Consider the following 128,193-nt stretch of genomic DNA (forward strand, 5'->3'; position numbering starts at 1 on the left):
AGAGCACTGGATGTCATATACCTGGACTTCAGCAACGCCTTTGATACAGTCTCCTATAACATTCTTGCAAGCAAGCTAAGGAAGTACAGGTTGGATGAATAGATGTGAGGTGGCTAGAAAGCTGGTTGGACTTTTGGGCTCAAAAGGCGATAATCAATGGCTTGATGTCTAGTTGGCAGCTGGTATCAAGTGGAATGCCGCAGGGGTTGGTCCTTGGGCTGGCTGTGTTCAATATCTTTATCAACAACCTGGAAGATGGGATGGAGTACACCCTCAGCAAGTTTGGGAATAACACCAAACTCTGGGGAGTAGTAGGTATGCTGGAGATTAGGGCTAGGATTCAGAGAGACCTTGACAAATTGGAAGATTAAACCAAAAGAAATCTCATTAGGTTCAATAAGGACAAGTGCAAACTCCTTACGACAGGACCATCCCATGCACCATCATAGGCTGGGGACTAAGTGGCTAAGCAGCAGCTCTGCAGAAAAGGACCTGGGGGTTACAGTGGACAATAAGCTAAATATGAGCCAATAATGTGCCCTTGTTGCCAAGAAGGCTAACAGGATACTGGGCTGCACTGGTATAAGTGTTGCCAGCAGGGAAAGGGAAGCGATTCTTCCCCTCTATTCAGCACTGGTGAGGCCACATCTGGAGTACTGTGTTCAGTTTTGGGCCCTCCACTACAGAAAGGATGTGGACAAATTGGAGAGTCCAGCAAAGGGCAACAAGAATGGAGAGAGGGTTGGGGAACATAACTTTTGAGGAGAGGTTGAGGGAACTGGGCTTAGTCTGGAAAAGAAAAGACTGATGGGGTATTTAATGACAGCCTTCAACTACCTGAAGGGTGGGTCTGAAGAGGATGGAGCTAGACTGTACTCAGTGGTGGCAAGGAGCAATGGTCTCAAGTTGCACCATGGGAAGTTTAGGTTAGATATCAGGAAAAAAAATTTCTTGCCAGTAGAGTAATGAAGCACTGGAACAGGTTACCCAGAGAGTTTTGGGGTTTTTTCACATCCATAACCAGACTATGATTCTAACAATAAAAATGTGGCAAAACCGCTCCCACTTTAACTCTAGATGAGGCAATGTTAAATTTAGAGTAATTTTGCTATATCTGTACTGCTCCCAGGTTGTGCATGTGTCACAGCTGCTGCCTGGTCTGGAGCATCAGCTTCACCCTTGTCATTGTAGAGAGACCAAAAAGTATACCCCCTTTCTATATGAGATACAGGAGACCACCCTGTCAATTTGCTGTCTTACTTAGATATAAACCGAACTGAACCAAATGCAGAAAAATAAAGGCAATCCCAAAAGTTGTTTTTTATTGGTTCCAACATGGCTCCAAACACGCCCATCACCATCAAACTCACTGTTTGAATGGTGATGTCAGGCAGGTGGGTAACAGAGGAGCTAAGTGATGAGCGTTTCCTCAAACATAATGAACATTTCCAGCTGTCTGTTCTCAGCTTATGAATGAACCCACTCTTTTTGTAGGGGTTAGTTTTGGAAATGTCCTACTGCACACAGTGTATATATTTTCCTCATGGTCTCAAAATAGCCTTTGAGACCTTTAAGGTACAAAAGGACAGAGAACCCTTAAACAACAGAACGATCAATCTCTGCTAGAAAAGGCCTTTTATGATGTCCTGAACCTGCCTTAGTATTCCAGGTGTCAATCGCTGGGTGAACCACCTCATAGCCATAACCACAGCCATCAACCTTGACCTGCAGAAGAGGCATCTATGACTGCCTGTAAAGTTGATCTGGGCTCATATTTCACTTTAATCTGTAATTCTTTTCTGTGGTATTTTTTGTCAGGAAGGGATTCACCATCTTGCATGTCAGGAAATTACATTTTACAATCACCAACCAGTAGTCTGCCATGCAGAGATGTCTCAAGTAGAAACATCAACAAAGATCCTGATCTCTTCTTCTTCTCAGATTTATAGGAAAGAAATATGTCACAGGATACATAAGATGGTGTGCCCAATAGGGCCAGAATGACTGGAGTGGCATGGCATACTGCTACTGGCCTGGTCACAGCTGGCTGGCTCTAGGAACCACCTCTGTCTCCACTGTAGCATGCTAAGAGATGCTTTCAGCAGTGGCTCAAGGATCAGTCTTGGAGGGTTGTGGAAAGGCTTGATACTTCAGAGAAAGCACAATCTAGTAATGGGAATGAATTGTCATTCTTTGAACTGCAAGCTCATAACTGAGCTCTGGTATCTGGTGCTGTGTATATGCCCAGGAGGCCTCCAGGTAGGAATTTTACAGTTCCATGGTATGTGCTTCAGTCCTGTAATTACTATGGTGCTCTTGTCACATTGCCAGTGCCAGCAGTACCTACTTAGTGCCAATCCCTTAGCAACATATTTAGATGTCCTATTCTCACAGGAGGGACATCTTTCATTTTTCAGGTGGGTACCTCCCTGTATTTGGAGCAATGCCTTGTCTCCACTTCACCCTTTCTTTTGGCCTTGCCCTTGTGATGGGATGCCAATATTGAGTCCCATGACAACACTGTTAATATTGAAGTCGTTGGTAATAAAGTTGGTGCTGACATCCATGGTGCCCACAGCCCCAAGACGAAGCAAGATAATTACTGTTAACATGACGAGTTTTCTTCCTTGTTGGGAGGGGCATTTGCTGAATACTACTCTGTCCTCTGGAGGACACAGTCTACTTCAGGTGTCAGGTGAGACACTTCACTTGCTCAAAAAAAGTGCAGTTTCAACTGTATACCCCTTGTGTTCGAAATGCTCACGCCAAATACGTCTTGGCAATATGGTTTTCATTCAGAGAGACAGGGCCCATCTATTACAAGAATACATCTGTAGCAACCTGGGCACTTTCAGTTTCCAAGGTACAAATCCACCACTGGCTGTTAGCACATAAGACCTAGCCCTGTTATAGAGGGAGAAATTGAGAATTTTTTTTTCATTTGAAAGTGTCTAAATTAATAAAATAAATGATGATTAGGAATCTGAACCAAGCTGTGGCATGGGCAGCCTGTGAGTGGCTGACCCACAGAGACCGGGTGGGGACAGACCATGCAGCAGCAGATAGGGCAGGAAGCAGAAGGCAGTGCAGGAGATCTGGCAGAGGAAGGGAATCAGACTGATACTCAGAGAGGATGTAGGGATAATTTGTGGCATGCTTGCCAAAAAGGGTACCTCCACTATCATAGGCAATCCCAGGGAAGAGAGGGAAGATTGCAACTTATCTGCCCCTTATGCCCTCACATGGGTGCAGATTTAGGCAGACGGTGACAGACTGAAAAAAGAGGGCTGTAGTCACTTGTGCAATGCTCTGTACCTGCTTGCTGTAATATTCTTTAAGTTACTTAAATTAGTCTAAACTTTCTTAACATTGAATCATTTTTTGAAGCCAAGAAATATTTCCTATATCCCACCATCAGTTAGAGAAATGAAGATGAAAGGCCTTGTGGAAAAGCAAAATGAAGAGTCCATGCGGGGAAGAGAGGGGGTGGCAGATCCTAAATTATCATGTTAAACTACTCTTCAGAAGGAAGAAAAAGCACTGGAAAAGATACTGAAGCAAAGAGGAAGTAATAGGATTCAGCATGGCTGTCAAAGACAGCTTTTTGGAAGACAGTACAGTTCCTTATCTAATTTTACTGTGAAAAATATATTAATATTAATCCCTGTATAACCTGAAGTGCCAGATCATATCCAACTCCAAGTACAGGAGTTGGTGCGTCTGAGCTGAAGAGACATTTTTCAAGTTCTATGATTTCTAATAAGTTATTTGGAGTGACTGCAAATTTTCTAGTGAGAACATTATATATCAATCTCCCCCTAGGATCATAGGCAGATAGCTGCTCAGGGATACCATCCAGACTACTGTTAAAACTCTCTCTGGCATGTTTTGCTATTATTTTACTTCAGTAATATTTTGTGGCAGTTTTCCAATTTCTTGACTGAGATGCTACACCAATAACCAAAGAAAAATCTCCATCATAAAATCTCCAAATAGCCATTTCAGGTCTTTTAAAAGGCTTGCATTAATAGGGGGCAAACATTTCATTCTGCTTTGCTTTTGGTTTAACCTGAAATCTCATTAATGAAAAATATCCCTTTTTAACTAGATGTTTACCTTTGTTGGAAAGTGTGATCTCACATGCCCTCTGGTGTCTACTGTTAGTCCTAAACATGTATACAAGGAAGGCAAGAACATTCCTTTGTTCACACTATAATACACAGAAGGGGTTTGGTTTTGATTTTTAAAATACAATAAAAATACTTAAGGATGATAAAGTTATTAGCCTACCAGCTATTAAAACTACATGATCAATTATTTTTTTGCATGATGATAAGCAATATGTTTTAGAAAAACCCAATCTACTAATAAACACAGGGAGATGCCATCCTTTACTGCTTTGAAATACAATTTCTTCTCTTCTTTCCTCTTATGTGAAAAACACAAGAACTTTGTTTGTAGTCTTACCTCTCTTCAGAGATTAATGTTCAGTTTTCTATATTTTTTCTAAACCAGACTTAAACTTTTTGGTTAGTATTATCTTCTTTCTAATTTGTTACCTGTACCTTTCTTAGATTTTACACTTTATATTCTTGTTAGGTTGTTTGCTTCCTGTTTTTTCCAGGATGTGTTGTGTTATTTATCCTTTAAATCTTACAATTTTGGGCTGCCTGTTGAATTCTACTAGCTAAAGATTACTTGGTCAGTTCCTTCCATGAGCTCCCTTCTGTGATGGAAGGGAATGCCAGCGCGGTTATAATGTGTAGTAGTTCTACCTTGACATTTAAGATGGACCTTGTTTTTTAGAGCACGGGTTGTCTAGCGGGAGTACTTGGGAAGGCCCTAGGAGGTACACATGGGTGGGCGGGGACTGAGCGCTGCCACCCACCATCCTGTATCACAGCCTCCCAGGAACTGGGCTGGGGGGGTGGGGCAGGGGGAAAAAGGGCAGTGGCACTCCTCTGTGGGCTGCACAGGCACTGCCCAGCCAGCTAGATGCAGGGGCAGGGGGGAATCTCATACATGGCGGCCACTGCCACCACCCCATGCTGCTGCTGCTCTGGCTGCGCGCTACGCCCCCCGATGCATCCAGCCATTCATTCCTCCACCCCTGCTCTGTGTCCAGCTGCTGGGGGCACACTTATTAAAAAAGGCTGGAAACCCCTGCTTTAGAGTCATAAGTTTGGCTTTCCGTGATTTGCAGGCTTTTTAAAAGAGACAACTACTACTATGAGATTAGGACATACTCAAGTCCTTACTCCAACAATCGAACAGATTATTAATTTAATAGATTTCCATACAGAAGGATATAAAAGTATCCAAGAGAACAGACAGGAGAGAAAAAGTAAAAGGTCAGCCACTGGGAAACCATCTATGTTGACTGTAGACTACCAGCATAACAAAACATCTAAGATATTTCTTTACGTGGCAGGGAGGATGTGGGTGGGGACTGTGACCCAGACAAATCAGGGAAGCTGAGAAGCATATTGGCATTCATACTTGGACCATATAAAATAAATTTCAAAATGAAATATGACCTTGAAGATGTAGTATTAGGAAATACTGCCAATTGAACAAACTGGAAAAGTGCTATGGTCTTTTATTGCTAATAAAAATGGATTTTATATTAAACACTTTTTTATGCTGATAGTTGAATCCTTCCTCTGCAACAAATACCAGTACTCTGCTCCTTTCTGTCTATTTAAATTAATATGTAGCCATTTAGCAATGAGACAGTTGTTTACAATTACATCAAATCTATTTACAAATATTACATGAATTTTACCCATGAAAAAATAGTTTCATAGTTGGTAGGGTCAGAAAGGACCTGAGCAGATCATCTAGTCTGACCCCCTGCCATGGGCAGGAAAGGAGGCTCGGGTCAAATGACCCTGGATAAGTTGCTGTCTAGCCTCCTTTTGAAGACCCCCAGGGTAGGAGCAAATACCACTTCCCTTGGAAGTTGCTTCTAGCTCCTAGCCGCCCTAACAGTGAAGTAGTGTCTCCTGTTATCTAGCCTGAATCTACTTGCAGTCAGCTTGGCTGTTGTTCCTTGTTATCCCGGTAGTAGTCAGGGGAACAGGGACTCTCTCATTGCCTGCTGGTCCCCCTCAGCAAGTTTATAGGCAGCCACCAGATCCCCTCTCAGCCCTCTTTTGTGGAGGCTGAACAGGTTCAGATCCCATAGCCTCTTCTCGTAGGGCACCCTCAATTCTTGTCTGCCATGTCTTTGATCGAATGATTGATAGGGAGGCTGTCTTTCAGTCCTCTTGGACGCAGTCTTGATTGACTCTCTGGACCCTGTGGGTTTCCGGACCCCTGCTAGGTCCCACTCCAAGACAGATGTTACAACAGGTTTTTTGGGGCACCCTAGCCTTATGGGCTATACGTGGCTCCCTTTACTATGCCCCAAGCCTCGCAGATGGTACCGATGTTGTTCGGTCTGGGCAGCCCTGTCTCGCTCGGCGCCTCACTGGTGCTTGGACTCTTGGCAGCCCTGTTTCACTTGGTGCCTCACGGGCACTTGGGCTCTCCACAGCCCTGCAAAGTCCTGCGCCCTCTCTGGTGCCGGGGTCCCCACACTGCTGCGGGCCCCCTATGAGGCCTCCTCCATCCTCTAATAGCCTCACCCAAACCACCAGTCTTATACAACAATAAGAAAAACACAAGCCCCTGGGCTGTAACATAAATTCAAGCTGCTCAGCTATAACCTCATTCAAACCCTACTGGGGAACAGTCTGTCCCTTAACAGTATTGGAAGCTGTTCCTGCAGACAGGCCTCTCCCCTTTGCTTGCTCTGGGAGAGCTCCTTCCCCCTTGGCTGCCAGCAGGGAACTGCTCCCCCTGGGCCCAGCCCTGGAGTTTATATGGGCCCAGAGCCTTGCCCCTTCCAGTCAGCTGACCATGTGCAGGTGCAGGCTAATTTACCCTCTGGCTTGTTGCCCTGGTAACCTGCATCTGGGCTTCTGTCTCTCTCTCTTTGGGCTTTTCCCTCAGACAGTTTCCGCTCTTCTAGGAGCAGGGCACCTTTGTGCCCTGCAACACCCTCCTGAAGTGCGGCATCCAGAACTGGACACAGTACTCCAACTGTGGCCTAACCAATGTCGCATAGACGGGGAGGATCACCTCCTTGGACCTGCTTGTGATGCATCTATGAATGCATAACAAGGTGCAGTTAGCCTTCCTGACCACATCCCCACATTGGCTGCCCATAGTTTCATAGATGGGAGGGTCAGAAGGGACCTGAGCAGATCATCAAGTCTGACCCCCTGCCATGGCAGGAAAGAGTACTGGAGTCAAATGACCCCAGCAAGGTGTTTATCCAGCCTCCTTTTAAAGACCCCCAGGGTAGGAGCCTGCACCACTTCTCTTGGGAGTTGGTTCCATATCCTAGCTGCCCTGACAGTGAAGTAGCGCCTCCTGATATCTAGCCTGAATCTACCCTCTGCCAGCTTGTGACTGTTATATCTTGTAACTCCTGGTAGTGCTTGGGGGAACAGGGACTCTCCCAATGCCTGCTGGTCCCCCCTGACTAGTTTGTAAATGGCCACTAGATCCCCCTCAGCCTTCTGGAGCAGAAGCAGAGGGAGCAGGTTGTAGAGGGAGCAGGGTGCACGTGTACCACATGTGTACCCACCTTACCTTGGTGGCAAAGGCAGTAGCTGTGGAGGAGACAGTGGCGGGGGCGGCAACAGATGATTTCCCCCTAAAGTAAATAGGCCAGAGGGTACAGTGCAGCTGAGGTGGATCCGGAGGGGAAGCCCTCCGGAGCCCTCTTAGCTGGCCTGACAGGGAGCTGTGCTCCTGAGCTGCGCGCAGGCAGCACGTGTGAACAGTGCGTGCAAACAGACGCGTTCTGTAAGGGTGTGCCAGCATTCGTGTAAGGCGGGCACGAGGTAGCTGCCCAGAGTGGCACCACCAGTGAGCAAAAGCAGCAGGCGCAGCTCTGCAGACACGGTGCAGACGCGGAGCGTGGCTGCCAGGGGCCCCACCCGGGTGCTGCCGCCTGCCGTGGGCTCTTCTGAGGCCTCTACCCAGATGGAGCTCATGGCGGGGTCGGTGGCCCCTTGCCCCCCTGTCTGTAGCGGGGGCTTGGTGGGGTCATGGGGGAGTGGGGCCTGGTGGTCCCCTTGCCTGTCCCTCCTGTGCACGACTTAGGGCCCTGGAGGAGCAGGTGAGAGAGCTTCAGGCTGAGGTGAGCAGGCTGAGGGGGATCAGGGATGCAGAGGATGAAATTGATGCCTATTTCTGTTCTCTGCAGGCCTGGTTGCCCACTGTACAGCCCCCACAGGAGACACATCCAACACAGGAGTGGCAGAAGGTGTCCAAATCCAGAGCTGCTAGGCCCAGAGTGGTGGAAGCTCCCCAGGTTCACCTGGGAAACAGGTTCAACGCCCTGGCAGCTGTGATGGAGAAAGACAGAGAAACTGGCTCTGGCTGGGACGATGCCACTCCTCACATGACAAAGAATGGGCAGAGAGCAAACACCAGCAGGAAGAAATGCCAGGTCTTTCGTCATCAGAGACTCCATCCTACAAGGACTGGAAGGTCCCATCTGCCGGCCTGACCCCATGACACGAGAGGTCTGCTTCATGTCTGGGGCTCAGGTTAGGGGCATCATGGAGAGGATCCTGGCCTACATCCAACCTGCAGACCAGTACCCCATGGTTGTCATCCATGTGGGGATGAATGACGCAGCCGGGGCAACCATGACCGCATTATGAAGGATTTCAAGGCTCTGGGGGACAATCTTAAGGAGACGGGGGTGCAGGTGGTATTCTCCTCTCTTCTTCCAGCGAGTAGGCGGGGACGGCAACACAGGGCCTGCATTGGTGAGGTCAACCGGTGCTTACGCAGTTGGTGCCACCAGGCAGGCCTTGGGTTCCTAGATAATGACCCATGTTTTTGGGTGGGGGACTTGCTGGGGTGGGATGGGCTTCACCTCTCTCCTAAAGGCAAGTGTGTCTTCTCTTCCAGGTTGGCTGATCTCGTATGGTGAGATTTAAACTAGCCTCACTAGGGGAGGGGGCTGCAGGAAGATGAGGAGACACCACCCGAACAAGACAGGTGACAAATGCAAGGAGTGCCCCAGTAAGAAACAGGGGTCCAAACAGTCTCCCAAATCGGGGGGTGGCACACACAGCTAGGCAAGGCCTTAAATGCCTATATACCAATGCTCATAGTATGGGGAATAAACAGGAGGAACTCACCCTCAGAATAGCCAGTTCAGACCCAGACATAACAGGGCTTACAGAAACGTGGTGGGATTCATCCCACGACTGGGCAGTTAGCATTAGGGGCTATAGGCTTTACAGCTGGGATAGAGAAGGGGTGGGGGTGTGGCGCTCTATGTCAAGGAGCAATACACATCCTCTGCCAGCAGAATGGGGTCAGAGGGGCAAGTGGAAGTGCTCTGGGTCAAGATACAAGGGGGCCGTGGGGAGAGAGATCTAACGGTGGGGGTCTACTACAGACCCCTCAACCAAGGGGAGGAGCTGGACCGGGAATTTTTGGGCCAGCTTGCAGAGGCACTTAAGGTAAGGGACGTAGTTGTCATGGGTGATTTAAATTACCTGGACATCTGCTGGGAGGAACAGTCAGCCAGGTTGGACCATTCCAGGAGGTTCCTGGCTGAGATACAGGACCTCCATTTAATTCAGGAGGTGCACAGTCCCATCAGAGGAAATGCCCTGTTGGACCCGGTCCTGGCCACAGGTGACAACCTAGTAAGGGGCCTCTAGGTTCTTGACCATCTGGGTGATAACGATCATCGCTTGCTGGAATTCACCATCCAGCGCAGGGTGTCAAGGGCCTGCAGCAAGGCGGTAGCCCTAGACTTCAAGAGGGCCAACTTCAATGAGTTGAGATTAGTGGGAGAGGCGCTGGGGTTCTCGAGGGCAGGGGAACTCAGTGCCCAAGATGAGTGGTCGTTCCTTAAGGAGATGATACTCAGGGTCCAAGGGGTGACCATCCCAACAAGAAGCAAGGGGGGCAAGAGTGCCCAAAAGCCCCCCTGGCTCACCAAGGGTGTCCAGGAATGCCTGATTGCCAAAAAGGTGGTGTACAACCGGTGGAAGGGGGGTGCTATCTCCAAAGAGGAGTATACCTCCTCTGCTCAGGCCTGTAGGAGGGCTGTCAGGAAAGCTAAGGCGGACATAGAGCTAGGACTAGCGTCCAAGATCAAAGATAATAAAAAGTCCTTTTTCAAATATATAGGTAGGATGAAGAAGGCACCGGGTAATGTGGGGCCCCTGCAAGATTCTCTGGGCAATCTGGTGGTTGCGCCAGAGGAGAAAGCAGACCTCTTTAACCAATTCTTCACCTCCGTTTTCTTGTGCAGGGACCAGGACTTCCCCACCGTGATGCAAGATGGACTCAAGGGGAACGCCTCCAGACCTCAGGTTGGGGAGGACTGGGTTAGAGAGCTTCTGGAGGGGCTGGACGTGTTCAAATCAGCGGGTCCAGATGCTCTACACCCCAGGGTGTTGAGGGAGCTAGCAGGGGTTATTGCAGGGCCTTTGGCACAGCTTTACGAGTGCTCGTGGTGCTTGGGCCAGGTGCTAGATGATTGGAAGATAGCCGACGTCGTCCCCATCTTTAAAAAAGGGAGGAGGGAGGGCCCGGGCAACTATAGGCCCAACAGTCTTACCTCAATCCTAGGGAACCTCTTTGAGAAGATCATCAAGGAGCACATCTGCGATGGGGCAGGTTCAGGGATGATGCTCAAGGGCACCCAGCACAGTTTCATTAGGGGCAGGTCATGTCAGACCAACCTGATTGCCTTTTATGATCAGGTCACAAAAGCACTGGATGCAGGTGTTGCTGTGGATGTAGTCTTTCTGGACTTCAGTAAGGCCTTTCACACCATCTCACACCCCATCCTCATTAAAAAACTAGGTGACTGTGGCATTGATGTCTACACAGTCAGATGGATTGCAGATTACCTGAAGGTTCGTCCTCAGAGGGTGGTGGTGGACAGGTCATATTTGATATTGACCCAGGGCTCAGTCCTTGGGCCTGTGCTGTTTGATCTCATTATCAGCGATTTGGACGATGGGGTGAAAAGCAACCAGATTAAATTTGCTGTTGATACTAAAATTTGGAGTGAGGTGAGTGTGAGGGGCGCGGTTTGTCGACCGACCATCTCACAGGGGACCCCCGGTGGGAGGGGAATGTGTCGTCCTCACTGCACCCACACCAGTCTCGCCTGCCACGACTCTGATGGTAACTTGCGGTTCACAATATTGTGGCGCATGCAGTCGGAAACGGCACTCCATCTCCGCTGAGTCCAGGGGTCCTGAGGGCTCCTCCTCCTCTACACCCTCGCCCGGTCCTCCGGGTAGCGGCCGCCCCTTGGCAGGCCACTCGTCAGGATGCTGGTCCCAAAAAAATGCTCAAAAGGAAAACAAAGTACAGAGTCCAACACAAAGTTCCTCACAGGGTTTCACCAGAGCCGGGGTTTGTTTGGCCCCTCGGCTATCCTCCCCGATATCCCTACCTGCAGCAGGGCTGACCCCCTTCCGGACTTCGGGCTGGGATCTTCTGCCCTCTCCCAGGGCCTCCTTCCGCCCCTTAGTCCTCCCAAATTTCACAGGCGCGGTGACTTCCCCGCCTGTGGTCGCCCTTGTATTATAGAACTTACGGTACCCGGCTCCTGCCGAGTGCCATCGCTTCCCGCGGCGCTAAGCCGCTCGAGTCTTCGCCATCAGTTGGCCGGGCCTCCTCGCATCGCCGGGGCTTACCCCTGCCCCAGTAGGTCCTGCCGCGTCTCCAGGCAGCTCGCACCTGCTCCAGGGTGCTTCTCCCGACGCCGGCTCTTACCCAGCTCTCCTCCGGATACGCTGCTCCCGACTCCGGACCCGCCGTTCCTGCCTCCGAATCCGCTGGGGCCCTCTCCGGACCTGCTGGGCTCTCTTTATCTGTCCGGGTAGGACTTGACCCGGGTGCTTCCGGGTTCCTGGAAGGGGGAAACTTAGGTGCTTGGCTTTCCGCCGGGACCCAGAAGTTAGGCCGGTCCCCGCCAGCGGCGGCGTCGCCCTCGCCCTTGCCCCGCACCTTCTTCACCCCCTTACATATCCCACCCCTTAAGACGTCGCTAGGCGCGTCTTCACTCTGACCGTCACATCCCCCGGCCTGCCCTTTCCGCAATGGGGGGGCCTCCTTCTGTGGCTCTGGCTGCGGTCCCGTTCCCCCGTGCCTTGACAAGAAGTCTGCCACTGTGTTAGTCCGCCCCGGTTTGTATCCAATCTGAAATTGGAACGGCTGGAGTGCCAGGGCCCACCTCATTATTCGTGCATTTTCTGTTTTAGTGGAGTTAAGCCAGCGTAGAGGAGCGTGGTCCGTTATTAACTGGAAATCTCGGCTTAACAGATAGTATTTAAAGTAGTCAATACCCCACTTTATAGCCAAACACTCCCTTTCAATGGTAGAATACCTTTGCTCGTGGTCGTTTAACTTACGACTAGCAAACGCCACTGGGCGTTCCACTCCGTCCACCTCCTGGGTGAGGACTGCCCTCAGGGCATAGGCCGAAGCATCCGTCTGCAGAGTAAACGGGACATTGAAATAAGGCGTATGAAGAATGGCTTCCTGACATAGTGCTTTCTTAAGCTCTTCGAAAGCTCTATGTCTCTCCGGCATCCATTTTACCTTGTGGGGCTCTTGGCCCCTGGTTGTCTCAACTAAGGGATTGGCAACCTCGGCAAACTGAGGAATAAATCGGCGATAATAACTGGCCAAACTGAGAAACACCCGCATCTGCTTCTTTGTCAGCAGCGCTTCATAGTTTCAGATGGCTTCCACTTTGTCTCTCAGTGGCTTCACCTGCCCATTGCCGACCAAGAAACCCAAGTACTTCGTCTCGCTTTTGCTCAGGGCACATTTCTTTGGGTTGGCCGTCAGACCTTTTCGTCTCAGCTCTCGCAGAATCGCCCTTAAGGCCTTTACATGTTGCTCCCTTAAGGTCTGGGTGTATACCACGATGTCGTCTATATAGGCTGCAGCGTATTCCTGGTGGGGTGCGAGCACCCAGTCTATGAGTCTTTGAAACGTCACTGCAGCGCCATTCAACCTGAAGGGCATCCTTTTAAACTCGAACAAACCCCACGGCATGCCGAAAGCTGTCTTTGGCTGATCTTCTGGCCGTAAGGGGATCTGCCAGTACCCCTTCGACAAATCTAAAGTGGAGATAAAGTTAGCTTGTCCTATCCGCTCCACTAGTTCGTTCACCTGGGGCATGGGAAAGGCGTTGAACTGTGTTATTGCGTTTAGCTTTCTAAAATCCATGCACAGCCGCAAGCTGCCATCCGGCTTTGTTACTGCCACTAGCGGACTCCGCCAGGGGCTACGTGAGGGGGTAATGATCTCCTGCACCAATATTCTTTCCAGTTTCTCCTTAATGGGTTGGCGCCGGTAAAAGGGAATCCTCCGCCACCTCTCCCTTGTGACCTGGCCTCTTTTCATCACGATAGCATGTTCAACTCCCTTCGCCTTCCCCAGGCTCTCTGTGAAGACATCTCTAAATTCATGGACCAATTCTTGCAGTTGTCGTTCCTGCCCATCCCTCAGTTGCCGATCCCCGGCACCGAGAACATCCCTCAGGTGGCCTGGCGACGGGTCCCGCCCTTGAACTTCTTGTTCTTCAGCCTCCCAATCTGTCTCGAGCAGGAGCCCCTGGGGTTCCTGCCACTCCTTCAGTAGGTTGACATGGAAAACCTGGGTCTTCCGACGTCTACCCTCCCTTCGGACTTCGTAGTCCACCGGGCCCACTCGCCTCACCACCATCACCGGTCCTTGCCACTGTGATTCAAACTTGCTATTGGCACTAGGCAACATCACCAGTACTTTCTGACCTGGCTGTAATTCCCGCTCCTTCGTCCCTCGGTCATACCGGTCCTTCTGTTGCCTCTGGGCCTCGGCCAGGTTATCATGAGCCGTCTTCCGGGCCAGGCGGAGCCGCTCCTGTAGGTCCTGTACGTATTCGGCCGCCTTATGGCCTACGCAACCATCATCCTCCCAGCCTTCCCGCACGATATCTAACAAGCTTCTGGGACGATGCCCAAAGACCAGCTCGAATGGGGAGTAACCCGTAGAGGCCTGTGGGGCATCTCGGACCGCAAATAAAAGTGGCGGCACTAACAAGTCCCATCTCTGGGGGTCATCCTGGGTGCAACGACGTAGCATCCCCTTTAGGGTAGCGTTGAAACGCTCTACCAACCCGTTGGCCTGAGGGTGGTATACTGTCGTTTTGAGGTGGTGTATCCGCAACACTTTGCAAAGTGCCACTACCACCGCCGACATAAACTTCGACCCCTGATCGGTTATTATTTCCCTAGGGATTCCAAACTTGGTTACCCATTTCATAAGTTCTTCCGTGACCTTAACCCCCATCACCGCCCTCAAGGGTACGGCCTCTGGGAAGCGGGTGGCATAATCAATGAGCACCAGAATAAACTGGTGTCCCGCCACGCTATGGGGTAATGGGCCCACTACATCTAAGGCGACCATTGCAAACGGGTCCCGCACCACCGTCACTGACTGGAGGGGAGCCTGGGGGGGCTTGTTAGTGCTCACTTTTTGACATTTCTTGCACGCTTTGCAGAAGTTTTCTACATCTTCATACAGATAGGGCCAGAAGCACCAACACGTCAATCGAGCTTCCGTCTTACGTTTTCCCAGGTGCCCCCCATAGGATTCCCGTGTGCTAACCGCAATAGCAGGGCTGTATAGGAGCGGGGGATCAGGAGCTGCTCTACCTCCTCCTTCACCCACTGACCCGGCTTAATGCGGTACAATAAACCCTGTCTCATTTCTACGTGGGGCCCCTTTGCTCCACTCACGCTGGGGCTTACCTGTAGCCGGGGCCAGGTGATAACCTCCTCTCTGAAGGGTTGCAGCTCTACATCCTCCTCTTGGGCCTCCCTGAACTGGTTGCCGCTGGCAAGATCTTCCAGCTTTTCATTACTTTCTCTCTCAACTTCCGATCCGGCTAAACCCCCCAGGGGCTTATCCTGGGGCCAGAGTGTCGCCAGGACCTCGAAGATCTCCGGCCAGTCCCTTCCCAATATCATTGGGTACAGTATCTCCTCGCTCAGGCCCACCGGCAGTCTCCAGGAAGTGCTTTGTACACGTATGTCTAGGACCCTTCTTTCAAAATACGACCTCTGCTTATGGAGACAAACGAGGTGAATTCCGGTGCATCGGGGGGCTTGCCTCCACTCAATCATAGACGGTCAGACCAGGGTCTGGGCACACCCGGTATCCACCACGGCCGTCAAGGGGCGTTGTCCCACCCAAGCTCGGACCTTGGGTAAAGGTTGGGGGGAAGTCCCCACCTCCACACAGACCCCACACTCCATGGGTTCCTCTCTCATGAGCTCCCGCACTCTCCCGGATCCATCAGGGTACTGTCTCCCTTTGGCGGGTTGATAGTCCGGGTTTACCAGACAAACCCTGGCTATATGTCCTCTCCCTCCACAGCGGAAACAAAAGAAATTCCTTCTTTTCGGTGTCCTTTTGTTTTTACCTCCCCTCCCCTTTTTGGGAGGGCCCTCTCATCCCGACATACCTCTGTCTAGGCGCAGTCCCTTTTGGGCCGCCTCGTATTGTTCCGCCAAGCACAGGGCTTGGTGTGACGTTGTGGGCCCGTGACATCTGACCCAATGCTGCGTGTTCTCCCCCCAGATCCACGAGGAACTGTTCCAGCAACACCTGGTCACAAATTTCTTCTTTAGTAGCCTCGGCTGGCCTCAGCCACTTGGTTAACTCATCGGCGAGAAATTGCCACAACATCTTAGGGCTCCTTTCGTTCCTTGTTTTGGCTTCTTGAAAAGCTTGACGGTGTTTCTCTGGGGTAATTTCTAACCTCTGCAATATTTCGGTTTTCACCTTGTCATAATCCATGGCTTCGCTCCGTGATAAAGCCCGATAAGCCGCTTGCGCCGGGCCCACCAACAGGACCCCCACGCGACCGGCCCACTTCACCCGGTCTATCCCTGCAGCCAGGGCTGCTCGTTCGAAGGACTCCAGGAAAGCCTCCACATCGTCCTCCTTCGTCATCCTTGGCATATTGAACTCCCCGGGGTATAGACCCACCCGGGCCTGCTGCTGCAGCAGGTGTTCCTGCACATTCATCTGCCTCATGGCGGTCTGCTAGTGCTGCTGTAATAGTTGGGCCACCAGACGCAGGGTCTGCTGTCCTGTATCCATGCCCATCGGGAGCTCCATTTGGACTGTACTACCGGTCTAGGTGGCCCTTCCGGAATCCTCGTCGCCGCCCCGGATTCGATTCCCGGCCAATGCATCAGTTGTGAGGGGCGCAGTTTGTCGACTGACCATCTCACAGGGGACCCCCGGTGGGAGGGGAATGTGTCGTCCTCACTGCACCCACGCCAGTCTCTCCTGCCACGACTTTGGTGGTAACTTGGGGTTCACAATATTGTGGCGCGTGCAGTTCAGAAACGGCACTCCATCTCCGCTAAGTCCAGGGGTCCTGAGGGCTCCTCCTCCTCTACACCCTCGCCCGGTCCTCCGGGTAGCGGCCGCCCCTTGGCAGGCCACTCGTCAGGACGCTGGTCCCAAAAAAATGCTCAAAAGGAAAACAAAGTACAGAGTCCAACACAAAGTTCCTCACAGGGATTCACCAGAGCCGGGGTTTGTTTGGCCCCTCAGCTATCCTCCCCGATATCCCTACCTGCAGCAGGGCTGACCCCCTTCCGGACTTCGGGCTGGGATCTTCTGCCCTCTCCCAGGGCCTCCTTCCGCCCCTTAGTCCTCCCAAATTTCACAGGCGCGGTGACTTCCCCGCCTGTGGTCGCCCTTGTATTATAGTACTTACGGTACCCGGCTCCTGCCGAGTGCCGTCGCTTGCCGCGGCGCTAAGCCACTTGAGTCTTCGCCATCAGTTGGCCGGGCCTCCTCGCCACACTGGGGCTTACCCCTGCCTCAGTAGGTCCTGCCGCGTCTCCAGGCAGCTCGCACCAGCTCCAGGGTGCTTCTCCCGATGTCGGCTCTTCCCCAGCTCTCCTCCGGATCTGCTGCTCCCAACTCCGGACCTGCCGCTCCTGCCTCCGAATCCGCCAGGGCCCTCTCCAGACCCGCTGGGCTCTCTTTATCTGTCTGGGTAGGCCTCGACCTGGGTGCTTCTGGGTTCCTGGAAGGGGGAAACTTAGGTGCTTGGCTTTCCGCCAGGACCTGGAAGTCGGGCCGGACCCCGCTGCCGGCGGCGTCGCCTTTGCCCTGCACCTTCTTCACCCCCTTACAGTGAGCATGCTAGTAGGGAGAGAAAGACTGCGGCAAGACCTGGATAGGTTACAGGGGTGGGCTAACAAAAACAGGATGCGTTTGAATACTGACAAGTACAGGGTGCTGCACTTGGGCAGTAGTAACCATGCTGCTGCTGCACACTTATAAGATGGGAAACTCTCTTCTTGAGAGCACGGAGGCAGAAAGGGATCTTGGAGTCATTACTGACAGGTTCAGGTCCCATAGCCTCTCCTTGTAGGGCCTGCCCTTCTGACCCCTGATCATGCGGGTGGCACTCCTTTGGACCCTCTCCATGTTGTCCACATCCCTCCTGAAGTGCAGCCCCCAAAACTGCAGTACTCCACCTGCGGCCTGACCAGTGTTGCATAGAGCGGGAGGATCACCTCCTTGGACCTATTTGAGATGCATCTGTGGATGCATGACAAGGTATGGTTGGCCTTCCTGACTGCATCCCCACACTGCCGGCCCATGTTCATTTTAGCATCAATAATGACTGCAAGATCCTTTTTTGCCTCTGCACTGACGAGAAGGGAGTTCCCCAGCCTGTAGGTATGCTGCTGGTTCTTCCTCCCTAGGTGCAGTACCTTGCACTTGTCAGTGTTGAAACCTATCCTGTTCTCATCTGCCCACCCCTGTAACCTGTCTAGATCTTATTGCAGCCTATTCCTCCCTTCTAGCGTGCCCACATCCCCCCACATGTTAGTGTCATCTGCAAATTTGAACAGGGTGCTTTTTACCCCCCCATCCAAGTTGCTGATAAAGATGTTGAACAGTGCGGGCCCAAGGACCAAGCCCTGGGGGACCCCACTGCCCACATCCCTCCAGGTCGAAGAAGACCCATTTACCATCCACCACCACTCTCTGGGTGCGGCCCTCCAGCCAATTTGCAAGTATCTGACTCCTAGTTTTTTTAATGACAATGGGGTGAGAGACAGTGTTGAAGGCCTTCCTAAAGTCTAGAAAGACTATGTCCACTGCGACACCAGTGTCTAAGGATTTTGTGACCTGGTCATAGAAGGCCACCAGGTTGGTCTGACAGGACCTGCCTCTAATGAACCCATGGCATAAACTCCCCTGCTGGCCCCTCACAGATGTGCTCATGGAGGTGCTCATGGATAATTTTCTCAAAGAGCTTCCCCAGGACTGAGGTAAGACTAACAGGCCTATAGTTTTCTGGGTCCTCTTTCCTCCCTTTTTTGAAAATGGGCCAAACTGGCCCTATTCCAGTCCTCTGGCACCTCACCAGAGCACGAGTGCTTGTAAAGCTGTGCAAGGGGTCCTGCAACGACCTCTGCCAGTTCCCTAAGCACTCTGAGGTAGAGGTCATCAGGACGTGCTGATCTGAACACATCTAGTCCCTCCAGAAGTTCCCTGACTAGGTCCTCACTGACCCTGGGCCTGGCTGCGCCTCCCCTGGGTCCATCTGGAATCCCTGTCGGGGGGATGTCCCTGTCCCTGCTCAGAAAAATGGAAGCAAAGAATCACCAGATTACCAAGCATATCCTGCAGAGACCCCACATTATTCGGCACCTTCTTTTTACCCCCTATATATTTAAAAAAGGACTTCTTGTTATCTTTGATCCAGGTTGCTAGTCCCAGTTCCATCTCTGCCTTAGCCTTCCTAACAGCCCCCCTACAATCTCGAGCCAAGGAGGTATAATCCTCCTTGGTGATGGCCCCTCCCTTCCATTGGGTGTTCACCTCCTTTTTGGCTTTGAGGCATTCATGGATGCTTTTGGTGAGCCATGAGGGCTTTTGAGCACTCTTGTCCCCTTTGATCCACATGGGGATTGTCACGCTTTGGGCTTGGAGGATTGTCTCCTTAAAAAACAACCACTCTTCTTGGACTCCCAACTCTCCTCCCCTCCAGGACCTCAGTGCCTCTCTGACTAGTCTCCTTACCTCATTGAAATCTGCCCTCCTGAAGTCCAGGGCTGCTGCCTTGCTGTAGGCCTTTGACACCCTGCACTGGATGGTAAATTCCAGTAGGCAATGGTCGCTATCACCCAGGTGGTCAAGCACCCACAGTCCCCTCACTAGGCCAGTACCATGTCCAACAAGGCTTCTCCCCAAGTGGGACTGTGCACCTTCTAGGTTAGGTGGGGTTCCTGTAACTCAGCTAGGAACCTACATGAGCGGTCAGACCTGGCTGAGTGCTCTTCCTAGCAGATGTCCAGGTAGTTTAGGTCACCCATGATGACCACGACCCTTGACTTAACTGCCTCTGCAAGCTGACCTGAGAATTCCGGTCCATCTTTTCCCCCTGGTTAGGTGGCCTGTAGTAGACTGTTAGGTCCCTTTCCCCCCGACCCCCTTGTATTCTGACCCAGAACACCTCCGCCTGATCGATCGATCGATGGGAAGCTGGATGACAGCACCACAAGCTGATCACCTTCACCATCCGCCGTAAAGCTGGCAAGTCAGTCAGCAACACAGAAGTCCTTGACTTCAGGAAAGCCAACTCTGACAAGCTCAGGAGGCTTGTCAGTGAGGCCCTAAGGGACCACGACCCCAGGGGGAGGGGAGTCCAGGAAGAGTGGTTGCTCCTCAAGGGAGCGATCCTCAATGCACAAGCTAATTTGATTCCATCTCAGAGGAAAAGCAGCAGGAGGGCACAGCAGCCCCCAGCTATCCAAAAATCTAGCAGACCTCTTGAGGCTAAAAAGAAAGGCCTACAAAGGATGGAGGACGGGATTCACCACCAAGGAGGAATATTCTGCACTGGTCCAGTCCTGCAGGGAGCAAACCAGGAAAGCCAAGGCTGCAACTGAACTCCAACTAGCTTTGAGCATCAGGGACAATAAGAAGTCCTTTTTCAGATATGTGGGGAGCCGGAAGAAAAGCAAGAGAAACATTGGACCCCTGCTGAACCAGATGGGGCAACTCACGCCCAGGAAAAAGCCAACCTAATAAATGGGTACTTTGTGTCGGTCTTTCATCAGTCCCGTGGGACACCCATGCCCGCTACAGGACAGGGAGGTCTGGGTGAGGGAGATCCCCTGCTGAGATCAATGCTGACCTCATAAAAGAACACCTTGAGAGGTTGGATACCTTCAAGTCATCTGGCCCTGACAATGTACACCCCAGGGTACTCAAGGAGCTGGCAAGCATCATAGCCCAGCCTCTGGCATGGATCTTTGAAAACTCCTGGTGCTCTGGTGAAGTGCCCGAAGACTGGAAGAAGGCCAATGTGGTGCCTATCTTCAAGAAAGGGAGGAAGGTGGATCCAGCAAACTACAGGCCCATCAGCCTGACTTCTATCCTGGGGAAGATCTTAGAAAAGTTTATTAAAGAGGCCATCCTTAATGGACTGGTCGACGCCAACATCCTGAGGGATAGCCAGCACAGGTCTGTTGCGGGTAGGTCTTGCTTGACCAATCTCATTTCCTTTTTATGACCAGGTGACCTATCACTTGGACAAGGGAGAAGAGATTGACGTCATATATCTTGACTTCAAAAAAGCCTTCGATCTGGTATCCCATGATCACCTCTTGGCAAAACTGGCCAGTTGTGGCCTTGGCTCCACCATGATCCGCTGGCTGGGAAACTGGATCCGTGGTCAGACCTAGAGGGTAGTAATTGATGGAAGTCAACTGTCATGGTGTCCTGTGACCAGTGCGGTCCCTCAAGGCTCTGTCCTTGGACCCATATTGTTCAACATCTTGGACCCATATTATTCAACATCTTCATTAATGATGTGGACACTGGAGTCAGAAGCAGACTGGCCAAGTTCGCCAAGGACACCAAACTTTGGGGCAAAGCATCCACACCAGAAGACAGGCGGGTGATCCAGGCTGACCTGGACAGGCTCAGCAAATGGGCGGACAAGAACCTGATGGTATTTAACACTGAAAAATGCAAGGTTCTCCACCTTGGGAAGAAAAACCTGCAGCATCCTTATAGGCTTGGCAGTGCTATGCTGGCTAGGACTATGAAAGAAAGAGACTTGGGGGTCATCACTGACCACAAGATGAACATGAGCCTGCAATGTGATTCTGTGGCTAGTAAAGTGACCAAAATCCATAGATGCTTCTCAAGCAAATCCCGGGACGTCATTCTCCCCTTGTACTCGGCCTTGGTGAGGCCGCAGCTGGAGTAATGCATCCAGTTTTGGGCTCCACAATTCAAAAAGGATGTGGGGAAGCTTGAGAGAGTCCAGAGAAGAGCCACACGCATGATCAGAGGTCAGGAAAACAGACCTTACGATGACAGGCTGAGAGCCATGGGGCTCTTCAGCCTGGAAAAGCACAGGCTCAGGGGTGATCTGATGGCCACCTATAAGTTTATCAGGGGTGACCACCAGGATCTGGGGGAACGTTTGTTCACCAGAGCACTCCAAGGGATGAAACCAGGGGGTGCTAGAGCAAGCCCTCCCTTCCTGTCCGCAGTGGCCAGGTGAGGGGGAAGCTGAGCTGAGGGAGGAGGCATGCCCAGGCCCAGGCAGGCCTGAGTATGATTGGGGAGGGGTTTAAAACCCCACTCTGGCCTGCAGGGACCCCAGCCAGGTGTGCTTGGAGGGGGAGGAGGGAAGCAGCCCTTGCCAGGCTTTTGGCAAGAAGCGTGGCCAGGTCCCCCGCCAGACACCAGCCCAGCATGGCCCCCTGATGCAAAGAGAGCAGGGAGGTTGTTTATTCCTGCCCTCCCCACCTCCCCCTGGGACCCCAGCCGGGGTCTGCCTGGCCAGCATGAAGCAACCCCTATTAGGCATTCCTCACCCAACCCTCGCTGCTTGAGCGCCTGGGAGAGGGCATGGCCAGCCCCATCAGCAGCCTTAAATGAACACTGGGGGGGAGGGGGATTGAGTCTCTCCCTCTCCTGTCCCACCACCACAGACCCCAGCCACAGTCTGCATGGCTGGGGCACAGCTGACACTGTCAGGGCTCCCTTCTCCCCCCACCCCCACTGCTCCAGCAGCAGGGGCTGGCATGGCCACCTGAGGCAAAGGGGACAGGGTGAGGGTTTATTCCCTCCCTCTCCCCCTGGGGAACCCCAGCTGGGGTCTGCCTGGCCGGGTATGAGAGGTAGAAGTCGGGGCTGGCAGACACGTGGGAGAAGGGGTGGAGGGAGAAATAAATCCTGTCTCTGTCCCCTTCTCCATGCTAGCTGGCATCTGATCACACGCCCGCCCCTGCTGCTGGAGATGCAAGATGGGGGTGGTCCTGACAGGGGCTGCTGTGTCCTGGCCAGGCAGACCCTGGCTGAGGTCCATGTCAGTGGGACAGGGGAATGAGGGGAGGATTAAATCCCCCTCTCTCCCCCAGTTTGCTTCAGGCTGCCACACCCCGCTGCCACTCAAGTGGTGGGGGCGGGGTGGGATGGGAGGAGAATGCTCAACAGGGGCTGCTCCACCCTGTCGAGGCAGACCCTAGCTAGGGTCCCGGGGAGAAAGGGGAGGGAGTGGGGGAATAAGAACACTCCCTGCCCCCTTTGCCCCAGGGGCCCATGCCGGGCCACCATCTGGCTGCATCCCTATCTGCATCTGGCTAGAGAGCAGAGCGGCAGGGCCAGCCCTGCTTTCTGGGGAAGAGAACACAGCCCAGGTCACAGATGAAAGGCATGCTGGGATGCTGGGGGACTCTGATTTAACTTAAAGCTGGAAGGGGTCTGGGACAGAAATTCCATAAACCCAGTTTGACCCAGATCACTTAAGTCTGATACTACATTCAACCAGGTTTATCTGAAACTAATTTCAGCCATTTTGAAGCTGATTTATGTGCATTGAACTTATGTTTTGTTACAGGTTTAAACCAGTTTCTGATCACTTAACTGGTTTATGTGCGACTTCTGTCCCTAGCCCAAATGTTAGAGGTAGACAGGCTTTCCAGGAATATAATTTAAACCCTCAGGGGTCTGTGTTTGGTCCAGTGCTTTTCAACATTTTATCAATGATTTGAATTGGTGGTGAAGAGCTCACAGGCCAAGTTCACGGATGACACCAAGTTATGGGGGAGCATGGTCACGGTTGAAGATAAGCTGCAGATACAGGCAGACCTAAACAGGCTGCCAAGTTGGGCAGATTGGAACCAGATGAAATTCAACAACATTGAGAAATGTAAAGTGGTCCACCCGGGGACAAACAATCCCCAACAAACTTACAGGCTCGGTGGCACCACACTGACTAGCACCATGACTGAAAGGGACCTAGGGATAATAATAGACCATAGTATAAACATGAGCTGTCAGTGCGATGCTATAGCCAGCAGGGAAAACAATACTTAGGCATGCATCAACCAACGCATCTTAAGCAAAACCAAAGAAGTGATTCTTCTGCTTTACTCAGGATTGGTGAGGCCACAGCTGGAATACTGCACCCAATTCTGGATGCCACACTTCAACAAGGACGTGGGAAAGCTTGAGAGAGTCCAAAGAAGAGCTACCCATATGATTAGAGACTTGCAATACAAGCCATGTGAGGAAAAGCTGAGGGACTTGAGTCTCTTCAGCCTAAAAAAGCAAAGGCGGAGAGGGGACTTCATAGAAGCTTACTGCTACATCAGGGGAATACATCCAGGGCTCAGCAAACAACTGTTCACCAGGCACCCTTGGGGAAAACCAGGAGTAATGACCACAAACTCCTGGAAGACTGTTTCTGGCTTAACACTAGAAAAAAATTCTTCACAGTTAAAATGTCCAGACTGTGGAATAAGCTCCTTCCAGAGGTGGTGCAATCACCTACCCTGGAAATCTTCAGGAGGAGACTAGACGGTCACCTCACTGGGGTCACCTGACCCCAGTTTTCTTTCCTGTCTAGTGCAGGGGGGGCTGGACCCAATAATCTTGTGAGGTCCCTTCCAGCTCCTTACAATCTATGAATCTGGACTTGTAACTTTCATCGTTGTGGAATTCCATTTGACTCCCAGCTCTTTGGTTGCTGACTGGGATCAGCAGTTAGAGGAGACATTTAATACAGAATCTTTATGGCTGGGTAAAAATGAAACCTACCTACATCAGGTTTATAGAATCATTTCTCAGACCAGTACCATATTTTAAAAGTCTGTTAGTTATTCAGGAAAACCTGTATAATTAATGGCTGTCTTGGATCACACTTGTTCTGGAAAACCCAAATCTAAGGGTGCCTGTAGACTTGTTGGAGGCTGAGAGAGTCCAGAGAAGAGCTGTAATTATAGTGCACACTGTAATTATAGTGCATCAGAGCAAACTCAATTAATTGAGTTTGCTGGAGCATGCTAATTAGCACACTCCAGCCAGCCTCCACTTCTTGTGTATCAGCATCCCCACACATCAAAATGGCAACAGAAGTGCTTTAACTAAAGCTCATTTGATGACCTTTAGCTAAAGTGCCCCCACCACCATTTTGAAGCACGGGGACACTGATACACAAGACACTGTGGGTGTTTTAATTCAAGCAGCTGTTGGAGCTGCTCTAATTAAAGAGTTCCCACCCTGCTCCCCGCCCCCAGAGCATGTGTAAAAATGCCCTAAGACTGCACTTGAACTGTAAGGCCCATACTATTGGGACTATCCCAAAACTAGATATGGGGGCTGGATCCAGAGTCTTGGGTTGAGACGGTCAGCTCTGAAGAAATGAGTACAAGAGCAGAGATAACATTCAGGCTTGTTGATTTTGGAAGTACAGGCGGGAAAAATTTTTCTGGGTTAAAAAATAATTTTATTTGATTAATGATCTTGTTCTATAATGAAAGCAACGAGTCAACCTCGCCAATGGCTTACACCATGCTATTCTTTTGTAAGAAAGATACAGCCAATACTCATTTAGCATTTTGAAGAGGAAATCTAAGGAAATAATTTCCTAAACATGGTAGATGTCCCTAGATTTGCATGTAGAAAATCTAAAAATACAAACACTACATGTGAAAGCTCCAGTATTTCTTTTCAGAGCTGCATCCACTATATTGCAATCAGAACATAAATCCACGAGTGTCCTAATCTATTTTCTTAGAAACTAAATGGCTGATCAGTGCTCCCACTGATTATTTTAACCTGTGTACTTCAGGCAGCGAAATCCTTACGTTAGTGCCAAGAGAAAAAAACTTCCACACACATGCCATTGTTCATAGTGTGTCAGAATTCTCAAATGCATGGCTTATTTTCAGCATCATAATTTAACTATAGAAAACATAGCATTCCTAAAAAAATATTCTATTACAAAAATGACCTAAAGCAATTGTTGGATTCCAGGGGGTGGAAGGGGGCAGGAGAAGAGATTATGTTCAAATAAGTTTTTACATGGTGCTAAAATTAGCACAGCTTGCAGTCAAATATAGATCTACTCTGCTAACAAGGATTAAAATGTCCAATGTCTGAACTGATTTTGCTTTAACCACTTCATTGTGTGCTTCTATGCATTAGAAGCCTGCTCCAGCTTGTCATCCAGTCAAGACAGTCACCTGTCCTGACACTCACAGCTTGACAAAGATGTGTTCTAATCTGGCACAAAGAGTGGGGGTTTCTTCTGCCTTCACCCTGATGGTCACTAACCTTAAAGAAGAAACAATGGTATGTTGTCACCATTCAGAAACAAAAATATCTCATTTGATCTTTACCCTCCTGACAACACAAATAACCATTCACTGAACAATCTGGGGCAGTGATGAGGGGCAGGCTAGCAGAGCCTTTTGCAAGATTTTAAAACAGCATAGATTACAAGGCACCATTTTTAGTGAACATATGCTGAAATCCAATTCAAACGAGTTTATTAAATTAAAAGCTTCTTTATAGTAGCAGAGTCCTGTTTTCAGTCATGACACAGCCTATAATGCAATTATTTTTTTATTTAAACTGAAGTAATATAATTGTTTCCTGGAATCTGTTTCCTAGATCAACACTGAAATTTAATGAAAGAAATCTGCATGCTAAATTTACAATCCAATCAATACAAATCAGGCTGCCATAATGCCGAGAAGATCCATACTAGGCCATCTGTACAAACAGGTCAATGCTGCAGCAAATTTACTTTATGCAGACATTGATCAATAATGCAGACTGCTCAAAGAATGGGAGAAGATTTGTGTTTCATCTCTGGCAAGCTTGTAAAATTTATTGATAAAGCAAAAAGAAAACCAAAGAACATTTGGAAAGAAATTGGTGGGTAAAACACAACCAATGAGGGTAAAATCTGGATAAGAAAACAACTAACTTCCATAACCAGGGAACTGCCTTTAAAACCTTTCCTTTATTGGTGGTGTGACAGTATACCTTTGGTGCCTGTCACTTTAAGGGCTTTGAGTGGCAGCAGGGCAGCCAGCAGGTGCAGGCCAGCCCAGAGGATGCCATCACATGACCCACTGAGGGCCATGTAAATGAAGGCGAGAGCTGAGCAGATTCCATTTTAGCTCAGGCACTCAGGGCTGAGCCAGCTGTCTGCTGCTGGCAGCCAGCAGAACAACATCTGGCTGAGTGGATTCTCAGGAACACTTTAGAAGTAATGGCAGGAGCTATGAGGATAGCAGGAGGCTCCCGGTCCTGGGTATGACTTGAAACTGCACCCTGCTGGGGAAGGATAGCCTGATGGGGCTACCCATGGCAGGGTAGCTCCCCAGAAATGTCAGGCCAGTTGCCTCACCAGTGAAAGGCAAGTAGGGGTGCCTTATAACTCTAGTCCCCACTACCCAGTGGGTTATAGATCAGACAATGGGACCAGGCACACTGAGGGAAAGGCACCTGAGTCCCTGGGGGTGTAAGACCCCAGACCCAGAAAGGAAGGCATAGAGTTGGTCCCAGTGAGGGGATAGAGAGTGGCCCCAGGAAGGGGGCATGAAAAGCCGAGTGCCCGGAGAGGGGCTTGTGGCTAAAGTTGGCCTAGTGTTAGGCATAAGGACTATCACTGGTAGAGAAAGCTGCAAGAGGCACCTGAAGAGCTGCAAGGGGATCACCTGGAGTATATGTAGGCAAGCATGATAGCCTAAAGGCCGCTCAAAGGAGCAGAATGGGTTGAGAGTGGCCCAGTAAGGGGCAGTGTGAAAGAGACCCTGTGAGAGGGAGCAGAGTGAATGAGGCCCTGTGAGAGGGGTTAGCATGAATGAGAAGACTGTGAGAGATCCAGCAAGGGGCAGAGTTTGGCTCAGCTTCTGGTTGAAGCAACTAATAATTTTGGATGACATCTGTGAGACATGGGACATGGAAAGGGAAGGTCAGAGCTGTGTGTAGACCCCAAGGCATCAGGCATTAAATGGGCAGCTTCCCACTTATTTTATTTTGTATTATTGAACAGCAAGTCATGGCAGGCGAGACAGGGTGGACTGCCTTGGACGGAGGGGTGGGCTGGCATTGTGACTGGCCGCATGATCTTCCCCCTCTCACAAGTGGTATCAGTTTAAAAGATTGGACTTAAGTTCTTTTGAAAAGTTTTCCCAGGGTGAACAAGCTGGTTGGTCCAAGGTTACAAAAGAAAACTTTGTCAGAGCCAGGAATGAAGCCCAGATCTCCTGATGTACCATGCTGTCTTAAAATAAGAGCAGCCTTCTTCCTTATCCCATTTTAGAGCTGTTAGCTTTTAAACAGAAACCAAAGCACCCACAAAGTTATTTAAGCTATTTAGCAAATACATAAACTAACAGAAGGAAGATAGTTTGCCTTCTTAGAACAACATAATCAAACTTGATAACAGTTGCTTTTTATTTGACAACTTTGTTTTACTTGAATCTGTTCAACACCTGCAGTGTATACTAGAATAATCTACATGAAACAAAAAATCCAGAGGACTAGAAACATACTTTAGGGAAGAAAAAAAAATCTACTATCCTGGGGCAAAGAATAAACTAACAAATCATCTAGAACACAGGTGCTCAACCTCCAGGCTATGGGTCAAATACAGTCTGCAGAGCCATGGGATTTGGCTCATGGGACTCCCCACAGGTCAGGAAATTTGGCAGCAGGGGAGAAGTGGCCATTAATACCAACACCCTTCCTTACTGCCAAATTCCCATGTTCTTTACCTCCACAGCCAGATAAGGCCAGGCCAGACTTCCTTCTCTCTGTGCAGCCAGGTTGGGGCTAGGCCACACCCTCTTCCCTCTGTGTGGCTGGATCAAGGCTAAGCTGCTCCCTATGCTCCTGCCCCCTCGCCCCCAGTATGGCCATCATACTTGCCCTGGGTGACAGGTTGGGGCTACAGGCTAGATCTAGCCCACTGATGGAACATGCACTGCCCATCCAGTCTACAGGGTAAAAGCCTGAGCACTACTGATCCAGAAGTTCTAATTTCTAATGCCACCATATGTATAATTATTATGTACTTACCACCTGCTCAGAGAACTTGGGTTTTTTCACAAATCATCAAGTATCCCTTTTTAGTGCTTCCTCCAATGTCTGTACCATACATTCCAGGGAACCAGAGTTAGCCTGGACAAGAATCTTTTATAAAAGGAAAAATTTAAATAAAAAAGCACACTGATTGAAAACATATTGTAAGCACAGTTGAAAAGCAGCACAGTTAAGAGTAGGAGGACCAAATTACAAGTTACTAGAAAGGAGGCTAAAAAAAAAAAAAAGCTAGTCTTTCCAACATGATTTGTCAAGGATGTAATTCTCCTTAAGAAAAGCTGGGTTTGTTGTTTTTGAGGAAACTGGTTTTGATACCATATTATTAGCTTTTGGAAACCACATACAAAGCATATGCAACAGTTTTTCCCCCTCTGCTAGTAAAACGGGGACCTAAAGATTCACCACCATCACATCTGCTGAACTAGGAGAGGGCTGAGCCAGGACTGGATGAGATTGGGCAGAGCCGGGGGGAAAGTTTGCCCAGGATCTTGTTTGCCTGATGGGTGATGTATTTATCTCTGTTTTAAAGGGAAGGAAACAGTTTTATTAAAGTAATTTGCCCAAGGCCTCACGGGAAAGCAATGACTTGGCTTTTCTAGTCAGAAGTGGCTCCCAGCCATAAACTTAGTGAACTAGATTGTACATACAGAATTTACTGTGTCATAAGACTAACAAGACAAACTTCCTGTTAGGCAGCTGCCACACCTGAACCAAACTGTGATTCATTGCAACAAAGCAGATTTTGTGTAGTGCTGTAAACCTACTGATCTTTATGGCAGTAGAAGAAAAAGTCTCCCACTGATGTCAGCTGAAAACAGTACCAGATGCATACTTTGAAATGCTCCAGTCTTGACTTCAAAAACACTTTTGCACAAGGATTAAACAATATATTCTTGGTTTATCCTTGGTTTAGAAATAACCCCAGTTACCAATCCTGTACATATTGCTGAGTGGATACCTAATGTTACTATTCAAAATAACTCTACACAGGTTGGAAGAGTAAAAGATATGCCTTATCACTACTTACTGTAGTATTTCAAGGCTTTAACTATGTGAGAAGAAAGGATGTGTTTGAGTGATATCCATTACTGGAACATGGTTGAGATAGACATGAGTCAAGCTTTCAAATGCAATGCATTGCATTTTTCTCAGACCTCAGTGAGGCTCAGCTAGGGCTAAAATAGCCTACAGGGCTGTGAAACTGGCATAGCAAGATTCCCAAAAGTTGATAACCAACAGAAAAGTGGAAGAAAGGATAGCTTGATTAGTAGATGATCTAGGCCAGTGGTTCTCAACCTATTTGGCACAGTGGGCCACACTTGCACCTCTCAACGTGTTATGTGGGCCATACCCACACAACTCACTTCCTGTGTATTCATTTTAAAATGATTTGTATCTGTTATCTGACAGTAATGCAGTACAAATCAATATTCTGTAATACCACTCATTTCTACACTGTCAAATGTCTTTTTTTTTTTTTAACGGGATGTCACATGGGCAGCAGCAGTGTGCTAATTGGGCTGCATATAGCCTGTGGGATGAGAACCACTGATCTAGACCATTAAAATGTGGAAAGGAACCTTAACACATGTAGAGTGGAGAGATTAGTAGGATCTGGGTAGAATTTTAATGAGCCATTAAGTCAATGCCTGTGTTTAGTCCTTGGTTCTTCGTGTCCAACCAGCTTATTATTTCCCCCCCTCCCCCAGGCCTGCCATTTGAAGGCATTTTGTAAATTTCCCCTGAGCATGAGGATGGTGAATTCAGAAAGCAAGAAGTTGTTCTGTGAAAAGTGTTTTCTTAAACATGTTTGTGTGCCTCTGTCCTTAATCTTCTTGTGATCAAACTAGGTTCACTGGGGGATGGAGACCAAAGCCCTGAGCTAAGTGCATAAGTGGGAGACCTGGAGGTCGAGGAGAAGCCAGCAGGAGGGGCAACAGAGGAGGTGCTCTCATTCTTCCTGAGAAATCAGGGAAATCGATTAGTTACCTTAGGTGCCCATACACAAATGCACAGAGCCTGGGAAACAAGCAGGAAGCATTAGAAGTCTTCACATAGTCATAGAACTATGATGTAATTGGAATAACAGAGACTTGGTGGGATAGCTTGCATGACGAGCACTGTCATGGACAGTGTATCAGGGCACTGATTGTGCCTGCCACTTTAAGGCAAGCCAGTGAAACTGAGGAAGCCCGGCAGGTGAGGCGGGTCCTCAGTAGAACAGCCTGTAGGTTAAAAGACTGACAGGTAGAGGTAATGAGATGCCTCATGTGACTGCTGGGGCAGGGAACTGGCTGAGGAAGGCTGGGTTTGGTCAGGTCCTCAGTCTAGGCAGAGAGCTGTGACCTGACAGTTACAGCAGTGGAGCAACATGAGCAGCACTCTTGGGGATGGAGTACCATTGCTCCAGGAAGTCATTGCAATGATTGGAGTGATGTAAAAATCGCGGTTCGTTTCTCGGGAGGCGGAAAAAAACTCTCAGTCACAGACACACTCTATTAGCAACACAAAAGGTATATATTTGCAAATAGGGTCAGAGAGAGAGACAAAAGATCAAACACTCTGCTGCCCCCGAGGGAAACTGCTCAGCTGGCTTTATCCCCTCTCTCCTGACCACGTGTGCAGAAGGAGGAACTTTTACAACTCATTTCCGATTCATACAAACATGTATGTGAATACGTTAAATCATACGTCGCATGTGTATTATAATTAACTACTTAAGTATGCGGGGCGGATAGGCTTATATGTATTAGATTATTGCGCATGGGTAGAAAGTATCTGAGGTTACAAAAGTTTAAATTTTCCTTGCTTCAAGGCTAGAATTGCAATTTACTCTTATCTGCATGAGAAAAGCTGAGGAGTATATGCTTTACTGTAACAAAGAGATAGTAACTTTGCAAAACAAAGAGAGAGTGATACCTTAATACAAAGAGCTCTCAGTAGCTCTCCCAGTTCTCTCACCAGGGAGGGCTGACAGCTGCACTGTTTTAACAAGACTTATTGATAATACATTTTTAATAATATTTCTAACAGGAGGACAGGAGACTGGGGATGGAGGAGGCTCCAAGAGACCCCACAAGGATCCCTAACCCAGCTGAGGCTGAGAGTAAGGGGCCAGTTGAGCAGGGCCCCAGAGAAAGCCTTGTGGAGTGGGTTACCTCATGGAAGGGAAAAACCAAGGGAGCACACCCTGAAAGAAAAGCAAGAGGTCCAATAAAAACCAGGGGGCCAGGAGGGCCAAGGGGTCCCAGGGAATAGAAGGAAGCCTAAGCAGGGAGGCTAGGCTGTTGTAAAGAAGGCCTGAGTTCGTAGGCCAGGATATGGCCTGAGAGCCAAGGCCAGGCTATTAAACATCTGAGCTGGCTAGAGCCAGATCTAAAAGAGGACCTGAGCATCCCAGAGCCAGACCTAAGGCATAAGACGGGCCTGAGCCACCAGAACCAAGCTATCAACAACAAGGACCTGAGTAGATAAGGCCAGATCATTAAGACAGTAGAGAAGGGCCTGAGCAGAGAGGTCAGGCTATTGAGGATGAGGGCTGAGCAGAGAGGCCAGGCTGTTGTGAAGGAAGCCTGAACAGAAAGCCCAGGCTATTTGTGAGTGCATGGTGACATGTAGGGGGTGGATTGGGCTGCATGTGCACCCCCTGAGATTGGCAGTGCACCCCCTCAGAGAAGTGCCACCGATGCTGCCAGCAGTGCCTGCAGACAGTTGCCATTTGCCACCCCTACCTCACCACCAACACTGCTGGCAGCATCTGTGGGTGGTTGCCAACCACTGGTAACAAGAAGGGTTTCTACAAGTATGCCAGTGACAAGAGGAAGATCAGGGAAAGTGTGGATCCCTTACTGTATAGAGTAGGCAACCTAGTGACAGAGGATACAGAAAATGCTGAAGTACTCAATGCCTTTTTCACTTCAATCTTCACAGGCAAGGTCAGCTCCTAGACTACTGCACCTTGCAGCACAGTTTAGGGAGAAAGTGAGAAGCCAACAGTCGAGAAAGAACAGGTTTGGGACTGTTTAGAAAAGCTGGACATATACAAGTGCACGGGGTCAGATGAGATGCAACTGAGGGTGCTGAGAGAGTTAGCTGGTATGACTGCAGAGCCACAGGCCATCATCTTTGAAAGCTCATGGCTATCAGGAGAGGACCTGGATGATTGGAAAAGGGCAAACATAGTACCCATATATAAGAAAGGGAACAAGGAGGATCCAGGGAACTACAAACCAGTCAGCCTCATCTCAGTCCCTGAAAAAAGCATGAAGCAGATCCTCAAGGAATCTATTTTTAAACACTTGGAGAGGAAAGAGATTCAGAAGTCAGCATGGATTCACCAAGGGCAAGTCATACCTGACCAATCTGATTGCTTTCTATGAGGAGATGACTGGCTCTGTAGATGTGGGGAAACTACCTTGACTTTAGCAAGGCTTTTCATATGGTCTCCCACAACATTCTCACAAGCAAGCTAAGGAAGTACAGGCTGGATGAATGGACTGTAAGGTGGATATAAAATTGGCTGGAGCATTAGGCTTAGAGGGTAGTAATCAATGACATGATGTCTAGTTGGCAGCCTGTATCAAGTGGCGTGCACCTGGGGTTGGCCCTGGGGCCAATTTTGTTCAATATGTTCATCAACAATGTGGAAGATGGCATAAAATGAACCCTCAGCAAGTTTGCAGATGACACCTACCTGGGGGAAGTAGGGTGGGGCTAGGAATCAGAGTGACCTAATCAAATTGGAGGACTGGGCCAAAAGAAATCTCATGAGGCTCAACAAGGACAAGTGCAAAGCCCTGCACTTTGGAAGGAATAATCCCATGCACCACTACAGGCTGGGGGGCTGACTGACTGGGCAGCAGCTCTGCAGAAAAGGACCTGGGACTAACAGTGGACAATAAGCTGACTATGAGCCAGGGCTGTCCCTGGTTGTGGGGGTGGGCAAATTGGGGTGACCGGGGAGCAGCAGTGGCGCAGAGTTGGGTGGAGTGGTGGCTCCATGTCCAGCCACTCGCTACTCCCCCACCACCACCCACTGATGGTGATGGCAGCTTCTTTGGGTCCAGAGCCCATGGGATCGGAGCAGGGGCAGGGCCTCACATGGGCTGATTTGCCTCAGGCCCTACACCCTGCTTGGGTCAGCTCTGCTATGAGCCAACAGTGTGGCCTTGTTGCCAAGAAAGTTAACAGCATACTGGGCTGCATTCATAGATTCATAGATTCATAGATGCTAGGGTCGGAAGGGACCTCAATAGATCATCGAGTCCAACCCCCTGCATAAGCAGGAAAGAGTGCTGGGCCTACATTACCCCAGCTAGATACACATCCAACCTTCTCATTGGTAGGAGTGTTGCCAGCAGGGCAAGGGAAATGATTATTCCCTTCTATTCAGCACCAGTGAGGCCACATCTGGAGTACCGTGTTCAGTTTTGGGCCCCCCCACTACAGAATAGATGTGAACAAATTAGAAAGAGTCCAGCAGAGGGCAATAGTGAGGGGGCAATGGCACATGACTTCTGAGGAGAGGCTGAGGGAACTGGGTTTATTTAGTCTGGGGAAGAGAAGACTAAGAAAGGATTTAATAGCAGCCTTCAACTACCTGAAGTAGGGTTTGGAACTAAACTGTTCTCAGTGGTGGTAGCTGACAGAACAAGAAGCAACAGTTTCAAGTTGCAGCACAGAAAGTTTAGGGTAGATATTAAGAAGAATTTTCTCACTAGGAAGATAGTAAAACATTGGAGCAGGTTACCCAGAGAGGTTGTTGACTCTCCATCCTTGTAGGTTTTTAAGACCCAGCTAGACAAAGCGCCGGCTGGGATGATCTAATTGGGGCTGGTCCTGCTTTGAGCAGGGGTTGGACTAAATGACCTCCTAACGTCCCTTCCAACCCTAATTTTCTATGATTTGCTCTGAGGCATAGCTTTAGTCTAGTTTGACCCTGTGATGGGACAGTAGGGGGTGCTATTATTCTGAGCCACCCACCTCACTGTGCCCAACCCTAACTGCACTTTGGGTGCCTCCCCTGGGGCACCTACAGCCTGCCGACCCCCTTCCTGGAGCACACCCACAAGCCAGGAGTAACTGCTGCCACCAGCTGGGGTCTAGTTGCTGTCAGGGTTCTGTGCCCCCCAGGGTACGCAAACCTTGTAGACCTTGTGGGTGCTAAACCCACCATGGGATTCTGGGGTGCTTCTGTAGCCTGAAGCATCCAAAGATAACCTCAGATACTGGAGGAAAATAAAAAGCCTAGCCCAACTTCATTAGCCAAGTGAAGGGAGCAAAAGGCCTGCTTCTTCCCTCTCCCAGCACCACAGCCAGGCATGCTGTAACTTGATACTTCTGTGGGGTGGAGCGGGGGGGCTGGGGGGTAGTATAGAAGTTAGAAATACACTTTGAGCAAACAAAAGTCGTTTGAGCCTTTGCAGATATTGGATTCAATAATCCTATTAAACGCAACTGCCTATATGTATTTCTAGACTTCTGGCTAGTTTACAGGTCATTACTTCCAGAGAATCATCCAAGCCAGAGCCTGGAGGTGCACTGCTTGTGGCTCTTCAAAATGCCCTCCAGATGAAGAAAGCCCACTCCCCTCCCCCTACGAATTTTACCTGCATTGGTGACCTGACTGACCAGCCAGTACCACAGAGACCCAGGAGATACACGGGTCATCTAGTTTGTCCCAGGTGAGTGGCAGAGAGGGGGATTTCTCCACAGACCCACATAGCCAAATTATTATTAGCATATTCTATTACTAGCAAGTCTCATTAGAGAACAATTCTTGGTACTTAATGGCATACAAATAACTAGAACTCTTGGTTCCAAAATGATACCTTTTTCCTAGGTCATCAGTTTAGTATCTTTCACTTTAAGAAATGGCAGTAAAATCAATGGACTAAATTTCAGCAATTCCCCACCTAATCCTCTTCAGTGCATAAAGAGTTACTATGGCATATTCTTTTACATAACAAGACCATTACATATTCTCTTACATTACCAACAAGACATTGCTGTAATAAATAGTTGATAATTTAGATCCTGTCAGTTTACTCTGCTTTAATAGCCATGTTCAATAAATGACAATAGGCTAGAGATGACTGGCTTTTGTGTAGGGCCTGATCAATCAAGAGCAACCATTTTCCACTGAATCTATGCAGGACCCTGTATGCTTTGGGGTATAATAAGTAAACCAAGATCTTCAGTAGCTCCCTGCAGCCTCCTGTTTGGAGTGTAAATAGCAGTTCCATGGAGCTGTCAAGTCCAAAATTACATGTGTTGATCTGTCGGTGGGAGTAGTTGTGGGCTGAATCTGATTCTACCCCACATACACTACAGTATGCCTTAAAGGAGTTGGACTGGTACAAGTGAAGATCAAAACCTGGTCTTGAAAGAGTGCTGGGCCTACATTACCCCAGCTAGATACACATCCAACCTTCTCTTGAATACCCCCAGGGTAGGGGAGAGCACCACCTCCCTTGGGAGCCCGTTCCAGACCTTGGCCACTCGAACTGTGAAGAAGTTCCTCCTAATATCCAATCTAAATCTGCTCTCCTCTAGCTTGTGGCCATTATTTCTTGTAACCCCCGGGGGCGCCTTGGTGAATAAATACTCACCAATTCCCTTCTGTGCCCCCCGATGAACTTATAGGCAGCCACCAGGTCGCCTCTCAACCTTCTCTTGCGGAGGCTGAAAAGGTCCAGTTTCTCTAATCTCTCCTCGTAGGGCTTGGCCTGCAGGCCCTTAACCATACGAGTGGCCCTTCTCTGGACCCTCTCCAGGTTATCCGCATCCTTCTTGAAGTGCGGCGCCCAGAATTGCACGCAGTACTCCAGCTGCGGTCTGACCAGCGCCCGATAGAGGGGAAGTATCACCTCCTTGGACCTATTTGTCATGCATCTGCTGATGCACGATAAAGTGCCATTGGCTTTTCTGATGGTTTTGTCACACTGCCGACTCATGTTCATCTTGGAGTCCACTAGGACTCCAAGATTCCTTTCCACTTCCGTGCCACCCAGCAGGTCATTTCCTAGGCTGTAGGTGTGCTGGACATTTTTCCTCCCTAGATGCAGCACTTTGCATTTCTCCTTGTTGAACTGCATTCTGTTGTTTTCTGCCCACTTGTCTAACCTGTCCAGGTCTGCTTGCAGCTGTTCCCTGCCCTCCGGTGTGTCCACTTCGCCCCATAGCTTAGTGTCATCTGCAAACTTGGACAGAGTACATTTCACCCCCTCGTCCAAGTCGCTGATGAAGACATTAAAGAGTATCAGTCCAAGCACCGAGCCCTGCGGGACCCCACTGCCCACACTCTTCCAGGTCGAAACCGACCCATCCACCACAACTCTCTGGGTGCGACCCTCCAGCCAATTCTCCACCCACCGGACTGTGCAGTAATCCAAGTCACAGCCCCTTAACTTGTTCACCAGTATGGGGTGGGATACCGTATCAAAGGCCTTCCTGAAGTCCAAGTATAAGACATCCACCCCTCCTCCTGCGTTGAGGCGTTTTGTGACCTGGTCATAAAAAGAGACTAGATTGGTCAGGCACGATCTACCTGCCACGAACCCGTGCTGGTTTCCCCTCAGCATAATTTGTCCTGCCGGGCTCTCACAAATGTGAGCCTTGATGATTTTCTCAAAGATTTTGCCAAGGATGGAGGTGAGACTGACTGGCCTATAGTTACCCGGGTCCTCCTTCCTCCCCTTCTTGAAAATGGGAACCACACTGGCCCTTTTCCAGTCCTCTGGGACTTGACCCGTGCGCCACGAGCGTTCAAATATTCCCGCCAGTGGCTCTGCAATGATGTCGGCCAGTGCCTTCAGTACCCTCGGATGGAGCTCATCCGGGCCTGCCGACTTAAAGGCATCCAGTTCCTCCAAGTGACCCTGCACCACCTCAGGGTCCACGCATGGAAGTCTGGTGCCTTGCTGCTGCCTCCCTACACTCCCAGTGAGAGACTTGTCATGCCTCTCGCTTAGGAACACTGAAGCGAAGAACTCGTTGAGGAGTTCAGCCTTGTCCCCTCTGTCCGTCACCAATTGTTTCTGCCCATTTAGCAGAGGTCCTATTCCTCCCTGGGCCTTCCTTTTACTCCCTATATATCTAAAAAACAATTTCTTATTGTCTTTTACTTGGGTTGCCATCCTCAGCTCCATGGTAGCTTTGGCCTGTCTAACTGCCTCCCTACAAGCATGAGCAGAAGAGGTATATTCCTCTTTGGTGATCTCTCCCTGTTTCCACTTTTTATGTGCTCCCCTTTTGGCCCTTAGTCTGCCCTGGATTTCTCTGGTCAGCCAGGGAAGCCTCCTGGCCCCTTTCCCTCTTTTACCTCGCACGGGGATCGTCTCGCTTTGTGCGAGAAGGATAGCTTCCTTAAGGCACAGCCACCCTTCTTGGGCTCCCATCATTTCAAAACTACTACTCTGCAGTGCATCCTTCACTAATCGCCTGAGTTCGCTGAAATCAGCTTTCCTAAAGTCCAGCACGTTCACCCTACTGGTTACCTTACCCACTCGACGCCTTATGTTGAATTGTACTTTTAGGTGATCACTGTCCCCCAGATGGCTACCGATCTGTAGGTCCCCTACTATGTCATCCCCCGTTGCCAATACCAGATCCAGTAAGGCATTCCCCCTAGTGGGACCATGTACCTCCTGCATCAGGTGGAGGTCCTGTACACAGGTTAGAAACCTGCGTGAGCGGTGGGACTTTGCTGTCTGTGTCTCCCAGCAGATGTCCGGGTAGTTTAGGTCCCCCATGACCACCGCCTCTTTAGCTTTTATGGTCTCTGAGAGTTGCCTCAGGAGCCCCAAATCTATTTCTTCCCCTTGATGTGGGGGTCTGTAGCAGACCCCTACCACCAAATCCTTTTCTCCTTGCCCCCCATGTAGCCTAACCCACAGTCCTTCTACTTCCTCATCCTTTGATTCTGTCTTGATGAGGGTTGATGTATATTGCTCCTTAACATAGAGCGCAACCCCTCCCCCCCTTTTCCCCACTCTGTCCTTTCTGTACAATCTATAGCCCTCAATATGTACCGCCCAGTCGTGGGATGGATCCCACCAGGTAAATAGCAGTTCCATGGAGCTGCCAAGTCCAAAATTACATGTGTTGATCTGTCGGTGGGAGTAGTTGTGGGCTGAATCTGATTCTACCCCACATACACTACAGTATGCCTTAAAGGAGTTGGACTGGTACAAGTGAAGATCAAAACCTTTTAAATGAGAAGTTACCTGTTAGTCAACAATTTGACTGTATAAAAACATTCATTATTATTATTATAGTGGATGCCTGGTAGCAACTTCGTAATTTAGGTAACGTAACAGTTTTATTACTGCAAGTTTTCATAAGCTCATAACTTCCAAAAACATTAACCTTTTAGTTTGTAACTATCAGATCTAGACCTTCAAATTGACTGTAACCAGTTATCTAACTTTTTTTCTCACAGTGGACAACTTCCAATCCTATTCTGGAGTACTTCTTACCTCCTATTTTATTGGACATCCAAGAACATTGCCACCTGACCAAATCTATCTGAAAGTCCTCCTCAGGCTATTGCATATCTTGGTTTGGGAATATCAGTACAGTAAAAAGTTACTAAAATGGTATTATTTTAGACCACATCTCTCTCTCTCTCTCTCTCTCTCTCTCTCTCTCATGAATGAATGTGTACTTAAAAAGTTCTGGGAAGCTTAATTTACTTAATTTACTGTGGAGTTGTTATTCCATAGCTCTTTGGTAATACAGCCACTAGCTAGGTGTAAAATAAAAAGTAGCGCTTTTTATACAACGTTGTCACCAAGAGAGGAACTTTAGTTTCAGGCATTTAGTTGGGAAAGAGCATGTATTATTTGACTAAGATTTCATATGGCAGAACAGAATTCAAAAGTGGAGAAACAGAAATCATGAATGGCTAGTTTAGCAAGTGTTCTCTATAAGAGTGAAAGTGTGAATAATTTGAACAAAGACAGGCAAGCGTCTTTTTCAGGTGATCTCTTTTTTCAGACCAACTGCATGGTTGAGCTTTAGACATGCTTTTGAATGACAGATATTCTTCATTGGCGATTCTCTAACTTTATTCCAACCATGCAGTTGGTCTGATAAGATATATCATCCTAAAATAATCCTTGCCTCTCACATAATTCATGGACCATCATGACAACATCATTCTAACACCACTTTGAACACAGATTAACATTTTTACCAAGAGGGACTGCTCTACAAAATACCAAAACCTGAAAGTTAAGTTTGGAGTGCAATACAGGGGCAGAACCATTGTTCAACAAGATAAGGGTACTATGGGAACAACTGCGTATGATAATGTAATTAAAGACAGTGTCACAGTGCATGCATGTAAGGAAAGTATGAACAAAAGTTATATAGCTAATCTTTATTCTCATGTTATCTGTCTTTCGAAAGAATTATTTGGCAACTTCTACATGCTTTTTCTGTGTGCACTATACATATGGCAGATATTTGATAAAGAAGCCATTTATGACTGATTTGAGTTCTCAACATTTTCTCAAAGTGTTTGCAGCAAATAATAAACTAGGGTCAGGTATCATACTGACATTCTGAGGATAAATGTTATTTAAAACAAAAATTAACATAACACATCTTTATAAGTTAATAAAGAAACACTTTAACAAGTTTGTAGCACATTGCAAATGCAAGCAAATAGGTCTCTTGATTCAATTTTACATTTTGTTTTTTCATTTCTACCAGCTCTTGTTACATTGTAAAATGGATTCCCTTTATGCCAATTCAAGTTATGCGCCATTTTCCGGGAATGCATGAACAGTACAAAGCGAGGAAAACCTGTATTTCCATTTCTTTTCCCCCTCCCCCTGCACCCCTTTGTGAAACACTTATATCCTGGGTTGCTGAAGAGATTTTAGAGTGATGTATGTTGTGACAGCAGTAAGAGTCTGACAGAATATAGCAAGATAATTTCATAATAAGAACATTTTTTGTGTGTGATGAATGCTTTTATGCCTTGGTTAGTGAAAGAGAAATACACAAATCTCATTTTTAATTTTTCTTCTGTAGATCATCTTCAGTTATGCATAAACTATAAAATACTGCCTGATCTTCTCTTGTCTATGTGTACGCTGCAAAGCAAGAGTGGTAATATTTTTTAAATAATAAAGCTCCCTATTCAAAGGGAGCAGGTATATAGAGAAAATAAGTGCCATTTTTACTGTCATTTTTTTTTATATTGAACATTAAGAGTCTAATTTTTTTAAAGGTACTGAGCTTCCACAGCTACTATTGACTTTAAACTCCAGGTTTGCCAGCACATCTGACAACCAATCATTAAGGCTCCAGCATGTGGCTTGGATTATATAGTAAATAACAGCAGGTTGTAAATGCAAACTTATTGTCAAAAAGAGCAAATCTGATGCTAAACTGAATCATACTTTTTTCTTTTTCTTCTTCCTCATCCTTATTTACAGCAAAACAGTATTTGTTAACAGAATATACTATAAAATTGAAAGAATTTCAGCAGAAGAAACTGGACATAAAATTTATGGCAATAAAGGTACTAATTTAGAGGGGTTTTGGATCAACTCTATCAGTACCAAAATTAGTGTTGAATTTTCTGTTCATTTCAGTCAAAGCCACTAAACCCTTAAAACAATTACCTTTTATCTTCTACAGAAAAGCTTAGTTAAAAATGTAGTAAGTGGATATCAAGAAGAGGTTTATGCCAATCTTTCTTATTAGGCTATTTATTCCCTTTTTCCAAAGCTCCCATTTTGTACTTCTGAATCTAAGTCACATCTGTAAACCAGGAATATGAAAAGGTTCAGACCCTCCAAAATGAGGAAGGGGTCTGGTTGTTGGGGAAGGAGTGACATTTTCAGTGGTTACAGACTTTTAACCCATCAGGAATACCGGGGGGGTGGGGGTGGGGGGGGGAGAGGCGGAACAGAGTGCCACCACCCTGCGCCGCCACCTCCTCCCAAGAGTGGAGGGGGGAAGCATGCCCTGCTCTCCCCTCCATCCCCCTCGGCCAGCACCCCCTGCCACCACTGCCTCCAGAGACCAGCGCCCTGGATGGGGGGAAGGTGGCCCCAGCCCCCCCTGCTTCATCTGCTCCGTTGCTGCCACCTCCAGGGAGCAAGGCTGGGTGGGGGGGCAGGTCAGCAGTGCTGGCCTCATCCCACCTCTGTCCTCACTGTCATGGCAGCACTCCATCGTGCCGCCTCCACCACCTCCTGTCCAGAACACTCTTGCAGCACTCTGATAGGTTATTTCACTCAGCTTTGTGCTTGGTTGCTGAGACAACCAATCAGGGTGCAAATAAAGCGTTATGGACAAACAGACAGACAAACTAAAGCTTTTATTATATTAGAATGATGACAAAAAACCTATTTGGAAAAATGTATAAGTTTCATTTTTTTCTCCTTTCAGGAAACACAGATCTGCCCCAAGAAATTCATAAAGGGTGTACTGACTGACCTTCCTCTAGCTCTGTACTACTTAATTCTTGATGTTAGCGATGATCACGGATCCTGGTTTTCCCTGATAAAAAAATCGCAAATTCTCTGATTATAACCCCAAAATCTGTGATTAAAATGAAAGATCACTATATATATAGGTATCAGTTGAACACAATGTTTTCCTGATACATTTACAATTTTAAAACAATTTGGAAGCCTACCAGTGCCTCAGTCACTATAATAACATAAATATATATATTTTGGTATTTGAGTTGGGATTTTTTAGCAAGGAAAATCAGAGCTCGCCCTTCCCCCTTAGCTCACCAGGGCATAGGTCCTGCTGGTGCCCCTCATTCCCCCACACAGCCCTCAGACCCTGCTAGTGCCCTCACCCACAGGCCCCTGTCCCACCCAGACTTGCCGGAGGGGGCCCCCAGCTGCCAAGACTACAGGGCCAGGGACCTGGGTCCACCACCTCCTGCCCTCTGCAGCAGCACCCAAGCCCTGGCTGCTACCTGCAGGAGGCAGCAGCTGCTGCAGTAGAGCGGACTGCAGAGCCCAGCTCCCCACCCTCTGCTGCCTGTCTGCTTTGAGCTTAGGCAGGGAGTAGGACCAGCTCCCCATCTCTGCGTACAGTCCTGGAGGGGGTAGGGGAACCTGTTCCCCCCAGATCTGTGTATGGGGCAGGTGCGGGCTCCAGCTCCCCAGCTTGCCCTGCCCCTGGGGCCTCCACAGTCCAGTTTGTGCACCCCAGCATGGCAGGGCAGAGCGGGGCCATACGATGAAGCTCCTCGCCACTACAAGCCCTACGCTGCCCTGGGAAAGCGTCTCCTGCTCGTGCGGCAGCAGTGAGGAGCACAACCCCATGCTGCCGTGTGGGCAGGGAGCACTAGATAGGGTAGCTGGAGCTCACAGCAGCAAGGAACTTCCTCGCGTGGCGCCACTCCACCCTGCAGAGCCAAGTTGCACCTGCTGGGCTGCAGAGGCCCTGGAGGAAGGGCAGCATAATGAGGAGCCTAAGTCTGCAGTGAACAGCCCATCCCCAACCCAAGCACAAATCTGGGGGGCACGGGTCCCCCCTACCCTCCTTGGGCGAGCACACAGCAGTGGGGAGCCGGCACCGTCCCACAGATGAGTCGTTCCCCGCTGGGACCCTGCAGCTGCGCATTCTGGCCCCGGACCCCAAGCCCTATGCATCTCCCAGCTGGGAAGCAGCCCCAGCCCCAGCCCTGCCCAGCCCAGCTGATTCTTTCCCTCCCTATGGGGGTCTCCATCCCACCTGAAGACTGCCGGACTTACCTGTGAGAGCTGCTATCCAGGATGCCTGGTGGCCATGTGCATACATGGCACCCCCTGCCTGACCACCCTCCTCTCACTCTTCCCAGCCCCTTGCAGAGCTCTTTGCAAAAGCACAAAATCCATGGGTTTCTCTGTTAAAATGGAAAATCTACATTTTCCTTAGACAAAGGGGTGGGGGACCACTTTTTTTTCACCCTGATCCCTGGTGATGATAACTCTATGTTTACAATGTGAGGATTGTCTCAAAGAATAAAGATATAGGGGAAAGGGAAGGTGTGTTGGGATAAATGTCAAACCTTATGTTAATTGTCCAGCTCTTTCTGTGGAGTGGATTATAAAGGGGAAATCCACTCTGAAGTCCAAATCTATAAGGGGAGCTGAGGTATAAATTAAATGTAAGGTATAAGGTGAATGACAGAATATGTCACTGTATCTTGCTCTTTATTTAAATGTGGAATGAATGCTTGAGGAAGCACACTGGAAAAATTAATCCAGGTGACAAATAATCCTGATAGGGTGATACCTGTACATTTGATGAGAAAATTTACTTTCTCTTAAAGTACACTAGGCTTCTTCACACTCTTTCAGTATTCTGGTACCTTCAGATACCCTGATTTAATTACTATTTGAAAAATAGCAAATGGCAACTCTTAACAGGTTTCATGGTGAGAATATAGCCTTGCTGCTTAAAAAAGTCATGTTTGCTTTGCATGATTCAGTAACATGTATCTGATGAAATCTCTTTAGAATGTACTGGTATTTTTACACTTTGGGTGGCATAGTATGAACTGGGACTATGCTGTTTCATATGCATACTTCACTATCTCTAAGTTTGCAACCATCTGGCTTTCTATCTTCCTCAAGCACTTACATTTTTACAATATTCTGACCTGGTATTCTCCAGGAAACAGAAATGTGGCTCTTCATGAGTTTAAATTTGGACCACTCTTTTTTAAGGCTGTTATGAGGTGGACCTTGAATCATCTGCAATAGAACTCAGAACAGATTAGGTACTTTCCTTTAGCTATATTAAAACATATGTGTGTTTGTGTGTGTGCATGCAATATTTACTGACTTCAGTCAGTAAAGTCTGTGAATTCAGAATTATAGTAGAGAAAAAGATTTACAGAAATAATGGGAATTTATTTGCTAACACACAAAAGACCTTTTGTTCCATCAGAATAATTCCCAAGGGGAAAAAAGAATCTAAGTCTGTACACAGAAGTTTAAATCTGGATTTATTATGGCCCTAAACATTAAAAATCCCATGCATGACAGAGAAAGTTGTATGTACTCACTGGACATGTCTACATGAGATGTTTACTGCACAATACCGTGTGCTAGCGTGTCACAGCACAGGCAGTACTAATATGCTATTATGCAGTATTATTAGGCTACTGCAGTAGTGTCATCTAAAAGACATTTGCCAGTGCTGCTGCAAAGTAACTCCAGTTACTGCACATTTGTTTAGTACTTGCTAATACACATACTAAATAAATATCCAGTAGTGTCTTGTGTAGATGTGCCCACTGTCTCTAAAAATTAATCCTTTTGAGGTTTTATAAATAATGTAAAAATCTACTTTGAGGCAGGAATTTGAAGATGTGAAAAATCCTATATACATTATCCTTTTGCATGCCAGGGTAGAATGCAGTTTGGAGCCCTATAATATGCATAGAGAAGATGGTTTAGTAGTATGGACCAGGTTGATGATGTACAAAACTCATCCAAAGCCTTCCAAGATCAGTACATATGAGCTAATCCACAGTTGGTAGATGTGCTGTGTTGCCATTAGATGGGTCGTAATTGTGACTTTCTTTAAAGCTGGCTTCATCTTATATGTCACCAGAATCTGTACAGCTTCTTCTCAGATCAGACATCGTTCAGTATTTTGATGAGTATGCTTTTTACAAAAGGTCAATACGAAAGTAAGTACTGAAATAAATGGGGTAAGGAAAATGAATTTAAGCAAGGTATGTTGCTTAAACATAATCATGAATATTTTAAAGCTATGAATAGAATTGCCCTGAGCAGTGTGCTCCTTTTACTGAGCCATATGGATTTGAAGGAGCTGCACAGCAGTTTTCAACAGTAATTGATGAGCTTACTAGGTGCCAATTTATTAAGTTTCTGCAATAATTCTCTAGCCTCCTGTACACAATATTGTACAATCACAACTGAGAGGAAGTTTCTCCATCTAATCCTCTATTTTCCAAAGGTTTTACTTCCCTAATGTGATGTTTGATCTGCAATTTCAGTTTCTTCTTTTGTTTTTGCAATGGAAATTCCTGAAGAAAATCTACCTGAGCATTTCTGCATGTATTCTAAGGTTGCTAGAAGGGCTAGGGGTTTGCAAGAACATCTTTGGTTTGTTTTAGTAATATGTACAAAATGCACCCATCCCATACCACAGCCATTGACTTAAATCTATCAGTTTGCCCATTATGAAGACCAGAGATCTGATTCTGTTCCACCTGTTAAGCGCACAGGTTTTCTTAGGTGCCTGAGTGCAATCTTAGAACATCTTCCTCAAATCCCCCCAAAAAATTTACTACAGAAAATGGGTAGATCTGCTGCCACTGTCACCATTTCCATCAGCACTGCTTTTTTGTGAGGCGGCCTTAAGGTTAAGATGATAAATGTTTTATAAAATTAGATGCCTTAATGGACAGTTATCATGTGGCCTGGAATGCCATATTGGAAAAACTTTCCTAAAAATGCATAATAAAACGAGTTTCTCAACCTTAGTTTGTAAGTTGATCAGTGCTTAGTATCAGCAAATCAGATTCCAATTTTGGCAAAGGCCATCAGATCAGAGAAGCAAACAACAGTAGAACTGAGCAAGAAGAGTAGGGACTATAAATAATGTTAAGGTCTAGGATACCTGCAGCAGTTGTGTTTTTTGGAAATCTACAAACAATGATGCGAATTTGGCCGTGCTTTTAAATGATGGCTGCCTTATGAATGCAAATTTTGGGGAGAACATAGGCAGACCTGCCAAATACCCATAATTATTATTTTGAGTTTAGGTTTCTATGAACATAAATCATATAAGGCAAAGTGAAAGTAAACAATGAATTCTAATCAGCTGTTCACCGCATCCCTACTGGGAAGCAGTAGTTATAACCTGCTGACATGGATGAGAGATTTGTGAAAGTGTAATAATTCTACGTCACTTCCCTTTTCAAACTTAATAATAGTTCTTAATCTACAACAAAAATACTTGTGAGCTCAAATTGCATTGAATTTTTTTTTAATTAAATATGCACTGAATTTATTTGGAAAGTACTTGACACTGGATTAATATTTGGGTTTCTGGGAGGGTTATCTTGGCAGGTATGTTAGTGATATGTTCCAAGACCTTGACTGTACTGACCCCAAGACCCATTTGTATCACTTTTACAAGACAATTTTGGTACTCACCAACAGCAGACAGTACACACAAGCACAGGGTGGTGGTGAATGTTACCATAATGGGGATGGCAACTACAGAAACATGTTGCAGACTATGAGCGAGGAACACAGATCCACACAGGATGTATTTGGTGTGCATCACTCCCATAATGCATCACACAAAGCAGCTGACTGCAGGCTTCCACCACACTGATCCCATAAAGAGCGAGCTTACCTCATATATAATGAATTTTTGGTATAAAGAGTCATTGCATAAGAGCAAATTTGCACATACCGAACCCACATAAAGCAAGAGAAACCTGTATTAATATTGTATTATTTTTATATTGCCACAGCACCAAAGAGTCTGAATCAAATTCAGGTTGTATTTGTATGAGAGACTATACAAACACAAACGAATTCAAGAGATGCATGATGAAGCATGGTACCAATGGGATTAGCCTAGAGAAGAGATAACTAAGTGGATTTGATAAGTCTTTAAATACAGTAAGGGTTGTTATAAGGATGACAACAGAGCATATTCCTCATTGACAGGAGACAGGAAAAGTAGTAACGGGCCTAAATTACCAGGAAGATTTACATTAGGTATTAGCACACATTTCCTAGCTATGTACTAGGTACTGGAACAGGAAAGCTTGTGGGGGGGAGGAAAAAATCAACATCACTGTAAGTTTTTAAGTGCAGGTTAGATACTGATTTCTGCAGCTGTTTAGGACCTTTGGAAAGTCAAGCTGGAAAGGCCCTCATGAGGGCATCCAGTCCAGCCCCCTGGTCAAGGCAGGATTATCCCCACCTCATTCACCTGAGCCAGCATCTGCCTAACCTTGAAGATCTGCTCTTGAAGATTTCCAGGGACGGAAATTACTCTAAACCAGCGTTTCTCAACCCATGGGTTGCAGCCCAAAAGTGGGCCACAAGCATATATAAAAGGTCACGAACAGACTTCAAAAGTGGACCCTCTTTTAGAGAAGAACATGGGAAACCTGCGGCTTTTCCCTGGCGGGCTGGCGAAGCTCCAGCCTGCGAGGGGCTGCTTGGTGGCCCCCGTGCCACACACATGGGGCCTCGGGGTCAGAAGCGAAAGGCGGTGGGTGGAGCTGGTTGTCCATGTTTATAAATGGGTCCAGCTACGAAAGAAAACCGAGACACGGCCCGAGGCAGCGTGTGCCCGCGAACCCCACAGCGCCGCACACCACTACACGCTGCCTCAGCCGCCGCCCGCGCACGCGTCAACTCCTGACTCGCGCCGGCTTCCGAGCGGAAAGGGCGGGGGCGGGGTGCTACCAACTGCGGGGCGGGGGGCAAAGTGAAGAGGGAAAGCGAAGAGTCCGCTCTTAAACAACCTACACCCGCCTTCCCTGCCGACGTTGCCGTCCCTGCGGCCCGGAGGGGCGGGGAAGGCATGTAGGCGCTGGCCGTTTCCGACTACCTGTCCCCACCCCCTCCGGCTCGGGGCCTTGGTACGGCCTGACATGGCGGCCCCCGTGCTGCGGCTGGCTTTGCTCTGGATGCGAGCTGGCGTAAGAGCCTCGCGCGTGGCTACAGGTCGGGGCCGGGGCCGGGGCCGGGGCCGGGCGGGTGTCGGGAATGGAACAGTCCAGTCCTGGGGCTCGGGGCTGTGGCAGCGGGCTGCAGAATTAGGCCGCGGCCTTCCCTAGATCCCGGTCCCCTGCTCCGCTTCCTGCCCCCGTCCTGTGCGGTCCGATCTGCTGCTCTGATTCCTCCCCTGCCCGGTCTGCTGCTCTGCTATCCGCTGCCTTCTCGCTGCCCGATCTGCTGCTCTGCTATCTGCTCCTTTCCCCCTTCTCCCTGGCTGATCTGTTGCTCTGCCCTCTGCTTCCTTCCCGGTGCTCCCTGTCCGATCTCTGCTGCATGCTACACAAAGGGTGCTCGTGCCACTTGGGCATGTGTTGGCCAAGTGGTTTGTTCATGAAGGGCCATTTTGCCTGGGATGACAAGGGAGGAGGGGCAATATAGAAAAATGAATCTGCAATACACAATTTAATAGATGTAACATAAACTGTATGGGTAGAAAGTTACAATAAGCAGAATCACGGGGCTGCTGCTCAGGTTTGTTAGTCAGTTACTCCTGAACAGTTAGTAGCTATCGGCTTGCCCACCAGTAGGTTGTGGTGAAGATACCCACCATTTAAAAGTACCTTTGTGATACAGACATTTGGCAGCCTGTCTGACTCACCTGTCCTTGCTTGTAACACTAAGATACTGTAATTACCCTCTCTCTTGTAAGGTACATTGAGATTGCCTCTGCAAGATAGGCAAAAGCTTTTTTATTGCATCTTATTTTACTTTTGCATTTTTCTACCTTATTAACTGGAAATAAATGGACTAGCATAGGCTTTGAATCCAAATATTAATGTATACTGTATTTACCACCATAGTATTTGAGTATCTGCTCTTAACATTCACCTGAGCTGATACAAGGCTGCACTACTGGGACTGTTAAATCTAAAACAGTGAATTTTTAACAGAAGCTATTCAAATTTGCAAAGAGTTGGGCGTAGTTTTAAATATCTTTAGATGTAGGGGGCAAAGTGAAAGAAGATCATTCCTTTGCTTTCAACCATAAATAAATTTAGGATTAAGATAGAAAAGAACAATACAAATTCAATGAAGTTTTTAGTTTATGGGTCTTTAAGATGAGGACTTTAAAAACCAGGGACAATGTATACTGGACAATAATAATAATAATAATATACTTGGAGCAAATACTTCATCTATCGCTCTCCCAGCACTATACATTCATATCTGAACTTCTTTCAATAGCAGCAACATCTGCAAGCTTCACATGTTCCCTATACACAGTGCTGTTTCCTTCCTTTCAGACTTCAGCACTTGTCCCTATCTTCTAGAACAGGGTTGTCAAACTCATTTGAGTTGGTGGGCCAGAGCTGGACCATGTCTCTGGATTGGGCCCTCAGGACTTCTTGCTGTAGCTGCTAGAGAATTTATGGCATTTGATTTTGTAAATGGACGGCATAATATTATGGTTAATAAAGTGTTTATTTTGTTATTTTGACACCTTTATCAGTGATCTGGTTTTTGAGATTAATTTTATTTTTATTAGGCAAAAGATGTCTTCTTTCTGCTGCTTATGTGGACAGTTCAAAATGGGAAGAAAGACAAAAAGATAAGCACAGTTTGGGTAAGGAAAGAGCTATTTTGCATACTCACCTTGATTAACTGAGCCTAAAATCATTACCAATCAGATTACAGTACTCTTATCTACATTCAGTAGTTGCTTGGAATATGAGTATTTGTGAAGTATGCTACTACTAAGACTGAGTAAGGGTATCTGAATCTGGTCTCACAAGTTTGAAGTGTTTCACCTTTCAAACTGATCTAAAAAAAAAGTATAAAATATGCCATTTCTGTGGAGTTTTTCATTAAAATGATTACAAGAAGTTCAGTTACAGTGTTCAGTAATATGCTGTCAACTAATACTTTCTTTCATAAATACAAGGTGTCTATATGTGCATGTTGCTTCAAGATCAGGATCCTAAAAGCAAAAATCCTTTTCTGGCAGGTAATAGATCTCTAATTACATGTGTGTAGCCTACACAGTAGTAGGTTGGCTTTCCTCATGCCCATAGTTATTTTCATGACAGCTGACACTCTTTGAGGAAGACTGCAACCTGTTCCCTGTCTAGGACCTTAGATTAACGCACCTGTCTATTTGTTGTAGAGGTGCACTGATGCATCATTCCAATATCGGATTGGCACCAATATAAAGAACATTTTCTGTATTGGAAATCAGCCTGATGTGGCCGATAATTTGTCCAATAAATGTCTGTGTGTGCGTGCAGCTGCAGCACAGCAAGTAGGCAGTGAGGAGCAGAGCTGGCAGCATGGAGAGCTGCATGCAGCTGGTAAGTCTGGTTTGGTGGAAAGGGAAGGGGCATGGGGGGGGGGCAGATCAAGGCCCCCCACAGTGAGGGAGGGTGTGGGGTTGGAGCGGGGGCTGCCCAGCTGAGACTGGGGCAAGCACAGGACAGTGGTGCAGCTCACTGGGGGAGTGCAGGAGCCATTCCCACTGCTGCAAGTAGCTTGTCCAGTGCTTATCTGCTAGTTCTAGGTGCTGCTCCCTCTGCTTGTCTGGGGGGGGAGGGGGTGTGCCCCTGGATCTGCATGGTGTGGGGTGGGCTGCAGCTGGGCTCTTCCCAGCTGGGCACACCTGTTCACGAGCAGTGGGAGGAGTGGTGAGAGTCACTAGACGAGCACTGGACAAGCCATTAGCAGCACTGGGAGCTGTCCTCCCCATTCCCATGCCCCCCGATGAGCTGCGCCTCAGTCCTTTAGCCGCCCCAGCCCACAGTTGCAGCCCGCCCCATGCAGATCCAGGGGGAAGCCCCCCGGATGAGCTGCTTGTGGCTCTGTCCCACACTCTTCCCCACTCTGGCTGGTCAGTGCCTGCCCCAGCCCCATTCCCCCCACCCCTTTTCACCACACCAGACTTACCAGCTGGACGCAGCTGAAGAGCTGCAGATCAGAAATTGGATTGGTATCAGCTGATGTGCCTCCTTAAAAATCAGCTATTGGTATCTGCTGGAAAAATGTATGCGTGCATCCAGGTGGGTTTGCAGCCTCCCCGCTCCCAGCCTGAGTGCTCAGCCAGCTGCAGTCCCCTTCCCCCCCTCCCACCCCAATGCTCCACCTGCCCCACTAGTCCGAGTTCACCAGCTGTGCCTGCAGCCCACTAAATGAAAGTAACTTTGGCTCAGTTAGTGAGGAATCATCAGCAATCCCTTGCAGTCAAGGATGATTGTCTTCCATAATTGCTTTATCCGTGGGTTCAGAGGTGGCTGACAAGGCCAAACCAGGATCAACAGGTTCTACTGCAAGCTAAAGCCATTTTCATGGAAGAGGCCTGTGTGTGATTTATTATGGAAAAGCTTCTGCATGTCGGTTTCTACACAGTTCTTGACAGAACAGGACCTTAATCCAATGGCAAGGGGCCAAGACAATTGGCTATCTCATTACGCTGCAGCCTTTGTCTGCCTTCACAAGCTGTTGAGATTCTAACTTCTTACTTTGCCTGCTCTGCTGTTGAGGACTTGTGTAGACCCATGGCTGAGGGGCTGAACAGGCTTACTATAGTGGCAATCTGTATTTGCCATTGCATAACACCATCAGAGGATATATGTGGCTTTTCAGGAGGGAGAGCATTGCCATTTGCTGTCCCCACCACATCCTGGTGGTGCTGCCACTGCTTGGTCCATGACTGCTTATTTGTCAGAGTTACCCCTGTTTATTTCACAGCTAACCTTCTGTGAAGGTCATTCCACTATCCACCACCCATGGACATGTTGGGTAGCAGCACAGCTCTGCCACCAAGAATCCCCTGAAAGAACTGAGGATGGAACTCAATTGGTTTAAGGTGCTTCTCTGTCCTGCTTTCAACCAACCTAAGATATACTGAACTAGGCTTTATCTGTCCATATCCATAGTGAGAGAGCCATTTGCTAAAGGCAAACAGTTGCTTTCTTGTTACCCTGCTGCAAAACACAATACCATGTTTACATGATTCTAAGGCAGGTCTTTTTTTTCCTATTTAACACTGGGTGGGGACAGGGGAGGGAAAACCTTTGTCTTATAATTGTGTACTGGGCAGTGGGGGGCAGGTGCCATCTCTGCACCCTCTTCTCCCCATCTACTCTCACCTTGCCTGGCCCACTCCCTCCCCCACCTTACCCTTGCTATTCACCAGCAGTTTCCATGCACTGAGCATAGCCCCAGCCCCAACTCAGCCCCACAGCAGCAGCTCACAGCCCCCACAGCTACTACAGGACTGGGCTGGGGCTATGCTCAGTGCCACAGGCTGGAACATGAACAAAGTAGGCCAGTGAAGAGCAGAGGCTGGGGTGTGGAATCGGGAAGCAGAGAGGGGGCAGAGGTGGTAGGGGAAAAGCTACTTGACCTCCCCATACCACCTGTCTTCCCACTGCCTGCCTTCTTGAAGTAGTGGGAGCGATGGATTTATAAATTTTTCCATGTATCTAATTATTTTGGGTGGGGTGGGGATCTTAAAATTTAAGGTCATCTCAGGTTCAAGTAAATACAGTAATAGCCACTCACCATGTGCAGTACCCCAGGGTAGCTGCATATTTGCCTATTCAGGATATCAATGTAATTTACATCGGTATAAGTTACACCAATGGACATGTTTGCCCATCCACGCCTTTAGTGATATCTGCTTTGTTGAAGACTACATAGAAAGCATGAAAGGCCAGTGAAAACAAAGCACTTTTTTTTTTTATTTTTGGTTGAAAAAAATTGTATTGTTATCAGACACCAATAACCATAAGCTGTCTTATTTGAACACCAGATGGCAGTGGTGCCTTTTTGGACATTAGTACCTCCTATTCAAAGCAGTTGTTAGTAAAAAGTTACAGCCCTTTCCTAACAGTTCCTAAGGGTGTAGTGGGCAGTTGAGATGCAGTGCATCTCTATTGGATATCGGCAATTTGAGAACAATGAGACTTGATACTGTTCTAAAATCATAGCCTGATCCTTTGATGCAGCCTTAAAATAAACCTAACAGTTATCAAATAATAACTAGTATTAGTAACTTTACCTTTCATTCCTGGTTTCCATAGTCATTCTGTCCTAGGGAGCAGGAATTTTAATTTTCATGAAGAGGTTTAGAAAAAAGCACACATTAACAAACTAAAAACCACATACAAGAAGAGCCCATTATTCCTCTCACTACTCGAGCAGGTGAGGCCTGGAATTTAAGTGACCTCCACTCTAACCTTAGAGTTTTTTGTTCTTTCATAGTTTCTAGGGTCAGAAGGGACCTGAGCAGATCATCAAGTCTGACCCCCTGCAATGGCAGGAAAGAGTACTGGGGTCAAACAACCCCAGCAAGGTGTTTGTCTAGCCTTGTCTTAAAGACCCCCAAGGAAGGAGCCAGCACCACTTTGCTTGGAAGTTGGTTTGTTTTAATACATGCAATATTCTATACAAGTTTATTGTCATCTTGTCTCTGGTAGTCTGAAGAAATGTAACCAACCATTTTAAGAGAGTGGCAGCTAAGTAAAAAAATTACCTTTAACAGTATGTATGAGACAGTTGAGTGTATATGATATTTATCCTGGCAAATTGTATAAAAGCATTTTCTATAATAACTTTGTAACAGGGCACCAGGGTGCCTGCTACTAGCAGGAGGAATAGGGCTGCTGAAGCACCCTGGAGCAACACAGATGGGGGTTGCTAGGGCAACCAGGCAGGTCATGTGGCCAGGAGGGGGCAGGGCCAGGCCCTTATAAATAGCTAGGCCAAAGCCTGGCTAGCAGTACCCTTCTGGATGCCACAGGAGCTGGAGCTCTGTGGCTGAGCTGAGCGGCCAGAGTCGGGGGTTGCAGCCTTACATTACCGACCGGCTGCGATGATGCTAGGGACGAGAACACCCTGATAAGAGGTAGGGCTGGGAGCCCGAGAGGGGCTGAGAGTTGGCTTTACGAGCGGGTAGGCTCTTTGTTGGTTTTGTTACAGCCGTTCGGGCTTGGCTTGAGTTATGGTTAACCGGAGGACCGGGTGAGGCTGTAGGGGAGCGAGGAGGCCTCAGCGGGGCTCCCCAGCAGCTTGGGGGCTCCGGGTGCCCAGTAGGGGCACAGTGCCAGGGGGGGCACAACTGCTTGTGCCGGAGTGGCACGGAGCCCGGGGTTGGACCCCGGCCCGTAAGGACAGCACTTTGCCCAGTGGGGCAAAAGACCCCGGAAAGGGTCAAGGGGGCCAGGCACGGCTAAGGCCACCTGAGCCCCAAGCCCAGAGAGGGCGCGGCGCTGAGAGGGCGCGGTACACAGGCCCCAGAGAGGGCGCGGCGCTGAGAGGGCGCGGTACACAGGCCCCAGAGAGGGCGCGGCGCTGAGAGGGCGCGGTACACAGGCCCCAGAGAGGGCGCGGCGCTGAGAGGGCGCGGTACACAGGCCCCAGAGAGGGCGCGGCCCCAAGAGAGGGCGCAGCGCGGAGAGCGCGGTACAGGCCCAGAGAGGGCGAGGCCCGGAGAGGGCGCAGAACAGAAACGACCCGGGAAAGGGTCAAGGGGGCCAGGCACGGCTACGGCCACCTGAGCCCCAAACGCGGGAAATCCGCAAGTGCGGAGGACGCGGCAGAGACCCCGAGTGGGGCCGCAAGCGCAGAGGGTGCGGCGGAGACCCCGGGAGGGGTGAGAGGAGCTAGGGAGACCCAAGGGCATCAGTAATAGGCCGGTGGGTGAGAGCCCGGCCCAGGGGCGCCAGGTGGGTGACGAGCCCAGGGTGCCAGAGGGAGAGCACCAGAGGGGCAGGGGACCAGACAACGTCCCCTGGGACAGCTGCGAGGCTTGGGGCGTGCTAAAGGGGAGGTTTGGAGGCACGCATTTGCCCATAAGGCTGGGGTGAGAGTACCCCCACTTTGGAATGGAGGGGATACCATCAAGGTGCCGTTAGGTGTAAGTAGGCAGCCTCCCATTCTGAACCTCAACGGCAAAGACGTGGCGGGCGAGTAGAGGGTGTCAGACCACCCTAATTGGCATGGCAAGGGGGCGCTCGCGAACTCACGGCCGCTTGCGGGGCCATCCGTGACAAACTTGAATATAAAATTTGCTTTCAGCATTCAAACATCAGCTTTCTGTTTCCAGAAATGCTTGTAGTGAACTTTTACTTTCAAGAACACTAAGGAAAGGAAAAAAGTGTGCACTCCTATATGCAAAATACTTCCAGAAGAACCCTTAGGGCAGCCATACAAGTGATGGAGCTCTGTTCCAATGTATGCTAATTAGCTTGATTAATCGAGTCTGCCAGAGCATGCTAGTTAGTGCACTCCAGCAGCCTCCACATCATCATGTGCATTCAGCATCCCCATGTTTCAAAATGGTGGCAGGGGCACTTTAACTAAAGCTCTTCAAATGAGTTTTAGTTAAAGTGACCCCACCATGATTTTGAAGCACAGGATGCTGAATACATGTGACGCTGTGGGCACAGAGCTGTTCTAAGTAAAGCACATTTACCTGCCCTGCCCCCCGGAGCACATGTACAGACATCCTTAATTTGCAGCATGGCAACAGTTTTGATTTTAAATAGCAGCTCACAGACAAAATTAATTCCATAACAAATTACTGAAATCAATTTTTAAAAATGTTAACAAATTTTGAAAAAAAAGATAACAAAACGCAGACAAAAAAAAATAACAAATTTTGAAAGAGTAACAACTGGTGTCAGACACACTTCAGACTGAACAAGAAGTCTAACTGGAATAAATGATTGCAAATAATTTGTTCATCTTTAGTAAATAAACTAGAAGCTGTAGTTTGGTTGGCAATATAGGCAGACTTTCAGTTAACCTGATTTGTCTCTTGTTCTGTAAGCCTTAGCTTTGATTTTATTTTGCCTTTATGCGGTGGGATAGTGTTGATGTATGATCCTTTCCATAGTAAGGTTTCTACAGAAATTTCCAGCTTCAGAGATAGAACAACAGACCAATTTTTCAAGCCCTTCCTGTGCGAAACTCATCAAATGCTTCCATGAAAGCTCTTGCAGGATGGGAGTGCAAGTTGTAGTCGTGTTGGTCTAAGGACATAGGCAGACAAGGATCTTTGGGTGATCTTTATAACGTGTCATAAATCCAACTTAAATAGTTGGAAAGCAATTATTAAAGCAAGCTTTCGGGTTCAAAAAGTCTTTGTCAGGCTAAGGAAGTTTCAGCAGTTGGTGTGAGCTCTTCCTGGATGGAATGAAAAGTAAAGAAGCCAGAGGCTGGGCTGGTATGCATACAAGACAGGCAGTCAGTGAAAATGTAGATTGAGGAGTCAGTGGGTGAGAGACTGGCTGGGGTGGGGAGAGAAGGGGGATGAATAGTGGAGAGATACCTGGGGAGTCAGCTGTCACGCAGGTTATAACGTGTCATAAATCCAATGTCTATATTTAGTCCATGATTTTTAGTATCCAGGAGGTTGATGAAGTGGAGTTCATAGGCTTGTCTCTGGGAAGTGTTTTGCAAGTTTCCTTTGAGGATGAGGACTGAGAGATTGGAGAGAGTGTTTTTTCTTGTGAGAAATGTGCCCCCACAGGGAACTGGGTATTCCTGTCTTTGATAGATTTCCAGTGTGTGTTCATTCTGGTGCACAATTGTTTAGTCTCTCCTATGTATTTTCCATCTGGGCATTTGGTGAGATATATTACATTTCTGGAGGTGCAGTTGTAGGATCCAGGAATGCTGATGGCTCTGTTGTGGGGTGTAGTAATTGCGGGGGGTGGTGGAGATGTGTTGGCAGGTTTTGCATTTCTTGTCATGGCATGGTCTGGATCCATTTGGTGTGTTCTGGGTCTGAGGAAGTTTGCTTCTGGTGATGAGGTTAGTGAGGTTTGGTGCTTGTTTGAAGGCTACGATGGGTGGTTCTGGGAAGACCTTTTTAAGAATAGGGTCTCTTTCTAGTATGGATTGCAATTGCTTGAGGATTTTCCGTACAGGTTCGAGGGAGGGGTGATAACCAGCGGTGTGCGATTTGTGGGGGGTTTCTTCTGTACTGCAGCAGTTCTTCACGTGGTATCCGGGTGGCTCTCTCAAATGTGTGATCTCTCTCTCTGGAGGAGTGTCCTTGTTGGGTGAAAGCCTTTTTAAGATCAGTGAGGTGGCAATCCCAAGTGTTCTCTTTAGCGCAGATTCGGTGGTATCTGAGGGCTTGGCTGCATATCACAGCTTTTTCGGTGTCTTTCGGGTGATTGCTGGTTCTGTGCAGATATGTATGTTGGTCTGTGGGTTTCTTGCAGGATGGGGCACTTGCACTTATTTGTCTTAGGTTTTATCTTGTAGCTTGGAGAGATTCATTAAATCCACAATCACTCAATACATTTTGAAAAACAGCTCCACTGTACCTGTGTTCCCAACTGTTTCTTCATTTGCCTCACAGCCATGTTGTAGTTTTTCTGAAATACTGCAAAGTTTCTTATTGAATACTTTCCTATCTTCTTCCATAATCTCATTGTGGAGAGGAAGAGCTATAAATGATTGTTAGTTTGTTTTGTTCAGGTGAGTACATTTTGGTAATTAACCTATTTGCTAATTGTTGTCAGCTTGACATTGCTGCCACATGTGTTCCCTAAAGATTAGTTCCTTCCATCTACCTGAATGTTATCACTGCTGTGAAGAATCAAAATGCCTCTCCAACTGTTAAAAGTTGTCTCGGAGTAGTTCAATGGATCTTTCTTCTCTTCAGCGGGATTAAATCGTTCAGTCATTTCTACCATCTCCTTTTTTCTCTTTCTTTCTTTACTGAAAATGTAGAAAGAAGGTAAGAGTCAAAAAGTATCCTCCACTCGAAGGAAAAAATGAGAAAAATAAAACTTCGGTAATTACTGTGGTCACTATAACTAAAATTTAACATCGCAAGCAGGAATCTCTGCCTTAAAATGTGTGCGGCCATTTGGATTTGGTATTAAGAAAAAGACATAGATTTTTCTACAAGGATATCTAATTGATTAGACATCTAAGTCTGTATTTAAGCAACTAAGTGGCTTGATTTTTCAGAGGTGCTGAACAGTCTTTGAGAACTACATGTGTTTAGCACCTCTGAAAATGATGAGCTGTAGCAGTCTCCCATGACATAGTCTTATTCATAAATGTATTGAGATCCATTTGTGTAGATGTACTGGAGTTCCTCAAGAGCCCTAAGGGTGGAAGGTCGTATGTAAGAGTCTGGGTATGCACTAGACAACTGTGTTATTGAAGCTAACAGCCTTAAGTTTAACTCCAAAGCAAGCCTCCTGCAGTTGCTTGATATGAAGATCTTCACATAAATGGTATAATTTTAGATAGCAGCTATAGGATCCTTGTAACACTATGATACCAATTCTTGTTTTTCAAACTCTGCATGATCCTGAGAATTCGACCCTGATTGTAGTGCGGGATGCTGTTAAAAGATTGATCGGGCAGTCAGTAGGTGTCCCTTACAGGGACATAAGAACTAAAGATGTAATGTTGATTTCCACTTACCCCTCCACCCTAGCTCATCTGGAGTTGGAGGGTCAGAAAATGCCTGTGTTGCGGGAGGAATTATGGATGCTGCATATTTTGGTGGGAGGTAGGAAGGAAGCTCAGACCATGTGGTAGAAAACACGTTTTAAAAATAACAGGTCACCACATATATTGGTTGCAGTGCAAGGGTTCAAAGCCACTGATGTCAACATAAGGACTGTCATTGGTTTCTCAGTAGGCTTTGAATTGCAGAGGTCATTTTTTAAGTCTGGAGAAAATCATAGCATGAAGGAAAATATAAAAGCTTTAATTAAATCTCTTTTAGTGCCATGGATGCGAAGCCATTGGCATATGCTCTTAGGAAAGAGACAAAGTAGTGATCTGACAGATGATGTAATAGAGCTATTTTTCCCCACATCATTGGTATTTTTCAGGAAAAATACAAAGCTAACACATCAACTCAGATTTATTAGATTTATGGTTTCAGCCCCAAACCACGGTATAATAAATGGTTAAAATACTATGCTTGGAGCAGGCCTCCATGCTGTTAACAAACTACTGACATATTGCCCAGTTTTCATCCAGCTGACTGACTGTTTATCCCTTTTGGGCCTCTGAGTGGTGGTGTATTTGTGACTTGTAGTTTCTAATAAAATAAGGAAAAGTGCATGGTCTAATGAACACCAAGCTTGAAACCACCAGTGAATTTTCAAGGGTTCTGCCCAGCATTTTAGAGAGACTAGTTTTTCCTCTGTAGTTTTTTTTTCTGCATCTTTTCGTTACCAGAATATAATGTCTATGCTCTGTGTCCACAGCTGAATTAGCCGCCATAATGGACAGAACCTATAACAGAAAGCTGCCCGTCAGCTCCTTGACACTATCAAGGGTGAGTAAATAAAATCACAGTCCTAATAATGATGGAAGTGCCATTTGAATGCTTATGAACTCATAAGGAAGAGATGGCATCATCTGCTCAGGAAGTTCTTTAATTGTAAACATCTATTACACTGCTAAATGTAAGTCCTGGCTGGGTGAAGTTTGCCATATTATTCTTTTTCTCTTCTTGTTGTAATCATCTGCCTTATACTTTAATTTGTAAGATTTTCAGAGCAGGGAATAGTCTCTCCTCTGTGCAAGTATAGTTTGCATGTAGCACAGTGAAGCCTTGATCCATTTTGGGGGGGGCATGTAAGTGCTTCCACAATACAGACTGTTAATAAAAAGAGTACTGGGGCCTGATTCAGAGAACCTGCCACAGAACGGTAGAAGTTACATTCCACTTTGATAGCCTGGCCCCTTGCCACAGAGGTGAGATGATCCATCCCAATGGGAGCCATGCAGTGCTGCTGCTTGCTTGCTTCTGGTTTTGGTCTGTGACAGGTTGTGAGCGAGTGGGGCCTAGGGGCGGCTGTGAACTCCCTAGCGCCCCCTACCGTCACTCACGGTGGACTCAGCACCCTCGGATTCTCACCCGCCATGACTTTGATAATAAATAGGTTTGTATGGGAGGCTGCGTTTATCCCCGAGTAGATGGTGTGTGTGTTCCTACCCCTACTCCATATGGGGTACCGCTGGGCACCCCTGCCTTAAGGGCTATGCGTGCCTCCAAACCTCCCCTTTAGCACGCCCCAAGCCTCGCAGTTGTTCCATGGGACGTTGTACGGTCCCCTGCCCCTTGGGTGGTCTCCCTCTGGCACCCTGGGCTCGTCACCTGCCTGGCGCCCCCGGGCCTGGCACGTCGCCGCCGCCCTGTTACCAGCACCCCCAGGCCTGGCACGTCGCCGCCACCTTACCGGCACCCCCAGGCCTGGCACGCTCTTGTGCTACTCCTCAGCCCGTTGCCCCACTCAGGGCCTCTAGCACCTCTCGGGGTCTCTGCCACGCTCTCCACGGCCGTTGCCCCCCTTCTGGGCCTACACCACACTTTTCACCCACGTCCTCCGCCCCTCTGGGGCCTATACCGCGCTCCTCGCGCTTGGGGCTCAGGTGGCCGCAGCCGTGCCTGGCCCCTTGACCCTTCTCTGGGTCTTTTGCCCCACTGGGCAAAACACTGCCCTTACGGGCTGGGGTCCGAAACCCCGCACACCACGCCTCTCCAGCGCAAACAGTTATGCCCTACTGGCACAGTGCCCCTGCTGGGCACCAGGAACCCCCAAGCTGCTGGGGAGCTCCCGTGAGGCCTCCTCACTCCCCTACAGCCTCACCCGGTCCTCCGGAGTAACTATAACACAAGCCAAGCCCGAACGGCTGTAACAGAAAACCAACAAAGAGCCTTCCCGCTCGTAATGCAAGCTCCCAGCCCCCCAGCAGGGCTTCCCCCATACCTCCTTTCAGGGATCTCTCCTCCCTAGCATCATTGCAGCTGGTCAGCAAGGTAAGGCTGCAATCACCAACTCTGGCCACCCAGCCCAGCCACAGCACTCCTGCGGCTGCCAGCAGGGAACTGCTAGTTGGGCTGTTTATAAAGGCCTGGCCCTGCCCCCTTCTGGCCACCTGACCGGCTGGTTGCCATAGCAACCCACAGCTGCACTGCCCTGTTGATTGGCTGCTCGGTTCCTTTTACTTACATGGCACAGGACACCTTGGTGCTCCTGTGACACAGGTGCAGAAATAAAATCTTCCATGTGCTCTATGGGAACACCATCTGCATAGGCAGCTAAATGAATATGCTACATTAGCATGTTGCCTGGCTAGATATGCTCCTTCCTCCACTTCCAGGCTCTTCTAGCAGCGGGGAGGTTGTGGCCATTTTCTGCCACTGCAATTTTCTCCCCTACTGTAGCAGACTGGGCTAGGATGTGTGCTGGCTAGACTTAAACTACTATTCTTGTTGCAATTATTAGTAATCAGGAGATATGAGAGATGTTTTCAAGTTCTTTGTTGCACTGATTTGCTAGAGTTGTTTTTTTTTTTTTTTTTTACTGAACTCCGCATTGAAATTATGCTAATATGAAATTTGTTCTTAAAGCAGTTTCAAACTGTAGAATTAAGGTTGAAAGGAAAATTGCTGACAGTGTATATCAGAAGCTCAGCCACAGTATCCTCACTAATCAGAGTGGTCACTGGCCTAACTAATAGGGGTTTCAATCCATTGCTGAACACCAGGTATGTCTGCATTGCTTCAGATGGTGCTGGGGCATGCCTCTGTGTAAACATTGCCTGCTTCTTCTCTGCATGTGCTACAGGCCAACACATGTCATGTAGGTACCATTAGAGCAGCCCTGGGCACATGCCAGAAAATTTCTACATGACCATTTTTTGACATATGCCTGGAGTGAGTGGACTCTGACGTATGTTTGCATGGTGGTACTCCCTAACATTTCTGCCACATTGGATAAATTTCTACGGCCTCCATTTCTGTAGTTATCATAGCTGGCACCATGAGAAGAAAACTGCAAATACTTTAGCAGCACAGTGTGGTCTTGATCCAAAGCCTGTTGAATTTACTGGAGATTCCCACCAATTTCAGTGATCTTTGGATCAGGCACTGTAGACTTTTTTTTCCCTTTCATTTTATTTGCAGTAAGACATTTTGGGTTGCCCCATTAATCTTCACACTTGTTGGTACTAGTTGTAACAAGAGCTTCCATTATTTTTGCCCAGCTGCACTTTCTAACCCAACATCAAGCCCAAGAGAAGGAGATAAGTTCTGAAATCAATTTGGGAGGCCAGAGAGAAGAAAACAGTGTTTGTTAATGCAAATTTTCCCTTAAGCCACACACATTTTCCCAAAAGCTGGAAATGTATATATTGCGCTAAGACCACTGAATCTAACACAAGACTCATACAACTCCTTCTGTCCAGTCTTGCCCAGTTGCTTATTTTCTCTTATTATTCCACCTTATTTTCCCTACAAGTGGCTGGCCTGTCTTATGGGGTGGCATTTCCACTTTGTGAAACAGCCCCTTTTTTGGATATCTGAAGCACACAGCTAAGTCTAACTTTCCAAAGTATCAATAAAACACTGTAGACAGATTGTCTTGTTAGAAGGTGCAATCTATGTATATCCAGTGCACAAGCAAGAGTAGAGAATTGGAGAGAAAAGAGCAATATGCTGAATCTAGGGCTTTTAGCTTACTTCTAGGGAAAGAAAGCATGCTAGCCTCGGTGACATCTAATGCTATTTAAACGTACTATGCTAACTGCATAGTACAGATAAGGCTCTGGAGGCCTACAGCCTTTTCTTACCAACATGTTAGTTAACTACAGAAAACCGGGATGAACTCATCTGGGACTGAACAATAAGTCTAGATGCAAGTTCTTTGCTTACACTAGTCCCCTGTTCTCCTAATGCTGTAGTTAAACAGGTGGAGCTCTGGTAAGAATTTATTTTAAGATCACCTAAAAGAGACAAGATATTGTGCCAGCATAATTTGAGAATAGCTTCCCTGGGGTCAATAGAATCAGAATCAAGGCCTCTGACATCTATAATCAACTACTACTGTTTAAATAGTACTTAGCGGCCCTATTTAAGATTGAAACATTATTATTTTTGGCACTGCACATACCCATTGTAAGAAACAGGCCCTTCTCTGAAGAGCTCACGGTATAAACCAGTCAGACAAAGGTATAACAAAAATGATTTTTAAAGCTGTGGAACTGAGGTACAGTGAAGACTGACCCAAAGACAGAGTCTGGAGCTAGGAATTGAGTCCAGGTCCCCCATTTTCTAGTGCAGGCCCTTAACAACAGGACTGTTTACTGCCTTTCTTGCATGTCTGACACAGCATGGAGACCATCTGTGAATTTTCAGGTTATGGAGCATCTCTGATTTTTTTTTTTCCTATTTTAAACATTTTTAGCTGTGTGAAAAGTTAGTTATTGAGCAAAAAATTGTAAATCTGTTGATGATAGACACTTAAGTATATTTAAGCCCAAACTAAACTGATTTCTTTGTGTGATGTTTCTGTTCTAAAATGCATTCTGAGTGCTATTCACCCAATTTCTCCTTTATTTTTAAAACAGTTTATTGACAACATTTTTTCAAGAGAAGAGGTGGAACAAGCTGAGTATTACCTTTACAAGTAAGCATCTTTGCTCTCTGACCTGACCTATAAACCATTAAAGCAGATATCTTGAAATGTTCCTTTTTTGACAGCCTGACACTTTTAGGCTTCTTGACTTCGATTACAACATTTCAAAGTACACATCAGCTAGTCTCATCATTTACAGCCCAGCGGCTTTTTCATAGTCCTTTGGTGCTGGTCTGGTTACCATGTTTCCTGTCTTCTGGTGTTTGCTCTAGATAAGTATGCTTATTTGGTACAACTGAGCAACTAATATCTAACTACTAGTTATGCCATAAATAAGGCATGTTGGAATTACCAGGCACTATGCCTATTAGTAAATTATTCTTTCGGTTGACTTTTTCCTCTCAATCATTACTTAATTAAAGAACTTGGGGCAGCTTCTGGGTCTACTTGTTCAATGATGAGTCAAAAAATAGGGTGTTTTGATAATGACTTAGTCAGGAGGAAGAGGAGATATAGTTATTTATTGCCTTTGAACTTTAATTTTTCTATATAAGATGAGAGATTTATTTATACATGGAAGTACTTAGTGCTTTAATTCTAGTTTCAACAAATCAAACGTTTAAAATGGCCTCTCTTTTAAGTAACTACGTTTTGATATTTGCTTTGAAAGGCCGGTAAATCTTGATGTTCAATAGCAATTATAAGTTAGTGCTTTATGTAAATTGCTACACACATTCTGAGATCTAAATCTGCACAAGTAGGAGGGAATTCACCCTGTGCAAATAGGGTCCCAGTCTGCCAGGATTGATAATTATTGAAAGTGCTAATTATTTAGGCAGATAATTTGTCTATGCACGTGCTCAAAGTGCTTACCCAATTGTAAGTGCAGAACTACACTACACATCAGCTGTCTTGAGCATGTAGGGCCAAATTCTGTTCTACTTAGCAGATGTGTAAATTGATGTAGGCACATGAGTGTAATCCTTTTCCAAAAGGTGAGTGGGATTCTTCTCCTTATTGCTTTTTTATAACTCAGTTTTAAAGCTAAGATGACAGTGTGGTACAAATAGATGCATTTAATGGATTTTCAGGACTTGAATAGGGTGGAATAGAATCACACAGACACCAATGCTGCTTGTACATGGCATGAGGGTTTATTTTGGTTTAATTCTCCTTAAATTGAAGCAGTGGGTTTTTAAAAACACTGCTTCAGATTAAACTGAAGTAACCCCCTGTGGTGTGTACACAAGTGTTGGGCCCCATCTTTACCTGCCTCTCTGGTGAGGAGGGTGAGGTGCCAGCAGGCTGAGCAGTCCCTCAACTGCAGGGGGGGTACCTGTCCTTCCCTCCGTGGCAGTGGTGGCACCTGCTTGCAGGCATCTGGCCATCACTGCAGAGGGAAGCACCAGTCCCCCTTCCCCCCCACCTGCAGCTTAGGCAGGCAGGCTCAGGGGAGGGGAAAAAAAGAAAAAGATCAGGTTCACACTTGTTTTTTTTTTTTTTCCTTTAGTGGAGCCTGCCTGCACAACCCCTGAGCTGCACAGGGTCCAATGCTTCTCTCAATGGCTGTAAGGTAGCAAACTAAAACCTTGGACATGTTTTATTTTGCTACATCCCAGAGTCATTTAATGTGCAATATGCTGTTGACAGTGTAAACAGCAATGCCATTAAAGCAGTGCAAAAGGGCATTTAAGCTGCTTTAAAGGCCAATTTTGTGGTGTGTACAAAGCCCCCAAATGGGTAAAAATAGAATTTGGCTCATGTAGTTTATGCCATGTGGTAGGATGGCAGGAATACAATGTTTTAAGGCAGATTTAAGAAGTATAAAAAAAATCAGGTCAGTGATATTACAGCCCAATGCTGCATAATTTACAGGGAGAAAATAATCAGAAATTAAGCACATGCTAGTAAAGTTTTGTTTTCTTGATAAGATCCCTTCCAGCTCCTCTGCCAAACTAATATCCACAAGTAACCCTGTTTTATATATCTCAGAACATGGTTATTTTATTCCAGACATATTTCATGCTAGGCAGAATTCATTTTTTCCTTTTTGTGCAAAACGATTGCTATAGAGGAAGTTGAAAAAGTAGAAACAGAAAGGAATTTTCTTAAACCAGATGAAAGGGTGTGTTTTTAGAGCCTGTTAATTAGCATATGCTAGCTAATATATTTTAATGTAAGCAATGCATTGCAGACTTCTACAATCATCGTTTAGGGTTCAGCTCAAAAGTTAGTTGGGCACCAATCCTGTTATAGGCCATTGGACACTATGATAATATAATTAAAGATAATGTGACCATTCAATCACAGAATGATGCAGATGAAAGCAGGATGTTTATGTTGGAAGGTTAATCTGTGGCTGTTTCTTTGTTTTTACTTTTAAGAAATAAGAAACTCAGAGATGTATGACAAGAATGATTAAGAGAATGGAAAAGCTTCCATCAAAGGGGAGAGACAATAGAAAAGGAATATTCAGTTCATAAATATTTCTCTTCCCCTACCCCAGATCTAATTAAAACTCTGAATTAATTTTTAAAAAATATCTTAAAGCCACAATCTAAAAAAAATAACAGCCCCCAAAAAGCAATTACAAGTATTTATCACTTGTTTGAAAAAAATCAGTCATTTTTCCTATAGCCAATCAGTTGGAATATTTGCATATATAGTTTGGTTGGTAATAACTTTCAGATTTTAAGATTATTAACCTCTAAGGAGGAAACTTATGCGACATATCAACACCTTTCTATTATCAGCTACCAATGAGCCAGGATTTCTGTGGGCGTGTCACAAAAATACTTATTACTGTTGCAAAATATTTGATCTCAGGAGAAATATTAGCCTTGAATATCCAGGAGACTTCATTCTGTCATGATCTATTAATCTTTTTCTTCTCAAAGGGCATTAATATTCAGGTAGCCAAACAGCAAGGAAAGATTTGTAATCCATGTGAAAATGTAAAATACCCAATTAGAACATCAGCTTCCCTTTCAAATAAAAATAAATGCACTAGCTTGAGGAAACAGTGGTACTGGGAAATGGTACTGGTGAGGTCTGTTTTATTGTTCTTCTTTATGTTTTGCACTCAGGATAGAGTTCAGATGAAGGACATGCTTATAAAGAGATCGCTTTGCAGCTGAGAGGATGTTTGACAGAGAGAAAGAGCACATTGCATAGTATTCAGACAGCCATTGCCATCAGGCATTAAGAGAGGTGGGAGCTAAAGGAAAAGACACTGCTTTAACTAGAAATCTTTTCTTGGATTGTCTCATCCTCAGTGGTGTTGTTGAGCAGTTTTGTGATATTTATTGCTGTGTTTTTTTTAAGGTTAGGACGAACATTTTAAGAAGGGAAAAAGGAAAGGAATAATAGAAAATATTTTCCAGTAATACTGCACAAAATTTACAGACCCCATGGGTCCAATTATACAGCATACAGTATACGGACCCTTTGGGTCCAATTTACAAGCAAATGGCTTGTAAATTTTCTAATAATAAGCTGTTTGCTTCACTTGGATGAATGTAAGTAAGCAGTGTTCCTGAACCAGAAAGCAATCAACTCTTCCTTTTATCCAGCTCCAGCATCTCAGCATACACCAGTAATGAGTGAAATTGCTGCATGTAACACCACTTCCTGTGGTCCTTGCTTGGACCCTTTTCCAGTCAAAGTGGCACTCCCCCAGGCATGGTTCATGTTTCATACAACAGAACTGTCAAATTCATTCTGTGGAAAGGACCATATTCCACTTTGAGTTGAAGGTGGATGCTATGAAGGCTTTACCTTCTCTCAACAGGAAATCTTGCAGGCAAGAGCATGAGCTAACAACTAAGACATGAGCTGAGATCCTGCTGGCCTAACTCTTGACTGGTCACTCTCATTGTTGGATGTGGTTGGGGTGATGCTACTGATGCTTTTTGAACAACATGAAAAGAGAGTTCTTGTACTGCAGATAGGAAATGAAGATCAGAGTTTTTGAAAGGGGACTAGATGATACTTGTATTATGGGGATAATTGCAACATGGAGGTGGAAAACAGGAGTGACAACATTGTTAGGTGGAATAGGGAGAGCCAGGAGAGGCGAGACAAACCAGCTTTCCCAGGAAAGACTACAAAAATGACTGCATGACAAGGAATGTCAGGCAAGGAGGGACATAGACAAAGGGAAGAGTGTGGGTGTTTAGAGTTGGCACTTGAGGTTATGGAAATTCAAAGAAACAGTTTTTGGCATTTACAAATATGGTTAATTTCTCCAGTCTGTCTACAACATTTTTTGGGAAAAAGATAATCAGCTAGCCCACAGACTTTTATGACAATGTCTATTCAAGCTGAAGTTTTATGACCTAGCTGTCAACTGCTCAAGAACAGAATGAACATATTGAAGTAAAAATGCTGAGTAACCATTAATCCACTCCTACCCCCAACATCTCTTTACTTCCTAAAAATCACTCACCCCCAACTCTGATGTTTCATCCCCATATCCTAGTCAGCTTCACCATAATTCTGTATTTTGCTGCTTCTTATGCTTGGAATTCCCTTCCTGTCCTCATCTGCCTAGCAATCTACCTCTCCGTGTTTACTGTGTGTGGCCTTTCACAAATAACCCAGTAAGTATTTGCTATTGATTTATATTAAGAAGTAAAAATACAATATCCCTTACAAGGTAGCTTCTAGTGGTTTACTCTCTTCCTCTGGAGGAAGAATTAGAAAGAAACTTTGAAGTCATCACTTGCATTTGTGGGTTATTCCTGTACATGGGGATTTACTGAGTATTGGATATTTGAATGAATTGTAAGCTGCATAGGGCAGGGAGTTTTTTTGTACAAATCCAAAGGAGTATAAAATCAAGAGCAGTGAATGCAGTGACATTCCAGAGCATAACTACGATATATTTAATGTATTGAAATACAATACCTTTATAGTTAGACCAGTTTAATTTGCTCTACCTTTAAAACTGCAGATCTCTACCCATACCACAGAATCCTGAGTGCTTGAGAAGAGCTGCATGGAAACAGCTACCCTGCATTGTAGGGAATGTCAATAAGATGATAAAGCCCATTTTGAAGCATGACGTCAGCTGCTTGCTGTGATTCTCTTTTTGTTCTCCTTTCAATACCATTTTTTCCAGTTACTGTCTGACTTAAAATCCTTTCATCTCCTAGGATCCCAACATAAATTCTAATCAGGATTCCAAACACTTTGTCAGCATCAAAGGCTCACAGTTTGCCCCACTTTGTCCTGTCTCATTGAAATGTCACTTTTCAGATGATAGAAATGTTAGTATATTGGGGCCAAATTTTATGCTGACACAACTCCATTGATTTTTAAGCTCTTTGCCAACAGAGATTATAACCCTTAAAATGTATCTTGGAACTAACATACAGTTTTTACATTGCCTTATTTGTAGATTTGTTTCTATTAAGCACTAGGATATAGTACTGAAAAAATGTGATATATAAAATAGGCATATTAGATTTTGATATATATAAATCCCCATGTGCAGTGTAAACAGGTATGTAAGAAAGTCACTTAACATTAAGAACCACATTGACGCTATATATATAAGACTTGTGTAGATGGAGAAATATAAATATACTATCTAAATGCACAGTCCTTAAAATGATGGCTGTTTGGGCCTACTGTTTGGATATCCAGGAGAAAGGAAACTGAATTCCTTTTTTCCTTTAATACCACAGTTATTTCTGTAAAACCCACCATTTCTTTTGAATCGGAGGATTAGTTCTTGATTATAATATAAAAAAGGATGAAGTATCAAACTGTAAAAAGTTCTTCTTGTATATGCAATTCTTATAGTTCTCCTCCTAGCACGTTACATTTTTAAAGCATTCTTTCAGCTCCTTCATATCATTGTAGGACCGTAGCCATCTACAGTTGCATGGAATTAAGCTTGTTCTTTCCAGAGCCACTTTGTCAATAATCTGATCTAATATCCCACTCTACAAAGTAACTTCCACCTACAGCATTTGTGCCTGCATATATGTATGTATTGGCTGCTGAAGATCAGGTTTATGCAAATACTTTTATGCAAGTCAAGGAGTGCAATATTAGTAAAAGTTATCCAATTGCCTCAAAATATTACTTATAGTAAAATGATCATAGTTCTTAAAATATAAAATTTGCTCTTGCTGTATATAATTAAAGTTGCATTCATTTGCATTTCTGTAATTATATTGTTTTGGTTTGGGGTTGTGTGTGTATACAGTTGTGTGTATTATGAAATATCAGTTGCCCATCACTGCATAAATTAGGTAGAGTACCCAAACTTGCAAGATACCTCATTCTTCCTTTGAAATGCTAGGAAGCCACATCTTCCATAGACCCTGGTAGCTTGCAGGTCTTGGTCGTAGCTCCACTATGTTTATCTCTGGGGATGTGAACATTAATATTATCAGCGTCAGATGGGTTGTATTATTAGCTACTTGTTTTTTTTTTGCGATGACTGCTCTGAAATAGTGTTTAGAAGCAGCAGATAGGACAGTAACAGCTGGGATAGGGGGAGATATGGCAGCCAGAATGGCACACTGTACATGTCTGACAACCTGCCTCAACTAGATTTTCAAAAATAACTGTATTCTCAAAAGATCTGAGCTGTTTCTGGTGGGTGCAGGAAATAAAGTAATACAGATGTGTCTAATCAGAACATACATATGAATAGGAACATAACAAAATAGGAGTCAAAAGGGATCATCACTGGGTCATATAGTTCAAATCTCTGCTTAAGACAGGATCATCCCTATAACTCTGTTCTACCTACTGTGATTAGTAAGTATATATTTAAAACAAAATACAATGATTACTGTGTGGCGTTGGTCCGTGTAAGAATTTATCAGTGAATTTGTAGTTGTCAGTAACTATACAAGAGAAAGTTGGACCTGGCACACCGGGCAGTCTTAAGATTCACAGGAATCCTGGCCTCTTGTGCATGGCAAGTATTGAAGACAAGTAACACTGGTTTAAAGCTCTGTCTGTATTAAAAAAACCCTTCCTTTGCTAAGAGAGCCCAACTTCATTGGGAACAACTTTTCTGGAGACACCAAACTGATAAAGCAACTGGCTTTAGAAATGGAAAAAAAATTGTGCCATCACTCTACTGCACGGTTCAGTCATTTGGGAAATTTGGCTAAAAAGCAAGATTGATATCCTGATGCTTTTTTTCAGAAAATAGCGAAGTTCTCATTGACTGGACTAGGCCTGGATTTTACTCTTGGTCTCTACTGGATAATCACAGAGTCATCAGGCTGGAAGGGACCTCTAGGATTACCTAGTCCAGTGGTGCCCAACCTTTTTGGCCCTGTGGACTGGATGAGTAGTGCAGGGTTGGGCCATGGGCTTGATTCAGCCCTGTACTGACCCAGTCCCATGCACCTAGATTTGTATATCCACCAGTGCTATCTAGTACACAGGCCACATTATTTCCCACAGGTCTGAAAAACAGCTTCCCACAGATTTGGCAGCAGAGGAGGGGCAATTAATGCTGTCACTGCTCCCCTGCTGCCAAATTTCTGGATCCATGGGGAGTCCCACGGGCCACATGACAGCTCTATGGGCCCAATCTGGCCTGTGGGCAGGATGTTGAGAACCTCTAATCTAATCCAACCTCCTACACAAATACAGGATGTGCTAGATGTAAGCCATTGTTGTCAATACCTAACCAGCCTCTTCTTGAAAATCTCTGATCAAGGAGATTCCACAACTCCCCTGGCAATCTTATTCTATTGTCCTTCTCCTTTTACTAGAAGGAAGATTCTCCCCCCCAGGATTTAACCTAATCATGTTTTTCTGCAGCTTAGAGCTATTGCTCTCTATCCTGCCTTTTGCAGTGAGAGAACATTTGATCCTCTTCAATTATTTGGGAACTGCAATTATGTCCCCCTTAATCTTCTTTTCTCCAGATTAAGCATACCTAGCTCTCTCTCACTTTCTTCAGACAGCTTGCATTTCAGCTCTTTAGCATCTTTGTTGCTTGCTTCTGGATATTCTCCAGATTCTCTACATCTGTCTTTCTTAATATGCAGAGCCCAGAACTGGACACACTACTCTAGCTGAGGACTAGCTAACACTTGAGCAAGGTCTTACTATTATCTCCCTCGTCTCACCTACAGTTCTCCTATTAAAGCAGCCCAAAGCTGCATTTGTGTTTTCATAAAAGCCTCACTTTGCCATCTAATGTTGAGCCATAACCACAATAACCAGGTTGTCACAGAATCCTGGGGGTGCTTTGAGATCCTTTTAAAGGCGATGGGAGGTACCATGCAGTGTTAACACTGTTAGGTGTGTAAATATGATAAACCCAGAGATTTTAAACAGGAATTCATAGTGTTAAAAACATTCTGCTCTATAGTCAAAAAATAAACGAAAACTAAGAGCTAGTACCTTGGGGTGCCTTGAGTCGAATAAGTTTGAGAGCTACTGCACTAGATCCTTCTTGGAAGTGCTACTACCCAGCCAGTTATCTTCTATTCCAGGGGTCCTTAACCTTTTTGGTGCCATGGACCCCTTTGGCAGTCTGGTGAAGCCTTTGGACCTATGCCAGTTGTGCCTCTTCGGGGCCGTCTATTAGTGGTCCCGCAACACTGATCAAGGGCCAACCACCCGCCTTCTCTCCTGCCATGCCTTGTTATTTGCTTGATTGGAAGATCTTAATTAAGTGGGAGGCTGCCTATTTTCTGTTTCAGTGCCTGAGACACTATCTGCAGCTCCTTTCCTCTCCTTACACCGCAGTTCAAGCCTCACAGATGTATCTGGTGTTGTTCAGGTCTGTCCTACTCTCTGCTCCGGGGCTCCTTGCTGCCCCCCCCCTTGGCCTCGGGGCTCCTTGCTTCCCCCCCCCTTGGCCTCGGGGCTGGGGTCAATGCACCCCAAACAATGCTGCGCCCTCTCTGGCACCAGGAACCCCCATGCTACTGTGGAGTCCCTATGAGGCCTCCTCCAACCCCTAATAGCTTCACCCAATCCTCCAGTCAAAACAATAAACACAAGAACACAAAGCCCCTGGGCTACAACATAAAAGCTAGACCATCCTGGTCAAAAATAAGAATCCATTCCTACCAGAGACAGAGAGTGCAGTAACCCCCAGCAGGAGCCAGAGGATGTTCCCACCATCAGAGTTCTCCCCTTTGTGCTGGCCAAGTTCCTCTTCCCTCGACCGCTGGAGGGAAACTGCCCTCCTGACCTCCTGCCTGGGCTTAAGAAGGGCAAAGCTCCGCCCCTTCCTGTCTCTAGGTTTCCCTGGTTGCACTAGCAACCAGCACCTGCGCAGTCCTGGTGACTGGCAGCTGAGCTTCCCCCTTCCTGTCACTAGGGGTCTCTCCCGAGCCGTTTCTGCTCTCAGTTGCAGGGCACCTGAGAGCTCTGCGACAGGTCCCCTTCTCAGAATAATGAGCATCTATAGACAGGAAGACTGCAATCACATGCGATCTAGCGGCAGGTCTAATAACTACCGTAATTTTGAAGTAGTGATGAGCATAAACGATATTTCAAGATATCTGCAACAACTGTCATGTGATATGAAAATATCTGTGATTTCTATTGGTGACAAAATCACAGGTACTGCTAATACTACTGTGGTTTGTTGCCTACGTTCATAATTGAAGGAAATGCTAAATTTCAGTTAGAGGTTAGTAAAAATAAAGATGTAATTTTTTTCCCATCCAAGTTCACAGACCCCCTGAAATCTACCCACAGACCTCTTGGGGGTCTGTGGACCCCAGGTTAAGAACCCCTGCTCTATTCTGTATTTGTTCATGTGTTTTTTTCCCTTGTATTAGATGTGGCACCTTACATGTTTTTGTTGAATTTTTAATTTGGTTCTTAATTATCCAGTTCTCTCATTTATTAAGATCCTTTTGAATTCAAATCCTGTCCTTCAAAATATTGGCAGCCCTCTCCTAGTTTTGAATCACCTGCACACTTGATCAGGAAGTTCTTGATTTCTTCATAAAAGTGTTAAACATCACTACCTCCAGAATAGACATACTTGAAACTACCTATCATTCTGACATCGATCTGTTTATAGTTACTGGATGTAGAGGTGTTCCATTTGTGCTCCGACAAAACCCTTTCTCCTGGCACAAACAGAGAGCTGTTTGTGGCAATGCGGAATGGAACTGGCTCTTCCACAAGAAGTGAGATCAGGTACTTATGAGGAAAATTTTCTTCCTCCCTGTCTAAATTCAGCATTTGCATACTTCCCTCTCATTCTCTCTTCCAGGGGAGAGGGAAAAAGATCACTGGCTCCATGATGGCCCATCTAGGGGCAAGCTGTCATGGAGCCTTGTGGGGACACTGCCTTAAAAAGTTATCAATCCTCTGGCAGCTGATTGGTGGTGGGGAAGCATTTCTCCCAGAAGGGGTTACCATTGTAGCAGAATGCCCCTGCCTTGCTTTGCATTGCTCTGGGTAGCCCAAAGGAGCAGGTGTTATTCTGTTGTGCCAGGAAGCAGCCCATCACAAAAGAATAGTCCCCAGTCCTGCCATTCAGCTGATTGCTGGAATGGGAAGGGGGGGCATTCTCCCAGGGTCAGAACCCTCCCCAGGCTTTTCATCAGCTGCCAACTGCCTCTTGACAGTCTGCACACTTCCCAAGCAGGGGTGAGGGCAGGCTGTCAAGTAATGAGCTTCCTTAAGGCTAGGAACAGACATTCAGAAAGCTGGAGCCTGAATTGATTCAATCTTTGCAGGTTAGTCTAACCTGCAAAGATTGAACTGATTTGCAAGTGCATAGACATTCGCATTTAATTCTGGAAATGCAGGCATGTACCTGCAGTGGCTCAGGTCAGAAGCCTGGGAGCACTAGAGCTCCCTTCCCTTTGCAGCAGCTGCAAGGCTGGAGGGAAGCTGACCTGGGAGGCGAGGCCAGGACCCACACAGGTGTTAAGTGTGATTTATGAAGGGGTTTAAACCCCCACCCTGCCCTGTAGGGACCCCAGCCAGGTTGTGCCTGGAGAGGTAGGGGGGATGCAGCCCTTGCCAGGCTTGTTCCTGAAGCCAGACACTGGCCGGGACTCATCCACCACCACTCTCTGGGTGCAGCCCTCCAGCCAGTTGGCAACCCATTTGACTGTGTGGGTGTTGACACCACAGTCCCCCAGTTTCTTAATGAGAATGAGGTGAAAGGCAGTGTCGAAGGCCTTCCAAAAGTCCAGGAAGACTATGTCCACTGCTATCCCTGCATCTAAGGATTTGGTGATCTGGTTGTAGAAGGCCACCAGGTTGGTCTGACAGGACCTGCCTCTAATGAACCCGTATTGGTTGCCCCTAAGCATAATCTCCCCTGCTGGCCCCTCGTGGACATGTGCCAGAATAATTCTCTCAAAAGGCTTGCCCAGGATTGAGGTAAGACTAACTGGCCTATAGCTTCCCGGGTCCTCCTTCCTCCCCTTTTTGAAGATGGGAACCACACTGGCCCTCTTCCAGTCCTCTGGCATCACACCAGAGCACCACGAGTGCTCGTGAAGCCGTGCCAGAAGTCCCGCAATGACCTCAGCCAATTCCCTCAGTACTTGAGGGTGGAGATGTCCGGACCAGCTGATTTGAATACGTCCAGTCCCTCCAGAAGTTCCCTAACTAGTTCCTCACTAACCCTTGGCCTAGGTGTGCCTCGAGTGGGGCCCAGAGTGGGGGGTGACTGTTCCAGTCCCTGCTCAGGAAAACGGAGGGAAAGTCGTCATTAAATATGTTAGCTTTGTTGTCTGGTGTGACAACCAAATTTCCTAGCTTGTCCTGCTGGGGCTCCATATTACCTAGAACCTTCTTTTTGCCCTCTATGTATTTAAAAAAGGACTTCTTGTTGTCCTTCATCTGGGAAGCTAGTCCCAGTTCTACCTCTGCCTTGGCCTTCCTGACTGCCCCCCTGCATCCCTGAGCAACTGCAGTATAGTCATCCCTGGTGATGGCCCCTCCCTTCCATTGGGTGTACGCCTCCCTTTTAGCTAGGAGACATTCCCGGATGCTTTTGGTGAGCCATGGGGGCTTTTGCACCCTCCTGCCCCCTTTGATCCGTGTTGGGATTACCTCCCTTTGGGCTTGGAGGATCGTCTCCTTAAGGAGCGACCACTCTCCTTGGACACCTGGCTCCCCTCCCCTCTAGGACCTCAGTGCTTCCCTGACTATTCTCCTTAGCTCATTGAAGTCTGCCCTCTTGAAGTCTAGGGCTGCTGCCTTGCTGTAGGCCTTTGCCACCTTGCACTGGATGGTGAATTCCAGCATGCGATGATCGCTGTCACCCAGGTGGTTGAGCACCCTCAACCCCCTCACCAGGTCGTCACCCATGACCAGCACCAGGTTCAACAAGGTATCTCCCCTGGTGGGGCTGTGCACCTCCTGGGTTAGATGGAGGTCCTGCATTCTGGCTGGGAACCTACGTGAGCGGTCAGACCTGGCTGACTGCTCTTCCCAGCAGATGTCTGGAAAGTTCAGGTCCCCCATGATGACCACATCCTTTGACCTAACTACCTCTGACCTGACTTACGAATTCCTGGTCTAGTTCTTCCCCTTGGTTGGGAGGTCTGTAGTATATCCCCACCGTTAAGTCTCTTTCCCCTCGACTGCCTTGTATTCTAACCCAAAGCACTTCAGAGTGCCCTTCCTCTGATTATTTGTTAATTGACAAGGATGGGTATTCCTCCTTAATGTAGAGTGCCACGCCCCCACCTTTCCTTCCTATCCTGTCTCTCCTGTACAGCCTATAGCCCTTGATATTCACCACCCAGTTATGCGTTGGGTCCCACCATGTTTCAGTGACCCCCACTATGTCTGGGTTGGTGTCAGCTAGCAGGAGGGTAAGTTCCTCTTGCTTGTTCCCATACTATGAGCATTTGTGTAGAGGCATTTGAGGCCTCCTGTGGATGTGTGCACTGGCCCCCTACTTCCAGTATTACCCAAACTCTTAAGTTTGAGACTATCCAATATCAGTCTAAAGGCTATTTCATAAACTGGGGTCACAAGAGCAAAAAACCCTAAGTGAGACAGAGTGTGGATTGTATTTTGGAAATTTTACAAGCCCAGACATAAACAGATAAAGTGGCAGCCAAAAATGTAGAACGCCAGTAGGTCAAAGATGTATAAAGGAGCAACACACGTTAAACCTATTTATGATATTCATAGTAAAAAGCATGAGCGGGAGATGTATTAATTAGCTAATTTAGGGGCCTGACAACTGAATATCTGAGACCTAATCCCTATACAGCTTCGACTGAAATTATAGTCTCTTGCTGTAAGTCTTTGAATACTTTTGGCAGTCAGGACAAAACAAAAGAGCTCCAGTCAACAGAAAAGAGGAGATGTAACACCACACAAAGCTATCTCCATCTCCGCTCCAACTTTCCATTGAATCATCCCTTGGATGGTCTAGAGGGTTGGATTTTTCATGTGCAAAGTTTGTGTAAATGAGTGCTTTAAACATAAATACATTGAAGTAAGTGCTTACTGTGTAAGCTATGTGAAAAGCAAGGGAGTTTTTGGTGATATATTTTATTGGACCAACTCTATAGTTGGGAAAGAGCTTAGACAAACTTTCAGGCTTAAAGTACTCTTTTTTGGCTCACTAGGTCTGTCTCTTTGTAGCATCTGACGAAGTAAGCCATTGCTTACAAAAGCTTATGCCTCTGAATTAGTTTGAGGTGCCATCCTGTCCTACGTTCTGCCTAACTTCACTCTAACATGGCTAACTACCTCTCTCCCATGGGTGTTATCACTTCTTATCTACAAACCTCCCTTGTTCTTCTATAATGCAAAAGGTGATTTCTTTTCTTTTCCTTTTCTTTTTTTGACATACTATAGGGATAACAGAACTAATATTAGTAAACTCAACTGAGGAATACAAAAGCCTATTAGGTGTCTTAATTATCAATTTAAATTATTTTGATTTAAACTACTTCATTCAGCAGTGAAACAAGTACTCACTTACCATATTTACTCATATGGCACATGCACCTTTCCCCACAACATCAGCCCTTCAAAATTGGAGTGCATGTCTTAAGCTGGGAAGGTGATTTGAAGCCTAATGTATGGTATTTCTTGTAAGAGGAAATACCATGCATTCTTGCGTATCATGATCCCAAATAAAACATGCACTTTGTTTTTTGGAAGACAGAGTATAGAGAGAGATTTTTTTCCCAGAGTCATGGCCAACTGTGTGATGGAGTAAGTCCTCCTGGAAAGAGAGTGTTCAGTGACTATAGCATCATAGAAGACAGTTTGGGTGAGGCAGCAGGACAGCAGCAAGGTTATGCTTCAGACCCTTGCAAGAGCAGTAACAAGATTGTTATTTCTTTATTGTAAACAATTCTTTATATAAGTTCCTGTAAATAATACTGTTGCTTCCACATTACAAGCCTCATCAAGGTGCATCAGACTGTGCAGCAGCTCAGTGCTCTTCAGCCAAAAACTGCTGCGTTCAGCCAAAAAACTACCAGCAGCTGTGAGAGGGTTAACACAGCTTTTTGCAAAAGAGCAGCCTCAAGGAAAAGCAATGGGCATGAATCAGTGTGAGGTTATTCTAGTCTACCCTGTTAATATTCCAGAAGAGAAAAAAATCACCTTCCCTGCTTAAGACATGAACTCCAATTTTGAAGGGTTGAAGTTGTGGGGAAAGGTGCATGTGCCATGTGAGTAAATATGGTAAGAGAGTACTTGTTTCACTGCTGAATGAAGTAGTTTAAATCAAAATAATTTAAACTGACAATTAAGACACCTAATTTAAATAATATTTAATTTTTCTTTTCATTTAGGTTTTAAGTTTTCTTTCTAAAGGAGGGCTGATTTTTATTGATTGTTTACCACTGCTACCTGTTGATTTGCAACTGCATGTTGCCTTTACACTAACCTTAGAACTTTTTTGCTCCCCAAGAAGATACATTATATATACATTTAAGCAATTACGTAGATAACTCATTTTTTACATTTCATTATGTTAAAAAGTAAGAATTATTTACTGTAGGATTTATTTTATTTGTCAAGCTGCTTTTGGATTTAAATTGGAATTAGACTTAAATGTTGATTTCCCCCCCCCCCATCCCCCGTTGTTTTAAAATTTCTCCTAGTAAAATAAATCTATGTTATATGCTGGGTACATAAAAAAATATGAAAATATTTAGCTTTAAATTGATTAAGCAAAATAAGTCGTTATTGAATTCAGTTGTTTGTTTCTGATCACTGCGTCATTCAGGATTTTGGAATTATTAGGTCTGAGCCTCTCATAGGCTTTCAGAATTTCAGAGTCAGTTGCTCTCAGCTTCTAACAATCAGTTTTTATTTATAGATTGAAAGAGAAACACAAGCTTTCCTGCTTTTACACCTCTAAATGAACACAAACACAGTGAATAGACTGAAATTAAGAAAGTACTATACTTTCTCTGCATGTGCCAAGAGGGCAACAGCTGTCAAAAGCTGGTTTACCATTTTGACAAAATCTGATTCAGGTGTTTAGGGAACTTGGTATGATAATCTTTAAAACTTTGGCAGAAATACCTACTGCTTGATTGATTTTTTTTATTACTGTTTAATATTAATTATTTTAGGTCTTAACATTAGTTCCCATAATTGCAAATTAATTTAAAATGACTAATTTAGAATTATTATTATTTTTAAATATTCTATCTGTGTTAAAAACATTGGGGTTTGTTCTGTTTTTTTAATTGACGCTACATTTGTTTAGGTTTTTTTGGCTAGATGAAGCCTTGGCTGGGATGATGGAGTTGGGGATGGTCCTGCTTTGAGCAGGGGGTTGGACTACATGACCTCCTGAGGTCCCTTCCAACCCTAATTTTTTGTGATTCTCTGATTCTGTTCTTAAATTCCAACTATGAAAGCTTAGTGGTAGAAATGAATGTTAAGGGAGATAATTTAAAGGAAGAAGATGAGCCTACCATGTGGTTTACTTATGGAAATAATTGACTAGATAAAAGTTAATAGAATATTTATCCCATGAAAAAGTTTATACCATGAAAGAGTTAGTTGTGTTAGTCTGTAAGGTGACAACACCCTGCTTTCTGCATTCCTTCATAACATGAAATGAAGATTTTTTTTATGTTTAAACTAATGTGATTTGCGGTGGATTTTATTATAACCCTGGTCGACTGCCGTAACAACGTAGCAAAACAATACAAAATATCTAGCATGTATACCTTTATGACCTTAAATATTGCAAAGTAGTTTATCATATAGAAGTGCAGATAGAAATATTATGTAAAAATTTCAAAGATCTCCAAGTCATTTTCAAAGCGTTTCTGGTAAAGATACTGCACAAGGAATAAATCCATATGTTCATCCATAAGGCCAGCGAGAGAGGAAACTCAAAAAGACCAGCTATGAACCTAATTCATTGTATGTTAACATAATTCCATGAACAGAGCATTGCAGTAATAAATTGGGCCATATATATTTTAAATGAGACTTGCAAAGAGAGCACGAATGGTTGTTGCAAAAGGCAAAAGTTTTAGTAGAGAATAAACATTTCAGTAAAAATGAACTTTACAAAAAAATGATGTTACCTTGGCACACTCTTGGTTCTAAGAGAAACGAGACCTGAGGCTCTAACCATTTTATTTACGTGATAAGATTAAAGTGAGAAGACAGTGATAAAAGTCACATGGAGAGTAGTGTTGGTACTTAAATATAATGGTACAGAATGTTGGAGTAGCACATAGCAATGCAGCTGTTTTGCTTGAAAATACCACCTGTGCATATTTCCTCTGCGCCTGAACTGCTTTACCCTACTTTATTCAGAATTTCCTGGGGGTGGGGGAAGTGTTTCTTGGCTGGTTTTTCCTTCTGAAGTGATCTTTAGCAAATGGCAGGGCTATAGTTCCATTTACAGTGGAAAATATTGTAGGATTGCTTGAAAGGAACAGAATGATCATAAAAACGGTTTCAGGGTACATTAATTTATTGACTAAATTGACGGGGAGAACTCTTAATTATTTAAGAAATATATATAGAAATGTTTTTATGTTTAAAGGATTCTTAAAATCCCTCTAGCATGAGTGCATTACCAGAACCAACTTTTATCACAAAGTTTCAGAACATGGTTAGTTTCCCAGCATGACCTTTCCCCAGTAGTATCACCTGTTGCCAGTACACAGTATGAGTGGTGAAGCCAATACGTTTGTTATATTCTAACATGAGAATTCCTGTGCTCAGCCTAAGCTTTTTCGGAAGGAGGCTGCCAGTATTGAATTCTGTCAACTCATATGGTGGTTTTGCGGTGTGAACTGGTATACATGAGGAAAGCCAAGGGCACCAGATTTTCATACAACCTAATTTGGAACACGAACAGTGAGACTAGCACTGTCTGCATTTCAATTATACTTTCCATTCATAATTTTTTATTGTCTATAAGAAAAACCTGTAAGAACTATTTTTGCTCTCTGTTTAGTTTTAAATGACTTTGCTAGTGCTGTAAGGCAATGTGTCAGTGCAACATGTCCCAGTATGAGTTCGATGTAATTACTTTTCTGAGGAAGCCAACAAACAGGTCTGCATTTATTTTATTAAGCATTTTCTCTCTCACCACCTACTTTTTTCCTTAAAGGGAAAAAAGATTTAATTATTTATGAATAATTTTAAGAAATTTTGGCTTAATTACCTGAACTTACAGAAGCAAGCTGAGTGAGTGCACTATAACACTGCAAGAATTTCTGTGCTTTTTAATCTGCAATGCAGCATAATATGTCATAACAGTTGGCAAGTATGATGCAGGTTCCGGAAGGGAAAGCTTTTTGAAGATGGCCTTGTTAATGGATGTGACAAGTAACCAGTGCATCAGGTACCATTTATAGTGATTTCTTTTTGTAGACATTTTGGGAGAAACTAATGAGTTTTTATTTTATTTTATTTTATTTTCCTTTGTGCCATTACGTAGCATTCTGTTATCATTTTATTTTTCATAGTTTTCCTTTAGCTTGCTTTCTATTAACAGTTTCATAGATTTCAGAGACTTCAGGGCTGCAAGGGACCTCAGGAGATTCTTAAGTCGAGCCTTCTGCCCCAAGGGCAGGAAGTCAGCTGGGGTCAAAGGATCCCAGCAAGATAAGTGTCCAAATGCTTCTTAAAGGAGTCTGGAGTAGGTGCTTGGACCACCTCTGGAGGGAGCCTATTCCAGACCTTGGGAGTCAGACAGTAAAGAAGTTTTTCCTCATGTCCAGCCTAAAACAATCTTGGAGGACTTTGTGACTGTTGGTGCTTGTCATCCCATGGGGCACTCTGGTGAACAGACAACATTCCCCCAGATCCTCACGCACACCCCTGATGTACTTATTGGCAGCCTCCAGGTCCCCCCTCAGCTTGCACTTTTCCAGGCTGAAGAGTCTCATGGCTCTCAGCCTCTCATTATAAGGCCTATTCTCCTGCACTCTGATCATGTGCGTGGCTCTCCTCTGGACTCTCTCAAGCTTTTCCACATCCTTCCAGAATTGTGGAGCCCAGAACTGGATGCAGTACTCAAGCTGTGGCCTCACCAAAGCTGAGTACAGTGGGAAGATGACATCCTGAGATTTACTTGAGAAGCATCTGTGGATGCAAGCCAGAGTTCTGTTTGCTTTACCAGCTGCGACATCACATTGGTGGCTCATGTTTATCTTGTGGTCAGTCATGACCCCCAAGTCTCTTTCAGCCTTGGTGCTAGTGAGCATTGCCCTGCCGAGCCTATAAGTAAGCTGTGGGGGTTTTTTCCCCCCCAAGGTGTAATAAGTTATGTTTGTCAGTATTGAAAGTTATCAGGTTTGTATCTACCCACTTTTTCAGTCTATCCAAATCAGCATGGATCACCAGCCTATCCTCTAGTGTGGACTCTCTATCCCAAAGTTTGGTGTCCTCGGCAAACTTGGCCAGTTCACTTCCGACACCTGTATCTACGTCATTGATAAAGATGTTGAAGAGAATAGGTCCAAGGATGGAGCCTTGGGGGATACCACTGGTCACGGAGCGCCATGATGATTTGCTTCCATCAACCACCACTCTGCTCCGGCCTCTGAGCCAATTCTCCATCCATTGGACTGTGATGTGGCCAAGGCCAATTGGTCAGTTTTTCCAAGAGGTGATCATGGGACACCAGATAAAAGGTTTTTTTGAAGTCCACATGTATGATCTCTTCTCCCTTGTCCAGATGATATGTCACCTGGTCGTCAAAGGAGATGAGATTCATCAGGCAAGACCTACCCGCAACATACCCATGCTGGCTGTCCCTCAGGTTAGCTTTTTTCCTGGGAGTCAGCTGTCACTTGTCCCATTTGGTTTAGCAGGGCTCCAATGTTACCTTTGCTTTTCTTCCAATTCCCCACATATCTAAAAAAGGACTTTTTATTGTCCTTGATATGCGTAGCCAGGTGGAGTTCAGTTGCAGCCTTGGCTTTCCTGGTTCACTCCCTACAGGTACGGACCAATGCAGAGTAATCCTCCTTTGTGGTGATTCCTATCTCCCATCCTTTATAAGCCTGTCTTTTTGATGAAGGAGGTCCACGAGTTCCCTGCTGAGCCAAGGAGGTTGCTGTGCCCTTTTGCTACCTTTCCTCCGAGATGAAGAAAGCCTATAAGCATGCTGTGAAGCACGTTCCTTGTGCCTCCACGATTGCTCCCTTCAGGAGTGACCACTCCTCTTGGACTCTTCTCCCTGCTGAGTCATAGTCCCTTAGTGCCTCAACAACAAGCCTCCTGAGCTTATCAAAGTCAGTTTTCCTAAAGTTGAGGACTTTTGCATTGCTGACTGACTTGCCAGCTTTGCGATGGATGGTAAAAGTGATCAGCTCGTGGTCACTGTCTCCCAGCTTTCCTTCAATCTTTAGGTTGCTGACTCTGTCATCCCTTTTGGCAAGTACCAGGTCCAGCAGCACTTTACCTCTTGTGGGTCTGTAGACTTCTTGGTCTAGGTAGAGTTTGTCCATGCACATAAGAAAGCTTTGCAACTGTTCGGGTTTGGCTGAGTGCTCTTCCCATGAGATGTCTGAGTAGTTGAAGTCTCTCCCATGACAACCATGTTAGCGAGGGGTGGGAAGCAGGATGGAGCCAGCAGCTCATCCAGGGGGGAGGGGTAGCTTTTGCCATTGCGCACACTTTCAGGGGATGCATGGGGGCACATGCCCCCCAGCTCTGTGAATGGGGCGAGGGCAGGTTGCCTCCCCCAAGTGTCTGTGCAGCAGCAGGAGCCACACACCTCCTGGACAAGCTGCCAGCTCTGTCCCGCATCCTGCCTCGCCCTGGCTGGGCATTGCCTGCCCCTTCCCCAGCACCACTCCCGCCCTTACTGTGGGGGCCTGAGCTGTCGTCCTCCCCTTCCCCCTCATGTCCCTTCTCTTCTCCCTGCGCCTTCTCCACAACAGACTTCCCAGCCGGACACTGTTCTCCAAGCTGCCAGGCTGCACTTCTGGCCATGTGCATGCTGCAGCTGCACACATGCATGTGGCATTTATCAGTGACATTATCAGCCATGTCAGCCAAAAAAACCTGATTGCTGATAATGTCAATATGGTATCGGTGTACCTCTACAGGAAACCTAAGTGTTCTGAAAGATTTTATCGTATCTGGAGTTAAGTCACTGTTGCCTTTCTTTACACTTTTTATTTCCCTCTTCACCACCCTGTTTAACGAAGTGGGACCCTCACTATATACTTCCAAGTTTGTGGCTCCTGTTTATCCCTTTTCTAATGTCCCACGTATATACTTATGCCCAGACACACATAAGGACTTAAGCACCTAAGGCCAAAATTGCATTTTGGAAACCACTACTCATCCTTGGAAGTTCCTAGCATAGTTTGACAAGCTTGGTTCCATCATAACATTTAGTCATAGCTCCATTATTTTTTAAATACTGCTGGAAAAGAAGCTGGGGGGATAGAGTTTAGTGGTTAGAGCATTCACTCAGGGTAGGAAATCTGGGTTCTATGCTCAATTCAGCCTAATAAAGCTCAAATCTACTTTTCCTGTCTTTGAGAGTTCCTAAACCACAGTAGGTGGGGTTTGGGGGGGAGGGTGCAGTCTTCTGTGTTCCTGTTGAAGCTGGGTCCTGTTAGCCTTGAGGGACTGGCCCAGGCTAACATTCTAAGGGACAGCCAGCATGGGTTTGTTGCGGGTAGGTCTTGTTTGACCAATCTCATTTCCTTCTATGACCAGGTGACCTATCACCTGGACAAGGGAGAAGAGATTGATGTCATATATCTTGACTTCAAAAAAGCTTTTGATCTGGTATCCCATGATCACCTCTTGGCCAAACTGGCCGGGTGTGGCTTTGGCTCCACCACGATCCGCTGGCTGGGAAATTGGCTTTGTGGTCGGACCCAGAGGGTTGTGATTGATGGCAGTCACTCATCGTGGTGCCCTGTGACCAGTAGGGTCCCTCAAGGCTCTGTCCTGGGACCCATACTGTTCAACATCTTCGTTAACGATGTGGACATTGGAGTCAGGAGCGGACTGGCCAAGTTCGCCGATGACACCAAACTTTGGGGCAAAGCATCCACGCCAGAAGATAGGCGGGTGATCCAGGCTGACCTGGACAAGCTCAGCAAATGGGCAGACGAGAACCTCATGGTGTTTAACACCGAAAAATGCAAGGTTCTCCACCTTGGGAGGAAAAACCTGCAGCACCCTTATAGGCTCGGCAGTGCTACGTTGGTTAGCACTACAGAAAAAAAAGACTTGGGGGTCATCATTGACCACAAGATGAACATGAGCCTCCAATGCGATGCTGCGGCTAGTAAAGCGACCAAAATGCTGGCGTGCATCCATAGATGCTTCTCGAGCAAATCCCGGGACGTCATTCTCCCCTTGTACTCGGCCTTGGTGAGGCCGCAGCTGGAGTACTGCGTCCAGTTTTGTGCTCCACAATTCAAAAAGGATGTGGAGAAGCTTGAGAGAGTCCAGAGGAGAGCCACGCGCATGATCAGAGGTCAGGAAAACAGATCTTACGATGACAGGCTGAGAGACATGGGACTCTTTAGCCTGGAAAAGCACAGGCTCAGGGGTGATCTGATGGCCACCTACAAGTTTATCAGGGGTGACCACCAGGATGTGGGGGAACATCTGTTCACCAGAGCGCCCCAAGGGATGACGAGGTCGAACGGTCACAAACTCCTGCAAGACCGTTTCAGGCTGGACATAAGGAAGAATTTCTTTACTGTCCGAGCCCCCAAGGTCTGGAACAGTCTGCCAGCGGAGGTGGTTCAAGCGCCTACATTGAACACCTTCAGGAGTAAATTGGATGTTTATCTTGCTGGGATCCTATGACCCCAGCTGACTTCCTGCCCTTTGGGCAGGGGGCTGGACTCGATGATCTCCCGAGGTCCCTTCCAGCCCTAATGTCTATGAAATCTGTCCAGAAAGGAATGCAAAAGATGGGGCCAGAATGAAAGAGCACAAAAGCAACTGGGCCTCAGTAGCTCTGCTCTTACTGTTTATGCATTTTCCACTTAAACAAGTTAGGGTATTAAAAAAAACCCAGGAAGCATCTTGGGAGTAATGACTAGAACACCCCTAGCACCTCCAGATGTATTTTAGAAGGAAAATAATGAGCCCTGCTCCATTCTTTGAAAGAACAGATGTAGGCTCCCCTTTGAGAGAATGCTGGGTTCCGGATCCTGAATGGACATAGCTGCCTGCCTTCAGCCCTGACTCAGGTATCTAAGCTTAAGAAAGGGGCTAGGTGTTAAGGCACACCCCTGTGCCTTAGTGTTTTATATTGGCTAGGTCTAGGTGCTCTCCATTCAGCTTGGTGGGTTTTTGGATTGCTTATTCTAGGTGTCCAGTAGACCCTTTGCATTGTATATGATCTTCAACCTTGAGTTTTGAATTCCATTCTGGGGGCCCAGGTGCCAACATACAAGGCTTTACAGCATTTAACTGGTAGATCCCCGAGTCTTTTAATGGATCTAGCCCTTGGTGTGCTAGATCCTCAGTTGATTAAGTCAACTGTGCTGAAGTCAAGAGTCATGTTATTTATCGCAGGTAAGGATTTGTACCAGAATTTCAGGGGGCATTTAAACAATGACTTCTTTCTTTGGCCATTGTTTGCTTTGGAAGTGTGTAAATAGTGCACTCCCAAAGGCATTTGATAGCATCACCTGTTTTTTTTAGTTGTAAACACAGATGCAGAAAGCATGTTCCTTATCATTTTTCATTCTGAAAACTGAATGGAATTTTTGGGTTTTGTTCCTGCAAAAAGTGTGTGTCTATATATTCTTTCTATCGATATATCTACCTATCTGCAAATGAAAGCATTTGGATTTTGGCCATTGGTTTTACAAGCAGGTTCAGGCCTTGTAAATAATCTCTTCTTTTGAGGTTCTTAAAACCTACTTTAATCTCAAAAGTCAACTTTTCCTGATCATCCTCATTAAACTGTCACATTTATTCTTCTTTGCTTTGCTACTATTCTCATTAACTTTTCACAAAAGGGAAAGGAAAACTACTTCATTCTAACTGACAGTTTTTGTTCAACTGTGTTGGGATAAGCAATATAGAAAGTGACTTCAGGATTTTCTTTCCTTTTTTGGCAAATATCAAAGCTTGGTCTCCTGGGTTGCACTGAGTGAAATTGATCAAGATGAAGGGGAAAATATGATGTGGCCTTACAGTCTTACCAGGCATGGCACCCCATAGCCTTTGATTTGTTGTCCTTTGATTTTTATGTATTATAATGGAGATGCAGTCAGGAAGAGAAAACCTGGCAGAATGGCTGCTCTGTAAACTTGTGATCTGTGGCACTGTTTGGAGAGGAGCTACATAATGGAGGAGCAGTCTCCCAGCTGGCTAGGCAAGTGCAGAGGCTGCCCAGATGTGCAAGAAGGATGCAATCATACAAACCTGCTTTGTGAAAAGAACTTGGGCATCATAGTGTCTCTGCTGTAACTGCTTTACCTCTGGCTCCAGATATATCAATTTATGAATATAGGAAGATAGAAGGGGAAAATGCAAGTTAACTAGGCCTGCAGTTCTGCTTTGTGTTGCTTTGTATTGGATAAGATGGCCAAAAACAGCCAAGAGTGTAGTGGATGAGATTGCTCCATTGGGGTCCTTGTATTCTGCTACTAATCAAAACTAAAAGGATTTACAACTTTGAGCTATTCACTTTTTAACTTTAGCCTTCACGAACATTCTTTATTCAAAAAAGTGTAAAGCGGATAATCCTCATAACAGAAACATAATTATTCTTCTGGTTTTTTAGTTTAGCATAATTCTTGTATTTTTCTTGCACCTTTCTAATTATGTCTATTGTGGCAATGCACATTGTCCCCAATCAGGGACATTGTGCATTGTCCCCATTGTGTTCTGTGTCTGCATAGTATTTGAACATCATACAGACACTTTGGAAGATACACTTCCCTTATAATTTTAGGCCATTTGTATCTTATCCTCATATTGTTTATATATTGCTTTTAAAAGAAAGAACTCCTGTCTTTGTGGTCAAATGAAAATCAGTGGTCATACCCACCCCAGTGGTTTCATTTATCCAGGCTAAAATGTAAAGCCCATCATTTCATCTCATATGGCTAACCAAATTTGAAAGCCATGATTCTCTGGAAGAATTAAAAAAAAATCTAGAAAATATATTGGTGCCATAATTGCACACAAAAATATCAGGTGCACAGGTAACAAACACTTTCTCTTCCCTTTCCTGGCTGTCTGCTCTGTTCTTGTATGTAGTTGGTAACCTGACATTTATAAGCATTTTATATTCTTGGTGCTTCAGAGAGCTGGATGCTTGTAAATGTCATTTCACTGCCCAAATACAAGAGTGGATGTGACCTAGCACAGCAGGGAAGAACAGTGCTGCATGCAGGCACTTGCATCACTTGGAGATGTTCCTCAGGCACTGCAAAGCCAACAGGTGGTTCATATTTTTCCTGATTACCAACCTTGACAGTGTTCCTTTTTCACATGCAAAGAGAGAGAGCTATAAAATATTCCCTTATATTTTCAAGTAATTTGTCTGAGCTTTGAGCTTCACAGTATAATTTAACTTTCATGAGAAGCATGCAGCTTGTAAATGCAATCCTGAACACTTAGTATATGCAATACTTTAATTTCCTAAATCCTAAATAAAAGATTTAACAACATTTTTAAAACTAACCACAGAGCTGGTGTGAGCATAGGTGGGCTTAGATTAAGTTCCAAGCTTGATGTGAAAGAACTGCAATATTAAGTAGCACCTGTAAAAGCAAAAGTGTATGATTTCCCTTCCCTATCACTGTTAGGAAGATAGACTTGTATTAGCCCTGACCAGGGATCTGGGTTTTCTATTTCCCACACAAAAACATGAGAAGAACTGGATTTTTGCTTTTAACTGAGAAAAACACAGATTTTTCATTTTAACGGAGAAACGCACAGATTTTCCACTTTTGCAACGAGCTCTCTGCAGGCTGGTAGGGTTCCAGCCTGCAAGTGGCTGGGGACAGTGGGAGGAGGGTGGTCAGGTGGGGTGCCATATGCATGTCAAGTCATGGTTACCTACATGTGGACAGCAGCTCCCACAGGTGAGTCTCCTGTGGGAGGAGGGGGGATTGAGGCCCCCATAGGGAGTATGGGGGGGACTTGGGCAGGGCTGGGGCTGCTGCTCAGCCCAGGCAGTGCATGGGGCTTGGGGCATGGGGCCACGTGCAATTGCAAGGCAGGGAGTGGGACAGAGCCATGGGTGGCTCATCCAGGGCATGGGGGTTGGAGCTGGCTCCCCACCAGTGCACACACTCCCGGGGGTGGGGCATGTGCCTCCCAGATCTGTGCACAAGGTGGTGAGGCAGGGGCAGGCTGCCTGCAGGCTCGGCCTACCTGCCCTGCTACCCAATGGGTGGGGCCGAGCATGGCAGGGCTGGGCAGGGAAGCTCAGTGCTGCTGCTGCAAGCCCTGGCAAAACACCCCTGCCCACCTGGCAGCCATGGGATTGGGGGCATGGGGTTGTGCCCCTTGCTGCTGCCCGGCAGGCAGGGGGTGCCTTGCCAGGGCATGGCACAGGGTTCCTCGTGGTGGTGCCAAGCTTCCCCACCGAGCCCTGCTCTGCCCCATCATACCAGGTCCCACCTGCAGAGGCCCTGGGGGAGGGCAGCAGGGCAGGGAGCCCTGAGTCCTCAGTAGACAGCCTGCTGCACCCCCCCCCAACAGGCTGTGCTTCAGCCATGTTGCCCTCGGGGGAGGGGAGCCAGGCTCTGTGTTCCAGCAGTTGCTGCTTCCCACAAGCAGCAGCTGGGGCTGCCGCAGGGGGTAGGGGGCTGTAGACCTGGATCCCTGGCCCTATAGCCCTGGCAGCTGAGAGGGTGGGGGTCTATGGGTGGGAAGTGAGGGGCACCAGCAGGCCCCAGGGGACTGTGGGTGGGGAGTGAGGAGCCTGGACCTACACCACAGTGAACTAAGGGAGCAGGGAGAGCTCTGAATTTCCTTGATAAAAATCCCGTATCAAATACCAAAACTTAAAGGTATTTAGAATTTGTTATTATAGTGATTTAGGCACTGGTAGGCTTCCAAATTGCTTTAAAATTGTAAATATATCAATAAAACACTGTGTTCAATTGATCCCTATATATGTAGTGGTGTTTCATTTTAATTACAGATTTTGGGTTTCTTAATCAGAGAATTTCTAGGGTAGGAGGTGTGTTAATCAGAGAATTTGCAGGTTTTTTAAACAGAGAAAACCAGGATCCCTGGTCATGACTTAACAATGACTTCAAGGTGGGTGTCAGTCCTTTTTTTTTTTTTTCCCCTGACCAGTTTCAAACCTGGCAAAACCCTTGAACGAGTTTTATCATGATTTTATATGACTTATTTAGCATTCACAGTGCTTGGATTTAGTACAGGATAGAAATAAGAGACCAGTCTTGACCTCAGAGAGCATAAGGAAAGGTTTGGTGCACAGAAGTCAGGGAAATCTTGAGACTAGAAAACTTATTTTGAATGCTTTTGTATTAAAAAAAAAAATAAAAAAAAAAAAAAGTTTTGCTGAATGCAGGGTTTTTGTTACTGAATAACAGTCTAAGGAAAGCTCAACGGTACTATGGTTGAATCCTTAATTAGCTGCACTAGATATATCGCCTATTAGCACCAAACTATGTGGCAGCTGCTGCACAGAAGAGTGCTTTGTCTCTCAGAGCCGACTGTCTGCACAGACAGAAGTGACAATTTTTGCCTGATCTGGCCACTGAAAGCAGTTTATAGCTGTGACCAAACAAGTGCACAGCTGTAGACAGCTTCAAAAATGGCCAGTCAGGTGACCCCTCATTGCAGGAGGTATCATCTGAAGATATTTCAAAATGTAGTATCTTCTGTAACTTATGTCTGCGCTGCATACCAGCCTGTCACTTTTTTCAGAATGGAAAGGGAGTGGAGGAAGTTCAGTCTGGGGGTTTTTCAGCCCCCTAAGGTGGCTGCAATAAGCTGGGGAGCTCCAATTCACACGTCCCACCCTTTAACACTGGTAGGGGGGCCCCAAGAACAAGCTCCCCCTGCTGCCTTTCCTCCCTCCCATTCTGAAAACAACAAGCACTGGCAGAGAGCAGTAGCCGTTGCTGTGGGAGCCTGGCTGTAGGCTCCCAGTCCCAGCTAGATTTGCCTCCCCCTGGAACCAACACTGAACTTCTGTTTGGTCCGGGGGTAATGCTGTAACTCGGACTGCTTTGCAGAACATGTTCTGAGTTCCAGTTGAGAGCTGCGTTTCTGTCTGCACCCTCTGTGCTAGACATGATACACAAAAAATGGAGGACAAGCCACAAAGAGAAGGGGGCTAGGAGAGTGAGAAAAGATGAATTTCCACAAGATCATTCATTTGCTGTGACTTTTATACATTATTTGTGGCTTGGTCAGTAGTTTTTAATAAAGACGAAGATTTATATTATTGACTTGCTTGCTTTAGGCACTACAGAAGGAGGAATTTTAAGAAGGATTAAATAGAAGGTAGTGGTTTAGCAGGCTTCAAAAAGGTGTCTTGCATGTAGAAGTTGGTATCTTTGCATGTAGAAGTCAGAAAAGAAAAAAAACCCAAAAGTGCTCTTGGGAAAGCTGGATTAGAGGAGTGTTAAGTCTATTACCTTTGGTAGAACAGAGCTGATAGGAGAGAAGGTGGCAAGAGATAAGGCTGCATAAGTCAAGAATGGCAATGTTATTCAGGACCTTGAAGGCAAAGGCAAAAATTTAAAGTTGACACCAAGCTAAAGGGGAAGTTTAGTAGAGAGATTCAAAGTGAGTTAAGGAGTTCAGATCGCTGTGGGATACGATCAGCAGCTACATTCTGAGTGGACTGGCTGGAGGCTAGCAGTGTGGATGCTGGGGAGGCCAGACAAGGTGGTTTTATAGTAATTAAGCAGGACAACAATGGAATATGTCAGGTTTCTCATAGTCATAAGAGAAAAGAAAGGGTGGATTTTTCAAACCTCCATGAAGAAAAAACTAGCAGGATTTGAATCCAGCCCTGGGACTATGGAGCAAATGAAAGGGAGGTGTCAAAAGATTTAAAGCACTGAAAAAGGTATGGTGATGTTATTAACAGAAATGGCAAAAGAAGGCAGTATAAGAAACACTGTTTTGGGGTCCTGATTTTCATCAGTTATGGTATAATATGACCTGGACTGTGTTATGGAATGTACCATTTAGTATACATCATAAAATGTTTATAATTTAGTCATGACTTGTAGTGTTGATACATACCACTGATTTAATGTGGACTGCCCAATAGCAGCATTCATCAGACTTGTGCACTTGCTGTAGGGCCTCTCTGAGCTGTTCAGCTGGGGTAGGAAATGGCACATCACATCACTAATTTTTGGTTTAAACAGAAAAGGTATATACTTTGAACTGAATGAATAAAGTGCGTTTTTCAATGCAGAACCTGGTTTGTGCAAGTGCAGGACTCCAAAATCTTGGCAGGATAATGTTTATGCTTTGCCACACTTAACTAGTCTGCCAAGGTCTGCTCAAAAGCTGTGTTCTTATAGCATGATCTAGCTTGAATTTTTTTGCTTAGTGTGCATCTGACTTAAAAGTAAATAACTGTACAGGATAAATGGCTTGGTCTCAGCTCTGTCTCTAATTCAGGCTGTGGTACAGAAGCTACAAAAAGACAGTGGTGTATAATCAATGTAATTCAGTTTGACAGCTATGATACTGAAGTGTGTCAGGGTTGAAACAACTGATTTTTATAGTAGTTTTATGCAAGACAGAAATTATATAAAGTATTGGGTAATTGAGTAGAATAAGCAGAATATGCAATATGTCTGTTACAAGAGAAAATTAATTAGGTGAAGGCTGATTTAGTGAACTGTATCTTCCACAAAATGGTATTAGATACTCATCCTCAGACAAAATTTAGTTGGCACATTAGACACCTTTAAAAGTCAGTGTTAGTGAACTGTTAAAAAATAGTGATGTGCATTTGGGTTTTTTCCACACTTACAATAGAAAATCATTCCAGGAACATGGTATTTGTTAGCAACATTTTACTTTTATGTGCACCCATGAAATATTATGTTGACTGTAAACTGAAAGGCCTGATGCAATGGTCTGAGCACAGACAGGTTCCTGGAACTAGAAGCCAGAAACCCGTAGGTTTTAGTACCAGCTCTGAAACATGTTACCTCTGGCATTACAGAAATCACTTAATGGTCTTGTCTGCTTAAAAAAAACTTTTGTCTTTCTACCTCTCTATCTGGTTTTGACTAATGATGCGCAGAATGCACATTTTGTGTAACAATACCACGTGGGTTTTTCCTGGTGGTCCTGATCTGGTGTAAATTGTTATGCCCCACTGGCAGTTATTGATTAATATTTATACAGCCCTTTAAAAAGGAGAAGTTTAAGTTCCAAGTGCAGTATATCAGGAGTGAACCTGGGCAATGGCAAGCAAAATTTAATTCTTCATGCAGTTTCTATCTTGGCTCCTACTACGAAAAGCAGCTTTTGTTATAACAAAAAGTGTTTCACTTGTGAAAATAGTCTGTAAGATGAAAATGAGTAAAACTTTTCAAGCTGCTGAGGGTAGTAGCCTCTTGGCTGACACACTGCCAGGTATATCTGAGCAGATGAGTAGTTAAAAATAAAATGAATATATTTTTGTTTATTATTGTCAAGTTTGTTTGCTTGAAATAATAGTAATACATAAGCTATGTTCTGTAACAGTACGAATGCTATCAAAATGTGAAAAGTTTTGTTTGCTGTGATTTCAAGAATGTTAGAATATTGAACATTTTAGAATTAATATTAAACCCTTAGCTTTGGGTAGGATTCTCTAAAAACACCTAAGTCCTTTGAGCATTTTCAGAATCTCTGTACCCAATTACTCTCAAAGCAGTAAACTCTGGCAATCCTTCATTCCCTAAAAATCAACTAATCATAACCAATTGCTAGCTGTAAAATGGCACTTGAAATGATGTACTTTTTTACTACCCTTTACACACATAAAAACAACTTTCAGGGTGCACTTACTAGGTAGTGGGAATTAATTTCTTGACAAGTACTGCAAAGATTCTTCCCTTTCTTTCTGAAAGCATGTAAAGAGCCCAGATAAGGTGTTAATAGCTGCAGTAAAAGAAGTATAAGCACTTTTCACCAACATGTTTACTCATTTAAAAAAAATCATATGGCTGATACTTGTGTGCCAAGATTGAGACAGATGGAGAATCAGTCAAAATGGCAACAGACATCCATAACAGCTGAATGACTAAAAAGGCAGATTAAAGAAGCATTTTACTTATTTTCTGCAGTTTTACGGCCTTTGTGCTAATTTTCAATGTGATGCAGATAAGTAACAGTTCCACAGAATTGATTAAACCTTAACAAACACAAGTTTTAGCCTGACATGCACTGATTTTGCTGAAATTTGAAATCCTTACCAACGCAAGAAATCTGCACTTCATAGTTTTTAAAATATATATTTTCGTGCCAGAATACCAAGAGAAGATATTTCATAGATTTCATAGACATTAGGGCTGGAAGGGACCTCGGGAGATCGAGTCCAGCCCCCTGCCCAAATTAATTAATTAATGCAAGTGTTGCTTTTAAATTAGACTTTATTGTGGTTGCATGGGGACTTGGGAAAGCACTAGAGAATATCTTATCAGAGTCACTATAGCAACAGCTCACCCCATCTTTCCCCATGTTTTCCTGAGCCTAGCATACTTTGCATTCTAACACTAGATTATTAATGGCATTTGTATTCAAATCCAGGCATTTTCAACTGTAAAGCCCAGAAATATTTTTAAAAGGCAGGCATCCCAGAAGCTACATCTTTTACTGTCAGTATTTACAGGAGTTTTTAGTATTAAGGCGTTTCCATCTGGTTTCTTAACTGCTACACCCCAAAGGAATATCAGTGCTTCTAGTATAGGTTCTTTACATCTGTGACAAGAAATTTCGATCCCTCCCTCTCTTCCCCTCCCCCATTCCTTTTCCATCAGGACTGACGGAGGTAGGGGGTGATGGGTAATCAGACACTCTATTCATCCAAGGAAGAGGATGAAAAATAGGGACACTGTATTAAAGCACTTGTTCATTCTCTGTCTTTTATCAGCAATGTAGCCCTAAGTAACAGTAGTGAACTGTACCACATCTTTCCATCCTGATACTAATAGCAAAAAAAGAAAAACCCTAGCAAAATGTTTGTCAGTTCACATTTTAAATACAACTTAAATTCTGATGTAATAACTTGCTTGTATTCTGTCAGAAACTAAACCAGACATGTCTCCCCAGTTTAAAAGCAGCATTCAACAGCGCTTCTCTCTCTCAAAGAATCCTAAATGATACATGAACTGTCTAGCAGATGGAGCTAGGAGCTTTTATCTGACCAGTTTGAACTGTGTTGAAAGCTCCTTAAAACCTTTAACGTCTAGTTAGACATAGCTTTTGACTGAGGCCACGATATGAAAGATGCCCATGCATAGGAGGATGGTCTAAATCAAGCTGGGAATGTAGTTTTGAGAAGTGAACTTTGTTGCTGTCTGTTGGGACTCTTCTGAGGTGTGTTGTTCCAGTGTTTTGAATATATACAACCAATAAAAGATTTTGGAGAAGCGGCAGGAACAGGACAGGGTGTTGGGCTGGGAGTTCCCAGGGTCTGAGGGCGTATCCAGCCATGAGGTGGGGGATGCTTTGTGCATGCTGTCCACTGAATTTGTTTTGTTTTCTCCCTATCTGTCCATTTACTCTCCCACTTCAGTTACAAGTCTGGAGGGTATAAAAGCTACAGAATCTCAGTCCAAGCACATGATACTTTGGCTGATCATGTCCTCTGCTCTCCAGGGACCCCTCTCCTCACCCCTCTTGCTGTTGTTTATGAATGGTTCTGCAGGGGCTTTGGGTTGTGCAAGAAAGTCCATTTGCTACAGCTAGTTACAGGTTAGTGGAGCCATTCTGCTCCTGTTCAGTTAATGGTCACTGTCATTAAAAATTGGCAAATACATAGCACACGTTTTGGATCCACAAATCCCACTAAGCTCCAGATTTGTCCCTGTTACTATTTTTCTGTGCATTTATATGGAATACAGCATTTCCTTTGTTTCTGTAAACTGCCTCTTCATTCAGATATTGTTATGAAATTAGCAACATTTATCTAGTGTTTTGCAACTGTCTGACAATCCTATTTTCCTCTTTTGTGTTTTGTTCAGATGGGTGCATTAAATCCATTGCAAGAAAGATAAGCATTTGAAATGACAAAATGCTAGAGATTATCAACATTAGGCATAAATGCTTCTTGTATCAAAATTCAGCTCGTCAGTCATTTGTAAGATAATTCAAATAAGTGTCTGTCAGATGTACTAGGTAGGTCACTAATGGATGGATCTGATCCTAGCCGACATATGGCTTAATTGCCCTTCAGTGATAGAGTCAATTTTGGACAGAGACCTTTCAGTGATACTCTTTTTATGCAACAAAATAGGATTGAGCAACATGGTAGCTATTTTGATATTACTGGACAGTAAATACTATTTCTTATAGTATTTGGAGAGTTTTTACCACACTCTTGTTCAAACCAATGTATATTTACCCTCTTCCTAAACAGTGCAATATGTACTTCTCCCAAGTGCTTTCTAAGCAAAATGGTGTCTTGTTGTTTTACCAAATGTGATTACTGCTGCATGTCCAGATTAGAAAACAAAAAGCTTTGGGTTGGACAGAAACACAAAACAACGAATGACTGGAGGGGTGGGGTAAGGGGTTGTCAAGTATGGTTAAATGGTGAAAGCTGGTGTCAAGATTTTGACTTCTGATTTTTATTCCAACTCTTAACAAACATGGTGGCTGATTTTATCAGGGTGTTTTTATAGGTGGATTAACTAAGGCACAGAGACAATTTACTTTTGCCCAGAAGACTTGCTTTGAAGCTAAAGTCATCAGTGCATTTATACCTTTTGGAGGTTCTAAAATGGCATGTGTTATAGGAGTAAGATTTATTTACTTGAAGAAAAAACGTGACTGATGTCCAAACAATGAGGTACTGAGTATAATAAATGCTTGGATACCAAGGCTCATTTAAAAATATTTCACAGGAAAAAGGATTGCAAGTTTAGAATCCTTTATCAGAGAAATCAGATAAATACATATTAAGTGCGATAACTTAAAAATGTATGGCCTTTTTCAGGCAATAGCGTGGGGGAAGAATGAGCTTTTCTCTGTTGCCTTTCTTATGTGAGAGCACAGTGAGATTGTGAATCTATTTTTGTAACTGTTTCTATTGTTGCTCTTGGTAATTGAATTGTCATACAATGTGGAAACAGTATTCTACCTAAATCTTGGTAGAATGTTTTATTTTGCTATAAAAGGAAAAAATTGTTCCCTCAACTCCCACCCAGATTTAGAGAATCACAGTTAATATAGGACTTGTATATTTCGTGCTTGACTGCTCTGACAACATTGTGTACTGCATGTGAAAAAATTTTAAATAGATACACATGCATCCAGACAGACACATGTGCACAGATTTAGGTGAAGGAGAGAGAAAACAGAAGCTTCTTTCATTAACTGTGTTTAAAAGGAGACTCAAGCAGCAAAGGTTTTTCAGAGCAGGTGTCTTTGACACTGACATATGATCAATGCCCTCGGTTCCATTTAGAATGCAGAGGATTTCTCCCAATGCCTACAGCTTGAATTGACAAACAAAGGAGACTCTTAGATGACGTTTTCCTTTGCCTTCTAGTTTCCAAGCTAAGCCTGCCTGGAATCTGTTTGATCATTATGCATTGTAGCTTAAAAAATGTGTTTGGGAAGAAAAACCATGGTATTACCAAGTGCTTTGCATCTTTTTATAACCTGCATTTAGGAAGTGGAGTGGCTTTGGATTCCTTCCACAGAGGCAGCTTCTTCCTGGCACTTAGAGACATTTCTTGGAAACTGAAGTCATTTTTCAGATTGTCAATTTTCTTTCCATTCAGCATAAAAACCTTTTAGAACCTGAAGTGGGTAAAGAGAACTTTGTTCTGTACTGTTTCCTCAATTAATATACCCGAGTGTCCAGAGCCAGTCTGGTTGTAGAGAACTAAAAAGACACCTAAAAATATAAATGGAAGACTTTCACTGTGCTCTCCACCGCTATATCATTATAAGTTTTATCCCTTGCCTGGAGTGGCTCCTACCAGCTTAATGGTATATGGCAATTTGAATATCATGAGTAAAGTTAAAATGCGTTAAATAGATAAGTGGTTAGTCAGAGTCAGAAACTATGATGAAGGAATGCATTGTATATACAGTATAACCTCATAAATACAGATATCAGAAATCTAGAATTATTGAAAATCTGGCAATTTTTAAAACTACACTCCACTGGGGAGCAGCAGCAGCCAGTCCCAGAGCAACGGAGGGGGAAGCTTGCACGTGGTGCCTGCCACCACCCCGCGCCGCCACTCCATGTGCAGTCACTGCTCTGGGACCAGCAGCTGCTCCGGTTTCAAAAATCCAGAATTTTCACATTTCTGGCAGGTGTTTGGTCCCGAGCATGTCAGATTCATGAGGTTATACTGTATACATATTCCTTGTATTGTAAATACTCTATTTTTCCCCTCATCACAGTGAGAAGAATGACAGGTATCTTTAAAATATATGCAAAACATCATTGCCAAGAAAAAATGGAATTGTTTAGGGGAATAAAAATTGATAAAGGAGTAGTAGAACAGTATTGCAAGGGAAAAATTCAAGTGGAATTCTAGAGACGACTTCTTAAGTAATAATTATGTTAGCACTTAGGGACCACGTTGTCTTAGACATGGTGCTTCCACATCACAACAGTCAGTTAGCCTCTGTCCTGAAGAGCTACTTAGGAAAAGAAGCAGTTATTCCCATTTTACAGATGGGCAACTGAAATTAAGGGATTTGTATGTGGGAAGTCCCTAGCCGTGCTGTCTAGTTGGGTGTGAGAGCTTCACTATTACCTCCAAGAATTAAAACTGTAATTTAGGGAGCAACCATATTTAGGGGAAGAAAAGGACTAAGCAATTGAAAAGATCCTTTCTTTCTTTAGTCTGTACAGTTCCATGATCTAGCTTTTGCTTATGCAATTTTTCTGACATGTGACAGTCAAAAAAACTCCACAAAAAAAACCCACACTCTCATGAATACTATGCTGTCATCTTTAGCATTCTGTTATTTGCTCCAAAGTTATTGTAATATTTTGCCTGAGAAAAGTTGTATGAAATGTGGTAAGACAATTTTGCCACTTGGTGGCACCAGACAAATTTCAAAGATTGTTTTTTTTAAACAGAGAAGCTACTCAGCTGTTTTTTTGCAGAGCTCAAAAGTCAGTATAAAACATACTGCCTGTAGTTCTGAGCACAAAAAAAGTCCCTTAAAGATTTTTCAGCATCTGATGGACTGCACTGTCATTCAAAGTCTTCTAAATAGATCAGACATTTCCATGTTACTGTAAATGACAGACAACAAGGCCTTGATACAGAAAGTTAGGAAATTAGGAATATGTTCTCAGTTTGATATGCAGAGTTTTATTTGTGTCAGCATACAGTCACTCAGCTGAAGTCATTTCAGTTGTGCCAAGTATGTATACTACATCCTAGCTTTCAACTCCAAGATGCCATAATGTACGTTTTGCAAGAATGAAGTAGTAATTTGATTAAATTGTACTCCTGGGGTTGATTATTTGAGCAACTCCCCAAACTAGAAAAACAAAAAATTCTACCACTGGTAGTTGTGTTAAAGTATTATTGCATTCTGCAATGTTAGTCTTACAGTGACCTCTCTAGTTCACTGACTACCCCTCTCAAAGGCATTCTTTCCTAGTTTCATGTAGGGAGAGAGATTCTTAGTTCAGTGGCTCTGAGGCTCACCATATTGATTTCTCAGCTGTTAGCATTAAAGGGCATCAACAATGAGCTACATTAATACTGTTACAGATTCTTCCCCTTGTTTTTTCTGAGTGTGTTATAAGAATCTGGCATACAAAAAAACTAGAACTCTTGGTTCCCAAAATGATACCTTTTATTAGACCAACTGGAAAATGGCAAGAAAATTGTCCTGCCATTTCCACTTGGTCTAATAAAAGGTATCATTTTGGAACCAAGAGTTCTAGTTTTTTTGTATGTCTTTTTGTCTCAGACCAACACGGCAACCGAGTACACCTCTTAGAAGAATCTGATGTTTCTTTGGGGTTATTAGCTCTCAAAGGAATGAATCCCAGGAGCAGGCATCTGCAAGATTATTTCCTAGTCTTTCCATTGACTGTATAAAGATTACTAGAAGCTTCCCTAATTTAATTCTATATGAATCCTCTGATTTGCTGTAACCTGCTTTCTGCAGCTTTAGCCTCTTTCTTTCTTTTCGTCTGTCCCTGAAATGTTGCACTGCCTAATTATACCCTGTTATGTGTTTCAGTGAGAAAGAAGGAGGGAGGTGCTAATGGTCGTCAGAGTGACCAGCATTTCCCCCTGCCTCCTTCCATTTCAAAGGAAGCGGCTGCTGCAACATTTGGGCATTTCATCAAGGTTAGGCATGAAAACTGAAACTCAATGGGCTTCTGTTGATACAGTGTGAAAACAGAGTCTGTGTAAGCAGTCGGAGTTAAAGTTGATAGAATGGATCTTGTCCTTTCTTTGACAGTTCCCCTCCTGCATTATGGATAAATGGGAATACATGATGCCAAAGGGAGTCTCTGCATGTATGTACACACACACACAAGCAAGCACACTTTGGGGGATGGGTGAAAAAGCTAGCCATTTTGGCACAGTTGTTTTCCCCTCCATGCCCAACTATCCTATAATGATTTATTATTCTGATTATAAGCTCTTTGGGGTAAGACCTTCTTTCTATGTTCTGTTTGTACAGCACCTAGTACAGTGAGCTTCCCAGGCTCTGTGGAATATAAATCCATTTTTGCATTCTGGTAGTGCCCATAACACGCTAGTTGTTGTTCACACAAATAAGAGCACTATATTAGCCCCCCAAACAGTAGTCAGTGTTTTTCGGTCATCTTTGACATGTCCAACAAAAGTCTAGGAGGTATATGATTTCAGAAGCTTGCATTAACAAGAGATTTCACACTTGTTTTAGGCAACAGTATATTGCCATCTAAAGGCCTTTACTGTTTAATTTAACTGAGTTTGAATTCAATCAGCAGCAGCACTCTTGCTATGCAAAGAGAGATCACAGAGGTTTCTGTCTCTGGTATGTCTTGGACGACAGCTACAGTTCTGTTTAAAGAGAATTGTTCAAATCCACTAATTTTTCAGTGCTTGCTTTCATCCTCTCTCCCTGCCCTGTTGGAAAAGATGCTAGAGACCCAAAAGGTATCAAGGCGCATCCAAATGTGCAGACATGTACAGTTTGTGGTCCTTCAAGCCACACGGATCGCACACTAAACTCTGCATGGTGCAGTGTGGGGGTAAAGTTAGCTACTGGGATTTCCTCAGGGTGCCTGGAGACAGTAATGCCAAGCAGCTGTGGGCTGGCTGCTGCCCAGTCTCCGTGTGCCTCAGCTGCAGAGCCCCCACACTGAGGCATGTGGAACCCCTGCCCGGAGCAGCTGGCTAGGGCGCAGTGTGCTCAGCCAGTGGCTCCACAACACCCAGTGACAAGGGAGCAAGTAGCCCCGCACTGAGCATTGACTGCTAAAATAAAGCAACTTTGAAAGATTCTAGCAGCTTTATCACTGGGTATACTGTACTCCAACCCCTTTGAAATGGTTGGTGAAACAGTCTGTAGCAATTAGATAATTGTTTCATTAAATATGATTAAATCCAAATGCCTGTAATTGATGCTTCCTGTAAGCATTGGCATAACAAGACTTAAATGAAAATAAATAGTTCTTACTGTTCCCACTATCAAAATTCCAGAGGAAGGGGTGCACAAAGCAATTAAACCAACAGAAGGGGCATTTATATTGATATTTTAAGTGTGGGTTTGTTTTTTAGTATTCTTATTGAAAATGAGAGATCTCATCTGCCATATAAGAACCGGTACATTTAGGGTTTATTTAGTAATGTACATTTCAAAACTTCCGCTTTTGGCACTCCAGTCTCCAACAGCAGCAAAGACTCTATAGCCCAGAATGCTTTTCCACCCATTTTCAAGTTGAGTCATCTGCCTGGCCTTTAGCCATAGGAAATGATACACAGGAATTCATTGGTGGAGGAGGGGAGATGAGAGGGTTGGTGGCTATAGTAATCTGATAAATGTTCTGGAAAGCATGCTCATTCAGATGGAAGAACCAATCCCTCAACTAAATGGTGGTGCAGCATGGCTCAAGGCTCCTAGCATCTGCACATTAGCACAACTCAGTCATCACAGTTTTCTGCAGGAAGCAGAAGGCATTGAAGCTTTTATACTTTAGACAAAGCCTTTCCTTGATGCACATGGTTTACCATGTGAAAGACTGCGCATCTCTCTTGACATGTAGGTGTGAAATTTAGCCCAGGATCAAGAGAGATCCTTCTGTTTGGGGCTTTTAGTTTAATTTTAGAGTCCGTGCCTGCTGTAAGATACTGCAGGATTTTGGCAGCTTATTTTCCAAACAAATTGTAATGAATAAGAACAAACCCAGAATGTACAGACTTACAGCATTTTATCTTGAAACTTCTGGTTCTCATCATCCCCTAACCGTAGCTGTCAGTCATGGACCGATAGCCATTATGAAATAGATCAGCAAGCAGCACAAAGCTGACTGCTAGGTTTAGGAAGTTGGAGTTACTATGGACACTTTCCTTGCTGCAAACAGTGTTTTTGGATTTTCTTCTTTTGTGGGGGTGCAATGGAAACCAATCATCTTGCACTGGGAAATAACTTTTCCTCCCTAAATTCTGGTGCCCAAATTAAAAGTTACAGTCACAACAGTTCCATTATAAATCTTGTCCCTCTCCCTCCTCCCAAACCTTTCAGCACAGACACCCTACTTGACCTTTTTTTTCAAAAGCTGATAGATTTTACCTGGAGCTATCACTTGGCGCAGGAGTTTAGGTCTAGCGGAAATTTGTTCGAAGTTATCCTAAACAAAATAAACATGGGAAAAATTCACTGTTAACTGTAGATTTAATGTCTAGATGTCATGAGCCTGATTCTAACCTGATTTCCATTGAAGTAAATGAGTATCATCATCCTGAAAGCAATTAAGATTTTCAGAGTTAAACAAGATGAGGTATTAGATTTAGGCGTGTGGAACTCAAAAATAAATAATTTAGTCTTCTAGTTCTTCCCTCTCTCTTTCATGATTTGACAAAATTATATTCCTCTGCAAAGACTCAAGGACTGTTTAGATGCTTTCTTTGGAGGAGCAAATAAACATTGCTTGCAAATACTGTAGGACCTTCATTGCCAAAAGTACTGAAAGGTACACTTTGGGAAATGATAGAAGGTAATTATGTCCTTAATCCTGTCTGTCATTTTTAATTACACCCTTTGCAACTGACACTTCTGGGGAGAAATACATTATTATTGCCGTTTGAGATTGTTCCATAAGCCATGTTTGTTTCCTCCTTTAGGTTTCGGCATAGTCCAAATTGCTGGTACCTAAGAGAATGGACCATCCACACCTGGATCAGGCAGTGCTTTAAATATGGTGCACAGGACAAAGCCTTGTACACATTAAAACATAAGGTGAAGCATTCAAAAGATAAGCCAAGCATGCATCTGACAGAAGTATGAGATGAATAAAGATTGCCTCTATCACCAGCAAGGATTGCCTCCATCACCCTGTGGATGGAACTCTGGGCTTGGGACACAGTAGTTGAATTGAAAACATTCACTAAAAGCAGGGCTTGAGCTTTTTTCTTTTCCCCAGCTGAAGCTGACTGTTCATTTTTAACATTCAGCAGTGTCCAAAGTGCTAGACATACAGTCCCTAACTAATCCTGAAGAACTTGAAGGGTAGAGAAAGGGACTGGGGAGAGAAACCAACTAAAAAGCCACACAAGTGTGGATGAGAGACATCTCGTCCAAGAATGCCAAGCACAGGAACCCCAACCCTACAAATATACAGGTGCTTTACAGTTAAGCATGAATCTAACTGTCTGCAGGATTGCAACTGTAGCTCTTAGTTCTTTTTTGTGTCTAATAGCATTGTCCAAAATGCACTAGTCCAGGTGTATCAGATATGATGCCTGCTTTGCGACCCATACTGCATTCAGCACCCACCAAGGGTCAGTCTGGGATACCCCTCTTCCATTCCTACCCCTTCCCACCACATAGTGTGGGACTGCAGTGCACATGACACCTGCTTGGATCGATCCCGATCCAAGCTGTATACAATGCCTGCTCCGGCTAGTCTCCCAGGCCAGTCAGAGCAGGCACCATATGTGGCATAGCTGTGGACCATCTGGAGAAGATGCCTCAAATACTGGATCCAGCATGTGGGGGGCGGGGTAGTGCTGTTTATCCAGCCTGTGGACCAGTCCCACATCACTCATTTGGCTCACAGGGCTAAATGAGTTTGACAGCCTTACTTTAGTCACCCTAGCACCTTCACAACTTGTAACAGAATATCCTATTTGTGTTCTGTTTCTCATATTGTATTTCTCCTCCCTTCTTCAGATACAATATGGAATTTTCCCAGATAATTTCACCTTCAATATATTATTGGATTATTTTATCAAGAACAAGAATTATGAAGGTAAGAAACTAAATGTGTTGTGCATCTTCAAATATATGCTCTAAAAAGATGTGGTATTTTGATTAGAAAGTTTTTAAGTGTATTAAATACAGAATTTGATTATTCTTTTCAGCCACATTTTCTCTGAAGCAGGAAATACCTCTTTTCTCTTCTCTTCTCTCCTCCCTCTGCTTTCCCCACATATTTACATCTGGTTTCTGTATTTTCCTGTGTCTTTACTTATAACTTTGAAATACTTCAGGATGGCGGGCAGCTGATTAATTTTAATACCTCAACCTGAATTGCCGTCTCTCAGACTGTATATTCTAGTGATGCCTTCTCTGGTGGGATTGGGGGTGGGGAGCATTTATGATGAGACTGGAAACAATGTCTGTTTAATAGTAGCTGTATTGCAGACAGCTTAATCCCAAAGCCGTAGGGTGTTTGCTGAAAAACATGTGTTAGATTGCAACTTCAGCCAAGTTTCTCCAGTAATGAAGGCTTGCATAAAAGTTCTGAAAGTGAGGACAAAATTGCTGAATTCCAATGGTTGGCAACAGCTGGGCCAAGTGAGGTCCTCCCTGGCAGAATTCCTCCCCATGCCAACCATTTGTCTTTTCTTTGAATCAGATGCTCAGGGCCTTTTGTTTTACCCACCATCCTTCTGGTGGAGAGGGTGGACAGTCTTCTGTGTCTCTCGTATCATATTCGGTGCCTTGAAACTAAACATACGGGCCCTATGAACAAGCTAAGGTAAGCTTAGGTATAAACTTACAGCAGGTCAGCTCTGTAGTAACTAACACTATTTATACTCTTACACTCCAGCAAGTATGAGGTTCCTTACCCCTCAAGAACAGGGGGTTAAACTACTCTGCATTCAATACAGGCTAGGACCATGCACTTGAAAAGTCACCACAGAGTAGCTGATGTGCTGTAAATTCATACCCTAGCTTACTTATTAGTCGCTTGTTCCTGTAGCCATGCCCTAATTCAAGTGTCTTGTATTATGTGCAAGGTACTTTCACAGAGCTAAAACAGTCATTTTTAAAGGCAGGGAAAAGAAACACATACGGCAGTGGGCCATAACCTTTGGAGGCCATAACCTTTGGAGAAGGCCAGACTGCAGAGTGATCAGCACAGGTAGCCTAAACTGCTCCACTGAACTGCTTGGATGCTGCTGTATTGCATTCCCTCTTCCCAGCATCCTACTTGAGTAGCCTCAGAGCACTAGTACTAGAGAATTAGTCTAAGAATGAGAAGGCTTTTTTAATCTACCCTCTTATTAGTTTATTAGGGCTCTGTTGCTTCATCCACTGAAGTAATCTGGAATTATATCAGCATTTTCAGTAAGAGCAGAAGGGCTAATATTAAATTACTCTATCAGATCTACTCATTAACTGTTTTTGTTTCCTTGCTAGATGCAATGTCAGTAGTTACAGAGATCATGTTGCAGGAGAGTTTCGATAAACTCTCAACACAGCTTCTCTCTCTCTACACCTTATACCAATACCTGGCGACCAAATCAGAACATACAGTAAGCTTTGCTGCACATTGAAACTATATGGGTTACCGCATACTCAGCTGGGGTTTGGGTTGAGTAAAATTTACCTAGAGAATGATGTGAGCCACCACCCACTTCAGTTTATTTCTTCAAAATGGGGAAAATGATAACAACTGATAGGGACAGCCATATTTTCCTTTTTCTCCAAAGGGGAAGCTGGGTATTTCTGGAAGTTCAAGAGATTAACTAGGGAGGCACTACAAGTTGTGAAGTTGCAGATCAGGGTTTTCTTTTTTTGTCTGAAGGATTGAATCTTACTTGGCTCCAAGCCACTTGGCAAGTAAAAATACAGCTGCTGAGAGAATTTACCCAAGAAGTACAGTATGGGAAACACTGCTCAGACAGCATTTAAAGGTTGTTTATACATGTTATTGTTTTTAACAATAGTGTAATTAAGGTCATGGCAGGCAAGTGCAAAAAACTAGTTGCCTCCATTGCTGACAACTGGCTGCACTGCTATTGCTGCTGCCACTGCCCAGGGCACAGAGCTTCCCTATTATGCCTCTGGTTTATAATGGTGTTCCTAGTATAAAAAGGAGAAATGTGAATATTTCATTGGCAATGACTAATGATGTTCCAGTGTTGTGAACATTTTCATTAATATTTCTGCTACCTGTTGGACTTGGAGAATACTGGATTCAGTTGTTTGTTCTCACTTTTTGTTTATGTTTCATAGTAGGTGAATCATTTACCCCTAATCTGCCTCAGTTTTGATTTCTTATTCATAACCACCAGGTTCAAGGCCAACGTGATAGTTGTAATCCTGGCAAGTGGCATTACTGCAGAACAGCCCAGCCAGTGATCTGCAGTACTCATCAGGAAGGTTATTGGTAATCTTGTCTGGCATAGGTCTTCAGCAGTGCATTGTTATTGATAAGAAAAGTGTTTGAGGACACATTCCTGTTTCAAAAAGTATTTGGTAACATAATGTATCCCATAAATGCCATAAGGTTTTAATCAATTGGATTGCAGTTTCAGATTTTTTTTGCATAAAACTTGTTTGCAGTATTCGCCTTGTAGAAGCCAGTCAGTTTGCGTGATCAGTGGCTTAGGAAAAAGCTCAATCAGAAAAGCAGGAGGAAAACTTTATCTTCTAGTTGTGTACGTGCAAACCACCTGCGCCCAAATTTTGTATACTCTTGTTGTGGACATAAGTGCTAAGCAATGTGCACAAAAAACACTTGTTTAAAATGCAGGTGTACACACTGTCCAGCAGTTGTACATATACACCAATGCCAGAGCTTGAGAGTGGGTCCCTTGATGATGCATTAATTTGGGAAGCTGAATCCTTCTGACTTGTAAAGACCCTATACACCAGAATGCTTTTGGCATGTCGCTCTCTCCCTCTCTCTCTTTTAAGGCTATTAAATTTGTTTAATACTATTTAAAAGGTGAGGGTAGAAGCAAGCTGCCAGCATGCAGTGCCAAGTCACCAAAGAGTTTGAGCCTCTTCAATCCAGTCTTTTGTACCTCTGTTTTCCTCAGCGTCCTAGCTGATGAATGCAGTGCTTGCCTGATATCTGTTCATCCTCTGTTCCACACCGGATAGTGGGTTAATTCTTGAAGTCTCCTCCTTTGTTTTTGTTTTGCTGAGGGGGTAATGCAGGATGTTTCCCAAGACCAAACAACTCTTATGGTTTTAATTTACTTACTAATTTGACCCTGCTCTCCTATCATCACTAGTGGTCTTTGGTCTCGAGGGAAACTCATGCAGAGCAGTTCATCTAACAAGATGTCCATGTCTTCAGCTTACTGTGAACTTGCAGTAGCATTTTTAGTACAGTGGTGTGTGTGATTGGGGGTTTCCATAATATACCCTTAGTAGCATAGATTTTGTAGAAGGGCAGCTCCTAGTGCCTCTCCCTATGTTTTTGTATTCTCTTGGTGACCCCTTCTCATTGTGGTTGCTGGAGTCATGCATGTTCCTTTCTGCTCCTATGAATCACTCCCTGCCCACATGGACTTTTGCTGGGTTTTTTTCAAAAGTGGCTGCACCAGTATACAGATCTGGGTAAATTTTAGTTTCAGCAATACTAAGTTGAAGCAAATAGTAGGAATTTCAGGATGTGAGGGCAGAATCTTAGCTAGTAAAATCAACTGTTACAGCAGTTTACAGTGGATTTATACTGATTCACTGAAATTCAGTTTGGGGGCACTGAAATTGCTCTCGCACTCTATTTCAAGAAGAGCTGCATCTTTCTAAATATAGGTTACTGCTGTCACTGTGAATGGGATGGTGGCGAGCAGGGTGGGGGAGAGGTAGTACAGTTGATTTGTTTAATGCTTTTTTACCTTAAACACAAGGTTAGTATGAGCTAATTATTTAGCTAACGTTTGCAATTTTATCGTTGATCTACACAATACTTACTAAGTATGAATCATTTACAGTGGGAAGAAGAAAGAAACCTTGGTGCATCCCTGCTGCTTACAGGCCTAAAACAGAAAAATACTGTGGGTTTTAGCTCCCAGCTCTATGGCTATGCATTAATTGGTAAGTTGTAAGACCCTTACCTAATTTTCCTTTTATCCTTATTAGTTTACTAATGAAGAGTCTCATTAAATTACTTCTTTGCAGAAATAAAATGCAGTAATTTACACACAGTAATACTAGGCCTAAAGAAAAAGTAAGGCTTGCTTGTATTGGCACACAAGGTATATCAAGTAGTACCAGATACTGTGTTAGGCAATTTTATATTTTTTGTGCAGTTTTTTAACTCTGATCATTCTGAGAACATGGTTAAAATGAATGGAGCCTTCTTCCCTCTCCACTGCAAAACTGCAATTTACCTCTGTGTAAAAGCATGTTTTGGCAGAAAGCTTTATCCATTTGTTCCATCACTGTTACAGTTCCTGTTAGAAAGCTATCAGAGGTAATACAAACTAGACATGTTTTGAAAATGTAACTTCAAAGTAAAATGTGTAGTGGCAGAATGAGGATGCTGATTCTGATTTGAGCTGACTGTAAGACAAAATGCAGTCAATCAAAAAGGAGTTAAAAAATGCAAACTAATTTGACATTCCATGAGACTCATGGTTTACTGTTGACCAAAGACAGTAATACAGACTAGAAATGTCTGTTCTCTGCTTGACATCCAGACTTTGTTAATGCCATATAGATTGTCTGGGAAACTTGTTTTTAGAAAATGGACTTCACTGTTGTCTGTGAGCAAGTGCTCAATTCTGTAGCTTCGACATTCAGTGGATCACAAACTGTTTACTGCTGTGTCACATATCCTACAATCTTGGAACACTAATGGAACAGAACTCTGCAAGAGTGAAAGATGTCTACAGGCACAGCCTTGCCTGGAGCACTTTAACTATTTACATTTATCCATGGTCCATAAGCTTTGTGCACTTATTACTATACTTTTCCTGAATCGTCCTCCCCAGTGTAAGAAAAACCCAGGGTAGGTTTTAATGGTTTACATTTGTCAAAATCTTAATTCTAATTAAGCTGAACGCTTAGGGTATTTATAGACATGCTCTGCGAGGCACTTAAATTAGTGCTGCTTTGAGAACCATGATAATTAAAATGCCCAGAGCGTCACGTGTATCAGCATCCCTGTGCTGAAAAATGGTGACAGGGCACTTTGAACTAAAGCTCGTCAAATGTTTGACGAGCTTTAGTTCAAAGTGCCCTGTCGCCATTTTGCAGGGTGAAGGGGAGAGGGGCTAGAGCTTTAGTTCAAGCGCCCCCACTGCCATTTTGAAGCATGGGGATGCTGAATATATGTGACACTGTGGGCATTTTAATTAGAGTGGCTTCTGAAGTCTTCATAAGTGAAAACTCTGGGAACAGCCCCAAAAGCAGAGTCTGCTGGGCATGCAGGAGGCCACTCCTGCAAATGTCTAATGTCTCCTGTAACATCTCCATCTGAAAGGCAGATTACTGCTTACATGGCTCACAGGCCTGCTTTATGGCTCTGTACAGAATAGCCGACTCATCCCTTGTCTGAGGCCTCAAGTGATAAAGTATAAATCCTTAAAATGTCATTTTACTACAGGGAAAGTGGAGTTAACTAAAGGCCTGCGAGCTGTGTACCATCAAATGCCACTGATATGGACACCAGGATACTTAAACAGAGCTCTGCAAGTGATGGAGAAAGTGGCCTTGCTCTCAGAGGAGATAAAGCTCTGCAAAGAAGCAGTAAGTGTGAAAGAGCATTAAGATGGAATAGTTTTGCACAGCATGTGGCTTGAGGGCCCTATGTAGCCAGTATCCTGGACTTGGTAACTGCAAAACAGAGCCACAGCTAACTGATCTTCAGGTTTCTGGTGATTTCATACCACATGGCTGTCACTGCATGAGAGCCCCCCTTCTCCTTGCTGCTGCACCACATGAGCCTTTCCTGCTACTCTGCAAAGGCCCCAACCCACTGCAGGAGCAACCCCCACCCTCTGCATTGCTCCCACCACAATACAGTACACGATCCCTCCTTCTCCACACCACAGAGGTCCCTAGTATCCCTTGTCATACTTCACAGGTCCCATGGTGGTATCACATAGGCCCCCAATGTGCTTCACAGGCTTCCTGCTATACAGTGCACCACTGTATAGCCCCACCATACCACGTAGCTCCTGCATGCCCAGGTACAACACACAGGGTTTCCAGGTCCCTTGGAGCCCTCCCGCCATGGGCTCTCTCAGCCCCATGAGCCCTACGACTCTACCCCAGGGTAGGGGCAGGCAGTGGAAGCTGAGGGGGGGCAGGAGGGAGGAGGAACCTGGAAACTCCAGCAGCAGCAGCAGAAAGAGAGCAAGAGGGAGCAGCACTCAGGCCGGAAGTCTGGGGCTGCAGTTTAACCTCTTGGGGGCTGCCAGTTGGGCAACTGTCCTACAACAAGCAGCATATATCCAGCTGAATCCAGCCTCAAATCCAACATCTTGTAAGAAATTCAGTGAGCCAAACAATGCTTAGAGCAAAAACATTGCCTCTGATTTCAAACCACTTGCAGCACCCCTGCCAGGGAGCCCCCTCATGGGAGGTTCCACAGCACCCACCAACCCAGCAGTTCATACTCTTAGGCTTCCTTTCTCAGGGCTCCTGGCCCAGGAAGGGAAGAGCCTGGAGTATGCTACCTTCAGCTTCTGCCAGTTGGTAAAAGTTAGTTCCTGGGGCTGGGGCACAGAAGCAGGGAAATTTAATTGGGTATCAGTTGTCAGCTTATCTTTCTACCTTCTTCTGGATGGCTATGCTAAGAAAGGGGGAAGGGACCTATCCTTTACTAGGTGCCCTCTAGGCAGAGCCTGTATTACACATCAAGGCATGGGCAGTCTGCCTAGTGGCTAATGTAAGTTAGTAGCCAGAGGGCTGAGGAATAGCTGGGTCAAAGTCCAAATTAAAGTCAAAACAACAGGCAAAGCAAGGTTGCAGGGCAAGCTAGGTCAGGTGTCTGCGAGAGCCAAGTTCCAAACAGTCTAAGCCACAAGGCAAATGCAGAGGTCAATGTCCAGGCAGGGTCAGCAACATGTGGTCAGACCTGGAATCAGGAGACAGGGGCAAGGAGACAGCAGGACAGTCCAAGGGCAGCAAGAGCCTTGTTGTTCAGATAGCTTCCTCAGGAAACCTTATATAGCAAAGTAGGTAGGAAGATCCAATTAGCATTTGGGAGCCCAGGGCCAGCAGTAGGCGGCCTTTTCCCAGTGGGGCATGGTTCCCTGTTACTCCACCATTGTCCATGACCTGTGGCCTGATGGAAGACCAAGCTGGTGCCCAGCTTGGGGTTTGGGCCAGGTCCTGACAGCTAGTCAAGTTCCTGTCCTGCCTCCCCCACCTCTTGTATCTCTAACAGTTGTGTATATATAGGAAGGAAGCAACTATTCAGGCTGTTCAGGGCCATTGACTGCATGGTTGAAACCAGCTGTTGTGTTCATTATGGAGCAGCAGATCTGATCTGGTCACTTCAGGTTTATATTTATCTTCATAGGATGCCGTGATTGTGGTCAAGGCCTGGCAGTATTCTTTCACTGCTGACTTTACTGAATGAGAGAGGTACTTTACTGAATGAGACTTCACTGACTGAACCATCAGAGGGATGAGTACAATTCTGAAAAAAGTTCGACCTAAGAACTTAGGTCACTTCTTTGCTTTTCAGAATTCTACCCTGTGGTTTTTATGAAGTCTAAAGTGCATTTTCAGTTTTCTGGTCAAACTTGTAGAAAATGAGGTTGGTGCTGATCAGACACCATAGTCACGTTAAGGAGACACTTGTCCCCAGAACTGGAATTAGTGCCTAGCAGGGCTAAACAAGTAAAGTTCATGAGGTATTTGTATATGAAACATCTTAATTTCTGCAAAAGAGGGTCTTGTTGACCTGATTCTGCTCTCAGTTACCAGGGTAAATTAGAAAGTGCGTGCATGTGGGTTGAGGATAGGAAATGGGGGATTGGGTTTAAGTCAGCAAATATGAAAAATCAGTTGGCATGGTGTAGAATTAACAAAATGCCTCTCTCCAAATGACTGTAATTATGATAGTATAAATCAAAACATTAGGCCTTATTTTTAACTAGCTGAAAACTAATTGAGCTACATTGACTTGCATCAGCTGAGGATCTATCTGATGCATTTCATTTCAAGGTTCAACCAAGAGCTTACTATTGAAAATCCGTTTAGATATAAAAATATGTACATGATTAGAGTGACTAATAGTACTTGACTAGCTCAGACACCCGGGCAAGTCCTGCTACCACTGAAGCTTATGATTGAAGTGAAGAGCTGATCTTCCACTGACTCCAGTGCTTGCAACCTGGTGCTGTAAAACTTTTCCTTGCAGTGTCCTGGGTCTCTCTGGAGCAAGCCTTTCAGAGGCTTAAAGTTACATAGTAATTTTATGGTCTGAGTGGTCTGAGTAAAGAGAGGCTGCTTCAAAACCACTAAATTCTTGTGCCTTTGTATGACTCAAGGTAGTCAAGTTGTTTGAGAAACCCAGCAAACCATTCTGCTCTGTAACCCCACTCTTTTTTTCATATGTACAGTGTTTTGGTGGCTGAAAGCTTTTCATTATCTAAAGAGACATTTCAGAATTACTTTGTTTCCATGATGCAACACCTGGTTAAATATTTCCAGTTGGCAAAAACAGCTGGCAAGTTGGCTAGAAAGCTATTTCTTGTCCTGCTAAGGTCTAATGCTTCCGTTTATCTTACACCTACAACACCTCTTTCCCCATTGATCCAAGACTCGATATGCCTTTTTATTATTATAATACTATACCTATTACTTGACTGTTTCTGTGCATGAGAAAGACGTATAAGGTTAAATCTCTAGCTATTCTGAGGGACTCTCTAAATGAGAATATACATCTTTCCAAGCACACACACACATGTTCTTTCTGTTTATCTCATCTTGCTGTTACATTATTAGTAGTTTCAAGCTGGTTTACAGAGCCATTAAATTACAGTATCAAGAAATGAGCAGTAGGGAAATATTCCATTTCAAATAAGCCTGATCTTGCTTCATCCAATGTTATACAAATGCAAACATGTGAAAATGATCTTCAAATCTAAATGCAGACTGTAGGTATCAAGCTTACTTTTGCCCCGGGGGGAGTATCTACCTTTACCTTAAAAACATTCAGTGGTTATTTATAGATGTGCTTCATTACAGTGACATCCACGCAAAATGAGGATTCAGAGAAGAACAGCAGCTCTTTGCATTTATAAAATTTGAAGCTGAAAAATACATTTCTGGATTATCTGAATAATTTTTGTTTTGGGGGAAATGCTTCCCCCCTCAACCATACACATACAGATTTCCCTCAAACACATGTAAGCATCAAAATAGCAAATACCTTCAATGTTTTGGATACCATGCTTGGTATTGCTAATGCATGTAAAAACTGTGGGTTAATTGAGCTAATGTGTTCCTTTCAGTTCTGAGAGGGGAGATTTCTTTCCAAGAACCAAAGTATCTTGAGGTCAGGGGTGTTTGTCTCCATGGGCCTGAACCAGATTTTCAGGTTTCCCCATGTGCTGGATGACCTACAAGCAGCAGTGGGGTAATATCCCAAAGCTGCCAGAACCTCTGTTTCAGCACAACTCTAGAACCCAGGGAGTAAATGCAGCTGCTGCTTGCCCCTTCTTTTCCCCTTGCCATCTATTTTAGTCACCAAGGTTGACTAAGAGCCCTAATGAAGTAATACTGCTCCTGGAAGAGCTCTAACAGCCATAGCAACAAACCCCTTCAAGAAGTCCCCTGGGTTATATGACCTACATGCATGGGTCATATGCTTGATACCCCTGCTCCAGATGAAAGTAGTGTGAACAGAATGAGGAGTTTTCATAAGTTAAAACCTCATATGTACTGTGGATGCTATATGTTTGTGCTCCTTTTTCTGTTCTTGCTATTAAATCTAAATCACTTCTGAATGCTGTCTTTTGTCATTCAGCTGAAGGAAACTCAAAATGAACATCAGCCAGAGATCATTCAGCTGCCCTGTTGTAGTTATTACATAAACTTTTCATGGTAGCTTCCCATATGCACTTATTGGAGTAGATTGTTTGTGCTGTTTTCACTATGAATATTGTGAAATATTTATTGGCCAGGCATTAGACTAGTAGAGCTGCTAGTCTGTTTGCTTGGAACTCTATGCCGCCCTGCATTAAAAGTCACCAAGAACTTTGCCATAGATATATGCATGGGAGCAGTTACATAAACTCTGTAAACACTTCCAAAAATCAAAGCTTTCTATTTCCTCAACTGATAGGTAGCATTAGTTCTTCGAACAGAACTGGTTTCTTTTCCCCTGGCAATAAAGCCATCTGCAAATGCAGGCTGTTTCATGAAAAATCAGACTAATGATGTTGAAATAATGTTTGTCAGCTGCATGGTAAAAATTCTGATTTTGGTTGTTCAGGTTGATGTTTTGGAGACCATTTTGCAGTCCATTCCCGAGGCAAAAACAGATCCAGAACCATCTCAAGAAGAAGTCACGGCATCAGTTCCCAAGCCAAAACAAACAGAATCTGAAGAAACATCAGAAGAATCAGAGTGGTCCAGGCTGCCTGAATACCTCACTCAATTCAAAGTAAGGTGTTTCTTTCTTACAGCTTTACTAAGCTACAGCAGGTTTCTACTGTATGCAGTAGCAAGTAAATAACTTCCTTTTATATGGGTAGGGGACAACCATTCGGTGCATCAGTTATGCTACCTGGCATGTTTTAAACTGACTTTGAAATGCATTTTAATTGCCTCAAACAGGAAATTGCCTTCAAAGAATCAAATGCTTAAGGCTACTTGTGTCCGTCTCCTGGGATTTTATCTTTACTTTTCATACATCAGACTGATAAATCAAGACCTAGTTAGTGAACATGCTGTGTCATTACAGATCCATTATCTGGCCTTCTGTGAGTTCTGTTTTGTTGCATTATATTGGTCAGATATTGTACAGGTTCTGTTGGTCACTTAATGACAACATTCACAAATAAGAGTATTGCAACTTAAAACTTCAGTCTGGGATATCAGATAAGTCTCTATTCCTCCTTTCCCTGTTTTAAAGTCTTCCAACCACTGTTAACATGCAACATGCAAATCCTTAGTCTCATCATGATAACGCTCATACATAAATAGACTATTTTTTATATTAATCACTCCAGTGATTTGCACTGTTATTATATCAGATGCCCTAATTAATTGTTTTGAAGCTATGCTTCCAGCAGTGGTTGGTATTAATGGATTTTTTCTTTTCTTACACAGTGCAAGCAGCATGTCAGATTTTTCATTACTGCTTTCATGACCATGGACAGTTGCTCTGGCCACATAGACTTGTTTTTCTAAACAAGTTTTAGAAGTAAATCTAAAGGACTTCCATGGCCTTTTTATCTCCCCCCAATTTAATTTTATTTGAGCTAAGCACCTTTTAGAATCAAACCCATTTGTATATATTCTGGGGGTTACAGACAAGAAAAAAGGACACGCCAGTTAAAATCTTCAGGAGTCTGTTTGTGCTTAGCATCTCTGCTAAATAAGTTTCTGGGAAAACAACAGCTGTGCTGACTGTAAGAACTACCATACCCTACAAAGACTAAAAGGCTGGTACAAGAATGCCCAATGTGAATCCTGGTGCCAACTGCAGTCGACAGCTACATCGTCTGTACAAGAACAAGGGTGGAGAGAAAACTGAGTTACTGTTGTTTTTTCCCCTCTTGCAGTTTCAAACTGCAAACAGGATCTGTTAATGGCTAGATCCAAATACATCAATAATGCATGTATGTATTTTATAAATTTTAAAAAATGTATAATGGGGATGCAGACAGATTTATTGGAGACAGCAGGCTCTGGTCAAGTTGCCTTCAGTCTTAAGGTGCCTGAGTAAACCCCTGCCTTCATACAACTGACAGTTTTGCTTTTCGTTCAGCTGATAGAAGCTTATATTTTTCCATCTGAAGCAGACAACTTATGCTGTCCATACTGTATGTGCATGGGCGAGTCAATGATCACACCATGTCTCCGTGATGTATTTCCATTCCATGTTAAGTCACAGAAGGCCAATAACTGCTGTTTAATAAACTATGACTGTGCCTCAGACCTAGGCTTGCTCAACTTGGCTTTTTTATATATACTTCTGGCTTCATTTCTATGTTTAGTCTTCAAAATGGCCATTTTTGGAAATGGTGTGAATGACCCTTTTCAGAGAGGCTAACAAGTAAGATGTCTTGCAAGATGTGAAGGTACCCTTCAAGGGAATAGGACTTGAGAGCACTTGGACTTCCAGATCAAGCTGTTAGAACTATAATTTAGACTCTGTTATAGAAAGAGTTGAACAAAATAAATTATCTATCCACAAATACCACATGTTAAGACCTGCTATTCAGTACAACTTTCTTCCAGCAACTCTTTCCATCTGTGTAAATGATCAGTGGAGAGGCATGTCATTGCAGAAATGCCATCTTCATTCTCACGTGCCAAGACGCATACAACATTATTCTGTCTAAAAGCAATGTTCCTTTTTGGGCTGCAAGTACAGCCATGGAGAATCAATATAAAAAAAAGTCAAAGTATGCATCTGTCTTGTACCTATGGTATGTATGGCCAGTTCCTTTCTTAAAATTCAAGTTTCATTTACATATTGCACACTATTAAGCAGAGTCCCAAATTTCAGTTATTTCATAATGCTCATCCAAATATCATCAAGTATTCTCTTAGTCTGATAACTTCAAAGCAAAGCATTTGGGACCCCTTTTGCAAAAAATCTTCCTGGCTCTTGACAGAACACGGGGTAAAGCTAACACCCTGGAGAAGAGGAACCAGATCCAGGCTGACCTTGGCAGGTTGGAGAAGTGGGCCGAGAGCAACAGGATGCAATTCAATAAGGACAAGTGCAAGGTGCTGCATCTAGGGAGAAAAAATTGCCATCATACTTATAGGCTGGGGGGCAACCTTCTCAGCAGCACTGAGACGGAAAGAGATCTTGGAGTCACTGTTGACTCCAGGATGAACATGAGTCGTCAATGTGATGAAGTAGTCAGCAGAGCCAATCGCACTTTGTCCTGCATCCATAGGTGCTTCACAAACAGGTCCAAGGAGGTGATTCTTCCTCTCGACACGGCAGTGGTCAGGCCACATCTGGAGTAGTGTGTCCAGTTCTGGGTACTGCAGTTCAAGTTGGATGCGGACAACCTGGAGAGGGTCCAAAGAAAAGCCACTCTTCTGATTGGAGGCCTGCAGGGAAGGCCTTATGAGGAAAGGCTAAGGCCTTAACCTCTTCAGCCTCTCCAAGAGAAGGCTGAGATGGGACCTTATGGTGGCATACAAATTCATAAGGGGAGAGCGACATGAAGTAGGCAATGCTCTGTTGTTCCAGGGGGTGCCCTGGTAAACAAGGAACAATGGCCATAAGTTACTGGAGGGTAGGTTTAGACTGGACATCAGAAAAAAATTCTTCATGGTCAGGGTTGCCAGGATCTGGGCTTGCAAGGGAGGTGGTGCTCACCCCATCCTTGGGGGTCTTCAAGAGGAGACTGGACAGGCACCTGGCTGGGATCACATGATCCCAGGTTTGATGACCCTTTTCTTGCCTGCCAGGGGCAGGGGGGTCGGACTAGATGGCCGACTGAGATCCCTTCCGACCCTAGAATCTATGGGAAAAAGCCAATGTGGTTCTGCTGTTCTGGGCAAGAAGAAATGGAGAGGGTTCTAGAGGGACACTGCAGTCTCTTGCGCACTCCAGAATTGAGCCCCATAGCTCAATAGCAACTCTCCCTGTCAGTTCTGAGCAAATTGGAGGAATGTGGTCAGTGGCACATAAAACTCAGCATAGTGCAGAGTGGGAAAAACAGCTGACCATGACTCCAGCACCCAGGCTTCCATCCAGGTGCCTTGTAGTTCCCATTGCATTGGGGGATAAATTACACGTGCATGTGTGTATTCTGGAGTGCAACATTTGTCAGTCTTCCACAAGCAAAGCTTTTTATTCATGCTTTTGTGCAGGGAGCCAGGGACAGGGGACCATATTGGGAGCCTCCTTTAGATGAGACATTAAGATGTCATACATCTCCTTAGTGGTTCAATGAAAGACAGACAGTAATGAAAGAACATGAAGGAGCAGTGGGTAAAGGCTCTGCTTAAAGCCTTGTCATATTTGTCCTTCAGGAAGCTCCTTCTATGCTGTAGCTAACTACATCTTTAAGCCAGTTAAGTGCCTTTGTCAGTGCAACATCAGGCTTATACGTTAAAATTCCAGAGCCAGAAATAGTTGTACTGGATGATCTATATCATACAGCACTTAAGTGAATTAATATTTGTACTTCATGAGGTACCCCACACACACACACACTCACTCTCTCTCTCTCTCTCTCTCTCTCTCTCTCCCCCTCCATGAGGTACTCCACACACACACGCACGTAAGCAAAGTACAAGAAAGAAATACTGCATGACTTTCTGGCCAAGTTCTACACTTGGCAACATGGCTTTTAATCAAAAGCAACCTCTCCAAACGGAGACAGAAAAAGGAATAGTGCAAGGTCTCTCTAAGCAGAGTTTAACTTCAGATCACATCAGCTGATGGGGAAAATCTGTAGGGGAGTATGGTGGGATTTGCTGTAGCTGCAAGAACTCTTGGGAACTATTTAGTATGCCATTAGTAAGACTGTCTAAAAACAATTTGCATCTTTTGAAAAGGATGCTAATAGGGGTCATCCAGATCAAATCCTTACATCAGCCCTGGGTTAGAAAGAAGCCAGAAGTGTTTAGTTTACATTTGTTGACCAGTTAGCTATCATTTGAAATTTAAAATTTTTGTTAAGGCATTTCTCTTTTAGTTTTGCAGGTTTGGTCAGCAGTTACTTAACTCTATTTAAACTTGATTTTATTTGATAATAAGAGCTGAGGTAAGCTAACTTTGAAGTTCCCTGCATTTGGGAGGATTGGCAAAATGCTGTTAGCATTGCACAATCATTTTCCTAAGATAAATGCATAAATTAACTTATCCATGAGCAGTGATCATTTTCTCTGCTTTCTATTTAGAAAGCTTTCTGCTTTCCATAGCCTCTGATGAAATAAGATGTTGTTTATGAAAGCTTACGTGTCTCTGATTTAGTCAGTCTACAAGGTGCCCAGTCTACGATGTCTACCCTAGCTTCTGCTTGACTTATGCAGCAATAATGGCACAGCTCTGACTGTTACATGCAACAGTTATTATGGCTGTTGTGGCTGACTAACTTTTTAAAAAGAAAACTCATTTTTTCCACAGGAGCTGTACTCCAAGCTGCATTCACTTGGCAAGGTGGAATCTGAAAGCTTGTTGACACTGACCACCCAACTTGTCAAGGAAAAGCTGCCAGCCTGTGAAGTGGAAGACATTGCTAAATATGAGCAGAAGCTTAAGGAGTGGGAGCAGGAACAAATGTTTCTCACTGAGAGAGAGAAAGAGCTGCGAGAAAATGCCAGGAAGAAGCTAGAAGCAAGGCAGTTAACTCATGCATCTGTTCAATAGTACAACTCAGAGACTGCTATATTGCTATAGATCTTTTGGTAATAAACTTAAGTTCATGCCGCTATTAATACAGCTGTACAACCATGCTGTGAATGTGACATTAAATGTATGCAAATTAGACTCTAACTCTAATTGTTTCCATCCATTCAGCCTGTTTCCTGAAGTAAAATGCATACAGTTTAGAATTATCCCTGCATATTACTCTAGTTAGCAGGTGGAAAAGTTAGAGGAAGAGATTAAGAGAGATGAGAAGCAGCCAGCTGTTTGGTGGATGGCTTTGAGACTAGAGCAAGTCTGAACCAAAGAAAACAAAAAACATCAAAAAGCAAATGCTTTAGCTGACCTTTCTTCCCTTCACTTTGGTTTTATCTCAGTGCACTAGGGCCTTCTCCATAACAGAAAATAATTCTTGGGCTTCCTTTAGCTCTTGAGGATTAATATGATAGACACCAGCAACTCCTATTTGGACAAATCCAGTCACTAAATATAGACTCAGAAGTCTAATTTTGACACCTCATTTTTGAAAACTTAGCCTATGCAGTTAAGGCTGGTACAGGCACATAAACATTTCCACTTCACTCATCCCTTCTACTCAGACATTAGGGTCAATGAAGTGGCATTCCCATCCCCCCCTTCAGACACCAGCAAGCCATCATTTTTCTTAATTTTGAAGCATTGCACACCCTCTGCCTGTTTATTCCTGACCTCAGATGCTTATGTAATCTTAATGACCTGCGGTCATTGAGAGGTGTCAAAAACAGTTAACAGGGCATGCTGTGAGCACAAACCAAGATGAAGTTGGGGACAGACAGGGATTATGGTAGATTAGGACCATCCTATCTATTTTTTGTTCCATACTGTTACAACATGTGTTCAGATCTTTGGGCTCAGATGAACTTCATCCAAGGGTGCTGAAGGAATTGGCCAGTGTCATAGCAGAGCCACTGGCACAGCTGTTCAAGCACTCATGGTGCTCTGGTCAGGTCCCAGAGGACTGGGAAAGGGCCAGTGAGATCCCTGTTTTCAAGAAGGGGAAGAGGGATGAACTGGGAAATTATAGGTCAGTTAGTCTCACCTCTACCTTTGAAAACTCTGGAAAATAAGATCACATCTGTGGGAGCCCAGCAGGGGGAATAATGCTGAAAGGAAATCAGCATGGATTCATTGCAGGTAGGTCCTGCCTGACTAACCTTGTTTCTTTTTATGACCATGTCACAAAATGCTTAGAGGCAGGAGTTGGAGTAGATGTTATCTACCTAGACTTGTAAGAAGGCCTTTGATACAGTATCTCATTCTGCTCTTGTAAATAAACTAACAGGCTGTGATTACACGGTCAGGTGGGCAAATTGGCTTGGGGTTGCACCCAGGGAGCAGTGGTGGATTGAGCAGTAGAGTCCCACAAGACTCGGTCCTTGAACCGGTGCTATTCAATGTCTTCATCAGGGACTTTGACGAGGGCGTGGAGAGCACCCTGTCCAAGTTCGCAGGTGATACCAAATTATGGGGCAAAGTTAACACACCAGAGGATAGGGCATGGATCCAGACAAATCTGGCCAGGTTGCAAAAAAATGGGCAGAATGAAATAGGATGCACTTGTTTTTGTTGAACTGCAAAGTGCTGCACCTGGGCAAAAAGAACCACCACCACACTTACAGACTGGGGGGTGACCTCAGCAGCACAGCAGTGGAAAGGGATCTTGGGCATCATAGTTGACTCCAAGATGAATATGAGTCGTCAATATGATGAAGTGATCAACAAGGCTAACCACACTTTGTCATGCATCTACTAATGCATGATGAACAGGTCCAGGGAGGTGATGGTTCCCCTCTATGCAGCGCTGGTGCAGCCGCAGTTGGAGTACTGTATCCAGTTTTGGGCACTGTACTTCAAGAGGGATGCAGGAGAATCTTGAGAGGGTTCAGGGAGGGCCACTTGTAGGGCCTTGCCTGCAGGCCTCTGACCATACAAAGAGAGACTGAGGGACATAGATCTCTTCAGCCTTTGCAAGAAAGGTGATCTTGTGGCTGCCTGTAAATTCATCAGGGGAGGCAGCAGGGAATAGGGGATGCTGTATTTACTAGGGCACCCCCTGGATTAACTAGGAGCAATGGCCACAAACTGACAGAGAGCAGATTTAGGTTGGACATTAGAAAGAACTTCTTCACAGTTAGGGTTGCCAGTATCTGGAATGGGCTTCCAAGGGAGGTGGTGCTCTCCCCTACCTTGGGGGTCTTCAAGAGGAGACTGGACAAGCACCTCATTGGGGTCATCTAACCACAGCACTCTTTCCTGCCCAGGGCAGGGAGTCAGACTCTGTGAGCTACTGAGGTCCCTTCCAACCCTAACATCTATGGATATAAGAATATAGGCAGCCAGAGAACCTACCCACTTTCTGACAGGACAGAAGTTTCTTCCTTAACAGAAAGGAAGTCCAGGTAACAACCATTGTGTGTTGTATCCTGGTGAAAAACTACTCTACTGCAGCATTTACAGATGGCTACCTGTAATTTAGCAGAGTGTTTGATAAATATTTTTTTACCTTAACATAGGATTGTCCATGCAATGGTTATAAAGAATTCTTTTGTAACTCCAATGTGACTCAGAACCCCAAAACCAAACTATGCACATCTGCAGTTAAGTGAGTTTGAATGTAGGACAAGTCCTTCAGAACATGTACATTTAAAAGCAAATCACTCCTAGTTCCAGTGTGTTAGCTCAGGATCTACCTCAGCTTCTGTTTGTGTTATAACATTGCGATGGAAGTACTCACTCAGGATCCAACTGCACAGCCAAGCTCCATTTCTTCTCAATAAAGACAGTCTCCTCTCAGCTAGTGAATCTTTCTTTTGAGTTAGAAAGTAAACACCAGTTCTTGTTCCTCTAAGTCCTTCCTTTGTATGCAAGGCACTGAGGATGTCAAGGCCACCCTCCCTGCAAGCTCCTGCTTGAGATCTCTTAAAAAGTGACCAGCTAGGATTCAGGTCTCTACTACCTCAGCTGTTTCAAGCTAAAAACAGCTCTCCTGCTCTCCACAAGTTTTAAATCTATTAATAATAACCCTGTGCTCCTTAATCAGGGTCTCTGATCAAAGGGCTCACCAACAGTCCTGCATCTGTAAGCCCCTACCACAGCCCCTCAGTATGAACCCACAAACAGTTTCAGAGTGTCTGCTCCATCTTTGACTTTCAGCACAATCACAATCCTTTCCTTGGGGTGCTCTTCCCAGCCTCATGGCAGTCCTGAGCTTCACCCAAGGCTCTTCCCTATCCTACCATGAAGAAACACCACACCCCTGTGATTTGTGCTATAAGATGCTTTTACTGTTCCATGTCACATGACTATCATGTGACCTCTTTAAACAATAGGACACATGCTTAGGAGGTACCAGCTGGTGCTGGGCTGGTCCACAAGGGGAGCATTGCTGTAGGTCTTGTTTCTTTAGCTGCTGTCATGTGATCCTCAGTAGTGCTGCAAGGAGCTTGACACTGCTTCTACTTATTTAGCTTTACATTATAAAAAGGCCTGTACAGGAGCTGTAGGAGCCTTGCAAGTTAACTAATATTACAACAAGCAGCATTAGAAAGAGGAACAAATAAGCCAGCCTACTACACAAAGCCCCTTTCTGTCCCACTTTGTTCCAGAAACATACACCCAATCCTTCACTAAAACCCTATCAAGTCAATGGGGTTTTTGCATCATGCTTGGAAGACCACCAAATCTGGGCTATTTCTGAATAGAACTCCTCCCACGTCTAGAATGAAGGGAATCCAGACCAAGTACCTTTGCCAACTGTGCCCATGCCAAGTGTGGCACAGGAGGAGAGGCATGCTATTGCATTGGCAGGTCCCAGGCTATCTTACAACTTTCAGGGTCATAACCAAATGTAAAGTCCACTGGGAGATCCATGTCGCCACCAATCCCCTAGTTCCACTTCAATCCCACTGAGCATCTCCCTACCTAATCAGCAAGCTCTCCACCACACACTGGTGACTCAGAGCTTCACAACCCACTGCCACATTTAGGCCAGATCTTCCAATCCAGGGATCCTTCAAGTTTGAGGGTAACCTATTTCTAACCCCCACCCCCAAATTCAGCAAATTTCTCCCTCCAATTACTAACCCATCATCTCATGTCTTCCCCAATCCCTCAGCAGTACCCTACTGCCAGCATAGTAGACCCAGGCCACATAACCTTTTGTCTTTTCCTAGGTCTGCAACTTCCTCATGTCTCCAACATGTCATGTCTCCCACAGATCTCACCCTGGTGCTCAGTAGCAATAATATTGCTAAGGGTGGGCAAGTGGAGCACCAGCCTGGGGCACCAGAGTGGACACAATATTAGTGCCACTGCTGACCCAGCCACCATGCTTGCCCAAGGCATGAAAAACTCCCTGTTACACCCTTGTTTGGTAAAGAGGCTTCTCTAGTTGGACTGGGCTGGCTGGGCATATTGTGGGGAATAAGCAGGTATAATAAAATCAAAATCATCTAAGAATAGCAATGTCCAGTTGTCTGATTGATTGGTATAATGTCAAGTGAGTATTCTCTATGGCAGTCTCAAGGCACATAGGTCTAGTAAATGCCTGTGCATATAAAATAGCAAGGAAAATCAGTAGCAGCATCAGCTTGCTTTGTCTCACTTCCTTTCCCCACCTCATATAAAAGGTTAAATTTCATTTTCTCCCTTCACCTGACTCGTGTCCCATTTGCCAGATTTTGCAGTCTGTTTTCCAGGTGCTGGATATATCATCTCAGTCACATTCAATGCAATTGTGCACACATACAGCAATGGCAGAATAATATATTTGGGACCGGGCTTTCAAGGGGCTCATCCCAGCCTTTGTTTGTCTGCCTGCTCTTCAAATGTTTGAATGCCTCTTATGTGACAAGGGATACCTCCATGTGCAGCTAGCAGTGCCTATGCTAACATCAGTGATAAAATAGGTTTGGCTCATGGTAAAAAGTGGGTCTGCCTAACCAGCTGCTTCTGTTTTAAAAATAAAGCTCTCTGTATTCCTTACAAATATGAAAGGTTTATTAACTGAATGAAACCTGCACAGCCTGTCTTTGAAACATAAAGAAGTTCACTTTGGGCTCACATGTCAACTCTTCCCCAGCAATAAAGTCTCAAATGCCCCTCACCGTTTGACGTTGCATTGCTTTACACAGCACCATTTCAAACACAATCCCTTAAAGCTGCTGCACTTTAAGCAGGATGTTGAAAACCTTCCAATGAAGACCAACCCTTTTCTCTTACTTGGCAGTAATTGCACCTCCTTTTATGTGTCCTGTATCCCTCTAGAAATGCATACCCACATTTTGTTTTCCTTCTGCACTGCAGCTGCAGGTTGAAATAAATGCTAGAGGAATTTTTGTAAACATGTTTTTCTATTTTTTCTCCGACACTGTTTCTAAGTCAAGTTGGTTTCTTTCTTTCTGTAAAGGCTTTGGGATAGTTTTTTTAATTCATATACCACATGCAGAGAGCCAAGGACATTTGGTACAGAAAGCATGGTGATAGCTATCAGGAATATTTCCATGCACAGTGGCTGAATTGCAAATAGGGTACACCTAAGTAACTAATCAGTGCAAGTACAATCAGTTGCCCAATTTACAGGTACAGGTGTAGTACATTTGTAGATGTATAATTGCACACATGCTTACACAAGATGTAGCATCCTCCTGCTAAAACCAAATAAGATACAATTTAGATAAAATTGGTATATGCATTAATTTGGCTAGCAGTTGAAAAGTAGCAGCACTCTAAGAATTCAAAATATATATTTTTTTCATTTGAAATGTAGATTGCTGAGATAAATTCCCAACTGACATCAAATACTTTGGCTATTAGGTAAGGAAATTCTCCCTTCCTCAGCTGTTACTGACAGAATACTTTAAAGTGGGCACTGAAGACCAATATCCATTATTATCTCCCTTGCATAAATGTCCCTTGTATGTTCTCTAGAATGTATCCAGTGACCTGTTTAAGTAAGGCTAATAAGTACACTTATACCTCCTAATGGGCAATGTACATCCGTTATATCCAACACATATTGCTCAGAGTGAACCATCTCCTGATCTAAACCAACTTAAAATGCCAAAATTATCCCTTAACTTCAGACTATTATTGTGACCCCTACACTCCCTTTGCACTTTTCTTGCAGCACATTTAGGCCACAAAGCTGGTTTAGTTAGCATGGTGATATTTTCTTGGCTTTTGGAATCCTCAATTTTGGGGATATATAAGGCAAGAAATAAAATATTACTGGAGACTTTGTAGCCTCTATTAAGCAGTGCAACTGAGAAGAACCCCTGGGATTGCCAAACTGGTTTAGGGTTGAAACCGTGCAGTTTATGTAACATAGGTATAAAGTGATGTCTAGATCAGAGATACTTGATAAGCAAGCAGCCACATTCTGTCTTAGTTGCTATTTCAAAACTGTTTTAAGGTATGGTTGTCCCTCCCACCCCCCTTGGAGGAGAGGGCAGTAATTCAACCACAAGATGACAAGGACAATGATAACTGACAACTTCTGTACCTGAAAAAAATGATGCTGTGTTAAGCACATACATTAAAATATAGTAATCTTAGCAACTGCTGCTACCAGGATACCTCACAACATCAGCGACTCCAGAGGATCTCTGGCAAATGATCCTGTAAAATATACGGCAGACACATTCCCACAGTGGTGAGAAAGAGATGTAGACTCTTGCATATTCCCCATTTCATTAACAGTCAAAATGACTGGAGTCTATCTGGGCTCTCAGCATGCACTTCTATTAAGTACTGTGTAAATTGCTAACCTGGGTCAGAAGTGTGGTGGTCTGGCAACATAAAACTGGGTGTTACCCAGACTAAGAGACACTGCAACCACTACATCCTTACTAAGTATCTTAAAGCACCCATAAAGGCATTGGCAGGAAGGACTGACAGAACAGAACTCTATAGATTCCCCTTAGGAAAGAGGCCTCAGGGTTGACAAGCAATTACTTCAGGGGCTATCAGCATTAAAGGAAGGGACCCTGCCTACCTTGCTATGTTCAGGGAGAACGCTGCCTCATGAGCATGGCGTTGAATTTAGCCTAACAGTTCTAAAAGAGTCCCTTCATGAGTCAGATCTTAATTCATGGCCAAGCTCATCAGCTAACGTGACCAGTGTCAAGACCAAAAATCAAGGTTGTTGTTGTGGTCAAGGAGATCTGAGAACTGAAGAAATGACTTGCATTGCTCCAGTCTAACTTTCTCTACGCTGCTTCTCAAACACAAAATATAATAACTGGAGAGCTAGTTTAAGCTAAAGGCAGCTTCTTGATTCCTTTAAGGCAGGGGTGGGCAATTATTTCAACTGGAGGGCCACTTACCAAGTTTTAGTAAGCTGTCAAGGGCCATATGCCCTGCCCCCTGGTCGCTATCTTGGGACCAGAAGTCCTGCCCCCTAACCTCTGATCTTTGACACCAGAAAGTTCCTCCCTTTGCCCCTGGATGTACTCCTTTCAGCAAGGGGGTTTGCCATCTTGAAACCAGAAAAATACCAAATTATAGTCTAAAAATCAAATATCTGCTACAGTATTCATTAATTTGATTAAAACAAATATTTTGTAATGATTTGCTTGTGTTTGCATAGTGTACATAGCAGTGATTGTATAATAGCTTAAGATGAAGTCTCATTCTTGCATATTGTGGGGGGAGGGGAGGGGGTATGGGTGGGTATAGGTTTTTGGGTTGTGGTGGAGGGTATGTGAGGGAGGTTGTGGGTGTGTATGGGGCCTGGGGGGTGTGGGTATGTATGTGGGGTGGGGGAGCATGTGGGTGTGGGTGTGGATGTGGTGTGTGGGTGGGTATGGGGTTTGTGGGAGGTTGTGAGTGTATGAGGGGGAGGGTGGCTAGGGAGGGTTGTGGCATGTGTGGACAAGAAGGGTGGCTGCAGTGTGTGAGGGGGTGGGGCTTGCATGGGGGGTGTGGGTGCTCACAACCCCTGCCACCAGCAACAGCACCAGGCCTTGAGGCTTTGGGGTGCTCACAGACCGCAGCAGGCAGAGCCCCCCCACCCTGCTGGCCATGGCTCCAGGGCACCAGCATGAGCCCATGCTCCCACCCACTGCCACTACCATTT

At 45.0% G+C, this 128,193-nt stretch overlaps 1 protein-coding gene across 2 annotated transcripts; it reads left to right on the forward strand.

Moving 5' to 3' along the window:
- Positions 1 to 47,956: 47,956 nt before the first annotated feature.
- Positions 47,957 to 120,200, forward strand: MRPS27 (mitochondrial ribosomal protein S27). Of its 2 annotated transcripts, none has more exons than XM_090038131.1 (11): positions 47,957 to 48,203; positions 49,744 to 49,821; positions 59,444 to 59,514; positions 63,594 to 63,652; positions 103,486 to 103,600; positions 104,534 to 104,612; positions 106,010 to 106,125; positions 108,541 to 108,643; positions 110,157 to 110,299; positions 115,005 to 115,175; positions 119,838 to 120,200. In XM_090038131.1, the coding sequence occupies exons 1-11, from the start codon at positions 48,131 to 48,133 to the stop codon at positions 120,078 to 120,080; spliced, it is 1,251 nt and encodes a 416-aa protein (XP_089894257.1). In that variant the 5' UTR covers positions 47,957 to 48,130; the 3' UTR covers positions 120,081 to 120,200. The 2 variants fall into 2 exon arrangements, with proteins under 2 accessions (XP_089894257.1, XP_089894258.1); XM_090038132.1 differs by having other exon boundaries at positions 47,959 to 48,178.
- The last annotated feature ends 7,993 nt before the right edge of the window (positions 120,201 to 128,193 follow it).

Source organism: Crocodylus siamensis, chromosome 3, assembly GCF_052110815.1.
Source record: "Crocodylus siamensis isolate JL-2025a chromosome 3, ASM5211081v1, whole genome shotgun sequence".
Classification (NCBI taxonomy): Eukaryota; Metazoa; Chordata; order Crocodylia; family Crocodylidae; genus Crocodylus; species Crocodylus siamensis.

Bases quoted from the DNA above. Each gene is read 5' to 3' on its own strand.
- MRPS27 (XM_090038131.1), top strand. From the start codon at position 48,131: ATGGCGGCCCCCGTGCTGCGGCTGGCTTTGCTCTGGATGCGAGCTGGC. The intron at 63,653-103,485 runs GTAAGCATCTTT...TTCCTCCTTTAG, and splicing joins GCTGAGTATTACCTTTACAA to GTTTCGGCATAGTCCAAATT. The intron at 103,601-104,533 runs GTGAAGCATTCA...TCCCTTCTTCAG, and splicing joins TGTACACATTAAAACATAAG to ATACAATATGGAATTTTCCC.